The 128,622-nt window shown below is 34.1% G+C and overlaps 20 protein-coding genes, 2 long non-coding RNA genes, 2 other non-coding genes and 1 pseudogene across 33 annotated transcripts; 14 read left to right on the forward strand and 11 right to left on the reverse strand.

Annotated features, from left to right (window-relative positions):
- The first annotated feature begins 300 nt into the window (after positions 1–300).
- On the forward strand, positions 301–2,866 carry LOC104749782 (uncharacterized). Its single transcript, XM_010471480.3, has 4 exons — positions 301–650; positions 1,386–1,799; positions 2,499–2,529; positions 2,626–2,866. The coding sequence occupies exons 1-4, from the start codon at positions 593–595 to the stop codon at positions 2,801–2,803; spliced, it is 681 nt and encodes a 226-aa protein (XP_010469782.2). The 5' UTR covers positions 301–592; the 3' UTR covers positions 2,804–2,866.
- A 1,965-nt stretch (positions 2,867–4,831) lies between these two features.
- LOC104749783 (uncharacterized) lies at positions 4,832–6,385 on the reverse strand. The gene is made up of 3 exons (XM_010471481.3): positions 5,565–6,385; positions 5,284–5,469; positions 4,832–5,157 (listed from the first exon to the last, which is right to left on the reverse strand). Exons 1-3 carry the CDS (start codon positions 5,799–5,801, stop codon positions 5,077–5,079), a joined length of 504 nt encoding a protein of 167 aa, XP_010469783.1. The 5' UTR covers positions 5,802–6,385; the 3' UTR covers positions 4,832–5,076.
- Positions 6,386–7,404: 1,019 nt separating this feature from the next.
- On the forward strand, positions 7,405–10,318 carry LOC104749784 (ubiquinone biosynthesis O-methyltransferase, mitochondrial). Of its 3 annotated transcripts, none has more exons than XM_010471482.3 (9): positions 7,405–7,844; positions 8,183–8,272; positions 8,342–8,420; positions 8,656–8,733; positions 9,010–9,058; positions 9,173–9,222; positions 9,347–9,496; positions 9,605–9,685; positions 9,870–10,318. In XM_010471482.3, the coding sequence occupies exons 1-9, from the start codon at positions 7,570–7,572 to the stop codon at positions 9,987–9,989; spliced, it is 972 nt and encodes a 323-aa protein (XP_010469784.2). In that variant the 5' UTR covers positions 7,405–7,569; the 3' UTR covers positions 9,990–10,318. The 3 variants fall into 3 exon arrangements, 1 of the variants encoding a protein (XP_010469784.2); XR_015584362.1 differs by having other exon boundaries at positions 7,423–7,844; positions 8,656–8,738; positions 9,168–9,222; XR_015584361.1 differs by having other exon boundaries at positions 7,423–7,844; positions 9,168–9,222.
- Positions 10,319–10,379: 61 nt separating this feature from the next.
- LOC104749785 (actin-related protein 2/3 complex subunit 1A) lies at positions 10,380–14,614 on the reverse strand. 4 transcript variants are annotated; one of them, XR_015584359.1, is made up of 15 exons: positions 14,175–14,614; positions 13,547–13,635; positions 13,315–13,391; positions 13,072–13,166; positions 12,875–12,944; positions 12,507–12,576; positions 12,203–12,276; positions 12,069–12,111; positions 11,863–11,944; positions 11,630–11,722; positions 11,453–11,538; positions 11,226–11,289; positions 10,910–11,010; positions 10,766–10,824; positions 10,380–10,676 (listed from the first exon to the last, which is right to left on the reverse strand). XR_015584359.1 is itself a non-coding variant. In XM_087491245.1 (15 exons), exons 1-15 carry the CDS (start codon positions 14,242–14,244, stop codon positions 10,609–10,611), a joined length of 1,137 nt encoding a protein of 378 aa, XP_087347371.1. In that variant the 5' UTR covers positions 14,245–14,614; the 3' UTR covers positions 10,380–10,608. The 4 variants fall into 4 exon arrangements, 2 of the variants coding, with proteins under 2 accessions (XP_087347371.1, XP_087347372.1); XR_015584360.1 differs by having other exon boundaries at positions 13,245–13,391; positions 14,175–14,555; XM_087491245.1 differs by having other exon boundaries at positions 11,634–11,722.
- Positions 14,615–17,513: 2,899 nt separating this feature from the next.
- LOC104753374 (protein trichome birefringence-like 43) lies at positions 17,514–20,177 on the reverse strand. The gene is made up of 5 exons (XM_087493104.1): positions 19,839–20,177; positions 18,989–19,166; positions 18,270–18,445; positions 18,008–18,169; positions 17,514–17,896 (listed from the first exon to the last, which is right to left on the reverse strand). The coding sequence occupies exons 1-5, from the start codon at positions 20,108–20,110 to the stop codon at positions 17,593–17,595; spliced, it is 1,092 nt and encodes a 363-aa protein (XP_087349230.1). The 5' UTR covers positions 20,111–20,177; the 3' UTR covers positions 17,514–17,592.
- Positions 20,178–21,087: 910 nt separating this feature from the next.
- LOC104749786 (cytochrome b561 domain-containing protein At2g30890) lies at positions 21,088–23,606 on the reverse strand. The gene is made up of 4 exons (XM_010471483.3): positions 23,080–23,606; positions 22,494–22,661; positions 21,757–21,905; positions 21,088–21,545 (listed from the first exon to the last, which is right to left on the reverse strand). The coding sequence occupies exons 1-4, from the start codon at positions 23,263–23,265 to the stop codon at positions 21,227–21,229; spliced, it is 822 nt and encodes a 273-aa protein (XP_010469785.1). The 5' UTR covers positions 23,266–23,606; the 3' UTR covers positions 21,088–21,226.
- Positions 23,607–25,384: 1,778 nt separating this feature from the next.
- On the forward strand, positions 25,385–28,906 carry LOC104749787 (uncharacterized). The gene is made up of 10 exons (XM_010471484.3): positions 25,385–25,856; positions 25,991–26,098; positions 26,321–26,382; positions 26,487–26,570; positions 26,665–26,696; positions 26,793–26,874; positions 27,156–27,384; positions 27,600–27,827; positions 27,909–28,201; positions 28,280–28,906. Exons 1-10 carry the CDS (start codon positions 25,833–25,835, stop codon positions 28,650–28,652), a joined length of 1,515 nt encoding a protein of 504 aa, XP_010469786.1. The 5' UTR covers positions 25,385–25,832; the 3' UTR covers positions 28,653–28,906.
- Positions 28,907–28,988: 82 nt separating this feature from the next.
- Positions 28,989–30,593, reverse strand: LOC104749788 (glutathione S-transferase F10). The gene is made up of 3 exons (XM_010471485.3): positions 29,934–30,593; positions 29,795–29,843; positions 28,989–29,655 (listed from the first exon to the last, which is right to left on the reverse strand). The coding sequence occupies exons 1-3, from the start codon at positions 30,075–30,077 to the stop codon at positions 29,186–29,188; spliced, it is 663 nt and encodes a 220-aa protein (XP_010469787.1). The 5' UTR covers positions 30,078–30,593; the 3' UTR covers positions 28,989–29,185.
- A 5,615-nt stretch (positions 30,594–36,208) lies between these two features.
- Positions 36,209–38,112, reverse strand: LOC109124839 (uncharacterized). 4 transcript variants are annotated; one of them, XR_015584363.1, is made up of 7 exons: positions 37,810–38,112; positions 37,526–37,582; positions 37,121–37,222; positions 36,833–36,998; positions 36,663–36,727; positions 36,498–36,565; positions 36,209–36,420 (listed from the first exon to the last, which is right to left on the reverse strand). It is a non-coding gene; the product is annotated as an uncharacterized LOC109124839 (long non-coding RNA). The 4 variants fall into 4 exon arrangements; XR_015584364.1 differs by having other exon boundaries at positions 37,526–37,568; positions 37,810–38,110; XR_002035718.2 differs by having other exon boundaries at positions 37,526–37,730; positions 37,810–38,071.
- A 6,658-nt stretch (positions 38,113–44,770) lies between these two features.
- On the forward strand, positions 44,771–45,510 carry LOC147925109 (uncharacterized). Its single transcript, XR_015584366.1, has 2 exons — positions 44,771–44,858; positions 45,073–45,510. It is a non-coding gene; the product is annotated as an uncharacterized LOC147925109 (long non-coding RNA).
- A 259-nt stretch (positions 45,511–45,769) lies between these two features.
- LOC104749791 (glutathione S-transferase F9) lies at positions 45,770–48,108 on the reverse strand. The gene is made up of 3 exons (XM_010471486.2): positions 46,724–48,108; positions 46,602–46,650; positions 45,770–46,482 (listed from the first exon to the last, which is right to left on the reverse strand). The coding sequence occupies exons 1-3, from the start codon at positions 46,865–46,867 to the stop codon at positions 46,028–46,030; spliced, it is 648 nt and encodes a 215-aa protein (XP_010469788.1). The 5' UTR covers positions 46,868–48,108; the 3' UTR covers positions 45,770–46,027.
- A 776-nt stretch (positions 48,109–48,884) lies between these two features.
- TRNAA-AGC (transfer RNA alanine (anticodon AGC)) lies at positions 48,885–48,960 on the forward strand. Its single transcript has one exon. It is a non-coding gene; the product is annotated as a tRNA-Ala (tRNA).
- Positions 48,961–49,397: 437 nt separating this feature from the next.
- On the forward strand, positions 49,398–50,428 carry LOC104753375 (putative 2-oxoacid dependent dioxygenase pseudogene; annotated as a pseudogene). Its single transcript, XR_015585005.1, has 2 exons — positions 49,398–49,420; positions 49,686–50,428. The product of XR_015585005.1 is annotated as a putative 2-oxoacid dependent dioxygenase pseudogene (transcript).
- Positions 50,429–53,237: 2,809 nt separating this feature from the next.
- Positions 53,238–57,417, forward strand: LOC104749794 (putative 2-oxoacid dependent dioxygenase). The gene is made up of 3 exons (XM_087491248.1): positions 53,238–53,752; positions 56,694–57,008; positions 57,115–57,417. The coding sequence occupies exons 1-3, from the start codon at positions 53,247–53,249 to the stop codon at positions 57,371–57,373; spliced, it is 1,080 nt and encodes a 359-aa protein (XP_087347374.1). The 5' UTR covers positions 53,238–53,246; the 3' UTR covers positions 57,374–57,417.
- Positions 57,010–60,931, reverse strand: LOC104749793 (protein JASON-like). The gene is made up of 7 exons (XM_010471489.3): positions 60,725–60,931; positions 60,486–60,623; positions 58,903–59,111; positions 58,099–58,723; positions 57,922–58,010; positions 57,694–57,807; positions 57,010–57,369 (listed from the first exon to the last, which is right to left on the reverse strand). Exons 1-6 carry the CDS (start codon positions 60,818–60,820, stop codon positions 57,717–57,719), a joined length of 1,248 nt encoding a protein of 415 aa, XP_010469791.1. The 5' UTR covers positions 60,821–60,931; the 3' UTR covers positions 57,010–57,369; positions 57,694–57,716.
- A 527-nt stretch (positions 60,932–61,458) lies between these two features.
- Positions 61,459–62,324, forward strand: LOC104749795 (gibberellin-regulated protein 12-like). The gene is made up of 4 exons (XM_010471491.2): positions 61,459–61,590; positions 61,686–61,730; positions 61,886–61,916; positions 62,021–62,324. Exons 1-4 carry the CDS (start codon positions 61,465–61,467, stop codon positions 62,200–62,202), a joined length of 384 nt encoding a protein of 127 aa, XP_010469793.2. The 5' UTR covers positions 61,459–61,464; the 3' UTR covers positions 62,203–62,324.
- A 2,233-nt stretch (positions 62,325–64,557) lies between these two features.
- Positions 64,558–65,550, forward strand: LOC104749796 (gibberellin-regulated protein 12-like). The gene is made up of 4 exons (XM_010471492.2): positions 64,558–64,691; positions 64,799–64,843; positions 65,078–65,108; positions 65,223–65,550. Exons 1-4 carry the CDS (start codon positions 64,629–64,631, stop codon positions 65,402–65,404), a joined length of 321 nt encoding a protein of 106 aa, XP_010469794.1. The 5' UTR covers positions 64,558–64,628; the 3' UTR covers positions 65,405–65,550.
- A 2,855-nt stretch (positions 65,551–68,405) lies between these two features.
- On the forward strand, positions 68,406–69,389 carry LOC104749797 (gibberellin-regulated protein 12-like). The gene is made up of 4 exons (XM_010471493.2): positions 68,406–68,539; positions 68,647–68,691; positions 68,917–68,947; positions 69,062–69,389. Exons 1-4 carry the CDS (start codon positions 68,477–68,479, stop codon positions 69,241–69,243), a joined length of 321 nt encoding a protein of 106 aa, XP_010469795.1. The 5' UTR covers positions 68,406–68,476; the 3' UTR covers positions 69,244–69,389.
- Positions 69,390–69,660: 271 nt separating this feature from the next.
- Positions 69,661–71,400, reverse strand: LOC104749799 (APO protein 1, chloroplastic). Its single transcript, XM_010471494.2, has 2 exons — positions 71,177–71,400; positions 69,661–71,065 (listed from the first exon to the last, which is right to left on the reverse strand). Exons 1-2 carry the CDS (start codon positions 71,279–71,281, stop codon positions 69,878–69,880), a joined length of 1,293 nt encoding a protein of 430 aa, XP_010469796.2. The 5' UTR covers positions 71,282–71,400; the 3' UTR covers positions 69,661–69,877.
- A 300-nt stretch (positions 71,401–71,700) lies between these two features.
- LOC104749798 (DExH-box ATP-dependent RNA helicase DExH6-like) lies at positions 71,701–78,477 on the forward strand. Its single transcript, XM_087491249.1, is given in 15 exon segments — positions 71,701–71,840; positions 71,961–72,051; positions 72,578–72,908; positions 73,058–73,132; positions 73,252–73,296; positions 73,572–73,665; positions 73,787–73,845; positions 73,948–74,073; positions 74,310–74,362; positions 74,637–74,670; positions 75,128–75,217; positions 75,304–75,767; positions 75,769–76,297; positions 76,409–77,497; positions 77,596–78,477. Coding segments are annotated over 15 exon segments (3,594 nt in total). The 5' UTR covers positions 71,701–71,725; the 3' UTR covers positions 77,995–78,477.
- Positions 78,478–78,658: 181 nt separating this feature from the next.
- Positions 78,659–79,927, forward strand: LOC104749801 (oxygen-evolving enhancer protein 2-1, chloroplastic). The gene is made up of 4 exons (XM_010471496.2): positions 78,659–79,001; positions 79,076–79,308; positions 79,396–79,446; positions 79,533–79,927. The coding sequence occupies exons 1-4, from the start codon at positions 78,755–78,757 to the stop codon at positions 79,791–79,793; spliced, it is 792 nt and encodes a 263-aa protein (XP_010469798.1). The 5' UTR covers positions 78,659–78,754; the 3' UTR covers positions 79,794–79,927.
- Positions 79,928–80,100: 173 nt separating this feature from the next.
- On the reverse strand, positions 80,101–82,510 carry LOC104749802 (pentatricopeptide repeat-containing protein At2g30780). Its single transcript, XM_010471497.3, has 3 exons — positions 82,078–82,510; positions 80,722–81,910; positions 80,101–80,627 (listed from the first exon to the last, which is right to left on the reverse strand). The coding sequence occupies exons 1-2, from the start codon at positions 82,336–82,338 to the stop codon at positions 80,813–80,815; spliced, it is 1,359 nt and encodes a 452-aa protein (XP_010469799.1). The 5' UTR covers positions 82,339–82,510; the 3' UTR covers positions 80,101–80,627; positions 80,722–80,812.
- A 9,169-nt stretch (positions 82,511–91,679) lies between these two features.
- Positions 91,680–93,423, reverse strand: LOC147925111 (uncharacterized). Its single transcript, XM_087493487.1, has 4 exons — positions 93,282–93,423; positions 93,040–93,183; positions 92,728–92,921; positions 91,680–92,652 (listed from the first exon to the last, which is right to left on the reverse strand). The coding sequence occupies exons 1-4, from the start codon at positions 93,417–93,419 to the stop codon at positions 92,544–92,546; spliced, it is 585 nt and encodes a 194-aa protein (XP_087349613.1). The 5' UTR covers positions 93,420–93,423; the 3' UTR covers positions 91,680–92,543.
- Positions 93,424–103,344: 9,921 nt separating this feature from the next.
- Positions 103,345–105,547, forward strand: LOC104749803 (indoleacetaldoxime dehydratase-like). The gene is made up of 4 exons (XM_010471498.2): positions 103,345–103,883; positions 104,082–104,573; positions 104,673–104,957; positions 105,064–105,547. Exons 1-4 carry the CDS (start codon positions 103,479–103,481, stop codon positions 105,391–105,393), a joined length of 1,512 nt encoding a protein of 503 aa, XP_010469800.1. The 5' UTR covers positions 103,345–103,478; the 3' UTR covers positions 105,394–105,547.
- Positions 105,548–113,477: 7,930 nt separating this feature from the next.
- On the forward strand, positions 113,478–113,584 carry LOC147925112 (small nucleolar RNA R71). The gene has a single exon (XR_015585545.1). It is a non-coding gene; the product is annotated as a small nucleolar RNA R71 (small nucleolar RNA).
- The last annotated feature ends 15,038 nt before the right edge of the window (positions 113,585–128,622 follow it).

The raw sequence follows: 128,622 nt of genomic DNA on the forward strand, positions 1-128,622 counted from the left end.
TTATCAAACACAATCACCCTAAATTACTCAAGACTTTTACCACTTGGCAAATTCTCCTTTTTGTTAAGTCTATAGCTTTTACTATTGATTATGTCTTTCGTAGCTATGCATGTGTGAGGCCCACTACTCATCAAATTTGTTTATGCTTATTTTAGCGGCAAATTATTTGTGCTTATGTAGAGGTTCAAGAAAGAAAGAAAACTAATGAAAAAGTCCTTATTGTGATTGAAAAAAAAGTTTAAAAAGGAGAAAAAAAGAGGAACCAGGGAATAGAAGAATCAAAAGTGTGAGAGAAAAACCATCATTACTAACATCACTCACTAGAAGCAGCCCACATTACATTATACATTTCCCACAAAACCTACATCTCAAACAAATCATTACTTCTCCCTCTCTCTCTCTTTTTATTTCTCCAGCAATCTTTCCTCCTTTTTCAACTCCATAAACTCAAGTTCCAAACACATAGCTTCTCTTTCTCTTTCTTCTCTCATTCTCGCTCATTAATATAGATTGAAAGATTTTGCGGACAAAAGACACACAGGACGATTCAAAGCTTTAAAAGAGAAGAAGCGTTTGGGTTTAGTTTCTTGGAATGGGAAAAGGCTTCAGACTAGTAACCAGTCTTCTTCTTCTTTCCTTCCTCTCATCAGGTTACTTTTTTCAACCTATCATTCGGAGAAGATGAAAACTTGTTCCACAAATATATTAACGTTTCAAAATATTTAAAGCCAAGTTTGTATAAATATATATAACCCATAACTTTTGAATAATTTATAACGGAAAAACCAAAAAAAAAAAGAGAGAAAAAAAAAATCACATTTAATAACTTCAAATTCGTTATTTAAAAGCTGCAGAAAGTTAATTTATGTCTTGGGGTATTATTAATTTTTTCGTTGTTTTAAACTTTGATCTACATATGTCTTAGTTATATTTTTATTCTGCAGAATTTGTTTTCATATTCTTAATTTTTTTTGTTAGGTAAATATTTATTTTCTATTTATATTCTTCCACATTCTTGTTTTTTCGTTTCGTTATTATCAAAACTCTGAAAAGGCAATTCTTCTCTAATTTCGAAAAGAAAAACGAAGTTGCTTTTTTCTTTCATATGTGAATTGGTGTGGAGTGAAATATTATAGTCGTTACTTTTTCTTGTTCAGTTCAAAGATTCTCTATTGTCTTTTTGTTTTCTGTGGTTTGGTCTTCGGTTTTTACTTTTTGTTTTCTTAACAAGGTTTATGTTTCTTTATCCACCTCATTACTAGTGACATGATAGTTGATAAATAATGTTCTAACGTTACCAACAAAATCTTAGACTTAGACATCATCATTATTAATGTTTTAACATCTTAATCCATGAATAAAAAACATTAACTATGATTTGACAGGTATTAAAGCTAGTAGTGAACCAATAGCAGAAGAAAAAGACATAACCACACCATTAGCCACAAACCCAACAATCACGCCGCCAACAACCGTGGTCCCTAACTCCGACTCTGACGCTGCCGTGGCCACAACTCCCGTAACGATTCCATCGCCACCACACGCTGCCGCCCACCCAGGTGGGAGCTGGTGTGTTGCGAGAGAGAACGTTGCAAAAATGGCGTTACAAGCAGCTTTGGACTACGCGTGTGGGATCGGTGGAGCAGAGTGCTCGGAGATACAAGAAGGAGGAAAGTGTTATAACCCTAACTCGTTAAGAGCACATGCTTCTTTTGCCTTTAACAGTTATTACCAGAAGAATCCAATCCCTAGTAGTTGCAATTTTGATGGAACTGCTGTCACTATCAGTGCTGACCCAAGTAAGTCTTTCTATATATTTCTACTTACCTAGTTAAATGTTTTATTTGTCTAACCAATGAGTTAATTTCGGATCTTATCTTGAAAGGGGTTAATTTTTATTTTTATTTTTTGTTAATTAGTTATGTTAAATACAAACTCCAATCTGTCTTTAACTTCGGATCTTCATTGCCACTGGTGTTCCAACTTGGATCACTTTGAACTATTTTATATCATCGATCGGTTAGTAGTAGTATACACTAATTAATTAAAATATTGATGCTGGGTTATGAAAAATGTTTATATATGTTTATTTGTTGGAATTTAGTGATTTTATCGAATCTAATCTATCTAGTTTTAAAACAAATAATTGGTCAATCGTCAAAACATAAAGACGTGTATCACTTAATATGGTGGATAGATAAGAAGATGTCCAATATTAAGTGTGAGTTTATCTTACTTACAAAACAAATAAATTAATTAAATTCTAATGACAAAAGTTGAATTCACTACAGAATTCATATGAGTATGACGACACTAGATCTGATGAAAATTTTTTAAATTATGAAAAATAATACTTTAAAGCGTATGCTTCTAAATTTCTATGTGAAATATATATTACAAGGTTTAGATTATGTGTCCTATCCTATGTCAATCTATTTCGTCACATACATGTCGAGAGAATAAAGACATCTACGTAAAATGTTTCTCTCTGTTGACAGGTGTAGGATCATGCCACTTTCCGTCTACAAGGTATAAAAGTTTGTTATAAATGTAACAATTAAATAGGTACGTACATGCATATAAGAATTTACGAGATGACATGTTTTAAAAATGTGATGATTGCAGCACGAGTGAATCAATTTTGAACGTATCAAGTGAAGATGGATTAGGGCGTTTTGGGAGAATACCGTCACATCCAACTCCTAAGCCCGAAGCTTCAGCCTACTCCTCCAAAACTTTCCCATTTCTCTATTTCTATTCTCTTCTTCTTTGCTTTTGTTTTTATATAGTATTTCTGTTATGACTTTAATTGTTCATGTAATATATAACTAATTTCGGTTCGGCTGAATATTACTTTTTGTTTTCAGTTCCGAATCTAACGTTGATATATATATATATATATATATATATATATATATATATATATATATGAAGTAGAAAACATCCATCCCAAACGACCTTTATGCTCGAAGTATACGGTTAACTACATTCGGACCCGCATGTATTATTTTTGCATAATTTTTTAAAAAGTATTATTGTCAAGCGAACAAACTCGTCTAATATATCTGATTGCAACGTTTAAATTTTTTTTACCTTAAAAAAATTCATTCTTCGTAATTCATATCCCCTGTATATTAAAAGAGAAACATTCTGGAGAAAAAGCTGACGTGTCGTATTTTAAAGCACGAGTATTTTATATAGTAGATACGAGAAGGTATTTTATCAAGGAGAATTCTACTAATTTGGATATTATTAGTTTTTTAAGTAATATATGTGTCTGTAATTGATGGAGAAATAAAATTGCAAAATTGTTTCATAATTGGTCTTAGTTATGATATTATATCACTGGATTTTATAAATTTTAATTGGTCATTAGATCCCTATATATCTCAGCTATTAGTATACTATTATTACTTGTTTTCATTTTTGTTGGACTGGATTTTCTAAATTTTAAGATTTCTGTAAAAACACTATAACTACATATTTTTATATAATGTTTAACTACATAGTTATCCAAATTAAAGTATTATATTCATGTCATTTTAATTGGTGATCATATGTTTTTTGGGCAAATATAGTTATTGTTTTTAGCAAAAAATAAACATTGAGCCAGTTTCAAATGATCTTCGATTCATTAGAGCTTTATAAAATTATTAGAAAAGTATCATTATTTATATTTCTGAAGATATGATTTTAAATGTATATTTTTTATATCTCATAATATAGTTATATTATTATTTTACAATACATAGTGAAATTAATTTAATTTTGAAAATATGTAGGGGATAATATTTATCAATTTTTGAATAATATTCACCAATTTTAGAATTTATAGGAGTAAAATATTGTGTATAAAAATAAATAGAATAGCAGTTGACAAATATATATATATATATAGCAGTGGTAGTTTTATGTAATTTTATGGAATATTAAGGGTGAACAATAAATTTGGTATGGAGCTCTCTGGCGACGACACGTCAGCTTTTTCTGAAGAATGCTTCTTTTTTAATATATAGGGGATTTACTAATTGAAAAGTGTAAATTATTCATCCCAAACTTTGCTGAACTATGGTTTGCACTTGCTGGTATTTTTTTCCACAATATTATTAGAATTTTTTTTTTATTATGTTTTACTTCTAATTGAATGGCAAGATTCGATCTATGATCTATTTGGAAGGAACGTTACAAATTTTTGGCTATGAAAGTCTCATGTATATAATGGAAAAGCTTCTATTTCTATGGAAACTATAATGGTGTGAACCTAGGGCTTGTTCTCTCCTTTCTCTAATTTGTGTTGTTGTTTATTGTTAGTTGGCAAGTAGTTTTCGCTTGTGGTTGTGGTTCAGATTTCTTTACAAAGGAAATAGCTTGGTATAATTTAGATTCCATAGGCATATTGTATTTGTAAATAACAAGCTTTTAACAAAATGATTTAAAAGGTTTTTTTCCTTTTTATACGTTTCTACCTAATTTTTTTTCCCAAAGGTTCGTTTCCTTTTGGTTGATGCTTAATAGACCTTTGCATGATTGCATCATTCCTGAATTCTCAGCCTTCCATTAGAGTATGAAAGAGATCACGCTTTATCGAGTTATCGGTTCTATAATTTTAGTATGAAAGAGATCATGCTGAAACCCTACATGCATGAATCCTTTCCTATAAATGCTTTTCAACTATCAAGAGTTTATGTTGCAGATGGACAAATTGTCTATTTAAACAAGGCAAATATGAGAGTCTGAGAAGAAGTGAATTCTAGGTAGCTAGGCTTTTATGAATCTTGAATTTAAATTCTTGGTTAGATTTTGTAGCTCATAAAAATCCAACACTCATCAGTCATCACAAAGAAGCTGCCTTTTTATTTGGGTTTTTTTTTTGGGGTGCTTACACAAGTTTTGGGAACAATCAAGATATCAACATAAAAAAAAAACAAACAACAAAAACAGATAGACACAATCTCAAATCAAAATAAATATGGAAGCAAATAAATAATCAAAAGGGTGGGTTCTTTCTTCTTCTAGTGCTCTGTTTCTTGGTGAAATAATTCGTCAAATTGTCATTTTATTGATCTTTTAAAATTTTTAAGTATCTTTCTTGAAAAGATCAACAACTCCACAACAATTCTTCCACCATGGCGTCGTTTCACGAGACGCTAGCAGAGGCTGTAAAAAAAACACACACTTTCAATTGTCAAAACATGTAACACAATCTTTTGGTACAAGAAACAATTTGAGTTGTTCTTTTAAAGGTTTTGAAGAATTTGAGAGAGTTTTTGTTAAATCTGTGACCTGATTGTCTGTAGATACGGGAAGGTCTCGGCTCGCCACGGTGCTGCTCGATGCTCCACTGACAGCATTGGTAAAACCTTCGACGAGCTTGGAGGAAACCTCGGTCCTCTTCTCTTCAAAAGTTTGAAGCAAAGATTTTGCTCCATCTATACCTCTTGACAGAGCACTGTCCACTGCATCCTTTGCCTAAATCAAAAATCACAATAGACTTTTATTAGTTTTTGTTATGTTTTGGAACACAAGTTAAAAACAACATGTAAAAGGATGTTACCAAGACCAACCTGTGTAGAGACACCAGAAACTTTCTCTGGTGCAGCTGCAGCCTCGGTCTTGACGGTTTCAGCTGCGGCTGCAACGGTTTTCCCAGCGTCAGCTACAGAAGTCCCGGCGGTTTCAGCCGAGGCTGCAACGGTTTTCTGGGCATCAGTGAGAGAAGCCTGGACGGATTCAGCCGTGGTTGTAACGGACTCTTTGGCTTCGCTGAGAGCAGAAGTTGCCTGTTCTGATGAAGCTGACATCTTCTTTGTGTTGTAATATATTGTCAGAGAGAAGCAGAGATTTATATAATAAGGTAAGCAAAGAAAGAAAGATTGAGAGGAATTTAGGAATGTGAAACGAAAGTGAGCTGTTAAAAGAGGATTGTTTCAACGCATCCAGCGAAACACTATAGAGAATCTCCAAACGTGACTTCCTTTATCAAACTCTTGATTTTGCTTATTAGCATCATTAATCTTTTATAGTTAAACAAAAAGTCATGAGTATATATAATAATAATAAGCTTATCAATGGGAAATTTTGGAGTCTTTTTTTTTCTTTGTAATAAGGGTGAACTGATTGGGTTGCATTATCTATATTCAGATGGGTCGATGATTGAATTGTCCTACATATATTGTATATGCCAGCTTCGTAATTGACATTACCAACTATGAAACAGCTCTCTTTAATGCCCCACCCTCTTCTTCTTCTTTTTTTTCTATAGATAAAAAAGTTTGAATATTCTTGCAAAGTTTGAAGGGCAAACACGGTTGATACAACACCATTAGGTGTGTGTGAATCTTGCGTGATTAGTGTGGTGTGTAATCAAATATTTATTGATTAAAGTAAATCAAAATGGTGGAACAAATGTCAAATTATTATTGGTAATAATTGAATATAGAAAAAGTGGTTTTCATAAAAGTTACCTGTATTAGTCATTTTGTTCTAGGATTCTTTCTGCTATGAGTGCATAGAAGACACAAACACACATCTCATTTAATTAAATCAGAGATATAGATGAATCACATTTAAGGTTTGATTCAAAATGTCAGTACTCACTAGGTTAAATGTCAATTTGAATGTCTTTACTACATACAACTTACATATTTGTATCGTTATTATAATTTTCCCAGAACTAGGCTATATAGAACTTAGCACTTATAACTTATAACACGGGTTTAGTTTATGATTTATTTCGTATAATTAAAAACTATAGAAGAAGATATATGTTGGGGCTGTGGGTACACCATATCAAATTTTCAAATAAGATTTTATTATCAATGTCTTTGGAAGTCTTGCACTGGACTTTTGTAAATATTTTTGTGTATCTGGGATATATTAGTTTTTGTATGTGCCGATGTCATATACACTTTAATAAGCCGATGAGATTTCTCATCTGATCGTGGGACCTTTTGCTAGAAAATTACTATAGCTGAAAGTGAAATAAACTGATTCTAACAAATCCAAATCCAACTACTCTTTCGAACTTTGTGCTATCCTTAATAAGTATATTTACACCAATACCTAAAAAAAAAAAAAACAAATTAACAATACCTTTTAGCAAAAAGATAAACGAAGAATTATGAAAATAGTAGAAATTTTATATCAAAGTAGGAAAAGTCATTTGAGAAACTAATAATACGATAGTCAAAAATTTAAATTTTAAACCCTTGACTCTAAATTATAAAATTTAAATCACAAACCCTAATTCTACAGCGTTATATCTTTAACCATGAATCCAAAATTATTTAAATAAATAAATAAGTGTTCTCTAATTTTTTTTTTCTGATTATCAATATCATATTTTCTAGGCTTACAATGGTATAAGCCCAGATATTTAGACCCATTTACTTTAAAATGTGGCCCATTAAGATCACATCCTTCGAACGTTTTGCACTTTTCACTTCTCTTCTTCAATTTCTCACTTGTTCATTCCGCCGACGGCGAATTCGACGTCAGTAACCACCGACCGCCGTTACCGAAACTCGCGATCGATATCTCTTTGAATCAGCCAATCTCTGATCTTTCGAGATGTTGTTTTCGAAACCGATGAATCAACTGCAAAGGCGTCTTCTCTCTGCTCGTCGCGTATCTTCTTCCCCAATCATACCTCCTCCGTCGTGTTTACTTCACAAGCGGCTGTTCTCGACTTCAGATACTGATGCTTCGGCTGCATCTTTACCCTCTTCGCATCAGACAGTGCAAACGCTTGAAAGCAAAGCTTCCAATAAAAGCCGAAACACATCGTCAACTACATCTTTGAATCAAGATGAACTTGCCAAATTCTCTGCCATTGCTGATACCTGGTTCGTCTCGTTTGTTTTATAATTTGTAATGAATAGTTACAGAGCTTTAATGCATGGTAGAGGAATGTAATTTCTAGGAAATGATCAAAAGTTTGGATGCTTAAAGTTTTGGTTTTTATCTTTTGGATTGAGATTGATTCTTGTTAAAGTTGTTTTGGAAAAATTTGGTTTTGCTTAATGCAATTGAATCTTGTCTCTAACCGGTTGGACTATGTAAATTCAAGGTGATGTTTTAGAAGATGTGATAGTTTACTACGCTTGACTCAATTCTTCAATTATTGGCTCTTAAGTTTTGAGGATTTAACAAGAATCTTTTTCCTCTGTGTTTTAATATGAAGGTGGCATTCTGAAGGACCCTTTAAACCGTTGCATCTAATGAATCCAACACGCTTGGCTTTCATCCGGTCGACCTTATGCAGGCATTTCAGGTTCATTTCTTGTGGATGATTTTGGTTTCTTTCTATCTTGTTCTGGTGGATTAACCGTTTTCTTCTCAGTAAGGATCCGAGTTCTGCTAGGCCTTTTGAAGGACTGAGATTTATCGATGTAGGTTGTGGCGGAGGACTACTTTCTGAGGTATATTTTATACCAGTTCATGTATACCTTAGTTGGCATATGATTTTCTCATTTTTCCTTTTATGAGAACCAGTCTAGGGTCTAGCAAGTAAATAACACTGAATAGTGTTGAGTTTGGTAATCTCTCCTGTTGGGCTTGTTGGTTTAGCGTTTATGGTTATACGAGGAATGACATTGTTGTTAGTTATATTGAGGATTTGGTGACCGGTGCCTTGTTGTTTTTCTTTCTTTGAAGCCTCTAGCACGGATGGGAGCAACTGTCACAGGAGTTGATGCTGTTGATAAGAATGTCAAAATTGCTCGTCTTCACGCTGTAAGGTCTCTTACTTTAATTGTATCATTAATCATTCAGATAACTTATACAGTGGATGTATTGTTATGTTTATTGCAGTTGTGTACTCCATATGGTGTAGTATTTTTCTTGAGTATTCGAACTCTACACGTCAGTTCTGTCAAAGTTGGCAGCTTTCAGAATACTTGAAATGTAGTGAACACGTTTTCACATTATTGCATAGGACTCAAGTTCATGAAACCCCTTCTCTATCTTGAATTGTATTCTTTCTTATATACCAATAAAATATCTCTGCAGGATATGGATCCAGTGACTTCAACGATTGAATACCAATGCACTACAGCAGGTATTTTTTACTAATCTTAGATGATGATCAAAGTTGCATGGAATCTTTTACAGAAGCTGATTCTCTGTTATCTCTTCTATGCTTTAGTGCTAAATAATATATTTTCTAGCGCAGAAAAGCTGGTGGATGAAGGGAGGACGTTTGATGCTGTTCTTGCCTTAGAGGTACTTTTGTCTAGTCCATCTAACCTTTCAGCATCAAACTTCCTTGATATTTAATGTATATCTTTGAATTTCTCACTTCCAATTTCATTTTTCATGACAAGACTTTTTATTTTGTACAATGAAGGTCATCGAGCATGTAGCGAACCCTGCAGAATTTTGCAAGTCGTTGTCAGCATTGACCATCCCTAATGGGGCTACATTACTTTCTACAATTAATCGCTCTATGCGAGCGTATGCATCAGCCATTGTTGCAGCAGAGTACATTCTACGTTGGGTAAGTTTTCAGCTTTGCACCTCTTTATCTTCTTTTAGCACCATTTCGCAACATGTGTTACTGGTTTCACAATTTTTTTTTTTTTTTTTTATAATAATTCATCCACAGCTTCCTAAAGGCACACACCAGTGGTCAAGCTTTCTAACTCCTGAAGAAGTTACAATGTTATTACAACGTGCTTCAATCGATGTAAGCCAATCCCTCCCCATTCTATAATCCTTATGTCAATTTCATTTACTAACCTTATGCTGACTGAAACAATACAAAGTACACATGTCTCGATGTGGGCAAGTATTAATATCAAGAAAAGAAGGATTGTTCATTTGTTTATGCATTGTGGTAGTAATGATAATCAGGAAACTGTGGATTGCAGGTGAAAGAGATGGCTGGATTTGTGTTCAACCCGATAACAGGAAGATGGTTATTGTCAGACGATATTAGTGTCAACTTCATCGCTTATGGGACCAAAAGGAGTGATCTTGGAGACATATAACTAATCGTTCGCGTTGTGTTTCTCTGCAAATCTGCTTCTCTGTTACATCTCTAGTTTATGCTTAAGAAGCTTTTAGTTATAGGTATTCTGGAAGTAAGTAGCTCAAAACAAGGGCAGTAGTTAAATTTACAATAAGTAGGAATGGTTAGAGGAGCATTCCGAATGTTAAATTTGTCTGTCATCAGCAGATTTTGTTCTTCCGGTTTATACTTCATATCATCTTCTTTCCGGAGGACAAAAATTACTATTTTCCCTTTCGTTGTATACAAAACTTATCTTTTCGTATTATTTGATTTGAGCTGAAAAGGTAATGTATACACTTTCTTCTTCTTTATGTTCTATTGGTAAAAAGGTAACATATACTTAAAAACAGGTATTACACATTTCGACTATAATAAATCAAATTTTAAAGCATTCAAGATATTACAAAGATCCAAAGGTGAAGAGCATAGCTCAAAATTACTAAGACTGCAACTTTATTGTTGTAGTTTGCAAAGTGAAACAATTATGAAACTGGAAAGGGTTAAAAAGGCTGGCATTAAGTCGGATAAAAATCTGATATACAAATTCAGTAAATCTTGCTTACGCTCCAGATCTGCTTTTTTTTGTTTTGTGTTTACTAAACCTGATTGCCAAGTTCTTGTTCCATGTTCTCCAGATCCCATACGGCTATTTTGCCATCCAATCCTAAAATAACAAACCGATATGCTGAGTAAAGGAAACTGCTGATTTGTTTTTTGAGAATCGGATTGGCTGATTCCAAATTAGTGACTGACCTGAGGTGCTGAATCGCATTACTTTGGGACTCCCTGCTTTACTCAGAGACACAATGGAACTGCAAGTTTCAGGTAAATTTATGCGTCAGTCTCTTAACATTCAATGGACTGAAATAGTTAAGACAGTTTGAAGAGGCATTTTACTTTATGCAATTATCATGAACGCCTCCACGTGATTCAGATGCATCGTTGGCTGTTGCAGACTTTGATTGACTACCGTAGAATTTCCCAAATGCTTCGGAAAACTGAAAACATAACATAATGAACAGATGGTTGAGACACAACACAACAACATCTTAACGTAGTAAATCCAAGAAAAAAAAAATAGCAACTCGACTAACCCGAAAGACTACTATCTTAGAAGAACAATTCAGTGATAAGCTAAAGTTCAATCATATTTTATACTAGTCAGCTAAAACCAGACATATTACCAACAAATACAATAAGGAAAATTTGGTACCTGCGAACTGTAACTGGAATTCGAAGATGCAGCTTTCTTCTCTCCGATGTATCTAATAAAGCTCCTATAACCATAGAGAAAAACTTATAAACAAGGCAATCAATGTGTGAATCATTTCAGAACTAACTATACGGCCTGCGATTTAAGAAGAGTAAAAGAATTGAAGGATTTCATAGTATGCAAACGGCTAAGAGAAAAATAAGCAGATGATTCAGAGAGTTACACACCATATTCCAGTATCATCTGAGGCAAATACCATTGGGTTGCTGTCATATCCAACGCCTATCACCATTTTCTCAGTAATAAACAGAACCTGAAATAGCAAGTTGACAATAATATCAATTAAGGACATAACACATGGAGAAGACCAGTTTCTCAAAAGTAAAAGAAGAGTGGATGCTGACCCACATCACGAAGAGGCAAATCTCGGAATGCAACGCTTTGGGCTAAAGGAGAAGGGCCAACATCATCAACAAAGTATATCATGGAGCTATGACCTATACAAGATTACAGAAACTAGGAAAGTGAGACAGAGGGTAGTAACAATTATGCAACCAAGTTGAAGTCACTCTATAATTCCAGTAGAGTGCAAAATGTGCTATGGACAAACATCTCAAGTCTTAGAAAAATATCTGACCTACATAAGCTAAGGTGTTTCCACTAGGAGACCATTTCACACCAAACGCCCAAGAATATGAGAGATCAAGCTGTAAGATTTGCTGTTTCAACAAAGATACAACAGAAATAAAGCTCCGTAACATTAGATGAGAGAGTAGAGGGAAGAGATATATGGCATAAACATCACAATATTTACTAAAAGAAAGCCCGCCAAACGGATCAAACCTCCCCAAATTTGGTTTCTGCTGGTGAGCTTGCTTTTGAATCCCTGTATCAACCGATTGAGTGAAGACAAATAAGAAACTGCCCCATGTTTGCAAAAATGTTTTATAAGGTAGGTGTTCAAGTAATGAGCATACTTTGTGTCAACTCCTTTGATGAATGTTGAAAATACCCGACATTTTCCATCTGTAGATGTCGTTGCCAGAAGAATCTAATGCAAAACAGACAATCAGAGAACACAGCAACACGAACAGCACACCAGATACAATGATTTAGAAGATTAACTAGTTTCTGGAGATTGATATTCTATCTTAGGGCTCATGTACTTTATACTCTATCCAGTGGCCAACTAATACAATGTTTTGGTAGAGAAAGCATTCACAGAGCCTGCATAATATTTCGGCTACATGAAGTACAAGAGGTTTTGTTAATTGCACTCACATTATTAGGATGCCAAGCAACAGATGTGACTGAAGATTCGTGCCTTTTCCGAATAAGTTTACTGACCCACCTGAGAACAGTTAAGCCAAACAATGTCAGCCTACCAAAATGGCGAAACTTCAATGAAACTAATAATTGCATGATCCTGATTTACAGATTGCGAGGATTGCACATATTCCGGATCCTGGCAAAACCTCTACATAATTCACAGTATTTCATGCCAAGATAACAGGAATAATTGGTGTTAATAAGATGCAGTACATAACACAAGATGATACCACTTTCTTAGATCGACAACACCATCCATAGCAAAAAAAAATCATGCAAGATGCCAAATAATGATAATTAAAACCAGAAGAAGATATTACCAGTTATTCTCTTGCTCATAATAGCATATACAAACTGTCTTAGCACCACTCCCAACAGCAAACTTGTTTTCTAAGGATATTGAACAAAAAGATGGGACCGTAAATTAGTAACTATAGAAATTATAGGAAAAGTACAGTACATATTACATAAGTTATTAAGCTTAAAACTCAGAAATTTTTGGATCTGATACTTTTACCTTTTGGACTCCATTGGACACAAAGTGCAGCACGATTTAGTCTAAGAATAACAAGAGTTGGTACCCATTCACCTCCTTCGAGGCTCCAGACGTACCTTCAAGAAGCATTTTGAACTCAGTTTCACGAACTAAAACAGGGAAGAACTAAGAATAACAGGTTTGGAGTTTCTCACAGCATAAAGCGAAGTGCAAGGTTACCCAAATGGACAATTTCCTCAAAGTATATCAAAGGTTGCAACTTACGAGTTCCTGTCATGAGAAACAGTGACGATTTTGTTGGACTTTGAGCTCCAATCTATTCCAGATACAATTTGGTCATGCTGCAACAAATCAAACAATAATATTATGACATTGTTCTAAAGGGAGATTTAAGCTGTCTATAGAACACTTTTCAGTGACAAGTGATCAGTTATATGAGAATAAGTAAACATATAAAAGTAGAGAACTCCCAAGAAGAGGAAAGAACGGAGTGCACCTTTTGGAGGACATGTAACCTCTCCCACTGATCTTGAGATAATGATTTATAGATATGAACTTCAGTATTATTAGGACAGAGAGCAACCACTAGAAAGGAAAACGAAACAAATGTCACACATATATTAGGTTACGGGCTTACAAGAAACTGGGTTCATTGGTTAAACTCATCAATTAATGTACAATACTAGATACCAACTGTTCCTAAACCCTACCTAACATCTCTCTGGAATCTTCAACTGCTCTCTCTTGCTAAGTTGAACCTAAACTACTAAGAATGTTTGTGAAAGAATCAATCTTTACTTACCTAGAATGATGCATAAACCAATTCAATTAAGCTCATGTGTCCTACTATTGAAACCCAGAAAAAAAACACAAGGGGCATATAATAACATTGACCCCAGAATCATCAATCCCAGGAAATTACAAGTCATTCGAATCTCAATAAGTGACAAGTTCAAAAACTCAAAAAGTTCCGATATTTCCGAAAATTCAAGCATGATCTGAATCTCTAGTTTCTGCTACCTCAAAACTCCTTTCTCATCTCCCCAAAGACCAAACGGTAAATGAAACAAAAGCGAAGGAACAGAAGCAAAAGCATCTCGGAATCAGAGAGATGGGAAACATACTGGAGTGATCAGGACTCCAAGCATGGCAAGTGATTGACTCAGCGAAACGATGAACATCCACAGCAGCCATGATTGATGATCCTTTTCTCCAATTTTTTTCTGGCGGAGAATGCGTTGTAAATCTAACCGTGTAGAGTCTCTCAAATCGACATCTCAAGACACCTACGTGCGTTACACGGTGAATAGATCGACGGAGTATGAAGCGGAGATTGATGAAACCCCGATGAGATCCAGAGGTCGACGACGACGACGACACTGCCTCTCGTAGACGTGAAGTGAAAGAGATGTGTTTGTTTGTCTTTTACTCTAAAAACCAAAGCTTTTTTATGACCAAATCAAATTTCTATTTTCCTAAACCCAAATTTTTTAAAAACATTTCTTGAAAATTAAAAAATCTTCGACCGACCTTTTCGTTTGGGGGCGACCAAAAAAAAATCAATAATTGAAAAAAGCTTATTATAAATTTATAAGTACGAATTTAATCTGAATTTTTGTAATAGAAAAAAAATTCTTTTATAATTTTCTTTGTCATTTTTTGTTTTTTTTGCCAACAATTTTAATTGATTAGTTCAAACCGTACTGCATTATCTTACATATACAGTATGTTATTTCATCACTCACTAATTAAATTCTATGATAAACATGTTAGTCAATTTAGTTAGAAGATCAGGAAGGGTTTTTAACTTCTTATTTTTTGTTGTTGTTGTAATTTCTTCTTTCATAAATGGTTCAACCAGTCAATGAATCCTTTTTGGTTGACAAAAATGAAAGAGAAATCTAAAATAAACATGCTTAGGTGATAAGTAAATTATATAATGAATTGAGTTTTTTTTTTACAGTTTTTAACCATAAAAAAATCAGTAATTAAACAACTCAGTATACAAGAGCTGGTTCCAGGTATCGGGAACTCCAGCAAGACACCAATGGCTACAATCTGGTGCCTTGTGACCACCAATCCCGTAGACGGAAGGATGTCCATCTTTCCTTAGCTGAGACATCAGTGTCACATCCATTAACCGCGCCGGTTTCTTCATCATCTTTATCAATTTCGCCACCACCATCTCCGCTCGGTGTGGTCCCGCCAGGTAATTCGATCCCATAACCGGCGTTGTTTCTCCAATGCAACTGCCTTTGCCACCTTGTTTCGACCATTCGTTTGCGCTGTAACATTATATTCCAATATTCTTGTAATTAATAATAATTCATTGTATCGTTGATATGAAGTATATAACATTGGGCTTGCCACCGATACTTGAGGTATTCGCTGTCAGGGCGACCATTGGGCTTGCAGGTAAACTGTTTCTCGATGAAAGGGCAAGTCTTGGAATCATAGAGAGGGTAAGATTGTTCATAGACCCAATTTCCTATATAAATATTACAAGACTCTCTATGTGGTAATAATTAATCATTCACAATAGCGCTCTCTATTTGGTTCAAAACCACAAGTATCATTACGATGACCGTTACTAATCCGGTCGAAACAGCACCCCTCATCATTGCAAAACTCACACAAGTTGTCAACGTTTTGGTTTGGTGAAGAAGAAGAATTTGTTTTTCTTTAATTTGACTGTGTCTTTGGTTTTTATATATTATATATTATGTGTGTGTAGATTTTGTAGATTTACATACATATGGAGGGGGATATATGTAAATAGAGACACATATGCAGATTTTGTTATTCAAAATTAGAGAAATTCTGTTTCTATCTATGGCACTAATTAATAGATATTCATTCATGAGGAAAGGAGATGGACCAGTTTCCATTTTTACATTGGATTTAGTCTTGGAGATCTAGAGATCTTCTTATTATATGTGGAAGCTTTTTCAAAATACTAATCAATATGTGGAAGTTTATATCTTTGTATTTACTATATTATGGAAAATTATTGGGTTCACTCATAGGGGTGAACACCTCTTATTCACCCCCTCTTAATCAATCAATCAAAATACCTCTTATTCACCCCCTCATAAGAAAAATTATTGGGTTCACCCCTAGGGGGAACAACTCTCATTCACCCCTAGGGGGAACAACTCTCATTCACCCCTCTTAGTTAACCAATCAGAATACAACAATATGCTTTGTCATATCATATCTTAAAAAAAAAAAATCAAAATTAAGATAAAAGGACAAAACAAATCAAGGAAACAAATTATGTAGATCTTTTATTAAGTAAATTATGTCGGTTTAAGTTTAGAAAAGAGGATTAGGGTTTAGATTTTACAATTAAACAAAATTATATGTCGGTTTGGATTTATAAAAATGGTTAGGGTTTAAATGTGATAATTAAAAACTGTAATATAATATTAGAATTAACAATTTTAAAATTGATTGCTACAGAATTAGTTTCATTAACTAATATTTTTTTCCTTAGTTTAAAGAGGGTGAATCCAAGAATTGTCCCCCTCTTAATCAATCAATCAAAATACAACCATATGTCATGTCATATCATATTTAAAAAATAAATCAAGATTAAAATAAAAAGACAAAACAAATTAAGAAAAAAAATTCGGTAAGTTTTTTATTAAGGAAATTATATCGGTTTGGATTTATAATAAATGAGGATAATAGTTTAAATTTTATAATAAAAAATTATATGTAGGTTTGTTTTACAAAAGAATTGTTATGGTTTAGATTTTATAATTAAACAAAATTATATGCCGGTTTGGATTTGCAAAAGAGTGGTTAGAGTTTAGATTTTATAATTGAGCTAAATTTTATGTCGGTTTGGATTTATTAAAGAATGGTTAGGGTTTTATGGTTTAGATTTTATAATTAAACAAAATTATATGTCGGTTTGGGTTTATAAAGAGTGGTTAAGGTTTAAAGTTTAGATTTTATAATTAAACAAAATTATGTATCTGTTTGCGTTTATAAAAGAGTGGTTAGGGTTTAGGGTTTAGATTTTATAATTAAACAAAATTGTAATTCAGTTTGAGTTTATAAAAAAGTGGTTAAAGTTTAAATTATACAATTAAACAAAATTATATATTAGTTTGAGTTTATAAAAAATAGTTAAAATTTAAATGTTATAATTTAAAACTATAATGTAATATTAGAATTAATAATTTTAAAACTGATTAATCTACCATGTATAGAATTTGTTTTCTTAATTAAGAATTTGTTTGCTTCTTAATTTTTAACGTGTAAAAATGGTTTGATTTTAGTCCAACATCAAACTTTAATTATCAAAAAGTTTTCTTTTGTTTCCCACTTACGTTTATCTTAAGAAAATTTTACATTGTCAAAAATAACTAAAATAAAAACATATAATTAAAATAATGATGTATGTAAATTACATTACAAAAGGGAAAAGAAAATTAAAGCTAAAATAAACATGTTGAGTTAAATCACCATATTATATGTAATTCAATATAATGAATTAATTTTTTTTATAACAGTTTTTAACCATAAAAAAGTTCAGTAATGAAACAACTCAGTATACAAGAGCTGGTTCCAGGTATCGGGAACTCCAGCAAGACAATAGTGGCTACAATCTGGTGCCTTGTGACCGCCAATTCCGTACACTGAAGGATGTCCATCTTTCCTTAGCTGAGACATCAATGTCACATCCATTAACCGCGCCGGCTTCTTCATCATCTTTATCAATTTCGCCACCACCATCTCCGCTCGGTGTGGTCCTGCCCGGTACTTCGATCCTATAACCGGCTTCGTTTCGCCAATGCAACTGCCTTTGCCACCTTGTTTCGACCATTCGTTCGCCCTATGTAACAATATGTTCCAAGGTTGTGTAAATTAAATAACAATTCCATTTACTTCATAATTTTCGTAATTTTATCGAATACAACAAAAGTTATATAGAAAAGGAACTTACCGGCCATGGTCCGGAGAAACACCTTGGAAGAAGACTTTGGTTTTGGAAGGATCAATGTTTTGATCAATCCACTTAGCCCAAGTCCCCATGGCTTTCTCATACGCCACTAATCGGTCCATGTCTTTAACCGTTTCATTACGGCCGGACTGAATTTTGTCCCATCTGCATGCAACGCCAAATTAATGAGTACATTAGTTATTGGATACTAATTAAGTCCATACACTAAGTTATGTTTGACGACATATATAAAGTGGATTGTTACGCTTGTTTTCTGCCAGTGTGAAGCCACCAATGCCAGGAGTTGAAGACCAAAACGTCGGCGGTTTTCCACAAGGTACCGCTCGAGATTGAGTCGAGCTTCATTACTCGATTCGGTGGGGCTCCGACTATATCCACCAGAAACGCGTTTCTTGAGAACATGATTGAGGAATTGTAAGCCTGCATTGCGTGCAAGGGCTGATCCACGTTAGAGTAGGGAGGGGCAGTTGCCACTGTCAAATTTTTTTTAGACTAATGCTATGTCTAATGCTATTTTATAACAGTTTTGAATTATGCCCCTGGTAATAAATTCTTTTTTGCCCCTGTTACTCAGGTTTTTCTATATTCACAGGTTTTTGACTTCAAATGCGTCTTCCAATCTATACAAAACCAAGTTAAAAGTCCAACTTGTCTATTTATTTTACCAATATTTCAACCCGTATACTTTTAATAGCATTGTGTTACTTAAAAAATTAACCAATTTTTTTAAATGGGTTGTCTTTCTTAAATAAAATTTGAGTTATATTTTTTACCAAAAAACTTGAATTCTTATAGAAATTTTTTTCCGTTTCAGTTAAAATTTGCCCCGGCTAAATTTTTTTTCTAGATCTGCCACTGATTGCGTGAATGCATACATACATGAACCGTAGCAGAATTAATCAAAACCAAAATAAACCGTACTATATAACACCGGAACTTTAATGAAGAAGTTAGAAAAGTTACCGGGAATGAGAAGACGGAGAGGCCAGAAGGGGAACGTGAGAGGGTGAAGTTGGCGTTTGGTGCGGCATTGTGAAGCAAACAAGTTAGAGACTGCCATTGGTTTAGACTCCGTGAATCTCCTACGAACATCAGTTTCTTCCCTCTCATTATTCTACCCAAAAAATCTAAGCCGTTGAATCTGCAATATACATCATTCATCATAAGAAAAATGTATATATATTTTCAGTTTAATAGTATTTCTATATCATTCATATAAGCATTATCACAAATTATATATGTTCCCGATATATATGGTTGGGTTTATAACATTTTATTTTCTAGACCTTCTAATAATTTTTTTCCTAGTGTAGAATTCAAGGGAGGGGTGGTGATCCAGCTTCGGTTACTTAATTCTAAAAGGGAATGAAGAGTATACATTTCTATTGAATCGTTTTTATATTTTTTATAACGAAGTATGTATTAAAGACATATATAAATCGCTGCCGCATGCTTAAGTACCTAGCTAGGTACATTGCTTTGTCTAACCGCTAAAACGAGATTAACAATAGCATCATGAATTTTTATGTCATAGATAACATTTTCTACAAGTCTTACATATGAACTCATATGCAACACACAAAAGGTTATGGATCCAATTATAAATCCTAAGCCCCTGATCAAGAAATATTTAAGAAATTTTGAGAATGAAGAAAGATTCCAAAACAATGCTATTTGATGCCTAAACTGCCTGAATGATACAGGTACTCATAGCCCATAGCAATTCACCTAGGGCTGGGTATATGTCCTAGAACGCACTAGATTTATGTATCGGAAAAATCGTTATAGATACATAAAGAATAGATGGAATCACCTGGGGAGATTGCAGCCGGATGGTTGCCACCGATACTTAAGGTACTCGCTGTCAAGGCGACCATTGGGCTTGCAGTTAAACTGTTTCTCGATGAAAGGGCAAGTCTTGGAATCATAGAGAGGGTAAGATTGGTCATAGACCCAATTTCCTATATAAATATTACAAGACTTTCTATGTGGTTTTTTCACAATAGCACTCTCTATTTGGTTTAACACCACAAGTATCATTACCATGACCGTTACTAATACAGTCGAAACAGCACCCCTCATCATCGCAAAACTCACACAAGTTGTCAACGTTTTGGTTTGGTGAAGAAGAAGAATTGTGTGATATAATTTGTTTTTCGATCTTTTTTGATTGTTTCTTTGGTATTTATATATCAGCATACATATTATGTGTGTGTAAATTTTGTAGATTTTACATACATATATGGAGGGATATATGTAAAAGAGACATATATGGAGATTTGGTTATTCAAAATTAGAGATATTTTGTTTCCGTCTATGGCACTTAATAGGTCAATTAAACGTTAGAATCTTCATTAATGAAGAAAGAAGATGGACAGTTTCCATTTTTACGTTGGGTTCAGTGTTGGAGATCTAGAGATCTTATTATATGTGGAAGTTTTTTTAAATACTAATTAATAAATGGAAGTTTATATCTTTGTATTTATTATACTGATATATTAGGTCAATTGACTCAATTTCTACGTACGTACGAAGTTAATTTGTTTTAAATAAACTGAGTTAATGTATTTTTTTTTATATCCATAATTGTTGACAAATAGAAAAAACTTTAATTATCAAAATATTTTTTTTCTACCCACTTACCTTGTTAAATATTGTCGAAAGTCAAAACAGCTAAAAATAATAAAATGTAATTAAATTAATGGTATATATAATAAGTAAATTTACGAATATAATTAAACTAATGATATACATTAAATTAAAAATTATAGAAAAATGATTTAGATCATACGTTACTAAAAATATTATTGAAAGAGCTAAAAATAATGAATATAATTAAAATAGTGATATATATAAAAAAAATATACATAGCAGAAATAAAATCTAATTTAATAATACTAATAATAAATGAATCAAATAATAGTTATGAACAGAGGAGAGTTCCTTCATAAATTCCTCGGGAATTGCGGCCATTTCTTCTCATTCTAGATAAATAAAAAAAAAAAAAAAAAAAAAAAAAAAAAGCAGTTAAAATTTAGGTTATACGACTTAATCACAGCCTATGAGCATGTTTCTCTTAAATTTACTAAGAAGAACGAAACTCGAAAGTTAGTCAAATCATTACGGCTACAAAATAATTCAAATGCCTTTGAAACCCTTTTTGTCTCTTAGAAAACAATCGCTCAAGATAAGAACAAAATACTAATAGCTTTGTTTAATTTCGTCGACCTCCTCTACATGGCCAGTCTCTGCGGCTGAGATGTTGCTGTTATGATCAACGGATTGATTTCTGTTAAAGGTAGTTTGGGTTTGGATGTAAGACCACTTGTCTTGAAAAAGATAGAACAAGACAATAGAAGAGAGTTGTGCAGTGAAGAGTATAGTCCAAAGCTTAGCACTTGTTGATGTCTTCTTGGTGTAAGCGTGTAACCCTGTGTATATGTTTATTATCCCAAGAATAGCAATTGATGTTCCTGATATCCAGTGTCCTAAAAACCACTTCCTTCTAGCTTTTCCTCCCCTGCAATGTTTAGTGCTAAATTAATTAAAGATGCAACATTAACATTTGATTAAGTCTATAACTAATTTGTATTAAGAAGTACATTATGCACTCTAAATGAAAAAGCAAGAACACAAAATAATGATTGTTGTCAATCTTAAGCTGTCTTAATGGCGTAGCAAAAAATTATCCGCATAATAATATTTTTTTTTAAGAGAAAAAACAGAAGTACCTTGGAGGTCGGAGGAAGCCAAGAAGAGCTTGGAACCACACGATGACATAAAGTCCAATTCCTAGCCGTTGGTGATGATTATTGAAGGAATTGTTGAAGTTTTTTACTGACATGATTGCCCCTATTGTCACAAGTATCACTGCAACCATCTATTTTAAAAGTTCATCACATTGTTAATTACTCGCTTACATTGTTGATTGATAACAACAGTTAAAAGTGACTGTTGTTGCTCAATAATAATCCACACTTGTTATTAATTATTTATCATGGAAATATTTATTTTGTAACAAAAAATTGACTAGTAGGTGTGGTTTCTTAGTTAAGTATCAGAATGAGAGAAAGAGAAAGTCAGAAAGAACTAAAGGTTATGAAGATATTGACGTTAAAGCTAATAAAAAGAAGAAGAAGGTAGACGCTTTAGCTTGGCCTTCAAGTTTCCATGATTATCAGTGTGATTAACAATCTAGAATAACCCAAAAGGCCCTACTAATTACTAATTAAAAGTAATGAAAAAGTCGTTAATTGGATGCAATCTTTATTCTTTAATTAGATGAAGAAAGAAGCATCTTTGCTTTACTCTCTCTATCCACCCATCTACATTTGACACTCGCACCGACCTTTAAATTTCATTTTCAAACTCATACAATATTTTCAACATACTTATGATTTAGTTCGTTGAATTGTAATATTTTGATACATAAAAAATAAAAATAATAGTTAAAAGAAACGAAACCTGCCTGAGAAGTGACATGAAGAAAAAATAGTCGTCGAAGAGTGATTGAAGATTGGTCTTTGATAGACATTAATCTGATAGAGATAATACCAATTGGCATCAAAACACCCATCGATGCCCAAAGCATAAAGCCATGCACTTTGATTTCGTACACAAGCTTTGGATTTAGTTTCTGTTTCAATAAGAACAAAAATAAGCTTTGGATTTAGTTTCTGTTTCAATAAGAACAAAAATAATACCAATTGAGATTTTTTGATAAGTTAATTAACAAGAACACATTATACAGGGAATAGAACGACTATATCCATATTTATTATTTTTTTGGTTAATTATCCTTAATCATTTCTATGAAGGTAGTTTCGTCATGGTTTAATACTTTCATGTATATATCTCTATTATACGCAGATATATATATATATATATATATATATATATATATATATATATATGCATGCTAATGACGAGATGATAAATTAATTCATTAGGTGATAAGTTCAGATATATTTTCAGATGAATCAAGGGTCCGTCATGGTTGAGATTGAAAGATTCATTTCTCATTATGACGAGCGAGAGAGAAAGAAAATACTAACGTCGGAGATAGGAGAAGTTTCGACTGGACCATTGACATCAATGACCAAGCTTCTGGTGTATTCTTGAGCGTAGCTTAGGGGAAGAAGGAGAAGGAGAAGAGTGACGAAGAGGTGATGATGAATCTCCATGATTTCATGTGGTTTGAAGTGGAAACAAAAAATACATAGTTTAGAATTGATTATCATCAATTCACGAGTTCATTTCATATATATAAGTGTTATTGTGTTAAAGTGTGTGTGTGTGTGTGTGTGTGTGTGTGTGTATGTGTGTGTGTGTGTGTGTGTGTGAAGAAAGATGAGGATATGGAACTTGATCCACTAGTTTCCTAGCTATAGAAGAAGAGAAAAGAAAAGTGGAGTTCAGAATTTGCTTTTAGAGTGTAAAGAAATGTAACAAAATTTTAAGTGCGCAACTTTGTAATATAATATGATTTTGCATGGAGGTTGATGGTTTATTTTTCAGTATATCTAAAATTATATAGAGAAAAAGCAAGTTGAGGAATGGGCAATAATCGTTTAAGTTACTCAATTGTGGTTAAGTCTATTGATTTGATATAAAGAGCACTTCTTTGTTCGTCAATCTTGATTAGATATATTAACAATGATGTTTTATATCTGAAAAAGAATTAACTCTAAATAGAGGATGCATGCGTGTTAAAACTTGTCAAAACAATATAGACATATATATATGTACATTCAAGTGGATGTCACTATTCTACAGCACTTTTGGTTTTATTGGAAAAAATAAAGAAAGTAAAACTGAAAATGCCTTAAGTTCAGATTCATCCAAAAGTATGATTTTATTGGACTTTTATATGTTTTGTGGAAGAATGTCAGATATTTTTGTAAGGTAAAGTGAGTCATGGGCAGGTTGCACTACTCAAAGACCACTAAAAATGTGTTACTGTCAACAAACATCATGATTTCACTCTGGAAGGTATACATTAGTGACCACATGGATACATATTTTTTCTTTTCAAACATGAATCCTAAGAGAATAACAAAAACTTATACTTAACATCATATTTTTGTAAAAAGGTTGTTCAGTTGTTAAGATCAATTTCGGTAGTATATATATAGTAGAAGTTTCTTCTTATTTTGGGGATCGAATATAAGTCCAACAAAATCTAGATTTGATCAACCCTAGACTTTGTAGACGTTTCATTAGGGAAATGCCATAGAAGTGAAAAACAAATGATAAATTCATACAAAAGGAATATTTTACGTATACACAAGAAAGAGGACCACTTCATGGTTTGTTTAATTATATTGCTTGCAGCTCTCCCACACCACTTAACCCCAAAATTAGATCTTGTCTTGGCTTACATGTCTACTACTCTTTTGCGTTGATGCTTTCAATCCTTTTCTCCGCTCCCCAATAAAATGTGTCTTGACCATCCCCCGAATCAAATTCACTGGTTTATGTTTACTACTTTGCGATTATGATCATCAATTCAACGGCTAGTCACATTAAACACATGATTTACTTACGACCATTAGAAAATTTGTAATGGACATCAGTGGACCAGTAAGGTAGTTCCGCCAAAACTTTATTCATGTTAGTGAAATTATTTGAGAGAAAAAAGGTTTACTATACTTTTATCTTAACACAATTTCTTTGATTGGTAAATGGAATCATATGTAAAAAAAGTAAAATCAGTCTAAATGTAAAGATATGATAACTTGAATGGGAGTAGTACAATAGGCGTGGCTGTTTGTAAAATAGGAGGAAACGTAAACTTGTCTAAGTGTCTAACCATAGAGCAAGACCAACGGCACCAACCTATGCTTTAAAAACAAATATATATTTTAATCATATATATATATTTATTATTTTTCATTAATAGCATCCATTAAAAATACTACATCTGTCCACTTTGTTTGAGCAACATTTGTTATTGAAACAATCCAAAAAATAATTCTCTTGTTTTTATCTTCTTTTTCATTATTATATTATTTTTTATCAGCAATTCTCTTGATTAATATCTCCTAGTGGAGATGTCCTTAGTGCATATGTGTTTGAATATCATGTGAACTAAGTCACTACACTTGTGCTAGTCGACGCTAGTAGGCGTCTAAGCTTGGGCGAATCCGGTACACAACTATGTCACTACCTTGCAAACATTTGAGATTAGTTTGGCAATCACCAAGGGTGCTAATAAAAAAGAAAAAAGAAAAAAAAGGTAAGATATGATGACATGTCATGCCCAATAATGCCACTCTTTCCTAAAATGATGGTCTTGACACAACCGAGAGTCCATCATTGTTTATGAAGTCTGAACCCATCCCACCTCTACATTTCTTTAATCTTTCAATTTTGTGTCTATTGTCCTAATCCACCTTCTCCTGCATTCAAAATGGTTAATGTGAGTGAATAATCTGATCTTACAAACAGCAACAACAACAACAAAAGAGAACAAAAGAATCATGTGATGCCACCTCTACCGTTAGATCGAACCAACAAAACAAACCGGTTATTTAAACTGGTCCAGTTACGTTAATTTAACCGGCCGGTTAAGTTGAATTGATTTGATCGCGTTGAAAGAGTGAAGACAGATTCAATTGCAATTCCGCGAAACCAAAACCTAACAGCAAATTTCTCCAATTTCTTCTTCAACCTCGTTTTCTTCAGCTCATCATCATACCTGGAAGAAAAGAACTCTAAAACCCTCCTCTCTCGAATTCATCGATCAACAATTAATTCATTTGTAATCGATCAAAGAGTTTTCCGATCTCGCCGATCTCAATCTAACATGGCTTCCAATGGCGCTTCTCCGGTCTCTTTCTCTCTCGATCTCTCGAGATCTCTGTGTGTTACAATTTAGTATCTTTCTTTTGGCTGCTTTTTGTATTCTACACTCTTCAATTGACCCATTTCGTCAATTTCGAATCTTTTATTCCAAATGCGCAGAGAATTGTTGATGCTACAGAGAACAGCTTAGAGAAGATCAAGCGGCAATTAGCATCTGGCTCTGGTCGGAACTTGCTTCAAGGGCCTCTTTTTAAGCGATCTGAAACTGTAAGTTCAATTCTTTAGAGTTAGCTTAACTTTACTATTAGAAATGGATCATCTGGATGAGAGAATAAGAAATTGAGAATCTCTGTTGTTTCTTTGGGTTGTTTTGTTTCTATAGCTTAAAGTGCTTTGCTTTGAGAAGTCTTGTGGCTCGAACTGTCATGGGTTATTAAAAGGCTTAGACTTGATACCATCTTTTTTTTTTTTCTGTTTATGTATGAATAGCTGAGAAAATGGAATGAACGATGGGTGATACTTGATCCAACAACAGGGAAAATGGAGTATAAGTGAGTTATATCATTTTTTGCTTATGTAGCTGCGTTTTTGTGTGGAGATCATCACTTCATGGGTGTGTGTATTCATTTACTTCTGATGTATTTCCATGACTTAGGACAAGACGAAACGAACCAACGATCAAGGGAACAATTGTGTTTGACGAAAATAGCACAATCTCCATCTCTCCTGTCAACTTCCAGTATGGGTGCTACATTCCTTTTCTATGTTTTGAATAAACAGCCTTATTTGGTGTCTATTATTTATTATTGAATTTTGCTTCTTTTGTGTTTCAGGGGGCTTCCAAAATATAATGGTTGCTGTATTTGTATCCTTGTTTTTAGTAAAACGTAGGCAAATTTATAATTCTGTTATTTTTCTTTGTTTGGAATCTAGACTTGAATTTTCTTCAACATGATAAAAGATATCGGTACCCCACAGAAGAAAGATTACTTTTTGTGTGCAGAGACTCCTGGTGCTGCTAAAGCTTGGGTCACAACCTTACAGTAAGTCATCTGGTTCTTTATCTTTTTGTTTGCTTCTCTTTTTTTCCTTTTTATTTGCTTACCAAACTTTAGAGAAGCCACCATGCAGCTTATTTCTTATTTCTTGAATGATGTAAAGTTTTGTTGATGTAATGGTTTCATCATGGACCATGTCTAAAGAGTCATGTCTCTCTCTCTCTCTCTGTCTTTTACGTTTTTTTTTGTTTTTGAAGATTTTATACCATTTGAATGCTGCTCAACAGTAACATATGCTAAACCCTATCTTTCATTTTTCATTCCAGTGCTACACAGCTAGTCCTAAAGGCCCATAAGGAGGCTGTCGAATCTCTAAGCGGAAGTGGTTCTGCAACACTTGGTACCGTTGCAACCGTTGTTGCTGCTGCCAATTCAACAGCACTGGAATGTTCCAGAGAAATTCAAGCAGCAATGCAGATCTCTTTGAGGAATGCATTGAAAATAACGGCAAATAAACCGATCGATGGACCTCTAGATGATTTAACAATAATGAAGGTGTGGTAATTTTATATATCTCTTCATTACTACAGCATATTGACATTCATTGGCTTTTGAGATCCTGCAATGTCTTATTGAGCGATGTAAAGCATATATAGAGACATGTTACAGGAAACTCTGCGTGTCAAGGATGAAGATTTCCAAAATTAGCATAAGCCATACCGTCCATCTTTGTTTTTTTTGTCCAAGTTAGCCTCACTTACATCTTACAGGAAACTCTGCGTGTCAAAGATGAAGAACTACAGAATTTGGCGCGAGAACTTCGCTCTCGTGACTCAATGATTAAGGAGATAGCAGATAAGCTATCTGAAACGGCTGAAGCAGCTGTAGGTGCAGCATCCGCAGCTCATACGATGGATGAACAAAGGAAAATCGTTTGCTTGGAATTTGAGCGCTTAACTAAAGATTCTGAGAGACAGCAAGAAGCCGCGAAATTGAAGGTAATGAGGCTGGGTCATATACAGACACTTTTGCATCCTCAAGTATATCTTGTTGTTTATTGATCTTTATCTCCTATATAGCTTAAGGAATTGGAAGAGAAGACATCTACGCTGAGTAAGGAAAAGGATAAATTGATAAAGGAAAGAGACTCTGCCCTCCAAGAAGCACATATGTGGCGATCTGAGCTTGGAAAAGCCAGAGAGCGTGTTGTCATACTTGAAGGAGCTGTTGTGAGAGCGGAAGAGAAAGTGAGAGTTGCAGAAGCAAGTGGTGAAGAAAAAGCAAAGGAAGCTTCTCAGAAAGAGGCAGCTGCTTGGACAGAGAAGCAAGAACTTTTAGCATATGTGAATATGTTACAAACTCAGCTTCAAAGGTTAGCTTGTCTAAATCTATCTCCCAGGGCAACTCATTATTTGAGGTGTCATAAATCTCTTTATCTTTTAATAAACAGGCAGCAACTAGAGACGAAGCAAGTGTGCGAGGAGAAGACTGAGTCTACCGACGGCGAAGCATCTCTTCCAATGACAAAGGAAACAGAAAAGAATGTGGATAAAGCATGTTTGAGCATTTCAAGAACAGCCTCTATACCGGGAGAGAGTGTAGTCCATATGAGTGAAGAGCAGGTAGTAAACGCTCAGCCTCCGGTTGGGGAAAACGAATGGAATGATATTCAGGCAACAGAGGCAAGAGTTTCTGACGTAAGAGAAATATCCACAGAGACTGATCGGGACAGAAGAAACAACATGGATATCCCGGTAGTGACTCCTGAACCTAATGTTCCACGCAATGATCCGCCTTCAGAATCTTTTCATCATCAGCCTTGATGTATGATTGGTAGATCTTCTTCGTACATTTTTTATATAATCTTGATGTTCTGGTAATGTTTAGAGAGCTGATTGTTCTAACAACAAAAAGAGAATTTGCCTTTTTGGTTTTTCTTGTACCGTTAAGAGTTGTCTATGTATCATCAACACAGCTCTTGAGTTTGTCTGACTAGGGAAGGTTTCTTTTTCTCCCTTTGTTTCAACATGAAGAACAGAGAAATGTGTGTTAATTGTTAAACATTGTCTTTTGATGATGGTTTTGTTTTACGATTGGGGCAAAACCAGTTTCATATAAATGCAACAAACCATGTATAACTAACTACTCAGGTTCATCGGTTCGGTTTAAAAGTCTTATTAAAAACTTTGCTTGAGAGATTACAAAATATACGAAAACCAGATATAGCAAACAAATGAGGCAGAGTTCCGTTTATTATTGAAACAAAAAGAGACAATAGACCCAAAACGGACTCCCTCGCAGGACACACAGAGCTCTCACAAACATCACAACAAACGAAACATACCCCCTTCCTTGATTAAACAGGTAACGCAGAAACAGGTAACGCATACTTCTCACAAACCTCCTTCCACGCAGGACGGCTACTAATTTTATCCCACCACGCACTCACATGCTTCCTATCTTTGATCAAATGAGCCTTGCCGATCTCATTAACAAGGTACTCGGTGAAAGGAAGGTGAGCTAAATCAGCTAGACTCACGAAATCACCAGCCAAGTACTCGTTCTTGGAAAGCTGAGCTTCGTAGACATCAAGCACTTCTCCAAGCTTTTCTTCGCTCTCCTTAATAACTTTCTCATCAGCAGGAAAGCCCATGAGCGGTGCAAAGACAATGTTGAGCGTTAGAGCCAATAGTGGTGGGTGGTAGCTAGTTGCCTCAACGTCAAGCCATTGCTCTACTTGTCCTCTCTCTTCAATTGTCTTCCCTAAAAGATCAGGTCCTTGTGATCTGTACTTCTCTGCTACATACCTCATGATGGCACGCGACTCTGCAACACAGAAGTAAATCAAACAAAACACATATTCATGGATCATGATTTAGATCCATCATTCATGACTCATTTCATCAACAGATCATGAATCTTTTAATCTTGAAAAAAAAAAAAAAAGTGTTGATCAAAGGTGTACCGAAGATTTTGTAGTCTCCATCGGTGAGCACAGGGATTTTACCAAAAGGCTGCAACGATCGGAAATATCATTATCGGAAACAATCGCCGGATGAAAAAAAATAGTAGTTAAATTTAAAAAAGGGAGATGATGAGAAAACCTGGATGGCGATATACTCAGGCTTTCTATGTTCTCCTTTCATGAGATCGACATGGACGGTTTCGAATGGTACACCCTTCTCCACTAATGTCACGACAGCTCGTTTTGATGAAGCGAATAAAGGAGCATAGATCGTCAACACCATTTTTTTTTCTTCTTCTTCTTCTTCTTCTTCTTCTTCCTTTGTCAAGTTTTTTCTCAACTCACAGCTATATTATCAGGACGCGATTTTATAGAGAAAGAGAGACAAAAAAGGATCTGGTGAGCTGCGTTTGCGGTCGTTACGGTAAACGCAGTCGCACTTATTAGTATTATTGAAACAAGTCTAGGCTATCGGTGGCTGCATTGTTCCACGTCGCTTTAAGAAAAAGAAAAAAACTAATGTTTTGTAGTCAAAACAAAAAAAAAACGAATGTTTTGTAATAAAACATTAAGCAGTATTGTAAAGAGACCACTTGTTGTAATGAAATCAAAATCTATAGGACTGACCGGAAATATATTCCCCCACTTTGTTGTAATAAAGATAAGTTAGGATAATGATTCTCACATTTTTTAAACGCACATTTGAACGAAATAGTTGTATGAGACTTAAACCCAATTTATTTACTTTTTGGGTGTGAATAATTGTTGTTTTGTTTTGGCCGATAGAATTTGTATAAGTGTAAAATGAAGGTTGGTGGTGCAAGAAAGTATATATTAAATCAAACGTGATTTGAACGAGCCCATAATTTTGTTTATTTTGTATATTGACAGACTAACATTACTTTATCAAACACAATTATTAGATGCCTTACAACAAAAACTAGTGATCGAATTATCACAAGACCAAGTCTTTTTCATTATAGAGTCTATACTTTAAATTTTTATAATCTATCAGTGGACCCAAACGTAGCTAGCCAAATGACCAATAATGCCTTCTCCAGGTAAACTTTCTCCCGTTGTTTAAGAGTCTCGAGGGCCTTGAGGTGAATTTGATAAAAGATACAACGAGAGAAAGAAAGAGAGAACAATAAAACCAAATTGTTATAATTAGATATTGTACATTGAAAATATAAAACTACGGTAAAAAAAAACAGATCAGGGAGTACACAAACGAAGGGTAGTCAATAAAACTACGGTAAAAAAGAGCCCAAAACATATATGATACCTTGTTTAGGTCGTCGATTTGTTTTTGGAGCTTATACAACTCATTCCTCGGGTTCCCGGCTAGCCAAGGCACCATCATTATTCCACCAGCGACGAAGAGACCAAAATCCAAAAAGAAAGATCTAATATCATGACAAAATTCAAAACTTTATAACCAAATCGGTAGATCAACGCAAATATATATACATAATAAACTTGAATTCCTAATCTATAAAAACATAAGAAATAATGATCTAATCTAAAATAGAAAAAGGGATAAATTAGGTTAGAAAATCTCTTTTAACAAAGAAAGGTTTTCGTTTTAAAACTACAAAAAAAAAACCATGTAGAATTTACTAGTAGTATTTTTTTGTATTACTCTAATTAGATTACCGTCCACTAATTTTCGAAATAATTGAGCTGTGTGTGATCTGAGATCGAGAGCACAAACCAGACGGAAGATAGCTAAAAGGCACCCACACACACAATCTGCGCTGATCGGACAAATTAACAAAGGATATTGAATTGAATCTTTTTATATACGGGGAATGTAGTGTCTTTTCTTATTATATTGAATTTTAGGACGTTGTCGTTTGTAAATTGTAATGGTTAATGTTTGGAGTTTAATTATCTCAGTGTATATTGGTAATAAGGGAAAAATGTCATAAAAATCCTCGATTTATCAAAACTGTTGAAAAAGGCATGAACTCTATATATGATGAAATAAATACTTCACTTTTATTGATTTTTTGGATAAATCTCAAATTTTTGTTGACTCTGCTAAATAAGACACATTGACAAGTCAACTAATGGACTAATTTAACGGGTTAAGTCAATGTTAACATATTCAGTTAAAACTTCAAAACGATGTCGTTTTGCTTTTTTTTTTTAAAAAGTGACATACATGAGTTTTGAACCCGACGCCTTTGAAGAAAACATGGGCACGTTGACAAGTCAACTAACGGACTAATTTAACGGGTTAAGTCAATGTTAACATATTCAGTTAAAACTTCAAAACGATGTCGTTTTGCTTTTTAAAAAAAAGTGACATACATGAGTTTTGAACCCGACGCCTTTGAAGAAAACATGGGCTACTTAACCATCTGAGCTATAACGATTAACAATTCATTGGGCACAAAATCAATAAAAGTTAAGTATTTATTTCACCATATGTAGAGTTCATGCTTTTTTTTCAACAGTTTCGGTAAGTTGAGGATTTTTATGACATTTTTCCCATTGGCATAAAGTCAATTGGTTATATAGCTTTATATATATACTAGATAAGGGCCCACACGATGTGCAGTTTTAAAAATTGTTGAATGAAATAAATCCTCAACCTTAAACAATGTTTTAAAAATATTTAAAGAAATTTTATTTCCTAAAATAAATTTGTAAATAATTTAAGTTAGAGAATATTTGTATTTATCTTCATACATTTATTTATATTTATATATTTTTAATATATTATAACAATTATTACAATAATTAAAAGCTAAATTATATCCTACTAAAACTTTTGCCAAATACTCATCATTACAAATATTATTATTGTCAAATTTCAAAAACGTTTCACAACTTATTCACAAAATATTTTACATGCAACAAATTCATCAAAGCAACATCTAATAAGTAACCACATACAATTTTACTCTATGTTTTACCATTAAAAATATGTTCTTACACCTAAAATTATTTTATTGTTAAAGTATGTTCTTTATCACCACCTATAAAATGTCTTCTAAACAAATTAAACAAATTTTATGTTGCTTTACTTTCATTTTCGCATAATTATAGTTCTTATAATTACTAAAAAAAATTGTGACATAATTTATTTAACCATGAAGTTTTTTTTACTCCAAAGATATTGGATGAACAATTGGTGAAAATTATCTACTCGATTACAATGATTTTATGACTAACCCAATAAAAGTTGAGAAATTGAAAGAAATATAATATAATATAATAAAAACAAAAATTTGAAAATTATAATCTTGATAATATATATAAGTCTTAGATAATTCAGATATACAAAATAGAAACTTTATATACAATCCAAAACATGACATATGTCATAATCACCTTAAGGATCAATGACCTATTTACTATTCATAAGTATCCAATTGTACCAAAACAACTTAAAGTTATGATCTCGTCTCATATATTCTTGAATCATTAATTCTCTACTTATTTTTACCCGAATCAAAAGTTCTCATATATTTATCCATATACAGTAAAACCTCTATAAATTAATAATGTTGGGACTAAGACATTTTATTAATTTATAGTGATATTAATTTATCTATAAATTAATAATTATTATTTTATAGTGTAAATTAATAATTATTAATTTATAGATATATTTTTAATTGTTTATTTTTTTAAAAATTATGAATTGGAACAACTATAGCAAAATAAGATTAAACTTTCGGATGTTATAAATTTTATGGTTTAGGAATTGAACTTGTAATATTTAGAAAGCACTATTTACAATAAATTACCAATATTATAGACAAATTGACTTATACACATGAGACACATAAATTCAAATCTATGAATAATAATATTAATTCTCCTATTTTAATAATCTGTCAAATTATCAAATTGTAAATGATGCATATCTAAAAATTAAAACTTTAAATTTTAATTATTTGTATGACATGTTATAAAATATTTTAGAGATATTATTATAGGTTGAAAATACAACATTACAATTGTTCTATAGAATTGAGCTTTAGGAGAAACATACACTATTATATCAGTATATATATATATATATATATATATAAAAATTTACATAATTATTAATTTATGATATTATTGGGACCATATTTTATAAGGAGATTTCGAAAAAATTATTATCTTATTATCTTATCGAATATTGTTAATTTTTACACTGGCCCGACTTGGGACCAGCAAAATTTATTAATTTATAGTGTTTATTAATTTATAGAGTATTAATTTATAGAGGTTTTACTGTACCTTGTTTAAACGGTTTACGAACCTAATCCGATATAAAACCACATAAATCTGGTTAGAAACCAATTTTAAAATAGTATACTGTTCCAACTTCCCAAATTTGAAACCACTTCTCAAATACTCCATCAAGCAGCTCTTGTTTCAGTATCGGAATCATCAACATTATTCAGAAAAGAAAACTCTAAATTTTGACCAGAAACATCAACCACCGACTTATGTTCTAAACTTATAATGGTACTAACTGTAGAAACACTTTTGGAACCTCCATCAGTATCTCCATCCTCGACTAAATTAGTGCGCATTATATACTTTGATTTTATTTCATTGCATCTGATAGCTTCCATTGAAAACCCGCACGAATCAAAGACCCACGCAATAGATTGGCAAAATTATATCAGAAAAAAAAATCAAAGATCAAAGCTTTCGGCCTTCCGATATAAACATGTAATGTATGTAGATATAATGTTATTTTCTTAATTAGGTGTCCTATTATGTTTCAAAAACAATAATTCTTTTGACATAACTTATGTTATTTTTTTAAATTTGTTGTTCACTATTTATTTATGAATAATAATATACATGCTTAGTGAATTACTTTTTTTGTTTATACATGTCAAAAATGTTATTAAGAAAACACATATAATATAAGTAGCGTACAATTGTAAATAAATAAATTAGTTTCGTTAATTTTCCTTTTTGATTTAGAAATCTTTTTTAGATATAAACATGTAAATTTTATTTAGATATAATGTTATTTTCTTAATTAGTTTTTTTGAAAATTAATAATTTTTGACACATATCAACATCTCACCAGTATACTTGACGCATGTTATGATCATGTTAATTGCTAATTTGAAAACCCAACTTTATATAAGAAGATTTTTAATATCATAAAAAGATGGGTGAATTAGCCCAATAACCAAAACAAAAAAACTATAGTAGTAAATAACACTCTATTTAAAAAAATTAGAAGATTAGGATGAGGGCAATGGAAAATTACCAATGGAGGTGGAGGACAGTGGTGGTTGGTGGCCGGCGATAATGGCCGGAGGTGATTGACCGGCGGTGGTTGGCCGGAAGTGGTTGGCCGGTAGTGGTTGGCCGACGGTGGTTGGACGATGGTGGCTGGCCGGCGGTGGCTGGCCGGAGTGGTGGGCAGTGGTTGGCCAGAGCGGTGGCCGGAGTTGTGGGAGGTGGAGCGGTGGTCGGAATGGTGGGCGGTGGCTGGCCGGAGCGGTGGTTGGAGTGGTGGGCCGTGGGTGGTGCAACATGGGTAAGAAAGTAAATAATATATAAAATATAGAGAATATTAAGTGCTTATGGTTAGAATGGTTACTCCATGAATTATAAATTTTTTTTGTGTCATTTCTGCCAATTCCCCTAAATAGATTAGTTCAGACTTCAATTCAAGCTTTTCTAAGATTGTCAATCGGTTCTTCATGATCTTCATTTTCTTCGTATGTGCCTTCAGAAATCTTGTTGCAGTACTCAGTCGAAATTGGCTAACCATAGAGACATAATTTTTTTTTTCCAACAAAGACATAAAATTTAATGTGTTAGGTTATATAGTATAATTATACAACCAAATATGGATGGCACATAGTATATTTATTTTACCATGTAGTGGTTAAGAATCTTTGTAACAGTGAAACTTTGATATGAATAGCAAATAGTATATTTATTTTAGTTGGTTTTTAATATAATAAGATTATAATTATCTTATGCTTTGTTTTACCTTGAAAACTGTGATTTCTGATCGTTAAAATTGACACGTGTCACAATCTGATGAGTTACTAACTTTGATATTTAATTGTTAAAATTGACACGTGTCACTATCTGGTAAGTTTTTAATTTTGGTATCTGATCGTTAAAATTAACACATGTCACGATCTGGTGAGTTATTAACTTTGAAAACCAAAGTTTATATAATAAGATATATACATGTGTGAACAAATAAAGGAAGAAAGGATTTTGACTGAATAATACTTTTATTAAATCTTAATCGATTATAGAGGAATACTAGAGACTCCTACTTATACTACTAAAGGCATTCACAATGGGAAGATATACTTTTGGGGTTGTAAATTTTTTTAATTAATATAATTTGTATTTTTGATTGAATAAGAACTTTGGGTATTGTAATTAAAATGTACCCTCCAATAGTGGATTCTAACATTGAGTCTCTAAATTTGATTTTTTTTTTTGAAAATAAATAAATTAAAGTACAATATGAAATTATTGCATATATCATGTTTCATCAAATCCACATAGAGAAACAACAACAAACAAAACCAAAATCTTAGACTTCACTTATGAACTGTGTTGATGATAGATACAAAAACTTAAGCGTCTGGGTTGTCTTCATCATTCTTCAAACCATCTCTGATCTGCACATACAGAATTAGAAGAAACCATCGTTAATTATGAATTAAAACAGCAACACCAATGAAAACCATGAGCAAACCTTAACGCCTTTTAAGTCTGTTGATGATAGTGGTGTCCACAATTTTGGACAGCTTCCAAATAGGTTGGCTGCAATGAATTAGAAAAGAAGAAGATTATTATTGGTTGAATAAATTTGAAACAGAACAAAGTAAAGAAAGGAAAAGAGGATACTGAGATTACTTACGGAGCAAGAAGAGAGAATTTTCCATCGGAGGAAAGGGAACCATATAATATCTCCATCTAGCGAAGCTGGCAGCAACAAAAACCATAATAGAATAAAATATATCAGTATCTCTATCTGATCTAAATTGTGTAACAAAGAATAAACTTTAAAAAGGGGAATAAGACTCGCACTTATGGATGGGGAATTCGAAGTGGACAAGGAAGACGTATTGTATTGAGTCAAAGACCATCAATCACTAGAATCACTCTGATGTTGTTACCGTGAGCATTCTCATCGGCCAAGTTTTTATTATGAAACTGCATTCATACTTTAAAGTTCAAACCATATCTCTTTGAACTGCACATTGAATCAGAAGAACCATCGTTAATTTTTGAAGTCTGAAATAACAGCCTAAGTTCAAAGCCTAAATCGCAAGTGTTTAATTATTAAAATCCAAGTGAAAAGAAGCTTCATAATACCTGCTTAGTCAGACACTTCTTTTGTTAAAGCAATTGCAGATGTCTCTCTGTATGCTGGCTGGTTACTAAGCCCTCCCTTGCCAATGTTTAAAGATGAAAGTCCTGCAAGAGAAAGAAAAGATAATAAGTTCCAGGTAGATTAACAAAACAGATTCATTAAGCTATGATCAGTCTGTTCTAAAGTGATGAAGACTAGAAAAAGGCATCATCATCGTCGACAATAATGGGAAGAAAGAGAGCCTTGCATATATCATCTTCCATCTAATCCATATAGAGAAACAACAGCAAACAATTGTGGTGTTGATGATAGAAATATCACAGTCTACACTTATGGATTGTGGTGTTAATGATAGAAATATCACAGTCTACACTTATGGATTGTGGTGTTGATGATAGAAACAAAACCTAAGCAGTCGGAGTCTTCTTCTTCATCGTTATTCAAACTAATCTGCAAATAGAGAACTAGAAGAAACCATCGTTAGTTATCAAGTCTGAATCAAAAACAGCAACATCAATGAGAAAACCAGAAAAGTGGGGAACTTGAACTTCTCCTTTGATCCAAATTCTAGTAACGGCAATGATATTCCAATAAATTGGAAATCGAAGAACCCTAATTTGCGAACAGAAACTCAACAACCCTAATCCGTTTAACTAATCACAAATTCATACTATTAAAAAGACAAACTTACCAGCCGATTCCAATTCCTCAATCTCATCCGAATCAATTGACTCCAAAATCAAATCTCAACCAAATCAATCTCGGAGTCGATTCAGTATCCTCCGACTGGCCTCCGCAGGTTCACTATCCTCATCATCGGATCTCCTCTAACCCCAATCTCCTTTGATTACATAGCCTTTCATTCAATCGCCTACCTTTGGCAATTTTGGTGTTCGACCGAGAGAGAAAGAGAGAGAGCGAGAGAGAGATGAAAGAATGATATTATTCTCTTTAGCGAACGGAAGGGTGACACGTACAGTCTCTTATTCCACAAAAGAGATTGCTAAATACGAGGCCCTCTTATAATTTTTTGTTTTCTCTAATTTTTCTTTTTTGTTACTATTACACTAAAACTTGCATTACAACATGTAACGCCGGCGAACCAATTTCTGGAATTTTGGTTAAATGTTGGTCGACACCGTTTGCTGACAGTTCGATTGGTTCGATATTAATCGTCCGGTTTACGTGGTTGGTTTAAGAAAAACCCTAAACTCGAGTTTAAAAGGGGAACTCGACTTATTTCGTCATTTTAGCCGTTTTTGGACAGAGAAGCAGAGAGAAGAAGGAGAAAGCGTTTTTGAGAGAGATTTGTGAGATCCTTTGTTGTTCTTGAGAGATCTATTGCTGTGGAGTGAAGATCTTGTGTTAGGAACGAAGGAGAAGGCTTATAAATGTTGGATTCGTCGTTGTTGAGTGAGAATCTTCCTGCAAAAGAGATGAGTGCTTGACCATGGCTGATCTAAGCCTGAGATCTCTGTTGTTTTGGCTGTTTCTTTGTGTTTGTGGTGTTTTGCTTGTGTGGGTTGGTTGTTTTCAAGTTCCCATAGGTTCCTGAGAAGTTTGGAAGAGTTTGGGAGGGTTTGGAAGCGGTTTGGAACGGAGGTTCGTCGTTCGGCTTCGTGCAAATCGATTCTGCAAAGGTGGTGTCGATCGACACCAGTTGGTGTCGGTCGACACCATGTTGGTTGAGTGTTGGTCGACACCAGTGACGCGTTAGTGTCGGTCGACACCGACTTAGTGTCTGCCGACACCAGATTTGACCGAGTCTTGTTTCCTGGTTTGTTGTGTTGTTTGTGTTTTGGTTGTTGGCTTTAATAATAGAATCTCAGTTGCTTTTGTGTATAGCCCACTAGATGGGAGGATGACCTCACTGAGTGTTTATTAAATACTCATGCATCTCAATTTGTGTTTGCGGTGCATGTAAAGGCAAGTATGAACGTGGAATCAAGGCGATGAAGAGGAGAATGATCTAGGGTCTCATTTGTGTGTTGTTGGTTATTTATGGTTATGTGTTGGAACCTTGGTTAGAGTTATGATAAGTTGTTGGATAGAATGGTTAGGAATGTTATTGTATTAAGGAGATGTTGGTTTGGTATTGTTTGTATATTTCCACTGTGTAAGATAGTTATGGCTGGTTTAAATGATGTTTTGTGGTTTGGGTTGATTTAATTAAGTAGTATGGGATGCTTAATTATATATATAGTATTTTTTAAAAAAAAAACGGGTCGGGTCGTTTCAATTTGGTATCAGAGCGTATATGGTTCTAGGATGGTCATGTGGATGTTGTGGAGCGGTTTAGGGATTTAATTGGTTGAATTGATCTCTATGTTGTTTGATACTTGATGTTGGGTGATGAAATTGATTATGAGTAGTTAGTCAATTTGCTTGTTGTATGGAGTCCTAGCATCATCCTCTTCGAGCCTTCAATGAGATTCCACGGTAAGATGTGTGTGTGCTCTGTGTGTGGTTTTGAATTGTGTGCTTAGCCTTCTGTTCTGTCAGTGCAGAGAGAGATGGTTAGAGAGGGTGCTGTTGCTGGTCGTGGTCGAGGGCGCGGACGTGGTCGTGGACGCGGACGTGGTCGTGGTAGGGATAGAGTTCCAGTTGTTAGTGAGACTGCGGACCAGAGTGTGACAATAGAGGGTGTTGGCGAGTCGCAGGGTGTCCGGGGAGATTCCATGAGTGTGGCCGGAGGGGGCGGTATTGATGCCCCAGTAGCCGGTAATGTTAGGGCCCCAGGTGTGGGAGTCCCAGTGGATGGAGTCCCGGGTGTCGACCTTGCGAGTTTGCTGGCACAGTTGTTAGAGCGGTTGCCACCAGTGGCACCGACTCGGGCTCAGGTAGTGCCACCAGTGGTGGCGGAGGAATGGCAGTCAGTGGCTGCGGATGTGCGGTTTCATTCTCATTATGTCAGTATGCTGAGGGAGATGAACAACATCGGTACTGAGCGGTTTTCGGGTGGTACTGATCCTACTGTTACAGATACATGGAGGAGGAGAGTGGAACGTAACTTTCAGTCTCTCAGATGTCCTGAGGAGTTTTGGGTGGACATAGGGGTCCACCACTTGATTGGCGATGCTCAGTTGTGGTGGAGATCAATGGCTGCTAGGAGAGTGCAGAGAGAGATGTCTTGGGCTGACTTCGTCGAGGAGTTCAACCGCAAGTATTTTCCTAGAGAGGCATTGGACCGATTGGAGGTACAGTTTCTACAGTTATCTCAGGGGACTCGGTCCGTGCGGGAGCTAAACTTGGAGTTTAGTCGACTTCTAATGTATGGTGGTTGGGTGATGGAGTCTGAGGTGGCTCAGATTAGGAGGTTCATGAGGGCGCTTCGTGAGGACTTGAGGGTCCACTACAGAGGGAGGAGTTATGCTACGTGGGCGGAGCTAGTGGAGAATACAGCTGGGATAGAGGATGACTTGAGGGGGAAGACTGTGGTGGTTAGCCCTACCGTTCAGACAGAGGAAACATTGGAGCCGAGCGTTCCGAGCAAGGGTAACAAGTCAAAACAAAGGCATAAGAGGAAGCGGGAGGAGACGTCGGTGACAAACCAAGGCGGTCAGAGATGCTACGGGTGCGGGGGCATGGATCACAAGTTGATAAGCTGCCCCAAGAGAAGCGGGACGCAAGAGAACATTCGAGTGTGCTTTTATTGCAAGGAGGTGGGACATATCAGGCCACATTGTCCAAGGTTGCAGCGGTTGACAGTGAGAGGGGTGCAGCCGAGGGAGGGGCCGGGCGCCAATCCCGAAGTTTAGTTTCTTTCTGTTTTCATTGGTTTTGTTAAGCTTTTGCGTTTTGGAATTGTAGACGTTTGTTGCATTTGAGAATTTAATAAGATGATTAGTTCTTATGAAATTTTGATGCGTAATGGATGAATGTTTATGTGATTTGTAAATGGAGAGAAATTCCTGATATATAAGTTTCTATAAGTGGAAAGTTTCCAAAAAAGGAAAGTTCTAAAAATGGAAAGTTTTAGGGGAGATAGAAGTTGCCATTTTTAGTGGTTGCGAGTCTTGGAGGGGCTTGTGTGGCCTTTTTGGCGGGCTGTTTAGCAAATTGTATGGCCGATGTGCTTACTGGTGTTGTTGAAAAGGATTTAATAAGATGATTAGTTCCTATAGAATCCTGAGGTATATTGGGTTGAAGGATTATTCGATTTCTATAAATGGAAAGTTTCCATTAACAGAAAGTTTCTAAAAGTGCGAAATTCTATGAATAGTTAGGACTTGTGTATTTTGGAAAGGGGATGTGAAACACCAGAGTTGCGGCTTGCAAAGCATTTGATGCGGTGAATCAGAATATGCGAATGTATAGTATTTGTTTGTTTTATTACGCTTGTATTGATGATTTGCTGTGGATAATTGCCAAGCGGAAAAAGCTATTTATGGCGATTGCAGTTGCAAACAAATAAATCGTTCTATGAATAGTTAGAACTTGTCTGTTTTTGAAAAGGGCGTGTGTAAACACCCGAATGGTTAAGATGTGTTAGAGTTTGCCTGATTAGTGGTCATGATGGTGTTGATATTCTAGTGAGGGAATATGGGGGTTGGTAGGACATTGTGATGTTTTACACAAACCACGGAAGGTGGTTCCGGTCAGGAGATGCTTATAGACATTAGGACTTGCTTGCTCATGAGGAGATGATTAGTTCTTCTGGAGGAGATGATTAGTTCTCCGGAGGAGATGATTAGTTTTCCTGAGGGGATGAGTAGTTTCCCTAGTGCACCGCGGGCTTGACGGGTTGCGACCTTGAGAGCGGCAGAGGAGATGATTAGTTCTCCTAGGGGATGATTAGTTCCCCGGAGGGGATGAGTAGTTCCCCTGATACCGAGATCTCGAGGGTGACAATCCGAGAGTGAGACAGTATGGCTCGAAGACGACGGTCTGAGAGTGCAGGCGGTGTAGTTCGAAGGTTGCGACCTGAGGATGTATGAGTGAGAGAGCAAACAATGTCTAGGATGTGGGTATGATCATAGTGGCTGGATGTAGACCTCGGAGGTCGGGATTGATCTCGTCTTTTTGTGTTGTGATGACTAGTGGAGTAAGGGCTGTGTGGACCGTTGAGTCACGTGGATGTGCGGGCTGTTGCGACAGTTGCACAGAAAACTTTGGGCTGACAGTGTTCAGTCTGGTCGGATATTGTGCAGGTCGTGGTGACGGTTGCACGGGGGTTCTTGGTAGAGGGATGATGTTGCGGGATTCAAGGACGAATCATTATTGGTGGGGGAGAATTGTAACGCCCGCGAACCAATTTCTGGAATTTTGGTTAGGGTGTCGATCGACCGCGAACCAGTAGATGGGAGGATGGCCTCACTGAGTGTTTATTAAATACTCATGCATCTCATTTGTGTTTGCGGTGCAGGTAAAGGCAAGTGTGAACGTGGAATCAAGTCGATGAGGAGGAGGATGATCTAGGGTCTCATTTGTGTGTTGTTGGTTATTTATAGTTATGTGTTGGAACTTTGGTTAGAGTTATGATAGGTTTTTGTGGTTTGGGTTGATTTAATTAAGTAGTATGGGATGCTTAGTTATATATATAGTATTTAAAAAAAAACGGGTCGGGTCGTTTCACAACTCCATTGAAAAAGGCCTAAGAGAACTTCTAGTCTTCACTCTTTAAGTGAAGGGCCACGAGCAGCCTCCGAATTCCATTACTAGCTAGTCAAAATTCCAAGACTCTCACTTATGTAAAATCCAACACCCACACATCCCAATAATGGCACGACTATCATGAGCTAATTAATGTTGCAAATGATTGAAAAAACCAACCCAAAGCACATATCAGAGTGCAAAAGTCCCAAAACTTTCCAACTGTTGCAAAACCATGGTTCGCAGAGATATTATGAGTAAGCATGCCCATAGAACAAGAAACACCATAACAAGACCATCAAAACTATTCTTCTTCCGTGTCCTCTTGGGGGAATAGACAAGTGGAAACTCGTGTTGCTGGAGGGACGTTGGCTTTGGTAAGTAGCCAAAACAGACCCACAACAAAATTACCAAAAAATGGCGTTGCTTGTCCCAAAAATTTCGGACCATGTGCCTTTTGGTTCAGTCCAGGTCATGCTTCATGTGTATTGAAAAGACATTTGCCCAAGACCACAAAATAGGAAAAACATTATAAGAGTATATATCTTTTTAGTTAGACTATGTAATTAGTTTTGAAAATGTGCTTGCCCTTTTTATTTAAAAAATCCATGATATTTTGTTTGTTATTAATTCTTCTTATTTCATATTTCTTAGCTTTTTTAAATGTATTAGTAAAATATTATATAATGTATTAGATGTTTAAAAAGAAAATGAAAAAAAACATGAAACTTGAGAACTTTTATTAATATTTTATACAAAAAGATGTTTTTAATAAACTAACAAAATGCTAATGTAACAATAAAAAGAGATAGTATGATATCCAAAAGTCTAATTTATGTGTTATAAAAACACATTATGTACAAATATTTTATTTATGTTTTGCTTTTTTTTTACATATGTTTTGCTTATTTTTGGTTAAATTATTTTTCCTTCATATTAAAAAGTATATGTAAGATGTTATGTAAATGCAAAATTTTATCTGCGAAATTAATTGGAAAATACTTAATTATATTTAATACATTTTCAGTTTTACGATGTAAAAACCATTTGAGAAAATTTCGTCATCTTTGCTCCTCAATACGTGGAAGTTGATTTTTCTCTTTTCTCTGCTCCTGAAACCATGTAAACCAAAGTTACAGAAATTATTTTAAGTGCAATCTGTCTTCATATCACGTTAGACTAAAATGCAACAGAAAAAAAAAAGATATTTAACTTGTGTAATCGGATTAAAGTATGCCAAGAATCGCTTGGTTCGAATAGACCGTTTACATATAAGAGTAATCAAATTACTCACGTTTACGTGGGGCAACAATATATATATATATATATATATATATATATATATATAATTTCGTAGATTAGATGTATAATGTTTAATTATTTTTAAATTTTTTTAAAAAATTTTTTGTTCACCAACAAAAAAAAAAGAATTATATATATATATATTTTTAAATGCGGTTTGCAAGATGATACGAGTTAGATGTTAAAACTTCATTTGATTAATTAGTGAGTGATGATACATGTAAAAGTAAAATTTAGGGAGCGAATACATGACTTATAATATGGTTTAGTATTTTGGGTCGATGATGACTCATTTGATCATAAGTTGGGTAGGGAGTGTGTTACTTTCGCATTTCTATACCTAAGTGAATCTGATTTTTTTCTTTTCATTTACTTAATTGATAATTTTTTAGCTAACCAATCAAGTCAAACTGAAAGTGAAACTACGGGAACAGATAATTTTTTCCTTAAATTGAATTGGGAAATGTCTCTAACAATATTAAAAAATTCAAGTTACAAAAAATATTAGTAATTAATTATGAATGGTCTTTAAATTGGAGATATCCTTCTCTAAAATATCTTCACCAAGATATTAAAGACCTAATGTCTTAATTTAAAGACGGAACAATTACTGAATAAAGCATTTTTTTTTTGGATTTCTTATCAGTTGAGGATGTTTAGTCCGGACTCTCGAAAACAGGCATTTTCTTAGTAACCAAAAGACAGTTTTAACCTTGAGTCTCATTGCAACGCAATTCAAAATCATTAATAATTTTTTTTCCTCTCGCTTCAGATCTTACCGGCCAACCGCCGTGAATGGCCAGATCTCTCTCAATGGATGCAGCTGACCGCCGGCCATTTTGATAGGTATAAAGGCATGCGATTATCTTCCTCTTCTCTACCGTTTCTTCATTTGATTCATAAAAAATTGAAGGAGAATTTTGATTTGTTTAGTGTTTATGATTACAAACCCTTGGGTTCACAAGTTAGTATCCTTTAAGATTTAGATTTCTTCATGCACAACGAAATAGAGATTGAGAGAGGTTTTGTGTTTTGGATGCCAAATAATTGTTGTTGAAAGTGGCGAAGATGGTATTGATGGGAAGTTGAGAAGCCATGGTTTTGGTCAGAAGAAGAAACAAGAATTATCGATCGACGACAGATTTTTTTTTTTTGGTCGTGAAGAAAGAAGGAAGGAGAAAGCATAGAGGGTAAAAGTGAAATTTTTTCTAAGCCAAAATGCCTATATCTGAGAATATGGATAATAATCCCTGATTTCAAAGATTAAGGGGTGGTATTTGTTTGTGATTTATGAACATTTTTGAAGAGTTCAATAAAATCATTAAAAGTGAATAAGTGAAAGATTGTTTAAGAGATTTGTTGATTAGTTTTCTAAAATCTTTTAAAGTTTTCCAAACAATTCCAGTATTTTTATGATACTTTCCATGATTTTATTTTGTAAAGAAAATGTCTAAAATCATGAACCAATAACATAATAATTGAACTTATTAACAATCCTAAATTCTTTTATTTTAATTGAATAATAAAATGTTTTTAATGTTTTAATTGAATAATAAAAAAATTTAATGATTTTATAAAAGTTTGAATCCAATAACCCATATTTGTAAAGATTTTAAATAATTTTTAACAAATCACAAACTAATAAAACTAAACTTTAACAAAGTTTAACAAAATCTTGATCTAATAACAACAGATTCTACGTAACATTTAAAATCTTTAAAACTCTATTCAAAATATTATTTAAAAACCCCTATACCTTAAAATAATATTTTTCTTTTTTATAATTGTGGAAATACCCTTTCAATAAGATGAGGGATGGAGATGATGGTCTCACAAAAGAGTAAACTGACACTTCTTAAATTACAAAAGGAAATAAAACACACAGGAAGTAAATAACATACACAAGCAACATCACCAAGAAGAAACACAGAGGCATTATAGATCCAGTTTTATTAAACCTCGCATAAAATACACAAGCAACATCACCAACAAGAAGCAAGGAGAAGGATTCATCTTTAAGCCGGGAGTGAAAACTTGGCAAGAGTCTCCTTCCACGCAGGACGGCTGCTAATATCATCCCACCACGCACTCACGTGTTTCCTATCTTTGATCATGTAAGCCTTCCCAATAGGACCAACCAAGTAATCAGTGAACGGGAGGTGAGCCAAATCAGCCAAGCTCACGAAATCACCGGCCAAGTACTTGCTCTTCGAGAGATGTGCCTCGTAGACATCAAGAACAGCGGATAGTTGCGCTTCACTATCCTTAATCACCTTCTCATCAGATGGGAATCCCATAGCTGATGCGAACACTACGTGCAGCGTCAGGTTCAATAGCGGTGGGTGGTATGTGGTCGCTTCCACGTCAAGCCATTGCTCAACCTGACCCCTGTCTTCAACGGTTTTCCCCAAAAGATCAGGTCCTTGAGACTTATACTTCTCTGCTACGTACCTCATCACCGCACGCGACTCTGTCACAAATTTCAAAAAAAAAACATCTTTCAAAGAAAACACAACAGAACAAGAACCAGACAACATCTTATAATTGTAGCTAGATCAAACGAGTATAGAGATTTTCTTGAAACTGTACCGAAGATTTTGTAGTCACCGTCGACAACAGCAGGAACAGTACCAAAAGGCTGCAATTGGAAGAAGAATCAAAGTAAGAAACCATTAGAACAGAGACGGATCGAGCAAGAAGAAGGAACTAACCTGTAGAGCGAGATAAGCAGGCTGCTTCTGTTCTCCTTTCAAGAGATCGACGGGGACGGTCTCGAAGGCGACACCCTTCTCGATCAGTGTTACCAAAGCTCTCTTTGGTGAAGCAAAGTGAGGTCCGTACACCGTTAGCACCATTTTTTTTTTGCTCTCTTTATTCTCTCTCTCTACTCACACAGTTTATGGTTTAGCTTTGTTGAGTGAATTTTTGAGAGTGTCACGACGCGAGTTTTATATAGAGAGAGAGAGTCAGAGATTTGCGACTCGTGGCGAAACGTGGCGTTGCGTTTCCGTTAATACAACAAAAAATAAATGAGAGATTAACAACTCATTTAAAAAGATAAGTTTAATCAAATTAAGACAATTAATATATTTAATGCATACCAGATTTATTAACCAACTTAAAACAAAAAATAACACATCAGCAGTCGTATGCTTTGCACCTAACTATAAAAATACAGAAATGAATCATATTAAACATAAATACACTTTTTTGAGCCTATATATATTTTTAGAATGTAATATTTTGAAAGTGTACATGGTCATGGTATTTTCTTTAAAAAATAAACATTAATTTAAAAAAAATTAAGATTTAGAAATTGAAATTAAACCAGACACTTGCCAATCAATCATTTATTAATTTTTATCAATCATATTTATATTAAATAAATAAAATTTGGAAAAAAAACCATCTATAAAAATTTATTTAATTTTTCTTGATTATATTAGATTATTGATATTAATTAAATAAACTCCAAAGAAAAACATCTCGTGACATAGCGTGAGTTTTAACCTAGTTTTATCTAAATACATAATTAATCCCATTATTCTATATAGATAATCAAATTGATCAACTTTTTTTTTGGTTCTTACCATTAAAATTACTTTCGTTTGTTTATCTATTTATATTTGGACATGATTCACAATTTCAAACTGATCAGTTGTTTTTCTTTAACATGCATCTGAACACTTGTTAGTTGTTACCAATGAAAATGAACGGTGACAATTGGTAAATCATCACTTAGATATTTGTATCTCGACGGAGTTGATTGGCTCAGACGTCAATTTCTTCCATGCATGTCACTCTAACCCAATATGGGTTCAATACTCTCGTCCTGTAATTAAGAGCGAGGTAGTAATAATTGGTCAATTGATGAAAAACAAGAAGACGATTTATATGTCTCTCTCATTAAATTGGAAACTTATGCAATTTTATGAAAGTCGAACAATGCAGATCGACTTGTATATAATAAATACATAGATTGCAATAACAGGAAAAATATTTGCTGTTTAAAATATATGCTTAGAGTCAGATCTTCATATGAAGGTTAAAAATGTTTACAAAACTCCTTCACCAAAAATATGATTGAATATTTTGTAGGAGAAAAGAAATAAAAATCAAAGGAAGGAAGACATCGAGAAGAAAACACAGATGGTATGGTTTAGTCACACAAGTAGGTGGAGCCAAAATAAAACGTGAGAGAATGAGCCCATATCCGTTTATATAACCATGGACCACATGCCTAAATTAATTTATGTAGGTAGGTGTGTATTACATTAATATTTGTATGATCAGGAGTTTGTAGAATAAAAGTATAAAACAAATACACTATTAAAAATTTATGTCATAGGGTGTTCAATTTTACATTTTATTTTAAGAATTTGAGGTAGATTAATTTATTTATAAGAATTAAAAAAAAAAATACAATCTCTAGTTTGTTCAAAAAAATAAAAAAAAATGCAATCTCTAGTTATGAATGTGTACATGTAATAATTACACCTTTAATAATTAATAAACAAGTGAAAACTTTTCTTATAGGATATACTTCTTCTAATATAATTTTTCTTTAATAAATGGAATGAAATAATTTCTTGAAAAATTACTCTACTCGTTACAAATGAAAGTTTTAGTTACTCTAAAAAATTTCAAAGCACACACACTCGTGGTATAGTAGTTAGATACAAGTAAATAGTGTAACGATTAAAATATGAAACCCACTCGAATACCATGAAACATCCGACTTTTAGCTTATCTCTCTATTAATATCGTTTGGTCATCATCTCGAATTCTCAATCAGTTATAGTCACTTTTACAAAAGGACCCCCAAAACACACACATCCGTATTATTATAGTATCTTAAGAGCAGAACAACGTGGGGATGTAGCTCAGATGGTAGAGCGCTCGCTTAGCATGCGAGAGGTACGGGGATCATCGATACCCCGCATCTCCATTTTTTCCTCTTTTTTTTTTTTATAACCCACACTACGTAAGTATCAAATTCAACTGTAAATAGCAAATACCTATTGAAAAAAGTTTGTTCTGTTTCTTGACACACAAAGAAAGAAGAAGATGAAAGCAATTAACATACGATCGTGCTAGTGAGGTAAAAGCTTTCCACAAGGTGGAAGAAAGGCGTAAGTAAAATCCGTATCCTTCCATCACCTTCATCATCTCAATATAATCGACTCAACTCCACTTGTTTCGTCAACAACCATAGTTATCCAAACGATCGATCTCAAAGGAAGTGTGTTCGAGTCGACGGTCACACGAAAGAACGTAGCCTCGATGATCAAAGACGCGGTTGAGATATACGGATTTTTTCAGGTGACTAACCATGAGATTTCAGTTGAATAAGTTATGGATAAGATAAAAGATGGGACTTAAGAAATGAGGAAAAAAGTTTTATACTCGTGATATCACCGAAAAGGTTACGTATAATTTCGATCTTTATAGCTCTCCTTCAGCGAACTGGAGAGATACCGTGAGGCCCTGATGCTCCAAAACAGATGACTTACCAGAGAGATTTGCGGGTACGAAATATAGTTTCACTTATTTTTAATAATAATTTTCACAAAATATATTTACCCTATTTTTAATCTATATAAGAAGCAAAGAAGAATAATCATTTAGTGTATTGGTCAATCTAAAGATCCATACTTTGTGTGAATGTATCAGGGAAATCATGTTGGAGTATTCGAAACGAGTGATGAAAATAGAGAATACTAATCTTTGAGCTTTTATAAGAAGCTTTAGGGCTGAATGAACCCTAACCACTTGAAAGATATGGATTGCACAAAAGGTCTGTTCATGCTTTCTCACTACTACCCGCCTTGTCCTGATCGAGCCTGATTTAACTTTCCGCACAAGTCAGCATTCATGCAGATCTTTTCTCACTATTCTTCTTCTAGATCACATTGGTGGTGGGCTTCAAGTTCTTCAAAATGGTTATTGGGTCGACGTTCATTTACAGGCAAGTCGTTATTGAGACACTAATCAAAGCGTACGTACGTATAACGGACGACTAGTTTGTGAGCATGGAGCATAGAGTTTGGCTAATAAAGGTGAAAAGCCGTGGATCTCATTCGCATCTTTCTTTGCGCATCCTTTACCGACTTTACGAGTTCATGGACCGATAAAAGAGCTTCTGTTTGAGAAAAGCCTTCCCAAGTATGAAGTGTAAAGACACCACTGTGACTGGGTGGACAAGTCATTACATGATTGAGTGTGAATACTAAATTTTCAAGGATGTGACGCTGTTTGGAAATTATAATTAAGAATTAATATTTTAGTAGTTATATAACCTTTTTTGGTTAGTTTAAGGTTTTCTTTCTCCTTTTTTTATCTAATCGATACAGATTACAGAATTAAGAAAAAAAGAAAATTGTAAGAAATTATATGGACAGATCCATGGTTACCTACTAATCCTCCTAAATCACTAGTTCGATATGGTTTAGACTGTTTAGTATTTTGGGTCGATGATGACTCATTTGATCATAAGTTGGGTAAGGAGTGTGTTAATTATCTGCGAAATTAATTGGAAAATACTTAATTATATTTAATACATTTTCAGTTTTACAATGTAAAAACCATTTGAGAAAATTTCGTCAGCTTTGCTCCTGAATACGTGGAAGTTGATTTTTCTCTCTTCTCTGCTGCTCCTGAAACCATGTAAACCAAAGTTACAGAAATTATTTTAAGTGCAATCTGTCTTCATATCACATTAGACTAAAATGCAATAGAAAAAAAAAAGATATTTAACTTGTGTAATCGGATTAAAGTATGCCAAGAATCGCTTGGTTCGAATAGACCGTTTACATATAAGAGTAATCAAATTACTCACGTTTACGTGGGGCAACAATATATATATATATATATATATATATATATATAATTTCGTAGATTAGATGTATATTGTTTAATTATTTTTAAATTTTTTTAAAAAAATTTTTGTTCACCAACAAAAAAAAAAGAATTATATATATATATATTTTTAAATGCGGTTTGCAAGATGATACGAGTTAGATGTTAAAACTTCATTTGATTAATTAGTGAGTGATGATACATGTAAAAGTAAAATTTAGGGAGCGAATACATGACTTATAATATGGTTTAATATTTTGGGTCGATGATGACTCATTTGATCATAAGTTGGGTAGGGAGTGTGTTACTTTCGCATTTCTATACCTAAGTGAATCTGATTTTTTCTTTTCATTTACTTAATTGATAATTTTTTAGCTAACCAATCAAGTCAAACTGAAAGTGAAACTAGGGGAACAGATAATTTTTTCCTTAAATTGAATTGGGGAATGTCTCTAACAATATTAAAAAATTCAAGTTACAAAAAATATTAGTAATTAATTGTGTTATATTGAGTATGTATATATTTATACACTCTTTACTCTAAAATTTACATACTCAATATAACATATAAACTAATGAATCAATTACTCCACAAAAATGTTTATATGTTATATTGAGTATGTAAATTTTAAAGTAAAGAGTGTATAAAATTTTTAACATTTACCATGCAAAATTTAGAGTAAAGATTCATATACTCAATATTTTGCATATTATTTTCTAATGAAAGTAGTTGAATTTGATTTTATTGATTTTGTAGTAATTAAATAATCTGATTATGAGAGATTTATATATATATATATATATATATATATATATATATCTTGAAAATAATTATAAATTGTTTTTATATCTTGAAAATCATTATAAATGATTTTATATCTTGAAGATTATTATAAATGATTTTTTTTATCTTGAAAATAATTATAAATGATTTTTATTTAACTATTTACTTTAGCTAGAAAAATAAAAAGTAATTAATTATAAGAATGAATATATTAGAGATATATAAAAGATATATTTGGATATTGAATAGAAAATTTCTTTTAATCATGAAAACCCATAAATAATTTACTATAATAATTTTTTTTTTAGTTTAGAATTTTTTTTGAAGTGTTGGTCAACGCCGGAGTCAACGTCGGTCTTCGCCGGAGTCAATTGACCGGTGTACTGAATTATATGTCTATGATGTTGACCGCATAACGTCATATAGTTCATGCATGTGACCATGTAGTACATATAATTTGTGTAGTTGAATATACAATAGTATACTTGGCATTTGTGACCATGTATTCACCACTATTTCGCGTAGCTAGCCATCTTTTTTCCTAAAACTAAAGGACAAACATGTACAACAGTCCTAGAAGCGGAACTACAAAGTCTCGTTACTTCAATGCAGCAAATGTGGATCCGTGGACACACACATGTCATCTTTGAAGGAGACAATGCCCAAGTTTGCAAATTAGCAAGAGAAGAAACCCTCAGTTTCACAGCTCATAACTGGAAGAGAGAAGTCATCCATTGGAAACAAAAATTTACAAAAGCAGAATTTGTTTGGACAAAAAGAAGCAACAACAAAGCAGCAGATCGACTGGCGACTGGTGAAGGAACCTATGCATAATCAAATGTTTATCTCTTATTCTTATGTTCCTTCTTGTATTATAAATACACTTTATGAAGATCACAATGTAACCCTCTCTGAGGAAACAACTTAATCAATAAAATAAGCTGTTAAAAAAAAAAATTGTAAGAAAGCTCATCCAATTCATCATAGTAAAACGTAAGAATGATAGAGTTGGCATTATCGTTAGCTGTGCGAGGGATACATATTGACATACATTAAAGTTGGACGGTGGAGGACGACCACTGGAGCAGAACTATTGGAGCTTAGGAGAAAAAAAGAATGATAACACGACTCATGAATCATGATTGTGTGGTTCTCAAAACTTTATTTAGAAAAGTACAAAAAAATATGTTTCATATGAATATATTTTGTTTGGCTCTAAGAAAGAGTAGAAAATAAACAGAATTATACGAGAATTATTTATTAATTCAAATGGGAACCCACACTAGCTAGCTAGATGGATACAAGGACTGTATCACATGGGCATATGACATGTATACATCAACCAAATATTGTTCTTTCTTTTGATAATATATCCAAAACATGAAACAAACGTCGCGGAGAGAAATCTTATTATTTCAACTTTGAAATTGTATTTGATTCACACATACACCAAATACGGTGTATTTGGGTCACACCAACTACTTTTTGTGTTTGTTACCTCTGATTCAGCAAGCTACACTACTGAGCAAAAAAGTCTCTCTATAATTTCTTCAACCTTTCTTTTCCTTCTCGTATAAGAAACGACATACACAATGGTGGGAAACTATGATCGTACCGGTGAGGTAAAAGCGTTCGATGAGATGAAGATTGGAGTGAAGGGTCTCATGGACGCTGGGATAACACAAATCCCACGCATTTTCCATCACCCGCATGCTACCTTCACAAACCCTAAACCTAGTTCCTCAACGTTGAAGATTCCAACAATCGATCTTGGAGGCTGTGTGTTCGAGTCCACGGTCATGCGAGAAAGTGTGATCACGAAAGTGAAAGACGCAGTTGAGAATTTTGGGTTCTTCCAGGTGATTAACCATGGGATCCCAGTAGATGTGATGGAGAAGATGAAAGATGGGATTCGTGGGTTTCATGAGCAGGACTCAGATGTGAAGAAAACGTTTTATAGTCGTGACATCACCAAAAAGGTTAAGTATAACACTAATTTCGGTCTCTATAGCTCTCAAGCTGCCAACTGGAGAGATACTTTAACTATGGTTATGGCTCCTGATGTTTCACAAGTAGAGGACTTACCTGCGGTTTGTCGGTACGTTTTTTTTCTTTCTAAGTTTCAAATTTTAGTGACATCACTACTAGATATTTTCTTAGAGGAAAAAAGACTACAATTATTGTATAAAATAGGGCCCAAAGGCCAAAACTGAAAGCTCATGAAACCAGAAACAAGGTAATAATGAAGCTAAACAAGGTAATTAGTTATAAGTTTTTTTTTTTGAAAATTATAAACTAAATTTAACAACACCCCTGATGTTAATTATATAAGTTTTTTTAAATTAAATTTATTTCTTTTAAAAAAATTCAGCCTTTAAAGCCTTTGCCAGTCACCCCCAAAACGTAAAAACTTAAGAACCGGTCCGATTAAACCATCACTAACGGTATGCTCATATGAGCACCTCATAAATATTATTTTAATATTTTGTAAAAAATAATTTATTGAACAAATAAAAAAATTATAAAATAAGAATTTGACCACTAATATAAAGCCAAGTGTCATTTGAGTTGTTCAGCTGGGTTTTCAGATTGTTCAAACCAGAATCGATTCTGACTCTTTTCCCTGTTTTTTTAATTACTTTTTATTTTTTTTAATATATTGGTATATTGTGAGCATGCCAGTGTAGATGCTTTTAGTTTTTTTTTTTTTGGACAAAATGCTTTTAGTTTCTTAAATTAACTATTTAGATACAAATCAAGTACATATATCTCCCAATATTGCTTTCATTATATTGTAATTTTTTTATTGTATGATCTAATATATATTTGAGATTCAGAGGGTGTTATTTAATTATGGATTTAAAGTGAATTATTAAGTTTTACAATCTTTTTTGTTTTGTTGTTTCTGAATGACATCATAGCTACACGAAGGAAAGCGATGTTCTCCCACAAAAGAGGCCGCTTCCTTCCCTTTAAGATTTTGAAATTATTTATAATAAAATTTATTTATGTGAATATTAGAAATGGTTATTTGAAATTATTTATAATAAAATTTATTTATGTGAATCTTAGAAGTGGTTATTGGTTTTATGATTTTAATGGATTTGGAAATCCAAACAAAAATCATTTGTTATTCAATCATTGAATTTAAAATATTTATCAAAATTAGGTGTTATTGTTTCTATGATTTATAAATACTTGTTAAAATCCTATGTTATTTCTTTAGTGTTTTGTTTTTGGATTTCAAAATCCACATTATATTTTAAATGGATATTAAAGTGAAAAATAGAAGGATTCAATCCAAGCATATAACATGTTATTTCAAAATCCATGTGTTTTGATTTTCATAATTTACAATATTATATGAATTTACAAATTATTCATCCAATAACCGCCGCTTAAAATATCTGCAATATTTCTTAAATTTTGAATTCTAATAAGTTACTTATGATATTTCAAATGACTCTATCCATAAAAAAGTTAAAAGTTATTTAATTTTAAAAGAAACTAGATTATAAGGAAGTATTTGAAATCCTACTTGAATAACATTAGACTTTGACATTTATTAAACATGATTTATAAATACAAAATCAAATAACACTAGATTTTAAAATACGATTCATAATAATTAGTTGAACCTGCTCTGATACCAACTGTTGCAGCAAGATAAAATATGAAAGTAATCTTGAGTATCAATGGATTTCAAGCAGGATAATCATAGCTCGGTAACTTTTGTTATCGGATATCAATGGATTCACAATCAACAAAGAAATCAAAGACTTCGTTTGAGAATACTCTCCTCAGTGCTTATATAAAGCTCTTTTAACTTTTATTAATCAAAAACAACCTCATACAAAAGAAGCCCTAAATGACTTATTTATAATAAAAGCTAATAACCCTTGAAACTCTAGAATGGTCTACAATATTAATTATTTAGTTAAAATATTAAGAATAAATAATATTTTGAATATTTTCGACATCAATATTTTTGATGGACTAGAATAATTATAGAAAAAAATTAAAATTGAAGATTAGTCCTTCATTACATAAATCAAATCCATAAATATATTCAACTTTCATGCTCGATTCCAGGCTGCTAGAATGTAATCGAGATCAGTTCGATGAACTTTGGTAGAACGTATTAGAGCATGTATAGTGTGAGTTTTTCATCGAGTCTCTCAATTATAAAAAATTATAAAATAATAGAAAATAAGGAAAAAGAAATAGTTAGGGTGGAAATGGTTGCACTAGAGATGAATGAGTTGAAAAGATATGAGTTGAATAAAATTGGTTGAATAACATTCAACTCATTCATCCACTAAATAGGAGATGAAAGAGTTGAACAAATTCTTTTTATAATTTGTTCATTTCTCCAGCTTTTTTGGTTGAATGGGTTGAATAATTTTTCCAACTTATTTATCTTAAATGGTAAAAAATTGGCTGAATGATCATTCAAGCTATTCAACCTATTAATTTAAGTCATCCATTTGCACCCTTAGTCTCTAAAAAGAGACTTTGAGAACATGCGTAAAGTCTCACTTAACACATGTTTTAACATAATTGTATATAAGTTTTATTTATAGTTTAAAATTTAAATAAAAAATAAAATTATATATATTAAAATAATATATTTGAGAGGCCCAAAGAAAGTTCTCCCCACTTTTTGAATGCTAATAGAAAGTGTCTTAGAATGTAATTAAGAGTTCACTTTTTAGGGTTTTGAGATTTGGATGTGAAAAAATCAAAATTTACTTTTGTTCCTTTTGATTTGAAGAAAGGGTTTTGGATAGAAAAAAATATATCAATTATGAACTTAAATGTAAATATTTATAATTAATACTATTATATTTGAAGTATCTTTAGTTGTATTTTGTTTATATCCTGTAGTTACTAGTTAGTGTTTGTAAATTTAAAATATATTTTGTATCTTTTCAGCTTATTCCGTTACAAAAGAAAGAAAAAAAAATTGTCGAGTTTGGTTTGACTTCGATTTGATGAATTTCAGTTATAAAAGTCTACGTAACTAATAATATTTTCAGGGAAATAATGTTGGAGTACTCCAAGCGAATGATGAAGTTAGGAGAGACAATCTTTGAGCTGTTATCAGAAGCTCTCGGATTAAACCCTAACCACCTCAAAGAACTAGACTGCGACAAGAGCTTGTCGTTGCTCTCACATTACTACCCACCTTGTCCAGAGCCTGATCGAACCTTTGGGATCAGTTCACACACAGATATATCTTTTATCACTATTCTTCTTCAAGACCACATTGGTGGACTTCAAGTTCTCCATGATGGATACTGGATCGATGTTCCTCCTAATCCCGAAGCTCTTATCGTCAACTTAGGAGATCTCTTACAGACAAATATGTTATTTTGTTTTCAAGAAACAAACTTAATACACCAATCAAATCTTTCATGTTTTGACAAATCTCACAAAATTATATTTTTCCAATGGTTGCTTGCAGCTTATAACAAACGATAAGTTTGTAAGTGTGGAGCACAGGGTTTTGGCAAATAGAGGCGAGGAACCGCGCATTTCAAGCGCATCGTTCTTCATGCACACCATACCAAATGAACAAGTATATGGACCTATCAAAGAGCTTCTATCTGAACAAAACCCTCCCAAGTATAGAGACACAACCACGTCCGAGATGGCGAGACATTACTTGGCTAAAGGACTTGATGGGACCTCACCGTTGCTCCATTTCAGGATCTGAAAATAATAGTGGATCCAAATCTTAGAGGATTTCTGGAGTTTCCACAAAAAAATTGTAGTATACAATAAAACTACTTGTGTGGTAGTATTTTACATATATTATGTATACAATAATTTATAGACTTAAACCATCATTCAGTTCTTATAACTTTCATTTTGTAGTTCTTGTGTTGAGATATATATTACATTCTGGTGTTTACTAGGTATATATATATAGTATTCAAGCACATAGCTAGACAATGCGTTTCAGTTAATTGTTCTTCCAAGTACAAACTAATCAAAAAACTTAATCGATCCTAGTAGAGATCATAAGAGTATTACCTCCATAGATTCACACACGGTATTCAAAAGGAAACAACTGACATGGACTGAGCTGAATTTCGTAGATGTATTATGGCTGTGTCCCTTTCAGTCTCTTCCACTATTCCAAGTTTTCTGCAAAGCAACAAGTTTATATGTATAATTGGTTACTATCTTCAAATGTGATTTTAATAACACAATATAAGCATTTGCATATATTAACTGCAAAAGGGAAGGAGAAAATTGTACCTAGGGATGAAACCACGACCACCTTCTTCTGAAAGAGCCTTCTCCAATCTCTCTTCAAAAGATGTTGCGTGCCAACTCACTTTCTGGTCCTGCATTAAGGAAAGTAAATCCTACGTTTCTTAATAAATGAGAGCAAATGTGAAGAAGCTTAGTAAGAAACATGAGATCGAGTAGTACCTCTTTGTACTTGTTTGTAGAGTTTGGTATCCCATTACCATCCCACCATTTGGGTGAGATTAGAGATTGTTCTTTCTCATTCCAGTGAGCTGCAACCATTCCAATGATTGGTCTGTCCCCATGAGTTATGGATAAAGCCTCCATGTTTTTGTCACTACCCTGCTTCACCCAACTAGTTTCGACTATGGGGTATTTTTCATCTGTACTCTCTTCCAACTTTCCCTCGCAAATCGTTGATGTGGGAGATTCATTTTCTGTCTTGTCTTGGAATCTTTGCCTCCCCCTTACTGCTGATCCTATATTATCAGGAAAGATGGTTCTAGGGGTTTGGATCTCATCAGATAGCTTCAATGCGGTCGGATTAGGCGATGTTGCTGGGATATTAGTTTTTGCAGCCATCTCAGGTTTCCTTGAAGTGCTGTTCTTGGAAGAACTAGAAGAGTAAGATTGATCAAACTCACATTCAGACCGCGCTGACTTTGTCTTACTCTTAACTTTTCCAGCTTTGAGTGGCACATTGCTGGTTATGTCCACCTCGTCCCTGAACGCAGTACCAATGCTTTTTTCACTAGCGTCGCTAGATGCAGAAGAGATCCTTGCATTGCTACGGGCATCGGTCAAGCAACTGATATTGACAAAACAAGAAAAAGAGTAAAGTTCATGCAACCTCTGGAACTCTTGTGTGATAAAAGTATTTTTTGTTAGGATATGTAATTGTGCCAGTTTGACTAAGATTCATCTACTTTTCAAAAGATCAGCTCAAAAGAGATATTTATCACGTAAAGTAGGCATGTAGCAGTTTACCTGCTAGGAGTTTTCTCTGAAGTATCTAATGATCTTTCAAAGGGCTCATTCTTTATCTCATCCAAGTGAAACATTGCATCATAGTTAATGGAAACCCAGGAAGGGGTAGATCCAAAATGTTCTCCAAGTTGAGGGGTTTCAAGTTTTTTGGGTGCTTTAATCTCAACCGGTGTCACTGGTGTTATGCTGCAAGCTTTAAGAACTTGTGCCTGTAGCTCCACAAGAAAATTAAAGTGAAGTTAGGTTCTCAGTTTGAAGAAAGTGACAATCAGAATCAGATTCTGTTGTTATGAGTTTTTCAAAACTTTAGAAGACTAACTAACTCACACAAAAATCTCAGATAATTATTAGTAGTAAAGATGCAGACACTAATGATCATCTAAAATACATCTATTGTCAATACAACTGAGCACACGAAAAACAGAGGAAATGAAAACCCAATTTGTGAAATGTACAATGCATTCCTGTTAGAAACAGAGCATACTAGAGTCTAGACCACCACCTCCTCAATACAATAATAACATAAAAACACAGAACAACTTCTTATTAAGGAAAGAGTATCATCATATCACCTATGATTACTCAAATCCCATATATTACTCTAATATACATTTAATTATATTATACTATGTAATCCCTTTAATTATGTCCTTTGATTATGGTTTGTGCTTATATATAAGTTGTATCATTCCATTTGATAATACACAACAATAATAATACAATCATATTATCTCTATTCACATGGTATCAGAGCTACAATGATCAAACGATCGGCTCCGTTCTTGTTTCTATTCTAAGCTATGTGCTTCTTTTGTTTATTTTTGTTTTAAGCCAGTGCTTCCACATTCAAGTTCATTATGAACCTCTGAATCTAAACCCTCGAGCTTCTTTTTATTCAAGTCTACCATCTTAGACCTCTGAATCTAAGTCAAATACTTTTGTTTTTTATAATTTTTATTTTTTAAGCCAAAAATACTTCTATCATTCAAGCTTATATATCATAAGTCTTTGAATCTAAATCAAATTGTTTTTTGAAAAAAAAAAGAAAAAAAGAAATTGGATCTCCTTCTCTAACCATCGTTGATGTCGGCCACCTCAACATAACACAACTCGTCACCATATCGGGTCTTTAGCAAATCTTGCTCAACAACAACAACTCATCTTCTTAATTCATAAGCGGATCTCCTTCTCAACACTTGTGTTTGTCAGTCTCAAACCGTTATTTTCGCTTCGCTTCATCACCCCTTGAGATTGAGGGGGCGTATTAAGGAAAGAGTATCATCATATCACCTATGATTACTCAAATCCCATATATTACTCTAATATACATTAATTATATTATACTATGTAATCCTTTTAATTATGGTTTGTGCTTATATATAAGTTGTATCATTCCATTTGATAATACACAACAATAATAATACAATCATATTATCTCTATTCACACTTCTTCTCTCAGTTCAGCAAGAAGAGCTTCATCACAAGTATCACACATATCAAAACACACAAAAGATGTCTCAAGCAAATACACATAAGGTATGATTTTTGAATATATATATAAATTCTTTTAACAACATACATACCTCATCCTTGTGAATATGCATAGAAACCAAACTAGAGCCCTCTCTGTTATGAAAAGGCGAAGAAGAAGAAGAAGAAGAAGAAGCTTCAGATAAAAACAAAGCTGACAAACGATTCTTCGATAATTCATGATGACCTCTCTGAAAATAAAAAAAACACGAAGAAGTTAATAATGATTACAACTGAAACACATGAAATTGTAAAAGCACAAGGAAGCGATGATGATAATTCAATTTACTACTTGTTTGGATTGAACTTGAGAAACAGAGTCATTAGCACTAGTTGATTCGTCATCTTTGGTAGTAGCACGGAAGCAGCACTTGAAGAGGCAACCCATGAGCTCTGCGAGAATGGTTCAGACGCAATTGTGATGAACTCGTGTGATTTAAATTTTATTGGTGGTAAAATAAAATAAAAAAAAAGGAACAGCGATGGAAGAACTTATTACAAAATACAATGAGGAGGGAAAATATATAATGTTTTCTCGAGAAAGTGACAGAGAGAGAGAGAGAGAGAGAGATGTTGGAGGTGGTGGGTCTGAGTCTGATGAGTCTTTTTGTTTTTCAAATTTGAAAATCCCAAAAAAAGGACTCTGTGTGAGAGAGAGAGAGAGGGAGAGAGAGGGAGAGAGAGGGAGAGCTTCGAATTTTGAATATAGGCATCAAAATATTTAATTATAATTATACATTTTTTATTTATTACGTTATGTACACTCGCGGGCGCGTGTGATTCAAACGTGGATCATATCATTCTTGTTTGTTCGTTTTAAATGTAAACTTTGGAACATTCGAAAATATAATTTTTTTTTCAACATATTAACAGTTTAATTAATTTCATAAATTATTTTAGGAAAGAAAATACATTGAATTTAATAAAGTCAGCATAAAATAAATGCTTTGCATTTGACTACTTCCAGTATATTTAATTACCTTCTATAATATATACAAGTGCCATTGGTTATAAATAGATGCAAACACTCAAATGAAAATACATCATCATCAAAATAAAATAAAATCAGAAGTGAAAGGAAAGAGTTTGACAAAAATGTTGAAACTCATCATTTTCTTGATTGTATCCAGTCTGTTGCTTGCTACTCAATCTTCTAATGTAAACATTCAAATTTTCATTTTTTTATTTTACTTTTATGACTTCGTCGAAATACAGTTTTATATATATATTATTTATTTATTTATTTGGTACAGGCCGAAGAATTAGATAGTCCAGCTGAAACACCTGCAGCCCATAAGGTATAATTTTTTATATAAAACATCAGATTATGAAAAAAAAATATATATTACAGACAATACATACCACATATATATTTTTACTTTTTTTCAAACTCTTTATTGTAACAATTCTTTTACATCACAAATTTATGTGCATCCTCCTCCAACAAATTCAGATGGGAGGAGAAGGCTCACTTCGACCAGAAGGTAACTTTTTATTTCCGTGTTCTTTCATTTATATAATCTATGAATGAATTGAACCGTTTCGTGTTAATGATTTATTTAATGTTGTATTGTATTTTTTTGTGCAGAATGTCCAGCCGAGTGTCAACGTCGATGTTCAGCGACATCTCACAAAAAACCATGTTTGTTCTTTTGCAACAAATGTTGTCTGAAATGTTTGTGTGTACCATCGGGAACATATGGACACAAAGAAGAATGCCCTTGCTACGATAACTGGAGGACCAAAGAAGGTGGACCTAAATGTCCATAATAACTTAAAAACAATTATAAACAAAACAGATATTGTTTCTTCTTACTAAAATCGATGTTGGCCGTGCCTATTTTTAATATATGTATAATATAATATAATAAAATGTTTTCGTCTATTGCAAATCTAAAGTTGCACAAAGATCTTTGGTCAAATACCTTAAGATTAAAAGAAAATACTAGTATCTATCATCTTATCATAATTAAGACCTCTATAATTCTTCTTTCTTGCATTCACTCTTTCACCATCTTGTCACTAATTTGATGTATCATTTAACTCTTAAGCCCCACAAACTTAGGTTTGTGTTTTCATTTGGTGAAAATATATCATTCATAGAAGTCGAAAAATATTATGATCTTCCACTTCCAGCTCAACTTTTGAGTTCGTGTGAGGGGAAGAAATGCAAACAGATTCGACATATTTCAAGAAAATTTTAGATTTGAACTCAATCTAGCTGGATTCACTCCTTAAAGCATTTTCTGAATATGTTCAACCTTGAGTTTATCTAAGTTGGTTTGGGATTCATATGCTCGGCTCTGAGCTAAAGCCAAACAAGCAAGGACTCCAAATTACTACCTAAACATTTTGAAGAGAATTGTCCTTTGTCATTTCCATTTGATGCAATATTTCATAAATTTTATCTCTATCTCTATTATTTGTCTATCGGTGTCCAATTTATTTTGAACCTTTGACATTTATTTCCATGTGTTTTAACAATATGTGAGTAGTTTCTATTGGAAATTAGGTTATGCTAAATTAGGACGACTGATGTCTAGATATTGATTTAAGGGTTGAATTTTGTTAGAACATTCGATTAGATTGGAATTTATATATAGAATTTAGATCGTTTATAGCATTAAAATGTGTGTGTAAAATTAGAACTAGACTTAATTAAGTGTTTTTCTAATTAGCTACTGAGAATGGATGTGAAGATGTTACGTAAGCTTAATAGATTTAGTTTCCATGGATGCGTATTATTGTTTTGCAAACAAGAGTTCTGTAAATTTATATTATTAATTTAATTGATTCGTACGTGCCTTAAACGATGATTAGTTGTAGCATAATGAATTATCACATACTATGAAATAATTCACTCATGCTAAAGAAAGGAAAAAAACATGAAATAATTCACTCATGCTACTCTTAGTTTAAACCTTTAGAAGAATGCCTTCATTATTAATTTAGTCGGTTGGATATTTTACTTAGAGTTCCTACAAATATCACATTTTTAAGTTATATTTTCAAAAATACAATTTTTTAGTTTTTTTCCAAAATACCACAAATTTTTAGAATTACCACCAACACAAAAAAATATATCTATATTTTAAAGTGTAAAATTTCCTTTTTAGGTTTGGATTAACAATTTTAGATTTATAGTATAATTTTTAGGGGTAAGGTTTAGTGTTTAGTATTTAGAGATTATTTTGGTAATATTAAAAATTTAGTTCAATTTCATGGTAGTATGGTACTTTGAAAAAAATGCATTTTGATAATATTTTTGGAGAGGCCGTAAACAAAACCAAAAAGGCACAAAACCTCCCAAGAAATCGATACACCCTTTTAGGGATCCAGATAAGATGCTCTCGTTCATACAGTTTTTAGCTAACATTTTTGTATTACATTTTAGCAATATTTAAGACCACACACGTTAAAACACATGTTGCATTTGATGTAAACAATTTTTTCGAATAAATTTTACATTTTATTCAAAAAAAAAAGTTGTTAAAGTATATTAATCTAATACGCTCAACCAATGATAATTGTGTTTACACCATTATTGACACGATAATTTAGGGGTTTACTTTTATTAAATGAATGAGTATTATAGAAAGTTGGTGTAAATCTTAATAATGCATATTAAAAGCTAATGAGAATGTGATTTTAAAAACTGTTATTGTGTTTCTATAAATTTGATTGTGTTGCTATATTGTAGAGATGTAAATAATCGGTTTTAATTTATTAAGATTTCTTTTGATTAAATGCACTAATAGAGAGTCCGATTAGTAAATAAGTAAAATAAAAAATCATGTAAATCATAACATTAAAGAAGATCCAAAAATGTTAAGATAAATACTTTTTCTATTCCTCAAACATATAGGTAATGTTGTTTTGTCAACATATTAACACATTTTTAGGAAATTATTTTAGGAAAGGAAACACATCTTTGAATAATAAATACTATATTCTCTACCATATTAACAAAATTATTTCATAAAATTAGTTTAGAAAGAACACACATATATCTTTGAATATGATAAAATGTCAACATATATCTTTGAATATGATAAACATATATTAAATGCGTTTGATTAGTATTTGAATACCTTCAATAATATGCCAATGTTATTGGTTATAAATGGATTTAACACTCACTTTAGAATACACTCAAAAAAAAAAAATATCACAAGTGAAAAGAAAAAGTTCAGGAAATGGCGAAGCTCATCGTTGTCTTCATTGTATCTTGTTTGTTGCTTGCTATTCAATTTTCTAATGTAAAATTTCACATACTTTTTATTATTTAAAGTTCAAATACTTGTTTTCATTCTTAGGGATTATGAATTCATTAAAAGTTGGGTTCTTATATTTATTTTTGGTACAGGCTGAGGAATTAGAACGTCCATGTGAAGCACCTGCAATCTATAAGGTATATGTTTTTTTTTATGAAATGATAAATTATAAAAGCAAATATTTTCACAAAAAAAAAAGAAGAAGAAACAAACAACAATATCACACACATATATATATATATATATATATATATAGATATATTATTTTCCAAACTGTTTTAGTTTAATATATATTAATTGACAAAAAAACAGGTATAATTATATTATTCTTTTGCATCACAAATTTATATGTGTTATTTAACAAAATTCAGATGGGAAGAGGAGGCTCACTTCGACCAGAAGGTAAATTGTTAATAACATCACTTGTTCTTTCATTCATATAATCAATGAATGAGTTGAAATGTTGAATCATACCTTTAGTCATTTATTTATTATTGTTTTTATATGTTTGTGCAGAATGTCCAGCGGAATGTCAACGTCGATGTTCAGAGACATCTCACAAGAAACCGTGTTTGTTTTACTGCAACAAATGTTGTAACACATGTTTGTGCGTGCCATCCGGAACATATGGACACAAAGAAGAATGCCCTTGCTACGATAACTGGAGGACCAAAGAAGGTGGACCGAAATGTCCATAATAACTTAAAAATAAAAATTAAAAATAATATCTATTTAGTTTGTTTCTTAATAAAATCTATGTTGGTCATGCCTATTTCTACTAATACATTGTATCTTCTACTGCAAAACTAAATTTAATATGAAAATTATTAGAGCTTCTCACAAAGAATGGGCATAAGCATATATTCCTTCCCATCTCTCTGACTCTGCCCATTTCCAAAGGAATTATTTTTATTTCTTTTTCTATATAAAAATAAAAATAAGAAGAAAACATTATTATGCAATCTCTGAATAAGAAAAAAGACAAAGAGGAAGTTTTATAATGCAAGCAAACTAAAGGGCAAAAAAAAAGAAACTCATCGAACAATTTTTTAATTTTACAAAATAATAAAAAACCAACCTTTGATTTTTAATTGTTTTCTAGAAAATTTTATTATATTAACCTTAGTTCTCAAAGTTAATAACTCATCAGATTGTGACACATGTTAGTTTTAACGATTAGAAATCAAAGTTAAAAATTCACCAGATCGTGACACGTGTCAATTTTAACAATCAGAAATCATAGTTTTCAAGCAAAGCATAAGATAATTATATATTTATTATATTTTTTTAAAAACAACTAAGATAAATATATTATGTCTCATCCATATCAAAGTTTCACTGTTACAAAGATTCTCAACCACTATATGATAAGATAAATATACTATGTGCTATCCATATTTGGTCGTATAATTATACTATATTGTCTTTGTTTGCACACAAAAAAAAGAAAAATTTATGTCTCTATGGTTAGCCAATTTCAGACACTGAGTACTCCAACAAGATTTGTGAAGGCACATGCAAAGAAAACGAAGCACGAAGAACTGATTGGTAGTTTTAGGAAAAAAGCTTGAATTGAAGTCTGAACTAATCTTTTTATTATATTAAAAATCTTATTATATAAAGTTGAGTTTTTAAATTAGCCATTAACATGCTCATGACACGTATCAATTACACTGATGAGATGTTGACACTTCAAAAAATTATTATTTTTCAAAACAGCTAATTAAGAAAATAACATTAAATCTAAATAAATTTTACATGTTTATATCTAAAAAAAATTCTAAATCAAAAAGGAAAATTAACAAAACTAATCTATTTTCCATTGTACGTTACTTATATTATACGTGTTTTCTCAATAAGATTTTGACATGTATAAACAAAAAAGTAATTCACTTAGCATGTATATTATTATTAATAAATAAATAGTGAATAACAAATTTAAAAAGAATAACATAATTATGTCAAAAGAATTATTTTTTTTGAAACATAATAGGACAGCTAATTAAGAAAATAGCATTATATTTGCATTACATTACATATTTATATCAAAAGGTTTGATCTTTTTTTTTTTTTTTTTGATTTAATTTTGCCTATCTATTGCGTAGGTCTTTGATTAGTGCGGGTTTTTCAATGGAAGCTATCAGATGCAATGAAATGAAATCGAAGTATATAATGCCCGCTAATTTAATCGAGGATGGAGACACTGATGGATGTTACAAAAGTGATTCTACTGTTAGTAGCATTATAAGTTTGGAAGATAAGTCGGTGGTTGATGGTTTTGGTCAAAATTTGGATTTGTCTTTTCTGAATAATGTTGATGATTCCGGTGAAACAAGAGCTGCTTGATCGAGTAATTGAGAAGCGGTTTCAAATTTGGGAAGTTGGAACGGTATACCATTTTAAAATTGATTTCAAACCGGATTTATGTAGTTTTCTATCGGATTAGGTTCGTAAACCGTTTAAACCAGATATATGGAGAAATATATGCGAACTTTTGATTCGGGTAAAAGTAAGTTTATAATTTATGATTCGAGAATATTTGAGACGAGGTCATAGCTTTAAGTTGTTTTGGTACAATTGGATACTTCTAAGAGTAAATAGATCGTTGATCCTTAACATGATTATGACATATGTCATGTTTTGGATTGTATAAAAAGTTTCTATTTTGTATATCTGAATTATCTAAGACTTATATATACCATCCTGATTATAATTTTCAAATTTTTGTTTCTATTATATTATACTAACTTTCTTTCAATTTCTCAACTTTTATTGGGTTAGTCATAAAATCATTGTAATCGAGTAGATAATTTTCACCAGTTGTTCATCCAAAATATCTTTGGAGTAAAAAAAAAATTCATGGTTAAAGAAATTATGTCACAAATTTTTTAATACACCCTTTTAGGGATCCAGATAAGATGCTCTCGTTCATACAGTTTTTAGCTAACATTTTTGTATTAAATTTTAGCAATATTTAAGACCACACACGTTAAAACACATGTTGCATTTGATGTAAACAATTTTTTCGAATAAATTTTACATTTTATTCAAAAAAAAAAGTTGTTAAAGTATATTAATCTAATACGCTCAACCAATGATAATTGTGTTTACACCATTATTGACACGATAATTTAGGGGTTTAATTTTATTAAATGAATGAGTATTATAGAAAGTTGGTGTAAATCTTAATAATGCATATTAAACGCTAATGAGAATGTGATTTTAAAAACTGTTATTGTGTTTCTATAAATTTGATTGTGTTGCTATATTGTAGAGATGTAAATAATCGGTTTTAATTTATTAAGATTTCTTTTGATTAAATGCACTATTAGAGAGTCCGATTAGTAAATTAGTAAAATAAAAAATCATGTAAATCATAACATTAAAGAAGATCCAAAAATGTTAAGATAAATACTTTTTCTATTCCTCAAACATATAGGTAATGTTGTTTTGTCAACATATTAACACATTTTTAGGAAATTATTTTAGGAAAGGAAACACATCTTTGAATAATAAATACTATATTCTCTACCATATTAACAAAATTATTTCATAAAATTAGTTTAGAAAGAACACACATATATCTTTGAATATGATAAAATGTCAACATATATCTTTGAATATGATAAACATATATTAAATGCGTTTGATTAGTATTTGAATACCTTCAATAATATGCCAATGTTATTGGTTATAAATGGATTTAACACTCACTTTAGAATACACTCAAAAAAAAAAAAAATCACAAGTGAAAAGAAAAAGTTCAGGAAATGGCGAAGCTCATCGTTGTCTTCATTGTATCTTGTTTGTTGCTTGCTATTCAATTTTCTAATGTAAAATTTCACATACTTTTTATTATTTAAAGTTCAAATACTTGTTTTCATTCTTAGGGATTATGAATTCATTAAAAGTTGGGTTCTTATATTTATTTTTGGTACAGGCTGAGGAATTAGAACGTCCAGGTGAAGCACCTGCAATCTATAAGGTATATGTTTTTTTTTTATGAAATGATAAATTATAAAAGCAAATATTTTCACAAAAAAAAAGAAGAAGAAACAACCAACAATATCACACACATATATATATATATATATAGATATATTATTTTCCAAACTGTTTTAGTTTAATATATATTAATTGACAAAAAACATGTATAATTATATTATTCTTTTGCATCACAAATTTATATGTGTTATTTAACAAAATTCAGATGGGAAGAGGAGGCTCACTTCGACCAGAAGGTAAATTGTTAATAACATCACTTGTTCTTTCATTCATATAATCAATGAATGAGTTGAAATGTTGAATCATACCTTTAGTCATTTATTTATTATTGTTTTTATATGTTTGTGCAGAATGTCCAGCGGAATGTCAACGTCGATGTTCAGAGACATCTCACAAGAAACCGTGTTTGTTTTACTGCAACAAATGTTGTAACACATGTTTGTGCGTACCATCCGGAACATATGGACACAAAGAAGAATGCCCTTGCTACGATAACTGGAGGACCAAAGAAGGTGGACCGAAATGTCCATAATAACTTAAAAATAAAAATTAAAAATAATATCTATTTAGTTTGTTTCTTAATAAAATCTATGTTGGTCATGCCTATTTCTACTAATACATTGTATCTTCTACTGCAAAACTAAATTTAATATGAAAATTATTAGAGCTTTTCACAAAGAATGGGCATAAGCATATATTCCATCCCATCTCTCTGACTCTGCCCATTTCCAAAGGAATTATTTTTATTTCTTTTTCTATATAAAAATAAGAAGAAAACATTATTATGCAATTTCTGAATAAGAAAAAAGACAAAGAGGAAGATTTATAATGCAAGCAAACTAATGGGCAAAAAGAAAGAAACTCATCGAACAATTTTTTAATTTTACAAAATAATAAAAAAACCAACCTTTGATTTTTAATTGTTTTCTAGAAAATATTGACATAAACCTTAGTACAAAAATTTGTTACTGTTAGTATTTATATTTATCAATAAAACACAATTTCTCTGATTACAACGAAGGTTTCTAAAATATTTTATATCCAAACAATAGTATTTCTTATGCTATATGAAGAAAGATCCTAGCTAGCCAAGCTCATTTTATCATCAAAGCTTCTTTATCGTCCTCACAACACAATGGATTTCTATTATGAACATGTCCAAGGACCTATGCAACCATGTCGGCTTCCTGTGAATCAGGAACGATAATGTCAAGCCTCATCATTGCCTTGTAGCGTTGAGGTACCCGAGCTCCACTGTGCATACAAATCTCAACCAAAGCAGGAGCTTTACCATAAAACCTCCTGAGACTTCCGGTAAGTGGATTTCCCTTAAGGTCTCTCACATGCCATACATAGTTTGGAGGAAAAACTTCGTCCACAAGAGCATCTTGCCATCCGTGCTTCCCATCTCTCCATTGGTGTTTGAACTCTCCGCACAGCTTCACACTATGTCCCCATGGTCCTACATGCACTTCAGAACAATATCCGCATGCTTTGACTGTGAATTTGCTCATCAGTTTCGTCACCCCCAATCTAACTTTCACGTAAGCGTCCATTGTTTCCTGTGCTATCCTAGGTATGTCCTCTGGTGTGGGAGGTGGATACCTTTCACAAGCACCAAGCGTGTCAAGCTCGGCTAGTGGAGATGACAATGAAGATGATGTTTGCGGCTTATCAGGCTCTCTAACATATCCACCACGTTCGATCACTCTCTTCCCCATCATTCGTATTGGTTGTGTCCTTCTGCGACAAGGATACTCTGGGATATCAAATCCAGCCTGAATACATAGCTCAACAAGTGCCGGGATCCTCTCATAGTCAAACCGAGTTTCATGCTTTATGCGTCTCCCAAAAGGGTCATACATATGGTACGACTCAACAGGAATAAGAACATCATTGATGGTACCTTTGACCCATGAATGAGAACCACGCCGCTGTGAACTTGTAGGACCATTGCAATCCTTAATACTGTGACCAGAACTAGCCACATGAACAGCCCCACACTCACTGCAAGCAAAGACGGGAACAACATGCAGCAGCTGTGCTAAACCCTTGATCAACAACTTCCAATTATCAATGACTTGAGAAGCCACAGGAACAAGACTGGGAACTAGCAATCCATTTTTGGGAGGATCTAACTGTTTCTCTATACCCATCTGAGCAAGTTTCTTATCTTTCCTAGCTTCTTCTTGTATTTGCTTAAAAGGAACAGGGTAAGGCTTTTTCTTGTTTTTTGGTAAAACAGGAGGAAGATCAACGTTCTGCGTAAAGACATGTCGTTTCTTGTTCTGATTGATACAAACAAAGGTTCCTAACCTCATCCAACACTCCCTTTTAGGGATTGAACGAGGAATCTGCATATATATATATATATATATATATATATATATATAAAACAAAATTCAAACTTTACCAACGAGATTGGAATCATGAAGATCAAATTTAAGAGGAGATGAAATGGAAACCTGAAAGCAACTTGCATAAGAACCTCTGGCTGATAAATCAATTGGCTTTGGTTGATCTACGGTCTGAAGATAAACACCTCTACAAGCAGGCGAAACCAGAAGCATGTTAGACTTGTGAGAGAGGACTATACGAACCCCGTCTCCGTCGGCGGCGAGTGTTCTCCGGCAAAGAGAGTATCGTATTCGTGGAGAAGAAAAAGGAATTGGGAAGGTTTTCGATTTTGGATTTTGGGAATAAATAAATAAATATGTGAATTAAAATATAAATGAAATACTGTATTTAAAATCCTTATATTTTTATAACTAGAATTGAGTTTGGAGCAGCAACCAGAGAGAGAGATTTTAATCCTTTGCTTGATTCCGATTTGATACCTCCTCAATTCTTCACTCACCGCCTGAAACATTTTTGTGCAATTTCCGAGGAGAAAGAAACTAGTGGAAGGTCAAAAAAAGAAAGAAAGAAACTCATCGAACAAGGCTGCTGCTGCTCTTTGGAATCTCAGAAGCCGTAAGTGTTTTTCTCTCAGGGTAGAGAAACCCTAATAAGCGATGGGGAACAAGAGATTTAGGCCTGATAATGCAGCAGGGAAGCAAACTTCTGTTGAAGCTACTAGGATTTGGGCGTCGAAGGTTATCGAAGACTTTAGAGCCTCCGGGAATGAAGGTCAGTTTAGCTCCCCGGAACCAAATTCGATTATATATTCTTTCCGGAAATGGTTAATTAAGATTGCTTAGATAAAGCTCTGATTGTGCTGTTGGATTTTATTGCATTTGGGTTGTGTAGTTTATACGTTTGAGCATAATCTATCAAATAACGAACGTGGCGTGATTCATCAGATGTGCCGGAAAATGGGTATTCAATCGAAAAGTTCAGGGTGAGTCTCGCTGCTTTAACTTCTTTGTGCTTTATAGTGTTGTTCTGGGGTTTGAGAAAATATTCATTTTTTGTTTTTGTGGAGAAGTTAGATTCCTAGGACTTGAGAGTTCAGGGGTGAGTTACTGTAATTAATAGTGTTGTGGGGTTTGCGAAAGTATTCATTTTTCTATGACGAAAGGGTCAATGGCTAGGACTTTAAAGTTTGGGGTGAGTTACTCCCTTTATTGTACTACATAGTGTATTGTGTTTGAGAAAGTTTTCATTTTTCGGTGGTGTAAGTTGGATTGCTATGCTTTGAGAGTTCCGGGGGTGAGTTACTGCCTTTGTTGTACTCTATAGTGTTATGTGTTTGAGAAAGTATTCGTTTTTTGGATGGTGTACGTCTGATTGCTATACTTTGAGAGTTCCGGGTGAGTTACTGCCTTTATTGTGCTACATAGTGTTTTGGGGTTTGAGAAAGTATTCATTGTTCTAAGGCGAAAGGTAGAGTCTTGTGTTTCTGATTCTTGTGGATGCTTTTACAGTCGTGGAGAACAAAGGCGTCTTTCAATATTCACAAGCAGGCACAAAAATGGGAAGAACAAAGAAGCCAATGAGAAATCGAACAAAGAAAAGCTCAAATGTGTGTCATTTCCGCCAGGGGCAGATGCTATTCTGCAGGATTTATTTACTCACTATCCACCTTGTGACGGAGACACTGCTGCTACATCATTTAACAAGTACTCGGGGCAATCGGGTAAACAAGGACAATGGAAAGATGATTTTTTCGGGAAACCAAAGATTAGCAGTGAAGAGATTCTAGAAAAGGTGGCATCTTTGAGTTCTAGACTTAAGAAGGACAAAGCTCTTAAGGAGGTTAGGAACACCCAGTTGTTGAGATGTATTTCTTTTCTTTGAAAGGACTGTAATATTGATTCCTTATCCAGAATACAGATTGAGAAGTTATAAATCATGCCATGTAGCAGCAAGTGAAAGGAAATTGTTTTTGTTGGTTTATGTTACAGATCGCTAAGCTGCGGTCAAAACTTCCCATCACATCCTTTAGAGACGCAATTACATCTGCAGTGGAATCCAATCAGGTTCTGTGAGCTTTTTGATATGTTATTTGCTAGAATTTACTACTAGTTGTATGGTTATGCTTGTGGTGGTGATATCCATTGCTCGACAGATTCATTATATATTCTTATTGCAAATGCAGGTTATTCTCATTTCTGGTGAAACTGGTTGCGGGAAAACTACTCAGGTATTTGTTACCCCTTGTTTTGTTGTAGTTCAGTAGCTCTCCTAAGCAATTTTAGTTATTCACCCCTTGGGTTGAAAGGTAAGGCTGTCAACTGTCTGGTCAAGGGCTACATATTCACGTTATTTTGAATTTTAGAGAGTATGTTGTGTTATAGGATTTTGCTTAGCGTGCGTATATGATTGTGATATTAGACATGCAAAGAGCATTCAGTTGAAATTGCCTTCAATTTTATTATTCTAGAGGTTACTCAAGTGCTTCCATTGTTTATGCATTAGGTGCCTCAATATCTTTTAGACCATATGTGGTCAAGCAAAGGAGAAACTTGCAAAATTGTTTGCACCCAACCTCGTCGGATATCCGCGATGTCAGGTTGATCGTTTTTTCTTATTCAGCTATATATACTTGTTGATCTCTTAAATTCAGTTTTAATCCACATGTACGCTGTATACTCCTTACCCCTTACTTACTGTTTTTTATGACTGTTTTGAAGTTTCGGAAAGAATATCTTGTGAAAGAGGTGAAAGCATTGGAGAAAACATTGGTTACAAGGTGAGTAATCTTTGTAGGTAGACACTTGCGTTTGTACATGAAAGATGTTTGTGTTTCAATGTTGTAGACAAATTTGCCATTGGTTTTATATGTATAATCCAGGTTCGACTCCAAAGCAAAGGTGGAAGGCACTCATCAGTTGTATTCTGCACCAATGGCATTCTCCTGAGGGTGCTTGTAGGCAAAGGCTCTGTTAGCTGTGTTTCCGACATAACTCACATCATTGTGGTACTTAAGCTATTTTAATTTGATTCGCTATCATGTGTTCAGTAAGTATGTGTTTCATACATATACCGAGTATTCCAGGACAATGAAAATGCTTGAAAAACTAATTATGAATTTTGTCACTATGGCATGCCTTTTTGTTACTGTTTGTCATCCTAAATTATCTACTTCCTATCCTGGCTGTAAATTTGATTCTTTGGCTGTCTTCATTGATCAGTGACCTGAATGTTACCTTGTAGGATGAAATCCATGAAAGGGATTGCTACTCTGATTTCATGTTGGCAATTATAAGGTAGACTTCTTTACCCTCTCAAACGTTGAGTCTTTTTTCCTGCCAATGTGTTTATCAAACAAATTAAGTCTATGTGACCTAAGAAACTGATGTTAAAGCTATCATTCAATTGTTGCCGGGGCCACCATAATTTATATGCCCAATACTATACTGGTACACATATATTTATCTTTCTCTGAAGCAGCAAGCCATAGAGGAAGATAGTTATTCTACTAATTTCTTTGGTTGTATGACAGAACTCAAATGATTTTGCGATGCTTTTGTTGATTTGCAGGGACTTGCTTCCGTCAAATCCTCATCTCCGTCTGGTTAGTTAACTTCTGTGTTCTTCTTTGCTTTTCACTGCTATGATACACTAATAACAAGGGAACAGAAAGAGGAATCTATAATAACATCTGTTTTTTCCTTAGTCTAAATAAAAGAGGGAAGGGGATATATGAGAGGGAAAAGAAAAGAGAGAGTATGTTTTGTATATGTAAAGGTGTCTCCTTCCCTCCGAATAACGAATTAAAAAAGAAGAGACATCACTAGTTAAAAAATATCTCTTTCGTGGTATTTATTTTGTGTGTTTGTGGAGTAAGTTTTTAAAAACAAGAATTTTCAACAAAAGATACTTCGTCGAATGTTCACACTCTTGAACTCCGAAAAAATTGTATACATAGCCTAAGACCTGAGATAGCTGGACTTGATGACTTGTTAAATGTTGAATATGGCCTAACTACAGTACTATTTAGCTGATTTTTTTGAAAATTTCTGGACCAACAGATTCTCATGAGTGCTACGCTTGATGCTGAGAGATTTTCGGGATATTTTGGAGGCTGCCCAGTTGTCCGTGTCCCTGGATTCACTTATCCAGTTAATTTCTCTTTTTGTCTCTTTTTTTTCTTGAATATGGTAATTCTTTTGTGCCTAAATATAATCTCCTTGCTTTGTGTCTACAGGTGAGAACCTTGTATTTGGAGGATGTTCTCTCTATTCTGAAATCAGGTGGAGATAATCATCTAAGCTCTGCCAACTTGAGTATACCAGACCACAAGCTTGAATTGACGGATGAAGATAAACTTGCTTTAGATGAAGCAATCATCTTGGCTTGGACAAATGAAGAGTTTGATGCCCTCTTAGATCTAGTTTCTTCTAGTGGAAGTCATGAGATCTACAATTATCAGCACGAATCAACCTGGCTAACACCACTAATGGTCTTTGCTGGAAAGGGCAGGATCAGTGATGTCTGCATGCTCCTCTCATTTGGTGCAGACTTGAACTTAAAGTCTAAAGATGATATGACAGCATTAGAATTGGCAGAATCAGAGAATCAACTAGAAGCTGCTCAAATAATCAGGGAACATGCAGACAATTCCCAGTCTAATTCTCAGCAAGGAAAACAGTTACTTGATAAGTACATCAGTTAATGAGGTTGATGTGAGTCTTATACTGCAGTTAATGAGGAAAATATGTGGCGATTCAGAAGATGGTGCCATTCTTGTTTTTCTACCTGGATGGGATGATATAAATAAAACAAGACAGAGATTACTTGAGAACCCTTTCTTTGCAGATAGTGCTAAATTTGACATTATATGTCTTCACTCGATGGTACCAGCAGGGGAACAGAAGAAAGTTTTTAATCGGCCCCCTCGAGGTTGTCGCAAAATCGTGCTTGCGACAAATATTGCTGAATCAGCAGTTACCATTGATGATGTGGTTTATGTGATAGATAGTGGCCGGATGAAGGAAAAGAGTTATGATCCTTACAATAATGTTTCAACCCTCCAATCTTCTTGGGTATCAAAAGCAAATGCAAAACAGCGTGAGGGTCGTGCAGGCCGATGCCAACCTGGTATTTGTTATCATCTCTATTCTAGACTTCGGGCAGCCTCTATGCCAGATTTTAAAGTTCCTGAAATTAAGAGGATGCCTGTAGAAGAACTCTGCTTACAGGTACTGCTTCTCTCATTTTGTTCTTAGTTAATAGCAATTGGCTCTATGCGGTGAGCCATTCGTGTATGTGTAGTCTTTTTACTGATCGTTGTGCTTCAATAACATTTTCAGGTTAAGATACTTGATCCAAATTGCAAAACAAATGATTTCCTTCAGAAACTGTTGGACCCGCCTGTTGATCAAAGTATTGCAAATGCTTTAAGCATACTACAGGACATTGGGGCCCTGACACCTCAGGAAGAGCTGACAGAACTTGGAGAGAAATTTGGTCATCTCCCAGTTCATCCTCTGATTAGCAAAATGCTTTTCTTCGCTGTATTAGTAAACTGTCTGGATCCAGCACTTACTCTGGCATGTGCAGCCGACTACAAGGAACCATTTACGATGCCTATGTCGCCAGTTGAAAGACAAAAAGCTGCTGCTGCAAAACTTGAACTTGCGTCACTTTGTGGAGGTGACAGTGATCACCTTGCGGTTGTTGCTGCCTTTGAATGCTGGAAAATTGCAAAAGAAAGAGGTCTTTCGGCAGAGTTTTGCTCTCAGTACTTCGTCTCTCCTAGCGCTATGAAGATGTTGGATCAAATGCGTAGCCAACTTGAGTCGGAACTTAAAAGACATGGGATTATTCCCAATGATATTTCAAGCTGTAGCCAGAATTCGCGTGATCCCGGTATACTCCGTGCTGTTCTATCAGTAGGATTGTATCCTATGGTGGGAAGATTGTGCCCAGCTTTTGGTAATAATCGAAGAACTATAGTAGAGACTGCTAGTGGTGCCAAAGTTCGTGTGCATTCGCTGTCAAACAACTTCAACTTGTCGTCGAAAAAGTATGATGAATCTTTGGTTGTTTTTGATGAGATCACACGTGGAGATGGAGGCATGCACATAAGAAACTGTACTGTTGTTCGGGATCTTCCTTTGTTACTTGTCTCAACAGAGATAGCTGTGGCTCCTACAGTGAGCAGTGATTCTGATGATAGTGATGAAGAAGAAGAGGACGAAGAAGGAGGAGCTAATACTAATGCAGATGGAATGGACATACATAAAGAAGACAGTAGGAGTGGAGCGAAAATGATGTCTTCACCTGAAAATTCAGTCAAGTTGGTAGTTGATCGTTGGCTGCCTTTCAAAACCACAGCGCTTGAAGTTGCTCAAATGTACATTTTGCGGGAACGACTAATGGCGTCTATTTTGTTCAAGGTGAGTTTATATAGTCATTACACTTAAAACTACTCCATACAACTTCAAGGGTTCTTTTAATTGATTTGGATCTCCAACCGTTTATTGGCATGTTGTAGGTAACACATCCACGTGAACATCTGCCGCCTCATCTCGGAGCTTCTATGCATGCAATAGCTTGTATTCTCTCATATGATGGTCACGCGGGACTTTCAAATCCACCGGAGTCTATGGGACCAAAACATTCGAGGACTGAGATGTATGATACCGGTGGATGGGAAGAGAAACCAAGCTCTTTCCTAAACTCTCTCTTTTGGTCTCTGAGTTTGAAAGAGAACAAGCATCTTAGTCACACGAACAGGAATCGGCAGCATGACTACAACATGGCTACAACAGAAGCTGCATCGATACCTAGGCAGCAAAACAATAAGCCAAGAAATCCAAAATTAGCCAACAATGCTGATTTGGGTAAGAAAAAAGGGAAGATGTTTGTTAATCCCACCAATGGGATTAATTAACTAGAAGCTGCTTCTACGGCGAAGCATTCAAAGCAAAAATCAGCCAACAGTTCGACTTCAGGTAACAAGAAAGAGAACATGCCTTCTGATCAGGCCAATGGAAATAAGCAACCAAACGCACCTCCAAGAGAAGCTGCTGCGTCAGTGGCTAAGAATCAAAGCAGTAAGAAAAATAAGACCAGGTCAGGCAACAACTCAGATTCCGGCAAGAAGAAAGAACAATATGTTCCAAAGGTTGATATCCATAAAAGGCAGCGTGAAGACAAAGCAGAACATAAGGGAAGTGCATGAAGAGCTATAGTGCTTTTGGTTTCGTTTTGGGTCCCTTAAAAGTAGCGGAATTGATGTATAAACAAACAAGTTATGTTTTGGATGGTTCCTCCATTTTACTATAATGGTTCCCAAAGTGTTTTTATTTATTAAATCATGAACCGGACTTTTTACCGGTTTCATGTCGCTCTAATATTTTCATTCCCTATTAAATCGTTTGCCACAGTTTCTTTCTAGAGTATTGTTGTTTACTCATAAGGACTCTTCTAGCAGTTTCATTCTACTTCCAGTGAGATCATAACTATTACAAAATTCATTCAGACCAAAATGATCAGTGCCACGTGGCATGATGGAGAACCTATACAACCTTATCCCGACATCCAAACAGAAGATGCCACAAAATCCAAAACTCACTTAAACTCCATACTTGAAAGCACTTTTATCACTTTGGTCTTTAGGTTGAAACAAAAAAGAAGATAGCAGAGAGACAATGTCATACAGCGTGTGCTTCTTGCACCAGAGTGCACTTGCCTCCTCCGTGGCGCGATCATCATCTTCCTCGTCGTTTCGTCACGTGTCTCTCTCGAGACCCGTCCATTTAGTAGTATGTAGAGCTCAACAGTCTCAGGAACACGGTAACTCCGCCATCTCCCGCCGTCTTGCCCTCACCTTCCTCGTTGGTGCTGCTGCTGTCGGATCCAAAGTCTCGCCTGCTGACGCCGCCTATGGTGAAGCCGGTATGACTTCTCTTTCTCTCTATTCATGTTGATCATTTCAATGAGAATCATGAAGCAAATCTTGATTATTGCAGCAAATGTGTTTGGTAAGCCAAAGAAGAACACAGATTTCATGCCGTACACTGGAGAAGGATTCAAAATCCTGATCCCATCAAAGTGGAACCCAAGCAAAGAGATTGAGTATCCAGGACAAGTCCTCAGGTTCGAGGATAACTTTGACGCCACCAGCAATGTCTCTGTTATGATCACTCCTACAGACAAGAAATCCATCACTGATTACGGTTCTCCCGAACAGTTCCTCTCTCAGGTTTCAGTCTGTTTCTATAGCAAAGAAGTTCAGTCAGATGATAATCACCATTCACCACAACTGATGACATGTTTCTGGTTTCTGCAGGTGAATTATCTCCTGGGAAAGCAAGCTTACTTCGGCGAAACAGCCTCTGAGGTAATTTCGTTTTCAAGTTTAGTGAAGGAAATTGTTGAGTTCAAACGAGAACCAATACCTTAAGAATGTTACTGTTCTTTCTACAGGGAGGGTTTGATGCAAATGCAGTAGCAACTGCGAACATTTTGGAAACATCGACACAAGAGATCGGAGGGAAACCATACTATTACTTGTCGGTTTTGACAAGAACAGCTGATGGAGATGAAGGTGGAAAACACCAACTGATAACAGCTACTGTGAATGGTGGAAAGCTTTACATATGCAAAGCACAAGCAGGAGACAAGAGGTGGTTTAAAGGAGCTAGGAAGTTCGTTGAGAATGCTGCTACTTCCTTCAGTGTTGCTTGAATCTGAATAAATATACACTAACCAAATGCTCTGTATTCTGTTGTCTTCTTCCTCATTGTCCCTTGTATAAAAAATGGATCAAGGAAACAAAACAAGCATTTGATAACTATGAATGAAGATTGTTCAAGTCTCTAGTCGTTAGTCTATTCTATTGTGATGACAGCTTCACTTTTGACTTTCATAAAAATATTGCTTATGAATCTTGTGGATCTTTATGATTGACATATTAATTTAAAGCTACATGGCTTATTCGTGAGAAAGTGCTTGTAGATTAAGTAAAGGAGGTCAACTATACGGAAACACTATGTGTAGCTGAGCTATCATTTTCCTCAAAATTACGAACATGGATCAAGCTAAACAACAGAGCAATATGCCAATGTAAGGTATTGATAGCCAAACAATACAAAATTTTACTAACTTACTGCAATCTGGAAACTGGACCCAGAGATGGCCGAAACAGAGAAACTCACTGCAGCAGTTTTCTCTTAAGGATAAAACTTTACTTAGCAGAGCCTTCAAAAAATAAGAAAAATAATAGCTCTTCTAGTCCTATCAGTAACACAGGCAAGAAAAACCAGAGAGGGCAGGCACTGTTCTTCATGGCTCACATCAAATTTGTTTTACTGTGGTTTCTTATCCGGCAACCGTCTCAAAATCTGCCATGGAAATTTTAAGTCTGCCAGTAACATGTACAACTATGGCAGAATAGTGATGGTTAAATCAGTCATGACGGAACAAGATTTGTGCGTTCGTCTCATCCCAAAACCCCAGTGACAGAATATGGAAGCCTAGCCAGCATCCGTTATCCAGGCTCATTGGGCACAGTTCTACAACCTGATATATCAAAAAGAGACCAAATGCTAAGCACAACACCCTGGAAAGTCACTATAAAACAGGAGACTTATGCAAAGGCAGAAACAGCACTAACCATTTGATACTCTGCTTGGTCACAGCCCGCCCTTGATAAAGACAATAAACAAATCGAAACAACAGAATCCTTTGCACAAAATGAAGTGTATCTACAGCCCACGTTTCAGCATCTTTCCTTTCACTTTCTCAGCATCGGACTCCATTCCATGGGCTTTATACGCCTTATGCATAATGGCGAACGTTTTAGTTACAAGCCCATAATTAGTCTGTGCCATCTCATGTACAACACCTTCCATTTCTTCAAAGCGTTTTTGGGATCCATACAATATGATCTTACAGTGGTAAAGGGATCTGCATAGTTTCCACCCAGCAGACTCAGCACGCTTGACAAAATTAGCAAGATTGTCAACTTCATTACACCTGAAGTAAGCTGCAGTGATCGCCCGCATGATATCCGATTTATTAACACATGTCTTACGCTCAAATGCCTCGTTGATTTTATCCTCCATTGCTTCCAAAATGTCTTCTTGAGCATATAGTCGAATCAAAAGCACATTCAACCAAGGAAGATACTCCTCCCCAGAGAGAAGACTCAATAACTTTTCAACCTTTTGGACTCTATCCTCAACAGACGTTTTACAATATGCACAGATCATGGCTCTGGCCAAAGGACTATTGTTTACACCAACGTTATCTTTAATCGCTTCATACATTTCTTCCATCTTTTTCAAATTCCCAGAATTTGCATACCCACGAAGCATTAGCTGATAAGTGTCACTGTCAGGCTCAACTGGACCACTCTGCATTTCTTGGAAAGTAGCTTCCATTCTACCCCAATTCCAGGCAGTCACATAACCAGCAATTAGAAAGTTGTAAGTAACAGAATTCGGAGAAAGCTTCAGCTTTTGTAATTCTTCGAAAGCAGCTTCCATATTCTTTACCATCAGAAGCCGACCATAAACTGATATTAGAATATTATAGGTCACAATGGTAGGCGCACAATGCGTTTGCCTAGTGAAATCTTTAAACAGTGACTGACATTCATCAGCCAACCCGTTCCACATGTACACACTCATCAAAGCATTGTAAACTGAAGCTGTTTGAATCCGTTTCTTAGCAGCCTCATCGAAAAGATAGACTGCAAGGTTTACATCCCTAGCTCTACCAGCAATTTTGATTCCTTTGGCATACTCCACCGATGTCAAAGGGATACAATAATCCTTTTGTCTTCTCCTCCAATCTAAAACCTGAACATTAACATAACATCAAAACCTAATACAGTTTAAGTTTATACTGCTTTCATTAGGAACAGCTCAATCTATAGCAATCAATCCAATAATGGCATAGCAGAGACAGGGCAAAAGCAAGTTTCGAACTTTGAAAACACAATTAGATGAAATGAGAAGAAAGGAACCTGGAGAGCCAAGTAATGACGAGGGAAGAGTTGATCCATAAGCTCTACAATCCCAGCACCATCACGATAACTTCTAAACAACCACTGCCCTTTCTGATCCAAAACGTTCCGGAACTTCTCCTTACTGTTACAAATCGTTAAAAGCTCCTCTTTCAAAACCGAAACCTTTTGAACCAAATCAGTACGCTGAGCTGGTAAGCTAGTTACACGGGAGAGTTTGCCGATAAATTCGGTGCTGAGTTTTACAAAATTAGATGTCATGGATCACGACTGAGCAATAATAATAGCTCCGGCTTGATTTGATAGGCAGTATTGGATCTGAGGATCTGCGAAACTGTGCAAAGCCCCCAAAATTAGGGTTTATCGTAGGAAGAAGAAGAAGATTTTTGACAAATGCTGTTTTGGGCCTGAGGCCATAATAGACAATGGCTGTGAAATTGTGAACTTCGGTTTAAGTATATACATACGATTCAACCATTTACTAAACCATATAATTGCACTTGGTTTACCAATCGCAATTTTAATTTTTAATTGCATTTATACGTTGTTTTTGTTATAAAACATAAAGTAAATATATAATAAAATTATATTATATATGTATATGTGTATATATGTATATATAATAATATATACTATTATCTTAGAAAGAGAGAGAGACGAGAGGTAAGTAAACGAATGAAGTTCTTCACTCTACTTCTTATTGTGTTATTATTTCTTGTCTTCATCGACCACATATATATAGTACACAAATTTGGTGACTAAGTTAAAATACATACATACAATATATATATACAAGTAACTTAGGGATTCAGGTAAATATAGATAAAATCAACTTTAAATGTGATGGATAATCACATATATTATTATCCGATTTATAATACTCCTTTTTGATTATACATCATTAGGGATATTAAAATGGGTCAAAATTAATGGATTGACTCAAACCAAACCAATTCAAAAACTTATTGAGTTGATAATTTGAGTATTAATGGGTTAATGAGTCAAATTGGTTTATGAGTTTAGTGGATTGGGTTGAAATGGATTGGATTAAAATGAGTTTATAGGTTGACCAAAACCAAACCATTTGATTAATTTTGAATACCAGATTAAACCAATTTTTCTTTCTGAACAAAACCATCTTTCATTTCTTATGAAGATATCAATACTTTCGATTTCGATTTCGATTTCTCTCCCACTTCGTCTTCTTCGATCGACTCAGACTTCGGATACATGGGTATGATCTAAATCTTGTCTCCCACTTAAACCCATTTAAATTATGTTCTCATGCTTCATATTTTTTTGATTTGTTTCTTTTGTGGATTCGATTGATTCCGTGTTTAGCTTGATTCAATTAAGTGTTTAGCTTGATTCGATTCGATTGATTCCGTGTTTAGCTTGATTCGATTCGATTGATTCCGTGTTTAGCTTGATTCGATTAAGTGTTTAGCTTGATTCGATTAAGTGTTTAGCTTGATTCGATTCGATTGATTCCGTGTTTAGCTTGATTCGATTCGATTGATTCCGTGTTTAGCTTGATTCGATTAAGTGTTTAGCTTGATTCGATTAAGTGTTTGTCTCTAATGGTTTAAGGGTTTTAGCTTGGTGTTGTTGTTCTAGCTGTGGTTTAAGTGGATGTGTAAAATGGTTAAGGGTTTTAGCTTGGTGTTGTTGTTCTAGCTGTGGTTTAAGTGGATGTGGTGTCTCTAATGGTTTAAGGGTTTTAGCTTGGTGTTGTTGTTCTAGCAGTTATGTGCTAGTTATTTGCTATATTGTCTCGTTTTGGGCTGATATGAAATACGATTTTTTGTGTTTTGGTTTGCAGAACAAATGATTGATGAATTGAATGATGAAGAAGAACCCCCTAGTGGTCTTGTTGGACAATCATCATCATCAAGTGCATCACAATCTAGAACACTAGTAAGTTCTTCTCATCATGAAAAAAGAAGTAAGAGGTCATTAATATGGAATTACTTTGTAATAGAAAAATCTGATGATGGTGAAGAAAGGGCTTATTGTAAGAAATGTCCAAAGAGTTATCTGTGGCAGCCTACTAGTGGAACATCTAATTTGAAAAGACATTATGAAAAATGCTCACTAAATGTGGATGTAGAAAGAAAGAGGATGAAGTTTGATGATAAAATTGCTAGGGAGAAGTTTAGTAGGGTGATTATACGACATAATCTACCTTTTCTTGTGGTTGAATATGAGGAGCTTAGGGATTTTCATAGTTATTTAAACCCAAATTATAAATGCTATACTAGAAACACAGCTGCTGCTGATGTGGTCAAAACTTGGGAGAAGGAAAAGCTGAGATTAAGGTCTGAGTTGGAAAAAATTCATAGTAGAGTGTGTTTAACTTCTGATTGTTGGACTACTGCTTATGGAGATGGATATATAGTGGTGACTGCACACTATGTTGATGCAAAATGGATTTTGAATTGCAAAATGGATTTTGAATAGCAAAATTCTTTCATTTTGTGATATACTTCCTCCTCACACTGGTGATGCATTAGCTGGTAAGATTCATGAATGCTTAAAAGAGTGGGGGACAGAGAAAAAGGTGTTTAGTTTGACTCTGGATAATGCTACAGCTAATGGAACATTGCAAGACATATTAAAGGATAGGCTTAATTTAGATAATGATTTGCTGTGTAAAGGAGAATTTTTCCATGTGAGATGTTGTGCACACATATTGAATCTTATTGTGCAGGATGGTTTATTTGTTATTAGTGGTGCATTGACTAAGATCAGAGAAACTGTAAAGTATCTTAAAGGCTCAAAGTCTAGACGTATTGCATTTGGGGAATGTGTAGAAGGTGATGGTGAAGTTCTTTTGTCTTTGGATGTTCAGCATAGATGGAATTCAACTTACTTAATGCTAGAGAAGGTTTTAAAGTATGAGCGTGCTTTAAATAGGTTTAAAGTGGTTGACAAAAATTACAAACATTGTCCCTCAACTCAAGATTGGAAGAGAGCAAAGTTGATTCATGAGATTTTGATGCCCTTCTATAGTATTACTACTTTGATGTCTGGAAGAAGTTATTCTACATCTAACTTGTACTTTGGGCATGTATGGAAGATTCAGTGTTTGTTGGAAGTGAATAGGAATCATGATGACAACATGATTAGAGAGATGATACATAAGATGAGGCTGAAATATGATAAATATTGGGAGTAGTACAGTGTTATACTTGCTTTGGGAGCTGTTCTAGATCCTAGGATGAAATTTAGACTTTTGAAGCAATGCTATGATGAACTTGATCCATTTAGTTCACAAGCAAAAATTGATCACCTTGAGAGTGAGCTTTATAAACTCTTTGAAGAATATCGAAAAAAATTTCCTTTGACTCCAGTTGTGAGTTGTGCAAGATCAGAGTCTTATGCTCCTAAAAGAGGTAGAGGAAGCTTAGACGTACAAGATGTAAGTTTTTGTACTTGTAAGTTTAAGTTTGTTTGATGGTTTAACCGTTTAAGTTTCTAATGTGTTTAAATTGTAATGATACAGGATTTGTTTGATTTGGATGATGTCCCAGATTATATTGAACAAGGCAAGTCAGCTTTGCGTATGTATTTAGAGGAACCAAAGTTAGAGATGAAAAGTCATCCTCATCTTAATGTTCTGCATTATTGGAGAGAGAACAGCCACCGTTTTGGTGCTTTAACATACATGGCCATGGATATTCTTAGTATTCCGATAACCACTGTAGCTGCTGAGTCTTCCTTTAGTATTGGAGCTCATTTGATTAACAAGTATAGGAGCCGACTCCTTCCCAGTAATGTGCAAGCTTTGTTATGCACTCGTTCTTGGATACATGGTTACAAGGTGGATGAAGAAGGTAAGAAATACTATAGTTTATCAGTTTGCTTTACTTGGATTAGTTTGAATTACTTAAATTTTCTCTTATAAATTGTAGATGACAATGGCGAGACTGTTATTATTCGATCGGATCCAAATTCTGTGGATTATTCCTGCCCTACAAGACCAGAGACTTAAAACTGCCATCATTCAGAGGTGAAAGTTACATAAAACCGCAGATTAGTTTTTATGATGTTTTTATGAGGATCATAAGGAAGAGGATTCATGTGCGTGTGGAGCATGTGCAGCAGTCAAGGTGTCCAGAGGAGTCCAAGGTGTCCAGAGGAGTACAAGGCGTCCAGAGCAGTCAAGGTGTTAGCTCATTTAGCTTACTTGAAAGTTTCAAGTTGAAACTTTGTTTTAAAATTTATAGTTTTTTGTATTGACATGTATTGCAATATTGGAGACATATATCATGTTTATGATAAACAGTTTATGTATAAAATTACATAAGCTTTGATGATTTTATAAAATTACACAAAGACTAAATTTGTGGGTTGCTAAAATGGATCAACTCATTTAACCCATTAATCCATTAAGCTAAATGAGTTTGTGGGTTGATCCAAACCATTTGCTTAATGAGTTGAGTTGACTCATTATCCATTTAATACTAAATCTCTATGGTTATGGGTTGGTTTGGGTTGGTTTACCCAACTTGACACCCCTATACATCATCATTTACTTATTGTGTACTGCCTCGCTAAAAACCTTATCATAGAAAAACTATATAGAATAAAAATCATGATAAGGAATAAATGAGTCTTTTTCTCTTCATAGGTTTCGTAGATGACTCATATCGATCATTCTTTCCTTCGAACAAACATGTCTACTTTTCTTCATATCTTCGTAGATGATCCATATCGATCATTCTCTATATTCTTCTGGAGAGAGATAGACCTTCACCATTGACATTCTTCTTTGAGATCGATACTTTACGTGTTATTTGCTGTCTCGTTAAAAACCTTTCATGGAAAAACCCAGTGGGATAAAAACCATGATAAGGGAAAAAGAGTACAGTCACGTGGATCATCATATTCTCCCCCTTTATAAGTAACTCTGCTACATTGTTACTTGAGTTGATGGACTAACTATCAACTTCCTTATTCTTCTCGAGTTCTTGACTGTAAGAGAGGAATATGTCTTGTTTTGTCGCTCTTGGGTAGCTTCCTTTGATTTGGGTGACATATACAACAGTCTTCAACAATAATTAACTAGTTGATGTCGATTGAACCCACTGTTTAAAGTTCTTCGCCAACATGTTACGAGGCTCCAATCTTAGGTAGAGAACTATTGGTTGACGTTTGGGCATCAACTGAGCCATTAGGGATTCTCGATACGGCATATGAAGCACAATTATTTTGGCATGATTTGAACAAGCGACGGCCAAAGTCTATTACTGAAACGTCGCGAAGTCGTTGTTTTGCGATTTATCTTTATATTGATCCGATATAGATCTTCTATCTGCAAAACCAACTAAACCAAACTTGGGGGTTCCAAAATATATTAAGTCCAAGTTAATCATACCTTTGCAATAAAAGATATGTTTTAACTCATACTCAAAATCTACTCATAGAGAATGAGTTATATGCTGCAAAAAGATTAGTAGAAAATGCTATGCATAATTCATAAGATATATAAATGCTTGTCAGCATTTATATATGATCTTATATAAATATATATATATATATATATTTGACTTCCTTTAGAAGTAATTAGTATAACATCTATTTCGATAGATGTTTAGTTTAGAATATCTGGAGACATTTTTGTCTTTCCAAGATCTTTTATTCCAAATAACTCTTCAAGAGTTTTTGATGTTGTTCAAAATCATCACTGTTATGAATTCTCGAGAACATAATTATGATATCATATATTTTTCAGGATAAGCTCTTCAAGCATCCCATAAAGCATATTTCAAGTCATTCATATAGCATATATTTTGTTTGATAGGGTATTTTAACAAAACATGGCGCGAGACACCATTTTGTTATATATCATTATACCCTTTTGATGCTTGGACCACTAGTCCAAAAATTACTCGTCTTTCATACGAGTTTAATATAGACTTGATTACCTCTTTTATTGGCCAAAATATATCTTTATATGCTCACAGAGCAGAGAGTTATGATCCTCATTAATCACATTTGCGCTATATCATTTTATTGTCGACATGCATGTCTTCGGTTCCAATTTCCCATAATGACATGGTTAATCGAGATCACTTTAATCATTATATAAATGATTTTATTCAGGTACCTGCTTTCGTTATTAACCATATCAATCGCTTTCTCTACTCATCTTGAGGAGTATCTTGCTCCTCTTTAGGAGTCTATGTGCTCCTCTCTGGGAGTTTATTAGCTCTTCTTAAAGAGTCTATCTACTCCTCTTTAAGAGTTTATTTGCTCCTCTTTTGAGAGTATAATCCTGTTTTTAATTTGCTCTTTTTTTTTTTGAGGATTTTATTTATCTTAGGGACCAAAGTAGTCTATCACGTTTTGTATGTGTTATAGACTTAGTATGTCATCCGTCAGAGACATATTTTTATTGGAGCATTTTTAGCTAGGATGTGATATTTCTCATAATTACAAGTTCATATTCATTTATGTGAGGATCAATAATTATATGAAATCTCATCCACCAGCTTTTTGCATTTGATTTGCAATATATATTTTGAATAGTGATCTGTTGAACTTTTGAACTTTCAAGTTCATATTCGTTAGATTCATTTGTAAAAAGATCCAAAACTATTCGATGATTCTCCCATAATGGCGGAGAACTTTTATCATCCAACTTGATGATATGCAACTATTGCAATATGCACATCTCTCATAAGATGGCTCTATATTAATAGAGCGGAGACTCATCTCCCGCATCAATGTATTTCATCCTCTTTGGATGATATTTTTATGCGATGTAGAGGAGCATTTATAATATATATCACGCACACCCATAAGATTCAAAATGAGAAATATATAATCTCTAACCATAATACATAACATGGGAGAAATATTTCTTTACAAAATGTTGGCCTTATATATAATATTGACTACATGAAAAACTGCATGTTCCATGTTTTGACATAGAGATTAAATCACCAAGAACCGTTTTGCAATCTCTTGGGGTTGCGCTATGAACGATTTATTATAGCTCATTTCAAGAGTGAACATCATGGATGTTCCACTTTATCACATGCGATTCATATATGTGATAAACTAAAGGATATGACTTCACCAAAGTTATATCGCTCTGGGGTGTCAAATTCACCAAAGTTTTTTGATTTATTGTCGATGTGGGATTCTTTTAATTCTCCCCCTTGAGATGATAACTTTTGGAGTTCATTTATCTCGTACTGAATCCCACTTTAGGATCAACAACATACCGATTTTGGTTATGTCTACTATCTTAGATCCTTATAAGATGTGAAATTAGTATTACCGCTTTTTAAGATGATGAATTTTATGTCCATTCACCTCTGACCGAATCTTATTTTTAGATCGGTTATATTTGGAGTTTCATTTGGGGATTTATCAAAGAAATCAAACTATCGTATATATACAATGAGCTTGTTAATCCAAAAGGATGGTGAATGGGCCAACATGATATGATTCTGGAGGCATAACCTACTACAAAATAAGGAGGAGGTATATAACCATCGACTCCGTAAACAATAAATTTTTAAATAATTTAAATAAACTTAAATAAATTAGATATTACATGAACTATGAATGAAGTGCAAAGCTTATAACCTCATGAAATGTGAACGGGTACATGCAATACTTGTGAAAGTACTTTTGTTCCTCTGAACAAATTCTCAATGATTTTTAATATCATTGATTGACCGGGATGGCTTGACCGGTAATGTTATACTTGAAGCATAAAAGAATTTCATATTTACTATTATTTTGCCATCTTTCTTTTTGCATGATGTAATCATATACATGCGTGTCTCCAATATGGTCGAACTTGTGATACCATATTTTTAGTCTCAACATAATAATTTTATTAAGACAAAATGTCATTAAAACTCCATGAGTTTCTTTGAGACTTTGGAGAACACTAGACATCGATAATTATGAATCTGATGTCTTTGGAAGTCGAGAGACTAGCTCATCTATACCTTCCAATTACTTTTGCACTGTATAAAATATATGTACATGTGCTTTATATATTCTCATAAGATAAATATATTTTTGATTATAAAGACATTTCATTGTCTTTAAATCTTATATAACACATACAATGATTCTTTTGTGAATAAACAAAATAAAATAAACAAACTATAAATTCAGAAAATAAAATAAGAGTTATAGCCTTATATATAAGAATTTAAAAGAAATAACTTTTTTTTGATCGTAGAGTAGGTAGAGCCTATCATGTATAACGATCAATCTGGAAAAGACATAGATTTTCATTTGATCATGAATGAGGCAGAACCTCTATATATATAACAATTAATCCGGAAATGACATAGCCTTATATTTGATCGTATAGAAAGCAAAGCCAATCATTCGGGAAAGGACATAGCCTTTTGTTAGATCGTAAAGGAGGGGCGAAGCCTACCATATCAAATGATCAATCCAAATATTATATAGCTTTATATATGATCGTAAAGGAGGCAAAGCCTACCATATATAACGATATATCTATCTAGAAAAGACATAGATTTTATTTGATCGTGAAGGAGGCAGAGCCTACCATATATCAAACGATCAATTCAGATATAACATAGCTACATATTTGATCGCAAAGGAGGTAAAACCTACTAGTTATAACGATCAATCGAGAAAATGATTTAGCCTTTATATTTGATCATATAGGAAGCATAGCTTACCATTTTTAACGATCTTTCCGGAAAAGAAATAGTCTTTTGTTAGATCTGGAAGGAGGCAAAGCCCACCATATAAAGCGATCTATCCAAAATTGAATAGCCCTTTATATGATCGTATAGGAGCCAGAACCTACCATATATAACGATCTATCTATTCGGAAAAGACATAGCTTTTATTTGATTGTGAAGGAGGCAGAGCCTACCATATATATAACGATCTATCCGGATATGATTTAGCTATAGATTTGATCTTAAAAGAGGCAACACCTACAACTTATGATGATCAATCCGGAAAAAAGTATAATTTCACGATGTTTATAATATTTATGTATTAAAAACATATATGGAAACAATATAAATTTACTTACCTCGTAAAAACTCCAGCGGTAAAGACATCGTGCTGATAACGTATTATAAAACATAAAATAAATATATAATAAAATTATATTATATATATATCTGTATATATGTATGTATAATAATATATACTATTATAATAGAAAGAGAGAGACGAGAGGTAAGTAAACGAATGAAGTTCTTCGCTCTACTTCTTATTGTGTTATTATTTCTTGTCTTCATCCACCACCAATATATAGTACAGAAACTTGGTGACTAAGCTAAAATACATACATACAATATATATATATATATATATATATATATATATATATATATATATACAAGTAACTTAGGGACTAAGGTAAATATAGGTAAGATCAACTTTATTTAGAGTAGAAATTATGTGATGGATAATCACATATGTTATTATCCTGTTTATAACAGTTTTTTTCTTTTTCTTTTGTGAGACATTTCTATGTATTTAGAGAGCTCTACAACTTTTTTCTTTTGTGAGACATTTCTATGTATTTAGAGAGCTCTACAAATTTAAATATAATTTTCTTGTGAACTAATGTAATCCAAGTAAAATGTAAGAACTCGATTAATTTATGATATTATCACTTACATATAGTTTAAATCAAAAAGTTTAAAATTAAATGTAGAATAACTTATGATCTAAAGGAAGAAAAGAACAAGTTGGATTGATAAAATAAAAGTTCTTTCTGATACGGTTTCCAATGGCAAACAGCTGGTTTCTTGATGGTCGTGTTTCCGCCCTGAGTCCGACGCCGCTCATCGCTGGTGATAGTCCCCTTTCCCGTCCTCTCCTCCCACCTGATCCCACTGACCCTGATACCTCGTATTCCCTTGCCCTTTTCCCTCTGTTATCTTCCATTGTAGCCAAACCATTACAAACTGCCAAATCCCGTCGGCTTGTTGTGGTTGGTCCTACTCTGGTGCTTGTACTGAATATTTCAACTACTGATGTGGAAATGCACAAGGTTGGTACTTCGCCTCCATCAAAAGTCAACCCTCAATGGTACAATTCTAGATCTAATTGTACTGTTACGAAAAAGGCAACTATAATTGAGAAATTTACTGTGCTTGCTCCAAAGTCAACTTCACCTATTCATACCAATAAAGCTTCAACTCCTCTCTCTCCAGCCACTTCCCCACCATGTCAAACTCCATCTTGTCAAACCCTTCCTAATCCAACTCCCCAGATCCCCACCGAACCATCTCAACCATCCCAACCTAACCACACCCGTCTAAATCTAGATCATGTCCTCCTAAGCCTAATGGTATGGGAGTCCCCATAGTCACTACCAGTTCTTCTTTGAACCAAGGAGGTATTGAGCCTCATTTAAAACCTACTGCTCGAGCCTTGGCTGAAAAATTAAGGAAATCTACTGATAAATCTCTGAAACGGCTTGCTCAAGTCTCCTATACGGAAGCTGGTAAGCCCACCACGCACATTCCATATTTGGTTTTCCAAAGAGGAGCTGAGATGCATAAGGATTTCATGATTTGCTTCTTCAATGGTAGGCCCCCTCTGTATCATCAAATTCAGAGTGTTCTGAATCATATGTGGGGTAAAGGTAATCGGTTAGAAATTCATGTTAACCACCTGTCTAGGACTGCTCTTGTCCGGATTCCCAATGAGTACATTCGCCAAAAGGTCCTTGAAAAACTGTATATGATACATTGGTGACTCCATGTTTCATACTGCCCCGTGGTCCCCTCATTACTCCAATGTTTCTCCTGCCCTTGACTCCATTCCCATCTGGATCCACATGCGCGATATACCACTGGATCTTCGTACTAAGGAAGGCATAAGCATTATTGTAGGGTTAGTTGGTGATCCTAAAGAAACCCACGACTTTACTCTTAATCTAGTCAGCTTACAGTTATCTCATGCCAAAGTAGTGGTTGATCTTACCAAAAAGCTGCCTGATATAGTGGAGTTCACCAGGGACAAATGGACAGGTGGTTGAAATTGGTGTTGATTACCCCTGGCTCCCTGCCACTTGCTCCCACTGTAAGGAACTAGGACATGTGGCTCGTAACTGCCTCTTGCTACCACCTGTTCAGGATGCACTAGTCAAAGCCACCGCATCCTCCAAAGGAAAGAAAGTGGTGGAAAAAAACTGTTCTAGCTATCCCAAAAGGCCCAATAGTTACCTCAAAGCTCACTCCTTTGGCTTCTGGTGTGTCTACATCAGCAGCAAGTAAGGATCCTCCTTCCTCTCTCGCCAAAAAGTCTCCTTTCCCTGCTCCACAGACCATTGAATCCTCAAACTCATTCTCTGTTTTACCCATTGAAACTACTATTTTGGATATGACCCAACCCCCTTCTTTAAATACGCTATCTATCCCTTCCTCCCTCCCACCCTCTATCCCAACTGCAACCATAACTCCTCCCCTCCCTAAAGTAAATACCCCATCTACCACCCAACTGTGTCCCACCACCTCTAGCCTACCCCTCTATAATAATTGCACACTCACCCCCTGGATAGTTGGTCTTCCTGCTTCATATACTCCACAAGGAATGCCTTATCCCCACTCCCCACCTCCAAACTTTAACAAAACACCTAATCTCAAAAGATCTCGATCCCACCCATCTCTCCTTAGTCCACCCTCTACTTCTGACCCTTCCTCTAATCCCCTACCAAGTGTGTCCCCTAATCCTTCCCTATCTACTTTTTTGGTCCCACCAGTTACTATAGATGAGCTCCACACTGTCGGTACGGTCCCTGCACAGGAAGAAGCCCATGCTCATCAATTATGAATACAAAACAATTTTTTTGGAATATTCGAGACCTAAATGACCCGGATAAGCATCGACCTTTAGGTGATTGGCTCAGAAGCCATCAACCCCTTTTTGGAGCAATTTTGGAAACACATATCAAAGATTTAAATTTGAACCGGATTATGACAAAAGTTTGTCCTGGATGGAACTTTACCTCAAATCACTTGTCTGATGAGGATGGCCGAATTGTTATCATTTGGAAAAATCCTGCAGCCCTCCGAGTTCTGCATCAATCGAAACAGAGTCTTACCTGCGAAGTAATTATTGGGGGTAAGATCCAGTTTGTCTTCAGAGCAGTTTATGCTAGTAATAGCCGTGATGAAAGAACTAACCTGTGGATAGAATTACTGCAACTACAACAATCCTTTGGATTGGATTCATGCCCCTGGTTAGTAGGAGGAGATTTGAATCAGATCATCCACCCCATGGAGCATTCAAGCATTTCAGTTAACTGTTTGACGCCTCACATGTGTGAACTTCGGGATTGCCTTAACCAGATGGACTTGTAGGACCAAAAACCAACCTGCAAGACCAATTGCCAAAAAACTTGATCGTATTTTGGTCAATACCCACTGGTTAGGACTTTTCCCGGATAGTCTTACCACCTTCCTGGTTAGGACAATACCCACTGTTTTGCTGATGATCTCCTTATATTTTTGGATGGCTCTCTTCCTTCTATCCAAAATGTCCTACAAGTTCTCCTCAAGTTTGAACAAAGTTCAGGACTTGCCATTAGTGTTGAGAAATCGTCTTTCTTTGCAGGAGGGCTTAGTTAAGCGAAAATTGAACTTATAAAGGTCACCACTGGACTATCACATGGGCACCTACCTGTTCGCTATCTTGGTGTCCCCTTGTGCACAAAAAAGTTTATGCAGGATTGTGAGCCACTTTTGCAGCAAGTTAAAGGAAAACTAAGCAACTGGTCCTCTAAATACTTATCTTTTGCGGGTCGGCTCTTGCTGATTAACACAATCATAGCTGGGATCTCAAACTTCTGGTGTTCTACCTTTGTTCTCCCTAAACAGTGTGTTGCGAAGATCAACTCACTCTGTAGTGCATATCTCTGGAAAAGAAGCTTCGAGTCACTATTCTGCTAGGGTCTCTTGGGAAACAATAATGAAAACGAAAGATCAAGGAGGATTGGGTCTGAAAGACATTACCTTTCGAACAGGGCTTGTACTCTACGGCTTATTTGGCTTATTTTCTTCAGGTGGGGGTCTGTTTGGGTAGCTTGGTTCAAACTACATTTCCTCCGAGGCTCCTTAAATAACTTCTGGACAATGAAGCAACGACCAAGATACTCTTGGATTACGAATAAATTAGTGAAGATAAGAGATGATGCATATAAGTGGATCAAATTGAAGATTGGGAATGGGCTTAATTGTCAGTTTTGGACGGATAACTGGACGCCCTTTGGAAAACTAACTGATTTCTTGTCATCACCAGGGAACTCGAGGTTGGGGATCCCCCTGAGCACCAAACTAAGTCAAATTTATCGTGGAGGCCAATGGAACATTCCGCATGCCAGAACGGAGGAACATGTAGCACTTTCAATTCACTTAACCACTACTACCCTGAGGGATGAGGAAGATTACTATGAATGGGAACCGGAAGGTAAGGTCCTTACCTGTTTCTCTACGGGCATGATTTATCGACTGCTCAGGGGCGACTTCCCCCTGGTCCCTTGGAGGAAGGTTGTGTGGACCTCCGGGGCTATCCGTAAGCATAATTTCTTGACCTGGATTTTCATTCTCAATCGCTGTCCAACTCGGGACCGCCTCTTAAACTGGGGGCTCCAAACAAACCCTAACTGCCTCTTATGCAACGCCAATCCTTGTACTCCGATCTATGATGACAGTTCAATGTTCTATTACCAGACTATCGGTTCAACTTTCACTCTTTGATATGGGTTTCTTGTGCTATGTATTTTATTTGGGCTTAGGCCTACTTTTCAAACTCTAATGTTGGGCTGAACCTTTGTATGTTTTAATTCTTTTTTTTTGGTAGAACAAACTCCCCTAACTTATTAAGAAAAAATAAAATCAAATACAAACGGTTCGTGGTGTAACATAACCACTAACATCCTGCGAAAGCAAAACCGCAACACAATGCGGAACAAACTCAAACAAATGAACACCAAGCTGTAAAGAAAAAGCATAGGAAGCCAAGTCATCGGCAAGACGGTTAGCCTCTCTATGCACATGCGTAATCCGGACCACCCAGTCCCTTGATATGAAGCCATGGCACATATGTACCAGGAAAGACAGCGGATGAGTCACACTAATCCCTGTCCGTAAAAAACTGACCACTATCTCACTTTCCACCTCCAACTCCAACTGCTCCACTCTCTTATCCCATGCCAAACACAGTCCATAGTATACCCCCCACAATTCCGCCATTGGATCTGAGCAAATACCAATATTAAGAGAAAAACCTGTCTGCCATTCCCCTGTTTATCTCTTAAAACACCACCGGCAGCTGCTAAACCCGGTTTCCCTCTCGAAGCACCATCGGTATTCATTTTCCACCATCCGCTCTGTGGACGAGAGCAACCTATTAACCGCTCCTCCCTCGTCGGCGCCGGTTTCGTCATCCACTTAGCTTGATGAGCCAGTTGAACCTCTCTAGCTAGGTCCTTCAGAAACTTCACCCTGTCTCTGCATTTACCCTAAACCCCAAACACATTGCCACACCTCCACTTCTATCCCCACCATACCACAACACTAAAGAATGTAGACCACAGTAAACTCCGGGAACTTGTCACCACATTCAGATTAGTAAACAGCCATTCAAGTAAGGACGCAGAGAAAAACCGAGGTTGTTTTTGAACTGGTACAAGACACTTCCAAACCCCATTCATTGCCGGACAGTCCCTCAATATATGGAGTATAGTTTCCTCTCCACCTTTACAAACCTCACACTCCGATGAATCACAGAGATGGCGACGAAACCTCTCAGAATTCGACATAAGAGCCTGATGTCCTACCAACCACAAAAAACCCTTCACCTTCTGCGGTGACACAACTCCCCAAACATGAGCCCAAAAACGATCAAGCTGAGGACCATCGCTCAAGTTACACATGAGCATGGAATACGATGACTTAACTGTGAACTGTCCATTAGTCATCTCTGGCCATGATATGCGATTCCTGGCCCCAGAAAACGTGTCCAAAACCACAACCCCAAGTCGAAGTCTGATGTCCTCTGAGACCCAAGGTGCTATTCTATCCATCATCCACCACCTCCTATCTTCCCATAAGTCATTTACCAATTCATTCATTCTGCTCTCAGGGATCCCATTCAGTAGTGTATTAAGGATAGGCTCCTCCAACAACCACTTATCCTTCCAGAAACAAATATGCCTCCCATCACCCACAACCCAGCCATGTCCTGGTAGAACTACTTCTCAGATACCAACTGCTACACTTCTCCAAGTAGAAGACCAACATCCTTTTGGTTTTAACCAATCCACCACTCTGAGATCCCCTACTCGGTATTTACATCGGAAAACACGAGCCCATAAACTTTGCTGGTCACTCAGTAACCTCCACCCCACTTTAGCAAGTAACGCCTTGTTCATCTCTTGGAGTCTCTTAATACCCAAGCCGCCTTCACCTTTCGGAGCACACACCCTATCCCAGGCTACCAGATGTTGTTTTCGCTTCTCCATGGTACCACCCCACAGAAAGGAACGTGACACCTTCTCCAACTCATCCAACAACGATTTTAGTAGAGAGATAACACTCATAGTGTGGATAGGAATTGCTCCTAACACAGCTCTCGTATAATTGAGCCGACCCGCAAAACTCAAACATTTCTCTTTAAATCCTGCTAATTTCGAAGAAACCCGTTCCAGAACTTCCCCAAACATCGTCTTATTCAGCCTCTTCTGTAAAATCGGAATCCCAAGATACTTCCCCAGATCCGTCGTTGATTTAATACCACTCTCCTCTGATATCAACCGCTGCATATCCCTTGAAACATTCTTGGAGAAGTAAACTTTTGACTTGTCAAGGCTCACCTTCTGTCCTGAAGCAAGACAAAATTGCTCAAGAATCCCACGAATGACTCTGATATGTGCAACTGATGCTTCTACAAAAAAAATCAAGACATTTGCAAAGCAGATATGCGAGAGGAAAGGTCCACCTTGTGATAGCCTAATTGGCTTCCATTTCTTCCCTGCTGTGGCTCTATCAATCATCTGACAAAGGTGCTCCAAACACAGGACAAACAAGTATGGAGATAATGGATCTCCTTGACGTAAACCCCTAGAAGGTTTGAAAGACTTTGTTGTTTCTCCATTCCACAGAATGTTCATTGATGGGTTTGTGACACACTACATAATCCACTTAATCCATAAATTTGAAAAACCAACTGCAAGCAATGTATCCTCCAAGAAATCCCACCTTATGCGATCATATGCTTTCTCCAAGTCCAGTTTCAACAACATCCATCCATTGCGACCCTTCTTTCTTCTCATTGAATGGACCGCTTCTTAGACAATAACAATATTATCCAGGCTTAATTGTCCTACTTTTCAGTCTTTGATATGGGTTTCTTGTGCTATGTATTTTATTTGGGCTTAGGCCTACTTTTCAAACTCTAAGGTTAGGTTGAATTTTTGTATGTTTTAATTCTTTTTGCAATTAACTAGAAAATCTTTTCTCAAAATAATAATAATAATAATAATAACTTATGATCTAAATATGTGAACCCAATTTTGATATCAAATTGGATCATTGGTTTGACGATTTTCATAAGTTTTATCGGTTTAATTTGAATTTGGGTTTAAATTTAATTTGGACTCGGCTAAGTAAATGATTCCTGGTCTGACTGGTACGGTCGGTCTAGTTTTCAAAAACATTGATTTTGTTGCAGTCCTTGCAAATTATTATATGTTTTGTTGAATTATAACATTCTAACAAGTTGCAGCTAATGGGATTGCGCAGTCATATATAGTTTGTTTTTTATGTTAAAGGGCATACTAAAGCAGCCTTACTTTTGAACCCATACTTCGTCATACAGCAATTTCTACTTTTTCTTTAACAAAAACCAGAAAAACAATCTCTACACTTTTCAACTGCACATACTTGTGTAGTCCTTAAAAGTTGATTTGTTTTCTATGTAAACTCTCAAATGAACAACTAACCTACCGAGAACTAGAAGCTTCATAAACATGTTTATATTTCGTAGGGTTCACGGCCACCAACCCTAATAGTGTACTCCTCAAGATTTGAAGATATTTCTTTCCATGTTCACTTTTGTTAGTCGTTGAATTATCATTAATTAAGACTTGATTTTTCTTGCACAGGTGCACTCCAAATAATGTCTACATCTGGTGCACGTAAAATGTCTCCAAAGCTCATGTCCAGATCAGGGGTGGACATACGGACCCACGTTAGAGGACGTGCGTGGGTGCAACAAGTGTTATCGCTTTGGAGGCTGAAGATGTTGCGGTTGTTGTCAATAGCCATTGGCACTTAATGAATTATTTTATTTTATTTTGTTAAAACACTTAATGAATTATTGACAACAACTGAATTCGGTACTTTTTCATGAAGATTCAATATTGATGATGGCTATTGGCACTAAACTACAGTTTCATCATTTTTTTTTTAATCTTTTTAGTTGGTGTTGAAAAGTATTCGTTACTACTCTACGAACAAAAAAACAGATTCTAGCATTTCTTTCTAACACGTGGTTTTGTCGCAGTTGAGTTGGGTTGCTACGATTTAGTATGTTGTACTTTTGTTTTTTTCTTCATATTATTTGCAATAACTTCTTTTGCATCAAGATTAATCAGGAATCTTTAATTAACGACATCAAATTATTTCTATACTATAGTACTAAATCATAAGTATATGATATCTCATGCATGATTTAAGACTCTAGAGGCATGCATGACGGTAAACAATATCATAGAATTGGGAAATTGCAACCATTGGGTAATAATAAATAACAAAGCTTCAATGTAAATGCAAAAGCTAAAGTCAAACCACCAGATTTTGGGCAAGGTGAAAAAATCAAAGACGCTTGAATTTCATCAGAGCTTATTAAAGTTTTAAGGATATATTCATATACTCTTCTTTCAAGAGACGAGATAAATTAATGGAGAAGTTTGACATTTTGTTTCATAGAAAGATCTACCTTTTTATAAAAAAAATTGTAATTGCACTAAGGATTTTCATATGAATGTTGTAAATCTTTACCAGTCATATTTTTTTATGAAATTGGATCAAAGCAAAGGCGTAAAAAATAACATCCAACAGGTCCAACACTAATGTTAACACAGTACTGTAGTAAGAAACAGTCTTGAAAATTAAAATCTCTCATAATCAATACAATGATTATGTCAAAAAAGAAAAAAATCAATACTTTTTTCCGGGGGGCAGAGAAAGGTCTTTCGTTTAATCAAAAACCTAAAGCAAAGTTTAGGAGAATCTCCTTAATTAGCAATAGCAAGTGAGTCTGCTGTCAGACTAGAAGCTCTAAGAGACAAATTGAAAGCGATGACATCAAAATTAAAGGATAGACTGAGGATATGGTGTTTTAACCAGGTCAAGGATTTTTCGTGTTAATCTCTTTGATAAGTGGAAAAGAAAAAATCAATACTATGATTTAACATGTGTCATTTTCACAAAAATGGACATACATATAACAAAAAAAGGATTGAATTTTATTAAGGCATAATAGTGTCTTGCTAAAATAACACTATTTTGCTTTATTTCTTACACTTCAGAATTTTAAGCATTTCAAAATTTGAAATTTCTAATGCTAACAGAAAATATATAAAACTTTCATTGATATTTTTTGTAATAAGTACACTAGAAAATTCTTAAGTGTAATGTGAAAATATAAAGGTAAACTAAAACATTTTAAGCAATAAAATATATATAATTCATTCTTTTGACATTGACATTTAAAATTTTATTTTATTGGTAAAAAAGAAAAACTTCTACTTCGAATGCGTCATACAATTGAATAAATTATAACTTAATCGACAGAGAATATAAAAAAAAATAGATGAGGCATTTTGGTTTACAAGTTTGACTGACCCATTCAACAAATTTATTATGTCGGGTAAGTTACTTCACTAGACTAGAGAGTAGTTCGCCATTTTTTATTATTTTATTATATAACTTAGTCGTTGTATAAGTTAGTCAAATTTCCAAATCAAACTCGACATACATATTTATCTGATACAGTCATCACATATTTTTTTTTAATTTTTTTTTATACAGTCATCACATATATTCACAAAACTTAACCTACTCTTCTTGATTTATAATGTCATATAAACATCTAGGACGTTGTTAGGCAAGTATTATATTTAAAAAATGAATTTGTACAAACATGCTAGATGACAAAAAGAAAAATTTGGGTTGTTTAATAGGAAAATAACCAGCATGTAGTAGTGCACCGTAGTTCACAAAAATAAATATCGTTTTTAGACAAATTAAATGATTTTAAAATGTAAAGGAAACGATTTGAGAAGATAAATTCATTGCACCAGCAGCCAGCCATATGAGAAAGAAAAAAACATGGAAAAAACTAGTCACTGCATGTGTGATGATAGTGACATAAATTGGTTGCACGATATACACATAGAAAAGTCGTGGAAGAAGAATATAATCAAAGATTTCTATTTGTGTTGGGTCAGGATGATGTAGCATAAGTTAATATGTTACACCATCATGCTTAATTTTTAGGGTGAAATTAAGGATCAAATAATGTGCTTCTTGGTCTACACGGGGACATCACACGTCGAACGCATCTAAATTATGTAAAAAAAAAATATTAATCCAATAAATATATTATTCAATTAGCAAAATAAGATATATATTTTAGAACAAAGTCACCGTATATTAAAATTTTAGACGTAAATAATATACATACGTAATGGATATACATCGATATTACTTTGAAACCTTCTTAGTTTATCACCAACTTAATTTCTTTTGGCATCATGTGATTCATATCATCAACCTAATTATAACTTGAACTTTTCTATATGCCCTTAATTATGGTATCCTCTTTCTTAAGCGGTAATTAGACGTCTCGTGTAGAGGTTTTGAAAAGGTAATCATAATTTGACTGGAAACCAAAAATATTATTTGTTTGACCATTCGCCGTTTTTTGTGCTTTTACTTCAAAACGCTTGACGAATAACGGCGATCTTAAATTTATGTAAGAATATAATAAACATACTTTTTTGCAGGATTTGTTGAATTACATCAACTAACACTGTATTTACAAAGATTATTGTGATAATCTCTGATATTAAATTAAATTAAATTAAAGTTAGAACTTTTTATGAAGGTGATTAGAAAATTAACAAGAAAGTAAGAAAAACTAAATTTCGCTTACATCTTTTTTGGTATATAATTTTGGCTTATTATCCGAGTCAAATCCTTCTCTGACTATAAAACTATTATTTATATTTTATGTATTTATGATATTTTGGTAATATTACAAACTTTTAAATATATGAGTTAGTTTTCAACATATATAGATTATAAGTGCTATAACATTTGTTCACATTTTAACATTTCGAAAGCTTAATTTTGCTATTTTTTACATTTCAAAATATTTATCAATCTTTCATGTTTTAGATAAATGGTTATGTTATATATTTTACAATTAGCTTGTTAAAAATCTAACTAGGAAAAAATGATTATTCTATTCTAACTAATTTTTCAACATTTCACAATTACTTTATAAAAAAATAATTCATTTCAATTCATTTCGTTAATAATTATTGAGTTACATTGTTATTCTTCTATCTATATAACATAAACTTATCAGTAAGACCATATTTTTGGAATGATTTAAAAATTTCCTCAAACTGTTAGAATACAAGTACAACATATTATATGCCAAAGGATTATATATATGTCGTTAATTACATCGATAACAGAACATGATTAACTTATAATGATTAGATTTATAAAATTCATTAATCTCAATTGTACGTTTTATTTGTATCACATGATCATCACCTTTAGAACTAGCTAGCTACTTCTAAAACTAGCTTCAGTATTTTATTATTTTCATTGTAAACGAAAGTACAATCCAATTCAATAATGCTACATGCATTACCATATGCAGCTAAACAATATTTCTGAAAAAAAAAAAATAACAATATGAATATTTTTGTTGTCCGAATAATAACTTTGTAGTCCCTCGACCGCCTGTCTCTGTATATATAGACTCTATTCTTATTCGATGACTGGTTCGTCATTATAGAAGCTTAAAATTTTTATATGTGACCTTATGAATTGCCATTAACATTTTCTTGTATTTTGTTTTTAATCACACAATACTATAACTTATTTTATGATAAGTCCTTTAATTAAAACTACTAGTGTTAGACTAGATAAGAGTTTCCAACACTAACTATAGTATTATATATTACTATTCAACGTAAACAAACATGCACTCATTTTATGTACATATAAACATTTTAAAATGATTATTCGTGCTTGTTGACGAGCTAATGGGTTCCAGCAAAAGCCTATAAATTACAAGGAGAAGGGGACTTACAAATCACCAATCAAACACTTTCCTACATGAGCAATATTCAAGAAATGGAAATGATCTTGATGTTCTCTTTGGTCTCAACGACAATTTTAACCCTTGTCTTGCTTACAAAATTCCTCAAACGAACCGTCACCAAAGTGAACCGACCACCATCCCCATGGCGGCTTCCCTTGATTGGTAACCTCCACCAGCTCAGCCTCCACCCTCACCGTTCCCTCCGATCCCTCAGCCTCGGGTACGGACCACTCATGCTCCTTCATTTTGGTCGTGTCCCCATACTAGTAGTCTCCTCCGGTGAAGCCGCTCATGAGGTGATGAAAACACACGATCATAAGTTTGCTAACCGTCCCAGATCAAAAGCTGTTCATGGGCTTATGAATGGTGGGCGTGATGTGGTGTTTGCTCCCTATGGAGAATATTGGAGACAAATGAAGGTATTTCACTAGTAGCCCTTTCTAATTCCTCTTTTAACGTTTTTTTTTTTTTTTTTTTCTAATTTATCTATGTAGTATTTTTACAGTTTTTCGGTCTACATGCAACTTACACTCACACATGCATGCACTAACGAAATCTATAATATTATGTATTCTTCTATCAACTAATGATGGTTTTGAATCTTATTTTGGATGAAGAGTATATGCATTCTGAATCTGCTCACCAACAAAATGGTTGCGTCCTTTGAGACGGTAAGAGAAGAGGAGTTAAAGGCAATGTTGAAGAAGCTGGAGAAAGCAAGTTCTTCTTCTTCATCCGAAAATCTGAGCGAACTCTTTATTACTCTACCAAGCGATGTTACGAGTAGAGTTGCCTTGGGAAGAAAACATAGCGAGGACGAAACCGCAAGGGATCTCAAGAAGCGAGTGAGGCAGATCATGGAGCTTTTAGGAGAGTTCCCGATCGGGGACTATATCCCGGCTTTGGCATGGATAGATAAAATCAACGGTTTCAATAATAGGATTAAGGAAGTCAGTCAAGGTTTTAGCGATCTTATGGACAAAGTGGTACATGAACATATTGACGCGGGTAATCAGAAAGCGGATTTCGTTGATATACTGTTATCAATCGAAAAAGATGAGAATAATGGATTCCAAGTTCAAAGAAACGACATAAAATTTATGATCTTGGTAAGGATATCATTATAAGCTAAGTCATTAATAACTTTCATCACGTATGCAACATTTTTAGTTTGAGTAATGAGATGTAACTTTTCATTACTTTATCAGGATATGTTTATAGGAGGAACTTCTACAACTTCAACTCTACTAGAATGGACAATGACGGAGCTGATGAGACGTCCAGAGAGTATGAAGAAACTCCAAGATGAGATTCGGTCAACCATTAAGCCAAATACGACATACATAGAAGAAAAAGAAGTTGAGAATATGACATACTTAAAAGCTGTGATTAAAGAAGTCCTCAGGTTGCATCCTTCTCTTCCACTTATACTTCCCAGACTCTTAAGTGAAGATGTCAAAGTAAAGGGATATAACATAGCCGCAGGGACAGAGGTAAAAAAATATTTCTTACCTTAGCAGTCAACTTGTTCACACATAACTTTACATACACATCTTAAGTCATGGTAAGAAACTAAAAAGAAATATGTTTGGCGTCTAGGTGATCGTCAATGCTTGGGCAATCCAAAGAGACCCTGCGGTTTGGGGACCAGATGCAGAAGAATTTAAACCAGAGAGACACCTAGAGTCAGTTGTGGATTACCATGGAAAAGATTTGAACTACATTCCATTTGGGTCAGGGAGAAGGATATGTCCAGGGATAGGACTTGCTTTGGGTTTGGCAGAGGTGACAGTAGCCAACGTTGTAGGCCGATTTGACTGGAGGGTAGAGGCTGGTCCAAATGGGGATGAATCTGATCTAGCTGAGGCCATTGGTATCGATGTTTGCCGCAAGTTCCCTCTCATTGCGTTTCCATCTTCTGTTATGTAAAATGCTTTCGCTTTCACCTCGTTTTGTAACACTAATAAGAAGAGTTGTAATAATTGAGAACTCTTCATTTTGGAATATAACTAAGCATGTGTTTAGTTAGTTATTATTAATCATAAATAATTAATAAAGTGAATCATTATATGGGATTAAAAAATCATTTTTAAAAATTATTTATGAGTCTTCCATAAATCTTACTAACTTTTTATGTAAGTCATCATTTGTTAGCTAAATTTAAAATTAATTTAATACTACAAATTTTAAAATATATATCATAGAATTTTTAATAATGGCTTTTGACTATGAGAATTTTAAAATATAATATCTAAATTACTTGATTGTTTTTGGATTAAATCTTCATATATTATTGTTATAAACTTATATTCGAGAATTATTTTGTTTTCCCATATAACACTCATATTTATCTTTCATATGAATTATTTGATTAAAAATAAAATATCTTATATGCGAGAAGAAAACTTAAAACCTATCTTATTATATAAAGTAGGGTTTTGAAAGTTAGCCATTAACAGGATTTTGACACGTGTGAAGTTATTAATCAGAGATTTTGACATATGAAAAGTTAATATTTAATAGGAGAGATTTGAGATTATGATAAAAAACAAAAAAAATGTTTAAAAAATATTAATAATATAAAAAGATAATTATAAAAAAATTACAAAAATTAAATAGTTTAAAAATATAATTATAAGGAGATTAAATGTTTATACAATTTGAATTATATCATTATTTACTTATTTTATTGTAATATTGTTAGATTGTTTTATTTAATTTATATTTTCATCTTTGATTTGAGATTCATATATGACCGTGCTTATAATTTTCTATTAATTCTTTAACTATGTCAAAATAATTTTCTTCTAATTTTTCAACCTTGATTGGTTGGTCATAAACCTAATTTTTATATGCAAATTCAATCCCAAAGGGAGATAAAGAGTAGAACCTTATAAACCTATTGGTTGGATAAAATGACTACTCAAACACAAGATTACCACAAACATAGATAGATAGATTGGAAAAACATAAACCGTTTTTGATAGATCCAAAGAAGCTTGGAAATAGAGGCTACATTATGATGTGTCAAAGACTTTTTCACGAATACATTGAGAAATTTAGCATTAGTTGCTATCAAAAGATTTTGTGACGTTGGAAAATGGCTTTTAGTTTTATTGGTTGCTGGAGCATGCCACTTTGAGATAGTTAACAGACATGAACATGTTCTTTCCACACATGAGGAGGACAGAGCCAAGGTTCTCTTTATGGTGGAAGAGGTGTGACGAATGCAAGGTTATCTCCCCAAGGGAGGAAGGCAGAGCCAAAGTTCTCTTCCTGGTAGAGGAAGTTGGACGCAAGGTTCTCTCCATAAGGAAGGAGGGCGGAGCCACGGTTCTCTCCATGGTTAGTCATACACTATTTTGATGATATATTGATTAGTATACTATGTAATATATTTTTTATTCGAAAAATTTCTTCAACCAACAATTTTAGTGATTAAGGAAACTATGCAAAAGTGAAAACAAATAGACATATAATAGGTTTAAGTGTTTATATAGATATTTTTCTAGGTGGTGGTAAAGAATATATTAGTAACATACAATATACTTAGATGTAAAAAATACACTTTTAATGGTAACATACATAAAAAGTTATAAATGTATATAAATCATTATATTATAGCAAAAAAAATTATAAATAACGTACAACAAATTTTAATACTATATTTTTATTAAATTTTATTTTATTTACAAAATTTTAAAACCTGCACATTGGGCGGTCCATATCTAGTAAACTTATGTTCAGGTCTTGAATTTGAACAAAAGTTTTTAAACTATATGTGTTTTACTTGATAAATATAAATACTTAACAGTAACAAATTTTTGTACTAAGGTATACATCAATACTATTTATTATATAATAATTTGTTAGTTTTTATTAGATAAGATTTAATCTTCCTAGAGCAACACCAAATATATTATATTAATATATATATTATATAGATGTAAATTTTCTTTAAGAATAAACATTGTATTTTCAATTTTTTATGTTTTTTGTTAGAATAGAATCCAAAGAGGAAGAACTGGCCGGTTCCCGGAGCTAACTCACCTTCATATTCCCGGAGGTTCTAAAGTCTTCGATGGTCAAATCCTGAATCTCTCTTGCATTAAAAGACCTGAATCTCTTGTCTTGTTCCCCATCGCTTGTCTTGTTAGGGACTTTATGGATTTCAGGTGCTTAACGTGGACTTTCTAATTCACCAGCCTATACCAAAAAATATATATATATATATATAACAAGTATTTGAACTTAAAAAAAAAGTATTTGAAATTTTACATTAGAAAATTGAATAGCAAGCAACAAAAATTTTACAATAAAGACAACGATGAGTTTTTTTTTTTATTTTATTTTCAGTTTTTTTTAGTGTGTATCCTAAAGTGAGTGTTAAATCTATTTATAATCAATAACTTTGGCATCTTATTGAAGGTATTCAATAATTAGACACATTCAAATTCAATATAGAAAAATTGTTGGGGTGAACCACTCTTATTCATCTCCTCTTAATTAACCAATCAAAATACAACAAACTGCCATGTCATGTCATATTTATAAAATAAATCAATTTAAAATAAAAAGACAAAACAAGTTAAGAAAACTAATTCTGTAGATTTTTTTAAAGCTAAGGTATACTCTCTATTAAGGAAAGTATGTTGGTTTAGGTTAATAAAATAATGATTAGAGTTTAGATTTTATAATTAAACTAAACCATATGTCGGTTTGGGTTTACAAAAATGTGCATGGTTAGGGTTTCGTTTTTACAATTAAACAAAATTATATGTCGGTTTGGGTTTACAAAAGAGTGGTTAGTGTTTAGGGTTTAGATTTTACAATTAAATGAAATTATATGTCGGTTTGGGTTTACAAAAGAGTGGTTAGCGTTTAGGGTTTAGATTTTACAATTAAATAAAATTATATGTCGGTTTGGGTTTACAAAAGAGTGGTTAGAGTTTAGAGTTTAGATTTTACAATAAAATAAAATTATATGTCGGTTTGGTTTTAAAAAAGAGGGGTTAGGGTTTATAATTTAAAATTAAGAAAAATTAGATGTCGGTTTGGGTTTATAAAATAGGGGATAGTGTTTAGATTTTACAATTAAAAAAATTATATTTTAATTTGGGTTTATAAAAAGAATGATTTGGGTTTAGATGTTATAATTTAAAACTATAATATAATTTTAAATAATTTTAAAATTAATTAATATACAGAATTTATTTCCTTAATCAATAATTTGTTTCCTTAATCAGTAATTTATTGACATTTTATTATATTCAAATATGTGTTTTCTTTCTAAATTAATTTTTGAAATAATTTATTTTGATATGGTTGAAAAATAGCATTTATTATTCAAGGATTCGTTTCCTCTCATAAAATAATTTTATGAAACAAATAAACATTACCTATTTTTTTGTCGATATAAAAAGCATCTAATATATATATATATATATATATATATTGAAACAACTCGATCGGTTTTTATATATATATAATAATTAAGCACCCATAATACTTAATTAAACCAACAATAATGAATATGCACAGCGGAAACATACCAACAACAGGAACATTCCTAATCAGTCTAACCAACAACAACCTAGCATGCTACTAAACTTAGTTCCAACATTAATAAACATAACAACGACCAACAACAACATTCCTAATCAGTCTAACCAACAACAACATATAACCGAGACCCTAGATCATCCACCTCCTCATCGCCATGATTCTATGTCACATACCTGCACACCACAAACAACAATTGAGATGTGTAAGTATTATTACAAATACTTAATGATGCAATACTCCCATCTACTGGGTGATCAACAAGTCAATTAAAACCTAATGTGTACTCAACCACGATCTAGTGGTGTCGTCGTAACGCTTCAAGATCGAATCCACAGAGACCAAGCAATTGCACTATGAAATTATGAAGATTAAATATAGCTAAGACAAAAGAGGAAGTTTTGTAAAACAAGTAATAATCAAAATTGGAAAGTAAATAAACTGTTTTTAATTCAGAAAGGAAAATATTGGGCACAGAGAATCTTTGGGGGATACAATTCTCGGACTAAGGTGGTTAGATGGGGATGCGTTAAACACTGTTCTAGAACTCAAATCACGGTTGTAAAGCTAACCTACTTCCGCAACGTTAACTATTTATGCAATGAATTCACTAGACCCTAAACCGTCGTTTGAACCTAGCAAACCAAGCAAGCAATAACAAGTTCAAGTTTGATAAGTTCACAAGGTGCCTCAACTTCAACTTTCGTTGGCTAAGGTCCACCTTGCTGACCTATGTTCTTTTCTAGCAACTCAACAACACTTCGGTGCCACGATGAATTTAACCTATGATCATAAACTAGGTAGCTAATCTTGTTCAGGCTTTAAGAACAACAATAAATGAAGAACAAAATAGATCAACCCCAAATCTAGATCACCATCATTAGAGAATCATAAACCATTTTGAAACTCGAAACCCAATAGGAAAACTACTCAAACATAGAGAAACAGAAACAACAAATCAAAGATGAAGAAGACATAATTGAATTGCAAAAGAAAATAAATAAAAGGGGTTCAGAATTCTTCTCTAAAGTGTTAAAAAGGATTAGAGATCTTCTCCCAAAGGTTACAAGTACTAAAAAGCTGTGTAGAATAAAATTTTTTTTTCTAGAGGTCATGCCTCATCCTTAAATACTAAAATAAAACCCTAAAAGTCGGTTTAAAACGAAAAAGGAAAAGTTGCTTTGGGTTCGGGACTGGCCGATCCAAATGTGGATTGGCCGATCAAGGATGCTTTTTCTATGTTTGCTCCATCTGCTTGCTAGTCCAAACAGTTTTCACCAAAATGGCTCCAGATGCTTGTTTCCATCCCCAAAACACTCAGTTTCCTTCAAAAGCAACCTAGAACCTGTACAAACAAATAAAAGACTAAAAAGACTCTAAAAGCACATTTGGACTCAATAAAAGACTCAAAACAAACCTAAAAACTATGGTTAACACCTATAAAATACAGACACATCAATTCCCCCAGACTTGAATCTTTTCTTGTCCTCAAGCAAGAACAGACAAAAACTCAAGAAGAAAATGTTTGAAAGTGGAAACTCACATATTCTTGGAAACCTCTTCTTTGCACTCTTCATCAAATCAAATTAAGAACTACTTTTTGTACTATGCCCATGATTAGGATAAACACTCCCTACTCCAAAGCTTCATTCAAAAATCAAAAGTACTAAATCAATCATAAGAGTATTAGTTCAAGGCAAAGACTCCTATAAATGATCATAGTTTCCCAAATTTTTTTGTTATTATTTTTTTTTAGAAAATAAAAAGACTCAAAGAAAAAGAAAAATCCAAATAAAACAACCAAAGAAAACAACATTAGTAACTTGGAGACATCCCTCCCCCGGACTTACTTCACACCGTCCCGGTGTGAAAGAAAAACCAAGAAAAAAGCATCTCCGACAAAGAAAATAAGAAAACATGTAATAGAAAAAGAAAGGAAAAGAAACAAAAACCGGTGATTTCGCAGCTGGTGTTAGAGTTGTGTTGGCAAGGGTGGGGATCGATCGGTCTCGGAATGGGATAGACTGATCTGAAACATTATTGAACTTGGAGATATCTGCAGCAAACTAACGGGATCGACCGATCTGTAAAGAGGATCGATCAATCCAAAGCTCCTAGAACAACAACAAAATTTGCATCTTCTGCGTTTGGAACCTGTTCCTGAAAACACTTAACACCGGACATGATTTAACCGTAATAAATCCTAAAAACAAAACCAAAATCCTAAGACAAATAGAAATAAAAGGATAAGCCAGCACAAATCCCATGGGTCGCCTCCCATAAGCGCTTGTTTAAGGTCTATAGCTTGACCGTGGTTTCAGGTGTTAAGTGATGAGAGGATGAGAACTTGTGTCAAAACAAGCTCTCCCATTCGTCAGCTTAAGCTCCAGAATCTTTCTCATCATATCATCCATTGCTTCTTGGCCCTTCTCTTTAAACTCCGGAGTGAGGATGGCTGTAACCTTAGAAAAAGGCCGAGACTTTCCTTTACACTTCACCTTATACTCAATGGTGTCTCTAACATATTTCTAGGGTACCAAGGTTATGTGAAGATCTCGTATTACTCTCTCTATCTTCGACTTTTCTCTCTTCTTAACCTTCTTAGACCTCTTCTCAGAAGAATGATGTCTCCATCCATGACTTCGTTGCTTCATTCTTATCACCATTCTCTCCCATTAGCATGACATCCACCTTCTTCTCATCTTCTACAGTTAGACAATGTTTTGTAGCTTCATTTGTAGTGATTGCGTTGTAGAAGACTTTATCATCAATGTTAGAGAAAGTGATCCTCTTTTTAGGCAAGTCAGCAACTGTTCCCACTGTTGCTAAGAAAGGTCTCCCAAGAATCAAAGGCATAACATAACCCTCGCTAATTTCCACAACATAAAAATCTGTAGCAACCAAGCAACTCCCAACTTGAACATCTAAATTACTAATGAAGCCTTGTGGAGTTGTGGAGACAGCATTTGCAAACTTAAGAGAGACCTTAGAAGCCTTCATATCGTCAATCCCCAACCTCTCTGTGACATCTTTAGACATTACGTTCACACTAGATCCAATGTCACAAAGGGAATCCTCAAAGTTCACTCCTGAGATGGAGCATGGAACAACAAATTTTCCTGGATCTTCTAACTTTGGTAGTCTTTTCAAAACTGGAGCATGAATGTTCTTCTTCTCTAGAGCCAAAAACGCCTTAACCTCCACCAAATCATTTTCTTCAACCACAACATCATTGTAAACCTTCTTAAACAAAGAGATATGCTTTATTGCCTCTGTAAAGGGAATGTCAGCGGTGAACTCACTCATAACTTCTTTGTACCGATTATACTTCTTTTCATCCAGAGGTTTCTTCTAATGTCTACTTGGAAAAGGAATTTTTGGCCTATATGGCTTTGGTTCCACATGAAGTGACTCCCTAGCATATGCATCAGAGACAAACGAGCTGGATTTTCCCATACCTACAACAGGGACTGACCGGTCTGGACGTAGATCAGTCGATCTGAGACTTTCCAAGACAAGTTTTGCATTATTGATGGGATCGACTGATCTATAAGGGGGACTGGTCGATCCAACTTCTCTGGAGATCAGACTCGAATTATAAAAATGGATGGGACTGGCCGGTCTAGGCTCAGGACTGATCGATCTTGGCTCTGCGGAAGCCAAACGTGAGTTGATCACAGCACAACTCAGCCCATCTTCGAATCCACCATGGAGTGTTATAGCATTGCATGATTCTTTGTTCTTAGAGCTAAAAGAAATAGCAGAGACTCTCTTATTAATGGAATCAACACGTGAACTCAACCTCTCAAATTTCCCATTCAAATCAATGTACATGCTATCAATTTTGACATTAATCTCAGCAGAACTTTTCTTGTGGCCGTCCAGTAGTGCTTGCATCATCAATTCGAGTTTGTTATCTTGTGGAGCTGCAGATGGAGTGTGGTATCCAGCACCCTTGTTCTGAAATCCTTGCGGGAAGTTACCTTGTTGAATATGTGGAGGATACACTTGATCTTGAGGATTCTCGATAATGGTGCTTCTGTAAGAGAGATTAGGATGATTTCTATAATTCTGATTAAACCCATGATTCTGATAGTTCCCTTGTCCTCCTACATAGTTCAGCTCCTCTATTCCCTCAAAACCTGAATTTACTCCAACTTGTTGATAAGATCATGTCTGCTCGTCGCACATGTTGACAGCTTGTTGATCTATTTTCAAAGGAAGGTTTAGCTTAGCAGTGAGATTCTTAATAACATCTGTATTCACAAACAACACGCACAGAACGATCATACTCATAACTATGATTGATGTTACTCGCTGCAAGGTTTTCGATCAAGAGGTTTGCTTCAGCAGCAGTGATAGTAGAAAAATCTCCTCTGCTGGCAATATCGAGTGCCATCTGGTACTTCTGGTCAATTCCTCTATAGATGTTCATAAGATTCTCTTGTGAAAAACCATGATGAGGACAGTCTCTCATATACTCCTTGAATCTCTCCCACGCTTCACAAAAAGACTCCTTAACACCTTGTGAGAAGGTAGTAATCTTGCTCCTTAACATAGCTGATCGTGACTTAGTGTAGAAGTGGTTTAAAAACGCTGCTCTACATTGCTCCCAAGTGGTAAGTGATCCTCGGTCCAAGAGATTTAGCCATCTCAAAGCCTTATCTCCTAAAGAGAATTGGAACAAAGTCAACATGAGGTAATCATATGGAACTCCATTAGACCTTGTCGTACTAGCCAATCTCTCAAAATCTTCAATATGGTCCAGAGGGCTCTCTGAGGCTAATCCATTAAACACACAATTCTGGACCAAATTGATTAGGCTATGTTTGATCTCATAATCTTGTCTCGCATGAGCTGGTGATTGGATCGCAGATCGATTCAGAAACAGCCTGTTGTGAGCTTCTTCATCTCTCAAGGTAGCTCGCCTAGCAGGCAGATTGGGTTGACGAACCTCTTCATTGTCTTCGGCCATCTTATCGGAATCGGCTCTTGCTTTTCAGTTCTCTCGTTCCAGTCGTGCTAACTCCTCGTTTCGCAGATTTTGCAAATCAGTAGGCTTGTGGCTTCTTGTTTGCATTAACCTGAAACACAAGAGAAAGAGCTCAAGAACTAATTAGTAAATAAAAATAAAATATATCTTAGACTAAATTCAATTCTAAAATTCCAAAGGCAACGTTTGGTCCCCGGCAACGGTGCCAAATTGATCAACAGGTCAATTAAAAGCTAATGTGTACTCAACCACGATCTAGTGATGTCGTAGTAACACTTCAGGATCGAAACCACAGAGACCAAGCAATTGCACTATGAAATTATGAAGATTAAATATAGCTAAGACAAAAGAGAGAGTTTCGTAAAACAAGTAATAATCAAAATTGGAAAGTAAATAAACTGTTTTTAATTCAGAAAGGAAAATATTGGGCACAGGGAACTTTGGGGGATACAATTCTCGGACTAAGGTGGTTAGATGGGGATGTGTTAAACACTGTTTTAGAACTCAAATCACGGTTGTAAAGCTAACCTACTTCCACAGCGTTAACTATTTATGCAATGAATTCACTAGACCCTAAACCGTCGTTTGAACCTAGCAAACCAAGCAAGCAATAACAAGTTCAAGTTTGATAAGTTCACAAGGTGCCTCAACTTCAACTTTTGTTGGCTAAGGTCCACCTTGCTGACCTATGTTCTTTTCTAGCAACTCAACAACACTTTCGGTGCCACGATGAATTTAACCTATGATCATAAACTAGGTAGCTAATCTTGTTCAGGCTTTAAGAACAACAATAAATGAAGAACAAAATAGATCAACCCCAAATCTAGATCACCATCATTAGAGAATCATAAACCATTTTGAAACTCGAAACCCAATAGGAAAACTACTCAAACATAGAGAAACAGAAACAACAAATCAAAGATGAAGAAGACAAGATGAAGAAGACATAATTAAATTGCAAAAGAAAAGAAATAAAAGGGGTTCGGAATTCTTCTCCAAAGTGTTAAAAAGGATTAGAGATCTTCTCCCAAAGGTTACAAGTACTAAAAAACTGCGTAGAATAAAAGTTTTTTTTCTAGAGGTCGTGCCTCATCCTTAAATACTAAAATAAAACCCTAAAAGTCGGTTGAAAACGAAAAAGGAAAAGTTGCTTCGGGTTCGGGACTGGCCGATCCAAATGTGAATTGGCCGATCCAGGATGCTTTTTCTATGTTTGCTCCATCTGCTTGCTAGTCCGAACAGTCTTCACTAAAATGGCTCCAAATGCTTGTATCCATCCCCAAAACACTCAGTTTCCTTCAAAAGCAACCTAGAACCTGTACAAACAAATAAAAGACTAAAAAGACTCTAAAAGCACATTTTGACTCAATAAAAGACTCGAAACAAACTTAAAAACTATGGTTAAAACCTATAAAATACAGACACATCGCTGGGCTATACACACAAGCAACTGAGAAACCAATGTTTAACAAACAGCAAACAAACACAAACAAACCATGAAAACAAGTATCAGCCGTCTGTTGAACAGGTTGGTGTCGACCGACACTGGCCACTTGGTGTCGACCGACACTGGCCACTTAGTGTCGACCGACACCTACTTGGTGTCGATCAACACCGACTCCGCAGACACGATCCGCACAAAGCCGAAAGTCGAAGAACTGCATATTTTCTCCTTCCAATCGCCTGAAACTCATCCAAAACCTCTAGAAACACATGGTAAACACAACCCAACCAAAATCATACAAGGAAACACCACAAACAGCCACAAATCAAGCAAACAAAGGATTTTCAGACTTAGATCAGCCATGGTCATGCACTCACCTCTTTTGTAGGAAGATTCTGTCCAAAACTGACGAATCCAACACTCTAGAAGGCTTCTCCTTCGTTCCTAGCACAAGATCTCCACCCCTCAGAGACAGATCTCACGAAACAAGCCTTGAATCTCCAAAATCCCCCAAGAACACCCTCTTTTCTCTCTTTTTTCTCTAACTTTTCTCTGGAACGGTTAAAACTGTTATTTCCAAAACCCTCATATCGATTTCTCACTTATATACATCGTTTTGGAATCCCACTTAAACCAAACCGTGCCAAAACGACGATTTAAAACAATATCGTCGAATTAAAAACCCAATAATAGGTTCGCGGATGTTACATATATAGTAGAACATCTATAAATTAATAACGTCGGGACCATGAAATTTTATTAATTTATAGAGGTTTTAATTTATTGATAAATTAATAATTAATTAATTTATCGATAAAATAATAAAATATTAATATATGAAAAGAATTTTTTATGAGAAATTCAATGTTTAGAAGAAATTGCTGCTACTATTTTTCAAGGTAATGATGAAGTTGAAGAAGATATGTCGGTACCTTTAGAACCAGTTACATGTAAGGAAACAATTATCGCGTCAAGAACTCTCTACAATTTTTGGATGCGATTTGAGAAAACAACACCAGAAGTTTTTGATGTGGTCAGAAAGATTAGAGATGCTCTCTAACAAGAATGCAAATTCAAGAACAAAAAACAATAGATTCATATTTCACTAAATTTTCTTAGATATATATATATATATACTAATTTATTTGATTATTAATTTATGATATTGATGGGACCATATTTTTACATGAGATTTTTTAAAAAGTTATTAATTTATTATTTTATCGAATAATGTCCAAAATTACACTAGTTCTAATTTGGGACCAGAGAAATTTATTAATTTACCGAGTATTAATTTATAGAAGTGGTACTATATATAAATATATATATATATATATATAATTATCATGTTCAATCTCGATATAAGAAAAGTCATATTGTATCATTCTGACAATTGTCGATCCAAGTGTTTGGATGCGTAAAGCCCATAAAAAAAATTTTGTGCCCGTTTACAAACAAAACCAAAAAAAAGTATTACAATCTAACTTTTCATAAAGTCTAACTTTTCTCTCGAACATTTTTCTAAATGTGATGCTCCTTAAAACTGAAATATGATATGCTGCCTAAAACACATGTTTGTTGGGCTTTAGGTCTGGACAGGCCCTGTTGTGACCATTAGGATATCTGTATTGGGAGAATATTTTAGAGTGTTCTTAGAATAAAAATATTATGAAAATAATGTAAGATCATTAGTTTAAATCTTTTGTTAAGAAGTTGGTTATTGGGAGAATATGTTTAAGATCATAAAATTTAATAATATAATAATCTTAAACATATTACATTTTAAAAAATTTTAAAAAATAACATTTAAATTGCAAACTTTTAAAACTTATAATAAAATTCAAAATACAATACCAAATTACTATGAAACAAAAAAACATTAAAGATATAAAAAAAAAACAAACAAACACATTACTTAATTAAAGCACACAAACATTTTATTTAATTAATACATAGTTTAATGTCCAAATTTATTCCATATATTTACAATCAAATCCTCCTTTAATTTGTGATGTCCTTGTCTATCACAAATTCTTGTATGATCATCACCTAAACCCTCTAGATTTGAAGCCATATTTACTGAAAACGTAAGATCCAGAGTGGATCCGGTTCCATCTTCTTGTTGGAATTCTTGTTCGTCATAGAGTGTGTATGAATTTCGTTCATCTTCGACAATCATATTATGGAGTATGAGACATGCTTTCATAATATATGCAATTTTACCCTTCGCCCATAAAAGAGATGGATTTTTAACCATGGCGAATCTAGATTGCAGGACTCCAAATGCACGCTCAACATCTTTTTATGCACCTTCTTGACGTCTTGCAAACAAACGATGTTTTGGGTGTTGTGGTTGTGGGATGGATTTAACAAATGTCGCCCATTCGGGGTAAATACCATCCGTCAGATAGTAAGCCAAATTATACTCACTTCCGTTGACATAGTACGTAACTTCGGGAGCTCGACCGTAAATAATGTCATTAAATATTGGTGATTGATCAAGAACATTTAAATCGTTACAAGTACCTAGAGCTCCAAAAAATGTGTGTCATATCCAGAGATCTTGTGAAGATACCGCCTCCAAAACAATTGTTGGTTTACTGGTGCCTCGTGAATACATTCCTTTCCAAGCGGTTGGGCAATTTTTCCACTTCCAATGCATACAGTCGATGCTTCCAACCATCCCGGGAAAACCCCTCTGTTCTCCATAAAGGAGTAGCCTTTGAAGATCCTCTGGTGTGGGACGGCGTAGGTATTCAGTGCCAAACAAGTCAATTAGGCCGACGACAAAATGTTCCAAACATTTACGAGCAATCGATTCAGCAAGACGTATATATTCGTCAACCGAGTCCAACCCAGTCCCATATGCTAATTGTCTAATTGCTGCAGTACATTTTTGTAACGGTGTTAAACCATTCCGGAAGGTTGCATCCTTTTTTGGTTGAAAATATGGAACTTCTTCACTAAGACGATTCACAATACGCAAGAACAATGACTTGTTCATTCGAAACCGTCTGCGGAATTTCCTCTCCGTGTAAGTCGGATTATCAGTAAAATAACCGTTACACAAACGTTCGTGTCCTTCTTCCCGTTTTCTATCGATATATGTACGTTTACTCCTTTCGGCCGGAATTTCCTCTTCAGCAGCTTCAAATTTATTATTAAATTGCTCTTAAAAAAATTGGTTAAAGAATCATTATTCGGATCATAATGGTAGTGAAAATTGTTGGAAGAAGATGCCATAAGATGAACAAATAAAATAATACAAGAAAATAAACTTGCAATGAGAAGAATAATTGTATGTTTTTGGTGAGAGAATGAAATGTTTGATTTTGATAAAATAAACTCTTGTGCTCTTCTTATATATATAGAGGATAGATAACTCTTGTGATACATCAAGTTCATTTTAAGACAAACACATGTGAACAAAGGTCTTGCTTACAAACAAAGACCTCTGACTCTCTAAATTTTTGTCTTTAAAACTAAAATCCAAACAAACAAAACAAATTCATGTGACTCTCTCTTTAAAACTACAATCCAAATACCAAACAGTACCTACTAGTTTCCTTCTCAAAAAGTCTAAACAAATTTACTTAGTAAACATGATAAGTACCACTACCAAAACACTCATACCGAAGCAAACAACAACTACCAATTCAGGGGCCATTTGTAACAATGGTTTCTTCTCTCGTGCCTCAGTAACAAGCCTCTCCAGGTTCACCAACCTCTGATCTGAATGGTTTTGATGGTCCTTGAGCTGGATCATTTGGTCCTTGAGCTGGGTCAGTTGTGTCTCATAATCAGGAAGTGGTTCAGCTTCACGGCTCCACAGACTTTGAATCCAATCTCAGTTGATGGTTGAGGAGGATAGTAACAGCTGTCAGCCTCCTCTTCGGAACTGTAGTCTAATGGGCTGTTTATTCCATAGTCGTATATAGAGTCAAGTCCCATGTCTTCTTCAACCTGGAACCGAAAACACATATATAAGTTTCCAACTAATTTATAACAATGAAAACGTAAACAAGTTTATTCAACCTGAAACCAATGCTTATGAAACAAGTGGAAAATCAGAATGCAATCAGAATGCAAAAACAAAAGAAAGATTTCGAAACCAAACATAGTTGATTCATTAAACATAGCTGATTCATTAAAAACATAAGAGAACAAGTTGAACAATGTCACATATCTGATTCATAAACACATTAAAAACCTAAGACAAACATAGTTAAAACAAACATAAACTACAACGGACATATCATCTACTGTTTCTTCTAAGTTAAAACAGTTCAGCCATTAGCTTCTTCTTTAGAGCTTTTTCATCTTCATCTAGAGTTTCTTTATTGGCAATGAGAGTGTCAAGAATGGACATCTTTTGGAGTTCTTTCATGCCCTCCAAATCCTTCTGTTTGATCTCCCACATGTGACTAAACTCTGCAGATGGTGCAGCCTTCTCTTTACCTTTGTTCCTTAATTTTTTCATTGCCTTTATGCCAGGAGGCCTGCTCTCGTGCTCACCAACGACAGACCCTGTAGATGGTGCAGCTTCATCAGCTTTTCTTTTGTTAGAGCTGGTTGTCTTTGGAGTGGGGTTCATAGCCTCCATGTTTACCCATTTTTGTTCATAGCGTAGCACATTCCAAGCATACTCCAAACCAAACTTCTTCTTGTACAGTTTAGTGTAGATTTTGTGAGCATTCTGCAGAATATCCAAATAGTTCATGCCACTAGCTTTCTCACCCTCTGCCTCTGCATAAGCTCCACAGAACCTGCTCACTTCCTTACTGATTTTTTGCCATCTTTGTCTACAATGGTCAGGGCGTCTTGGCTCAGCACATCAAGTACATGACTACTTGATGCATAATAATCTCCTATATGGATCCAAAAGGACCCTGCCCTTTGGCCATTCCCAACTATTGCATCCTTCGATGTGTTTAACCAGCCGCTTATTAGGACTAAGTCATCTTGTGTGGACCATATCCTTCTCTCCCTACGCTGTTCTGCTGTCTCTTCTGGTTGACTAGGAGGTTGACTCGGCTGTGAACTAGTTTGTGAACTAAAAGCGGGGATTTGAGAAGAGGAACCAATGTTTACATTGGGAGCAAAGCTGTTATATGGGAAGTTAAGAAGGCTAAAGTAGAATTGAGACTGACTATTAGGAGTATTTTTTGATTCCATAGCAATCAGATTTAAACAAGGAAGAAGTTGAGGCAGAGATATTATTGGGTGTTCTTAGAGATTGGTTAAGAAAGAAGCAAATAAGATAGATGATAGAAGAGAAGTAAAAGATATGAGAGTTTGAGTATTTGGTTCGGATGTAATATAGAGAAGTTAAGAAGATCATTAAATCCAAAGTTTGGTGTTGTTACAGACTTTTAATTCTAAATAACCATTACCTACTTCAGTCAAATCAGAAGTAATTGATGGTCATTGAGTGTTTTTTATATGTAAACCAAAAAGTTTGGTTTTGTTAATGCATTGAACTCAACTAGTTTTGTTTAAGCATTCATATCATCTATTAAATCAGTTTTTCAAGTTTTAAGGGTTAAAATATTCATAATATTCAGTTTTAAAAGTTTTTAAAGTTTCAAAGCTTTCATAGAAATCAGTTTTTAAAGTTTTAAGACTATTATCCGAGAACATGACCAGATGATAACATGTTAGATACTTAGACATAAAAAGCAAAAGTAAGTGACACTAAAATCACAACAAAAATGTGACTAACTTTAATACACTACTATACTGAAAACAAAACTGGTTCAATTACTATTTAGATTATTGCAGTAGCTATATAGTGAGTGTGGAAACAGGGATCATTATCCAATATAGGATTTTATAAAAACCAAAACCACTCAAACGTATTATATAAGACATAAACCAATCAAACATCCGAGACCATCACAACTCAATTATGAGAAACTCATTACACAATCAAACAACACTTTACAAGCAACTACAATCACATAAAATCTGTGAATAACCACTTATACACTACTACACAAACCACAACACCACTCAAATCATGAAACCAACCTTGCATTACATATAGTGAGTGTGACTTACCTTTTAGTTTCGAGTAAATGCAGGTTTGTTGATGGTCATTCGATTTAATTTGCCCTGGTTAACCTCACCTACAAGCCTCATAAACAAAGCAAAATTGATTAATGTTCATCAGTGTTAAGGTTGATTTCAAATACAACATACGACACTCAAAATTCAGTCATACATCCTGGAAGCTCACTAAAATCGTATATTGATTAATCAAAACCTTTAATTGACAGATGAGACGAAACCCTATACCATGATACTAAAACCAAACCTAATCACAGATTTCAAGACCCTAAATCGATGAAACATCGATGAAACAATAACTGACAGAGAAAACGACGGGACTACCTTGTCTATATCGCCGAAGATGAGATTTGCGAGACAAAGGAGACGAGGAGACAAAGCCTCAAGTATAGGATTTCGACTTCGCCTTCAAATCGTCGGACATATGAATTGACAAAAAAAGAGGATTTTAACGGATTGGTAGAAAAACTATGGACAGATCGATTTCTACATGGATGAGCTCTCGATTTTGGTGTTTTAATGACCGGAATACACACCTTAGTCGGAGAAGATGGTGACCACGAATCTTTCGCCGTTTTGGAGAGAAAGAAGGAAAACCTAGATGTGATTTCGAAGAGAAGGAGAAATGAACTGTTTTCTCCTTTGTAAAAAATCTCAACCATTCACGGGTTGCCACGTCGTAATAGAACTGGGCCAAAATCAGTTCTAATTGAAGACCTAAAAACATATTCTTCTGCCATTGTTCCATATATTTTTGATTTTAATGAGATAAACACACCCAAACTGTTCTCTAGAAGCATATGGCCTTAGAGTCTAATACTATTCTTCCGTGATACATCTCTATATGTGTTCATAACTCTTCTTTAGTCTATTTCAAATGGCATCAAACATATTTTAATATTTAAAATTTAAATTTAAAAATTATATGTCGACACATAGTGGTAAGGTTCTTAAGACCATGGAGAGTAAAGTAACAGTTTGAGAAAATACACTAGTGCAAGAATAAACCTCTTTTCAAGAATTCATGATAGAGATAATTTAGAAAAGTTTTTACAATATTTTTCCGTAGCTAGTTTGGTACATTTGTAAAGCCCATGAGGTTGTGAGCTATAAGTTTTATAATGGATGTGAATGTCTATCTATAAATCCCTTGAGGTTGCTCTTAGTAAAAGTGAGGCAGGGTTCCTATATAACCAAGTCAATCGTAGTGATCTTGTTCCCTAGGAGGACGAGCTACTAGTCTTCATCTCTCTCGTATAGATGGATTTTGGAAATTAGATAAACCAACCAACGATGTGGGTTCTATAATTACAAGAGATGGATTTGACAGGTTAGGGAATGGACTTTTTAGAGATAGCTTTAGGCATTGAAAGCCTGAAATGGTTGAATCAATATTAGAAGAGAACCGTGAGTGCACATAAGCCCCCCCCCCCCCCCCTCCAAGCAATGTTACCCCTCATGAGTGTACATGAGGATGAGGATGCAGTCTCCGGCGTCGTGGACATGACTGAACCTATATCAGAGATTAAAAGGTCACGTAACCACAGTAAAAATATTGTAACTTTTTAGAAAAAATCGTACTTTACATCACTAAATAGGGGTTGGGACGTTCTCATCAATACCTTTATTTTTTTTTATTGTTATTTTATAAAGTATATTATATGAATTTAAACTTTTTATTATGACTCGGTCCATCATTGTTTCTTTGCCCCACCATTCCTTGTGTTTGAAAATTTGTGCATTGTAGACTTTTATGCATGGCATTTGCAAGAATAGTACAAAGATGTTTGGGGTATTCCATCCTTGTATTGATATTACAAACGGTGTAGTTTCATGTCGAAAACCTCAAACAACAGACCACTTCAACTGTGCTCAAAATTGATTTATCCAAGTTATGATTATTAATCTCAAAACCACAATTATTTAACCTAATGAACAACATGGAAGATTTCCCCTTTTCATGTTCACTTACTTATTCTCTAACAATCATATATATAAACTATAAAAATAAGGTTTTGGTCTCTCCTTATTGGTTGATTTTCATTTAATGTTTTCTAATTTTTTTTATTTTTTTTATTTGCTTTCTAATAGCTTTAAACAATATTTAAGACCCAATAAACACAATACATTTAACTCACACATTAAAATAAAATTATAACTGAAAATAAAATAAATTATGCATTAATCATATTCTACCACTCAATTTTATTCAAACACAATAAATTACTATATCATTTTTAAACATATAAATAAGCATTCTCTCAATCTCTCATTCTCTCATATTGACATTCTTTTACTATATAATTTTCACATTCTCTCATTCTCTTCTACAATACCTCAAATCATTTTTCGTTTTAATTTATTTTTGATTTCTTATTTTTGTTGTATGGGTTGTAAACAACAAATGAAATATCATTGTAAATTTTTAATGCTAAATTTTAATTTTAGAGACTACATGATATATATTTTACATTGTTCTTATTTTAAAAGATTCATCTACATTATCTAATTTGGATTATTATCTTATAAGTAATCATTCTCTCCTCCTCTCCCACCAATATCAAATGTTGTTATATCTCATATGTGTTGTAAGAGTTTGATTCTATATTTTAATTTAGAAATTATTATATATATATATTACATTGTTCTATTTTTTAAAGATTCATCTCCATTATCTAATTTGAATTACCATCTTATAGTAATCATTCTCTCCTCCTCTCCCACCAATATCAAATGTTGTTATATCTCATATGTGTTGTAACTTGTAAGAGTTTGATCCTATATTTTAATTTAGAAAGTCTTATATATATTTAACATTGTTTTCAATTTTTATTTTATTTATATAAAAATAAAATATTTCTTTTATATTTATTGTCTTTCTAATCTATTCATATTTATTTTTTAAATTTGCATAGTTAAATTTAAATTCACATATGTTGGTTTTAACAAAAAAAATTAACTTTATTTGAGAATTAGATGTTCCTATTCATTTTTAAACGATCAATGTGTAACATAATATATATAAACATTTTGTCTTGCAATCACAAGTTCCATTTCCATTGCTTAACTCCATGGTTAAACTATAATTATATGTTGTCCTATTTGTAGGAACAACAACATACTTATTTAATATATTTAAAAGAGCAGGTGATTAATCGAAATAAACATTTCTCCAAATTTATAATTCAGTCAGTGTGAGTGTACTTATTACTTTGAAAAACCTTTACATTGAAGTTCATAAAATCATATAAGAAAACTAAAATACTATGTCACTTCAAATTTGGAAGGAATCACTTGGTATTTCTTTTTAAAAAAGTCAAGACACATATAAAAATTTATTAATATTTAACTCACATTAAAGGCATAAAAGGTCATTTAACTCAAAAATAACTTCTATCCAATAATTCCATACATTCCTCCCACAAATAAAATATATATATACATGTTCAAGATTATATTTAAATATTATAGAATTTTTTAGTTAGCTAAACTTATAGTCACATATATACAATATATATACATAAGAATTTATATTACTTATTAACACCATAATTCGACTCATTATTTGCTTAACTCAAAATTGGTTTCAAAGCCAACTAAAGAAAAACAGAAATGATCTTATTGATATTAGACCAAAACATGGGCATACAAACATAATCACTTACACGGAAGATAATTAATTTTAAAAAATAACTTATTATTGCACATCATCGTATGAAGGGTTTACACTAGCAGTTAATTAGAAAATCTAAAATACAATAAATTTATTGGGAACAATATCAGTCAATGGTAATATTGGATCCTGAAAGCAAGAAACAACATCCTCATAATTCGTAAAAAATAAATGTCACAATTGTACACATCTAAACGAAATGGTATATACATATAGTGTATAAATACAAGTGACTGCAAAGCCCGTATATGCCTAATTAAAACGAAATAATACAAAAGAGAAAACGAAAAAGACCAAAAAATAAGAAAGTGCCAACTACACCACAACCAATCCACGGGTTGCGTGGGGAAACACCTAGTTGTAATTAAGGTTTAGTTTATTTTGTTGTACAACTCATCTATCAATTGTCAAATTAAACTGGCAAAGGTATACCGTGACACATAGTTAAACAACTCTGAAGATATGTATCTCTTTAAAGAAAACTCTACCGAGAACTTTTTGTGTCGTGTTCCACTTTTTCATCGCTTTTACAACATCTCCTGTTAAAGACACTGAAAAACACTATCTATGATTGGAACTATCTTTCTTATTTATTTGATCCTATTTATATATAGATTCTAAACTACAAATTTCTTACAGATCCCTTATCATCATCTCGAAGATTTTGTACTATATCTAGATATTTACTATTACTATTCGTTCTTTTTGTCTCTCAATTATTATACCATAAAATACCATATTATTGTTATTTAACAACACCTGTATAATTGACTCAAGCTAATTTATTTATTTTTTTTAGTTTTTTCCAATTTTTTTTTTTTGATAGATACTTGATTTATAGTTAAACTTTACCCAAAATCAAGTTTCGTTTCGAGATATTAGAAATTCACCCATTTCTTGTGGTTAAAAACCATTACAATTTGCAGAAAAAAAAAAGAATAGCTGGTTAATTAATTAGTTGAAAACTATACAAAACTGTGTAAAGGAATAAAAAGAAAAAAAAAAGAAATAATATTAAATGGTAGAATCAGAATAACAAAAAAAATAGTTGTCCAAGTAGTTAAACCAAAATTTTAAATGATTCGTTCTACCAAAAAAAAAAAAAAAAATTAAATGATTCGTTATCCATAAGGAAAAAAGAAAGAACAAATGTACTCTTCTTTCACACCAATTGCAAAACTGACAATTTCATCCCCTCAAAAAAGAACAAAGATATGATTTATTATAGTCTTTTTCTCCCAAATCAAAGTAAAATTCTCAACGGACTTAGGTGCAGTTGAGGAGAATTTACATATTTTTTTCATGTGTTATATGGTATATTTGGAAGCGAAGAACCGCAAAATCTTAGAGAATATTTGCGAAGATCTTGAAGACACTCAAGCATTTGCCTTAAAGAAGCAGAAGCATGGAGAAGAGCAAATACAAGAGAAGAAACTCCTGAAGAATTGACTCTTAAGAGTGGTAATGAATGCTCCGCAAGATTCTTCAGCATGTTTCATTGATGGATCTTTAATTTGCACGCTTCAAATGCTCGAAGTGAAGAAGCTTGGATATTGTTTCTATTAGAGATCTGCATTTTCGATTGAAAGGTTTGTGTCCATGTTCATCCCTTTTTTTATACTGAGCTTGAGACCCTTCTAAGGGCAGTGAAGAGTTTGTTGCCAATTTGGCAATTTTTATGATTGATGGCCTACTTTCGATACAGAGGGTTTCTATATTACATGAATCTCTTTCTATATATATTTTTGTTGTTTCGGAAAATATTTTGATCTCAAACTTAGATTCGTTGTATTGCACACACAATGGTGCCTGTAATTACCTACATTGCCATATGACAAATTAAAAAAAGTTATATGATTTTTATTAAAGGGAGATTTACTCAGATGTACTCCAAATTAGGTAATATTACTAGAATCAACAAATTTTTTATTTATTACTAAGATATTTCGGGTATTTTTAAAATGTCCAGCGTGTCCTTGGTTTATATTACCAGAAAAAACCTAATTACAAAAATGTCATTGCCACGTCAAACGTCACGTCAGAAATCGCTGACGTGTATTAAATAACTCAGTTGTAACGCTTTTACAGAGGTAATTTCGGCTGAGTTATAGGTATGTTGCGGCTGATATATGGAAAAAACATTTGAGTAAGAGCGGACGACTGACTTAGAGTATAACTCAGCCAAGCGTTACGGCTGACTTAGTGAAATCTGGCTGAGTTATATAACTCAGCCGTAAGGACGGCTGAGTTTTCACCCGATGGTTGAGTTATGAAAATTTTGGCTGAGTTATCACTACGACACGGCTAAATTAACTTTTTCCGGCTGGCTGAGTTATGAAAAACGGCTGACTTATGAGATGCTGTTACGGCTGAGTTATGGTTAAAAACTATAACTCAGCCGTGATAATCTGAGTTATCGTACAACTCAGCCATACGTAACTGAATGATATTCTAGAAATAAATATTTTGCAACTAAGTCACATATTTAACGATATGGCTGAGTTACATATTTTCTGTTGATTAAGCGGCTAAATTAGGCAGCCATTTTTTTGCTTTTTAATTACTGTAATGTTATTCATGTTGTGACTGAGTTATAATTTGTTTGATGGCTGATTTAATTAGTGGCTGAGTTATAATTTGTTTGGTGGCTGACTTGTCATTTTGGACACATCATCCATGTCAGCATTCCATGTCATTATCTTCTCCGGAAATACGAAACGTCATTCCTTCGACTTCCATCTTCTTCACCTGGATCAAAAGTGAAGATTTTTACCTTCTTCTTCACCTTATTATTTACTTTGTTCTTCACTTCTTAATTTTTCTCATTCTTCTTCATTTTCTTTCATGGATCTAGTTCTGTTAATTGTTGTTTCTTAATTGGGTAAATAAACACAAATATGTATATAACACCGATGATAGAGGGTGTAAAGTTGTGCAGATAGATGCGGAAACAACGCATGACAAGCTTGTGAAGCTTGTTCTCGATGATTATACGGATTGAACGCGAGGAAAGATGAAATGGCTAATAAGTCAACCACAAAGCATAATAACTCAGTCGTCATATAAATCTACGAGACCTTTCGTCTTCCATTAAGTATTATAACTCAGCCGTGAAATAATATAAATCAGACGTTACTTGTCAATAATGACGTGGAATCGTATGATGATGTATATTTTTTAAATATTTTTGGAATTAAAAATAAAAAATAAACCCAAGGGGTAAATTCTAATTAGACTTATAACACTAAATATTTGAGCAATTTTTAGAAAATTGTTAGATATTAGGAATAAACTAACATTTGGAGTACATCTGAGTAATTCTTTCTTTACTAAATTTCGATTTAAAAAGACAAAAGCATGTAGATTTTTTTTCTATGCAACATGAGATCTGAAACGACCCGACCCTTTTTTTAAAAA

This window comes from Camelina sativa, chromosome 16, assembly GCF_030686135.1.
Source record: "Camelina sativa cultivar CO46 ecotype springtype chromosome 16, ASM3068613v1".
NCBI classification, from domain to species: Eukaryota; Viridiplantae; Streptophyta; class Magnoliopsida; order Brassicales; family Brassicaceae; genus Camelina; species Camelina sativa.

Excerpts from the sequence above, each read along its gene's own strand:
- LOC104749782 (XM_010471480.3), top strand. The coding sequence starts at position 593 with ATGGGAAAAGGCTTCAGACTAGTAACCAGTCTTCTTCTTCTTTCCTTC. Across the intron at positions 651-1,385 it reads TCTTTCCTTCCTCTCATCAG|GTATTAAAGCTAGTAGTGAA; the intron begins GTTACTTTTTTC and ends ATGATTTGACAG. Across the intron at positions 1,800-2,498 it reads CACTATCAGTGCTGACCCAA|GTGTAGGATCATGCCACTTT; the intron begins GTAAGTCTTTCT and ends CTCTGTTGACAG.
- LOC104749783 (XM_010471481.3), bottom strand. The coding sequence starts at position 5,801 with ATGTCAGCTTCATCAGAACAGGCAACTTCTGCTCTCAGCGAAGCCAAA. Across the intron at positions 5,470-5,564 it reads TTTCTGGTGTCTCTACACAG|GCAAAGGATGCAGTGGACAG; the intron begins GTTGGTCTTGGT and ends TTTTTGATTTAG. Across the intron at positions 5,158-5,283 it reads CCGTATCTACAGACAATCAG|CCTCTGCTAGCGTCTCGTGA; the intron begins GTCACAGATTTA and ends TTTTTTTTACAG.
- LOC104749784 (XM_010471482.3), top strand. The coding sequence starts at position 7,570 with ATGTTGTTTTCGAAACCGATGAATCAACTGCAAAGGCGTCTTCTCTCT. Across the intron at positions 8,421-8,655 it reads GCGGAGGACTACTTTCTGAG|CCTCTAGCACGGATGGGAGC; the intron begins GTATATTTTATA and ends CTTTCTTTGAAG. Across the intron at positions 9,497-9,604 it reads CAGAGTACATTCTACGTTGG|CTTCCTAAAGGCACACACCA; the intron begins GTAAGTTTTCAG and ends ATTCATCCACAG.
- LOC104749785 (XM_087491245.1), bottom strand. The coding sequence starts at position 14,244 with ATGGCTGCTGTGGATGTTCATCGTTTCGCTGAGTCAATCACTTGCCAT. Across the intron at positions 12,945-13,071 it reads TGTCCAATGGAGTCCAAAAG|AAAACAAGTTTGCTGTTGGG; the intron begins GTAAAAGTATCA and ends CAATATCCTTAG. Across the intron at positions 10,825-10,909 it reads GTTCATGATAATTGCATAAA|TTCCATTGTGTCTCTGAGTA; the intron begins GTAAAATGCCTC and ends TGAAACTTGCAG.
- LOC104753374 (XM_087493104.1), bottom strand. The coding sequence starts at position 20,110 with ATGATGAGGGGTGCTGTTTCGACTGTATTAGTAACGGTCATGGTAATG. Across the intron at positions 18,446-18,988 it reads TCTCCGTCTTCTCATTCCCG|GCTTACAATTCCTCAATCAT; the intron begins GTAACTTTTCTA and ends CACGCAATGCAG. Across the intron at positions 18,170-18,269 it reads CACACTGGCAGAAAACAAGC|ATGGGACAAAATTCAGTCCG; the intron begins GTAACAATCCAC and ends CGTTGCATGCAG.
- LOC104749786 (XM_010471483.3), bottom strand. The coding sequence starts at position 23,265 with ATGATAATCAATTCTAAACTATGTATTTTTTGTTTCCACTTCAAACCA. Across the intron at positions 21,906-22,493 it reads TTCTTCATGTCACTTCTCAG|ATGGTTGCAGTGATACTTGT; the intron begins GCAGGTTTCGTT and ends CTTTTAAAATAG. Across the intron at positions 21,546-21,756 it reads GGCTTCCTCCGACCTCCAAG|GGGAGGAAAAGCTAGAAGGA; the intron begins GTACTTCTGTTT and ends TAAACATTGCAG.
- LOC104749787 (XM_010471484.3), top strand. The coding sequence starts at position 25,833 with ATGGCTTCCAATGGCGCTTCTCCG. Across the intron at positions 26,571-26,664 it reads ATCTCTCCTGTCAACTTCCA|GGGGCTTCCAAAATATAATG; the intron begins GTATGGGTGCTA and ends TTTGTGTTTCAG. Across the intron at positions 28,202-28,279 it reads TTACAAACTCAGCTTCAAAG|GCAGCAACTAGAGACGAAGC; the intron begins GTTAGCTTGTCT and ends TTTAATAAACAG.
- LOC104749788 (XM_010471485.3), bottom strand. The coding sequence starts at position 30,077 with ATGGTGTTGACGATCTATGCTCCTTTATTCGCTTCATCAAAACGAGCT. Across the intron at positions 29,844-29,933 it reads CTGAGTATATCGCCATCCAG|CCTTTTGGTAAAATCCCTGT; the intron begins GTTTTCTCATCA and ends CGATCGTTGCAG. Across the intron at positions 29,656-29,794 it reads TGGAGACTACAAAATCTTCG|AGTCGCGTGCCATCATGAGG; the intron begins GTACACCTTTGA and ends TCTGTGTTGCAG.
- LOC104749791 (XM_010471486.2), bottom strand. The coding sequence starts at position 46,867 with ATGGTGCTAACGGTGTACGGACCTCACTTTGCTTCACCAAAGAGAGCT. Across the intron at positions 46,651-46,723 it reads CTGCTTATCTCGCTCTACAG|CCTTTTGGTACTGTTCCTGC; the intron begins GTTAGTTCCTTC and ends TTCCAATTGCAG. Across the intron at positions 46,483-46,601 it reads CGGTGACTACAAAATCTTCG|AGTCGCGTGCGGTGATGAGG; the intron begins GTACAGTTTCAA and ends AATTTGTGACAG.
- LOC104749794 (XM_087491248.1), top strand. The coding sequence starts at position 53,247 with ATGGTGGGAAACTATGATCGTACCGGTGAGGTAAAAGCGTTCGATGAG. Across the intron at positions 53,753-56,693 it reads GACTTACCTGCGGTTTGTCG|GGAAATAATGTTGGAGTACT; the intron begins GTACGTTTTTTT and ends TAATATTTTCAG. Across the intron at positions 57,009-57,114 it reads ATCGTCAACTTAGGAGATCT|CTTGCAGCTTATAACAAACG; the intron begins CTTACAGACAAA and ends TTCCAATGGTTG.
- LOC104749793 (XM_010471489.3), bottom strand. The coding sequence starts at position 60,820 with ATGGGTTGCCTCTTCAAGTGCTGCTTCCGTGCTACTACCAAAGATGAC. Across the intron at positions 58,011-58,098 it reads CTACAAACAAGTACAAAGAG|GACCAGAAAGTGAGTTGGCA; the intron begins GTACTACTCGAT and ends TCCTTAATGCAG. Across the intron at positions 57,808-57,921 it reads GGTCGTGGTTTCATCCCTAG|AAAACTTGGAATAGTGGAAG; the intron begins GTACAATTTTCT and ends GTTGCTTTGCAG.
- LOC104749795 (XM_010471491.2), top strand. The coding sequence starts at position 61,465 with ATGAAAATACATCATCATCAAAATAAAATAAAATCAGAAGTGAAAGGA. Across the intron at positions 61,591-61,685 it reads TTGCTACTCAATCTTCTAAT|GCCGAAGAATTAGATAGTCC; the intron begins GTAAACATTCAA and ends TATTTGGTACAG. Across the intron at positions 61,917-62,020 it reads AGGCTCACTTCGACCAGAAG|AATGTCCAGCCGAGTGTCAA; the intron begins GTAACTTTTTAT and ends TTTTTTGTGCAG.
- LOC104749796 (XM_010471492.2), top strand. The coding sequence starts at position 64,629 with ATGGCGAAGCTCATCGTTGTCTTCATTGTATCTTGTTTGTTGCTTGCT. Across the intron at positions 64,692-64,798 it reads TTGCTATTCAATTTTCTAAT|GCTGAGGAATTAGAACGTCC; the intron begins GTAAAATTTCAC and ends TTTTTGGTACAG. Across the intron at positions 64,844-65,077 it reads AAGCACCTGCAATCTATAAG|ATGGGAAGAGGAGGCTCACT; the intron begins GTATATGTTTTT and ends AACAAAATTCAG.
- LOC104749797 (XM_010471493.2), top strand. The coding sequence starts at position 68,477 with ATGGCGAAGCTCATCGTTGTCTTCATTGTATCTTGTTTGTTGCTTGCT. Across the intron at positions 68,692-68,916 it reads AAGCACCTGCAATCTATAAG|ATGGGAAGAGGAGGCTCACT; the intron begins GTATATGTTTTT and ends AACAAAATTCAG. Across the intron at positions 68,948-69,061 it reads AGGCTCACTTCGACCAGAAG|AATGTCCAGCGGAATGTCAA; the intron begins GTAAATTGTTAA and ends ATGTTTGTGCAG.
- LOC104749799 (XM_010471494.2), bottom strand. The coding sequence starts at position 71,281 with ATGCTTCTGGTTTCGCCTGCTTGTAGAGGTGTTTATCTTCAGACCGTA. Across the intron at positions 71,066-71,176 it reads CTTATGCAAGTTGCTTTCAG|ATTCCTCGTTCAATCCCTAA; the intron begins GTTTCCATTTCA and ends ATATATATGCAG.
- LOC104749801 (XM_010471496.2), top strand. The coding sequence starts at position 78,755 with ATGTCATACAGCGTGTGCTTCTTGCACCAGAGTGCACTTGCCTCCTCC. Across the intron at positions 79,309-79,395 it reads CCGAACAGTTCCTCTCTCAG|GTGAATTATCTCCTGGGAAA; the intron begins GTTTCAGTCTGT and ends TGGTTTCTGCAG. Across the intron at positions 79,447-79,532 it reads TCGGCGAAACAGCCTCTGAG|GGAGGGTTTGATGCAAATGC; the intron begins GTAATTTCGTTT and ends TTCTTTCTACAG.
- LOC104749802 (XM_010471497.3), bottom strand. The coding sequence starts at position 82,338 with ATGACATCTAATTTTGTAAAACTCAGCACCGAATTTATCGGCAAACTC. Across the intron at positions 81,911-82,077 it reads GTCATTACTTGGCTCTCCAG|GTTTTAGATTGGAGGAGAAG; the intron begins GTTCCTTTCTTC and ends GTTAATGTTCAG.
- LOC147925111 (XM_087493487.1), bottom strand. The coding sequence starts at position 93,419 with ATGGGTAAAACAGAGAATGAGTTTGAGGATTCAATGGTCTGTGGAGCA. Across the intron at positions 93,184-93,281 it reads CCAAAGGAGTGAGCTTTGAG|GTGGTAGCAAGAGGCAGTTA; the intron begins GTAACTATTGGG and ends CATCCTGAACAG. Across the intron at positions 92,922-93,039 it reads CTATATCAGGCAGCTTTTTG|TACGAAGATCCAGTGGTATA; the intron begins GTAAGATCAACC and ends TGCCTTCCTTAG.
- LOC104749803 (XM_010471498.2), top strand. The coding sequence starts at position 103,479 with ATGAGCAATATTCAAGAAATGGAAATGATCTTGATGTTCTCTTTGGTC. Across the intron at positions 103,884-104,081 it reads AATATTGGAGACAAATGAAG|AGTATATGCATTCTGAATCT; the intron begins GTATTTCACTAG and ends TTTTGGATGAAG. Across the intron at positions 104,958-105,063 it reads ACATAGCCGCAGGGACAGAG|GTGATCGTCAATGCTTGGGC; the intron begins GTAAAAAAATAT and ends TTTGGCGTCTAG.